The following is a 144,179-nucleotide window of genomic DNA, read 5'->3' as shown; positions in this document are numbered from 1 at the left end:
TTGTGTTTTTTAACAATAAATCCCAAATGGCGATACAGAGGCAAGGAAAAGCTCCCTGAGACAATATAAATCATTACAGGTGTAGAACAGTAAAGACAAACATTATCGAGTGTGTTGAAAGGATGTTCAGTATGAACATATTGTGAATCAGAGATAAGCACAGTGCAGTCTTCGTGATTACATCACCAGGTCTAAGATGGAGCAAGTCTACAACATCTAGTTGTCATCATTCATGACTCTGATTGAATTTGATTCTCAGAATATTTTGAACAAAATGTCAAGGAAGAAAAATTATTGTCACGTCAATGCTGGAATCAGAGTTGCTATCCCGGCCGTGGAACACAGAGCGGCCTACAAGCATGAATCCCGACTACCTAGAAAGCAAAATGTTTCAACAGGTTAGACATTTAAAAGAAAACTGACAGCAAAAACCATAGATTCCAAAGCGAGCAGACTGGAAAGTATCTGTTCACTGAAATCACAAGGGGGTGGAGCCAGTGTGTTTGCTTTGTAACTAATGTGTTTCAGAGATAAAGGATTATAACCTGAGGAGGCGCTTCAAACCAAAGCACCCAAACATTAATAGCAATTATCCAATGGGTTCAAATGTTTACCAGCACAAAATTCTAAGTCTAACAGCGTTCTATATGCATAGCCGGGTCACCTTTACTCGATTTCACTCTAAGAGAACGCAGAGCAGCATGGATCCTTGCTAAAAGATATGGACTGTTAATTAAATTTATAAATGCTTTAGTGGGTTGTATCACGTTTACATACACTTAATGGAAAGAATAATGGCACTTGGAAAATATTTGGCCTCCAATTTTGTATCTGATTGATTTTGATTTAATTACAATCTGTCAACAATTCTGATTTATGCTACGCATGTAGGACCATCCACAGCAGCAGGTGAGTCACAAATTCAGAAAGGTCCAAGAAGGATTATGTTGTGGATGTTGACAATGTCCTAAAATTCAATTTTAATCAAGTCTACTGACTTTTTAAACTGCTTGATTCCTTAGAGGCAAACTTTAGTGAAATTTGGAATGAAGCAGCGTCTCCCTTTGCCAACAGTGGTGGTACAATATAGTCAAGTAGTAATATAACATATTTTTTCTTTCATGCAATGCCAGTACACTCGTATTAAATTGGCAACCCCTGTATATCTGGCCTTGGCTATTCTGGGTAGCCATACTGAGCTGAGTGCTTCTAAGAAAAAGTTCAAGGATGGAAGGATGTTATTTCCTACACAAGCGTACACACATATCCACAAAAACAATGAAACAATGAGATACACAATCTGTTGGTCTTATTTTCTCACACCCACCAAATACCATATGCACCTGCACAGACATAACTAATATTTTTTTATTGATTTCGACAGACAGACAGACAAACAGACAGACAGACAGACAGACACACACACACACACACACACACACACACACACACACACACACACACACATTAGAAAACAACTTTGCGCGCATTGTCTCCACAAGGTCACTGCAAAACAGATACAGGATGCGAGGGGTCTCACAACCTGGCACACACCCAAATGCTGACATGTGCGCGCACACACACACACACACACACACACACACACACATGCTCTTTAGTAGATGTTACTGTGGATAACATTCAATGGTACACAAATTCTGACAACTACAATTAGTAGAAATATTTTTGATAAAAGTTTATTTTAGAAAACTAGTTATGTTTAGGACATATTTAATAAAATATATTGTTCTTACGTGACCTACATTAAGGTCCTCACTTAATAACCTGTACATTCAGGAAGCAAACCATGAAAAAAAGAAAAGCATAACGTAAAGAAGAACAAGAGGCATGAGAAAGAACATTCGAGAGACATTTTCATTGCTCGTGATTTGATAAGATGCTGGCCAAACGTCATGGAAAAAAAACAACAACAATACGAAACATAAATATAGAGAAGAAAAAAGAAACATTAGGTCAATCAATTGTCTCACATTCTATTTGTTATTTCTTGCCTGAAAGAAAGTGGGTGTGTCTTTTTACAGGAAGTGGGAGTAGTCTCAATGAGCAGCTACTCTTCCTCAGCAGTCTGTGTAAACAATGATTACATTTCCAAAAAAAAGGCTTTCTTCAAAAAAAAAGGTGACCTTTAAATGAATTAAAACGAACACATTTACAGCAAAGCACATATAGACATATACGGCTTATCTGCAAACACTATATATATATATATATATATATATATATATATATATATATATATATATATAATTTATTATTTTTTTCTTTTTTCAAGGGAGACATAGACATGGTAAGTAATTTGTATGATAAATATATCAATATGCAAGTGTTTCACATGCTTAACATTGCAGGAAAAACAACTGAATTGTAGGTTTCTGCTAAGGCACAGTGTTCAATTGAATGCTGTATGCTATGTATGTTATACTCAGTGATTATCATTTGAAATCTCGACATACAGTTACAGGCATGTGCATGCAACACTTTAATGTTAAGGAGATTTACTGACTTGAATATATGTACCTGACTAAATCCTATTAAATAAACACTACAGAGAAATCATAATGCCACTGATCAACATAATGTGAGGAGAGCTGTGCTCAAATCAAAAAATTGCTTTGTAGTATGGACTGGAATCCTGTCTAAGCACCAACCTATCATAAGCAGAACCTTGTCTTGGTTAAATTGCTTTTGGCGTAAAAGGATGAATCTGCTATTCCAGGCCGAAAGTTTAAAAAAAATTAAAAATAATTTTTTAAAAAAAGCACAATTACAATTAGAAAAAATACTTTGTGTAGTCATATAGTCATGGGCTTATGGGTGGTTCCTATTAAACAGGTGGAGTACTATAGCGGACCTCTGTGCTAAACTTGTCATCCCTCTTTGGGAACGGTGGCTTCTTCAAAATGTCCCTCTTCAGGATCATCTCTTCATTGGCATATACAGGCGCCTCTGTATCATCTGAGTGGTAGCCAGACTGGTAGCCACTGGTTTGATTGGATGATTCGGAGGCCACAGAGTCCTTACTCTTACATCGTAGCAGGGGGCTGAGAGAAGAATTAAAGTTAGTGCACCTCCATAGCATAACATGTACATTTGAAGGGAAATGGCTGGAATCTCACCTGAATTTGGCCATCCTCTGTGCTTGATGATTTAGCGCTTTCATCTCTTCCTGTGATAATCCCACATCACAGACCATATGGCCATTCTACAGGTTAGGAAGAAATCATTAATGAACCAACATAGCTGTCTTTCAAAAAAAAAAAAAAAAAAAAAAAAAAAAGCTGCCGGAACTGCTTTTCAGTCTTCACTATCCATACACTTTACCATTATGGCACTCTGTTCCAGTGGAATGTCCTCACATTTATGCTGCGCATATCTGAAAGGAAAGACACATTAGCAACACAGGTTCAGATACATGTATATATGCCTTTATGAATGCGAATGCATGTGTGTGTACTAACCCCAATGATGGAGCATTATCATAGATAAGCTGGTTCTCTATGCTTTTTGCCCTTGGTGCATTGTTATATGATGTCACTCTGAGCTGGGGGACTCCTGATCCACCCTCCACATCCCCCATTGTCAGTGGAATATAGTCTTTACCATCCTACATCATGAAAAATATTCACTGAGATCTGTGGCCATACATACCCAAACACTCACACATGCTGTCATTATCACAGAACATCCCTGTTACTAATAAACACATAAAAACCAAACACTGGAAACTGTATGAACCTGTTGAGCGCTGGCCAGTAGCAAGTTGCCCAGATGCTCCACTAGTTCTGTGAAAGTGGGTCGGTCCTTTGGATGATCCATCCAGCAGTCCAACATGGTCTGATAGCTGAAACATGACAGATTCTAATTAAATCAAGATGGGTTTACAACTGTATACAAATTACAGTGCTAATACAATATTATACACTGCATCATAAACAAAACTTTGCATCACAAATACAGTAGTTGTACAAACACATTTTCACTGTGGAACCTTACAAAAGGCTTTACTGAGATTCTTACTGATTTTACTGATACCTTTGCTGGATTTACTATTGAATGCCAATCCTAAGTGGAAGCATTTCTTAGTTGTATATAAAAAGTAATTAAATTTTTCAGTTATATTTATGTTACAGCAGATATGATATGATATGTAACACATATATATATATATATATATATATATATATATATATATATATATATATATATATGATACTTCACAGAGAGCAAATGGCTCAATTAATCCAGGACAGGCATATCTCAACATACTATATATCAACACCTTTATCAGCCACCAGCATCCTTGTAGATAGGATTGTCCTTGATCAGTTGAGTCACATACAGTCATGTGATTTATTAAATAAAATAACACACATTTCAATGGGATTCAATTCTGGGCTTTAACTAGGCTATTCCATAATCCTCCATTTCTTCTTTTTGAGCCATTCCTTGGTGGATTTGCTAGTGTTCTTAGTATCATTATCCTGTTGAAAGATCCACTTTCGGTTCAATTTCAACTTTTGGACAGATGGCCTCACACTATCTTCAAGCACTCCTTGATATGATGCAGAATTCATAGTTGAATCAATGAATATGAGCTGTCCAGTCCCTGAGGCAGCGAAGCAACCTCAAACCATAACATTTCCACCACTGTGCTTCACAGTTGGTATGAGGTGCTTCCCCTGAAAAGCTGTCTTTGGTCTGCGTCAAACATACCTACTGTTACTGTGGCCCAACATTATTCCAAAAGGCCTGGTCTTTGCCTATATGCTCAATGGCAAACTGTAGTCTGTAGTCCCCCCCCCCCCCCCCCGCCCCTTGCTTTAAGAGATGGTTAATTGAGATGCTTTTCATCATGCAAATGGAACAGCTACATGTTAATGAGCTTAAATGACAAAAACAGTTTCAAAACGTGTGGGGACCCTTGTTAAATGCTCTAGAAGAAGCCTAAGCCCCAAATCAATGCCCACTATTGGAGCTGCACATCCCATAAATATGAGACAGCTTATTTTCGCATCCTTTCTTCTTTTCACTCTTCCATTTTGTTGTGTGTGTTAAATCTTTGAAAAATTGAACCAAAAAATATCTACTAGAATCTACTAGGAAAATGCCAGGAAATGCCAAAATACTCAGCCTACAGCAGTTGGAATTCCCTTTTAAGTATACTATATTTATATTTAATGTATACCTAATATATATTTTATTTATATCAACACTATATGCTACTGCAAGGGAAGTATAGTTACATCTCAGGGGTGGCATAGTCAGGTGGTCTCATCCTGGTACCATCTTTTAGCCTCCTGCAGAACGACTCATCAATATTCACTCCCGGATATGGAGATGCACCTGCATTTCACAACAGATACAGTAAAGGATTATTACTCTGTAATATATAGTGTATATAGTTATTGTTATGATGCTTATAATATGCTATAATTATAAAAACTATCGCTTAAAACAACAATCAAATTTATTTTACATCAAAATGTAAAATTTGGATTCATTATTTTGCAGTTTTGCAGGGACAGTGGAGGCATTTTGGCAAATACATTTACCTACGAAAGAGTGACTGTTTAATGAATTATAGCAAGACAGCAAACTCCCTCACCCAAGGAGAAGATCTCCCAGAGTAGTACTCCAAAGGACCACACATCACTCTGTGTTGTATATACACGGTCGAATATTGTTTCTGGGGCCATCCATTTCAGAGGGAGACGTGCCTAAGAGGTAGATTAGGTTTGACATTACTATGAAGTTCTCTTCAATAGATCAACATTACATATACATAATGTGCAGTCAGTGTTCATGAGGAAACATATAAGTGTGCTCACATCTCCTTTGCGGACATAGTCTGGGTCTTTATACACGTCTCTGGCCAGGCCAAAGTCACAGATCTTCACAATGTTGTTCTCAGAAAGAAGAATGTTCCTAGCTGCCAAATCCCGGTGAATGCACTGACAGAGGCACAGAAATGTTGTACGTTTACACACACACACACACACACACACACACACTCATACTGTATACACACACAAATACAATAATGTTTTTGAGATTTACTTTTCGAGAGGAGAGGAACTCCATTCCCTTGGCCACTTGAAAGCTATAACTGATGAGATCTTCCATAGTCAATTGATCCCAGTCTGAACTTTCTGCAGCACAGAGATTCATAACAACATCAACAACTGCATTATAGTCAGGTAGCAAGAAGCAAGAAGAACCATATCACTGACGTATTCCATCATTAAATGAGGACAGTGTAAATGTCAATCATCTCATTTGACTTTTCCTAGAATCTCTATGAAGCTGACAAAGGCAAAAAAAAGTACTGAAGAAACATGTCTTGAATCTTGCTTTGTGCACAGGACCATTGTCATGCTCCTTAGATCCAGTTAAGGGAAATCATAATGATACAGCATAACTGTTTGCCACTACCTTTGTGTTTACCATTTAACAGTTTGGGGAAGGCCCATACAATATATCGAAGTTCGGGTGTCCACATATTTTTGACCATATAGTGTATATCTATCTATGTCATTCGCATGGGCAACAAAAAGCAGAATATCCAGTAATTTATTAGTGTCTACTATAAATTAGTCAGTAGCTACTGTGAAAACACAGGACATATATATAGTTAAAAGAGTATAAGAGAAATGTACTGTAAGTCTGGAAGTCCTGAATTTCGAGTTCATAAATATTCACACTGACATTCATTCTGACAATCCTAGTGTTTATTTAGGAATATAAACTATAGAAATACTAGCTTATTTAAAGGGACATTTGTATAATGCTAAGAGTGACATAAACCACGAAAGGTTTTCAGTCAGATAGATTAATTTGTCTAGTAGTAGCAGGTCATGGCACTGTGGCAGACTGGCAGTACCTTGCTGATCCTGCTGAGGATTGGTGCTCCACTCACTTCTCAGTCCAGAACAGATGGCAGTGCCAGTGCAGATGTCCAATCGAGCAGTAGTGCCCATACCTAGATCCCCTTCTTTCAGGTCCTCCTCAATTTCACCAGCTCTGTCCTGCATCAGCTGAGGCCTATGCTTCTGAAACAACACATGGGAAGTGTGCATGTTTTTATTTTTAAGCTTGTTACTTTGAAGGCCTGCCAAATGACATAAGTAGAATATAGATCAATGAAACCACATTAAAGAAATCTTTCTCCATGTTTTGAAGGGTGAGAGTTCATTTACCTTGAAGGGGCTATATTCTCCACGCTTACTCTTCAGATAACTGGACAGGTTCCCATGCTTACAGTATTCCACTATTACCATCAATGGACCTGAGAGAGAGGGAGAAGATAAAGATAAAGATAAAGAAAAAGAGAATTTAAACTATAACCATGGCTATTTCAAAAAATAAACATACTTTTCATACACAGGGAGATGTGTGCAGTTCATAAGTGTGCCTTTAAACTCTGCTGTTTTGAGTGTTTTTCATTAAGTATATCACGTGTTTAGATGATGATAAAGTGGACTCACCACCTGGTTTGGTGCAGGCGCCTAGCAAATTGACCACATTGAGATGGTGACCAATATGGATAAGGATCTTCAGCTCGGACATCAAGGCACGGTACTCACTGGAGGTAGCACCCTCTGTGGTTGGGGAGATGTTACACGTTACAATCATTTCATAGCTACAGGACAGGCAAGGTAATTGTTTGGGGCCCTGAGTTTTGAGGAGGCTCCCTGAAGGGAGCCTCTAAATCCATGGAAATGTCAAATCTCACAGTGCACAACTCCCTCAAATCCTCTGATACAATGCTTTACCAGGAACAATCCAAAAGGGGGGCCTCATCTCGCCAAGTTTATTTTGAACTGTCATGCTTTTCAAAACAAATAGAACTTACCTGGAAGCCAAAAAAGAAATCAAGCACAAGAAAAAGACAGAAGGAGAGGACTGAGGAAGCAGAACTGTGGTAATTGGTGGAGATTATCTAATGAAATAATTAAGGATGGCAACTACATTCACAGTATCCATCCATCCATCCATCCATCCATTTTCTGTACCGCTTATCCTACACAGGGTTGCGGGAAGCCTGGAGCCTATCCCAGGGAACTCTGGGCACAAGGCGGGGGATACCCTGGATGGGGTGTCAACCAATCGCACGCACGTACACACCCGTTCACACACTAAGGACAACTTAGACATGTCAATCAGCCTACAACGCATGTCTTTGGACTGGGGGAGGAAACCGGAGTAGCAGGAGGAAACCCCCAAAGCGTGGGAAGAACATGCAAACTCCGTGCACACAGGGCAGAGTCAGGAATCAAACCTCCAAGGAACCCCCAATCGAACCAGAGGTACGGGGCAAATGTGTTAACAACTTATTGACTGTGCGCCTATATACATAGTGTCTATGCCACAAATTAATGTATCACTATCCAAACATAACTAGGAGAAGCATGAAATTAGCTAAGAGTCAGTGCTCAAGTCTGGAGCACTTTTAATGTTCATTATTTAGCTAGCTTTCTTGGTAGAATTCATTAGTTTGTTCAAACTGTCTTGATAGTGTGGTCTTTTCAAGTATTTACAGAGTATAAAAGCCAACACTTTACCAAATATGTTCTGTCATAGCCTACATGATGTAGCAATGGTTTATCTAATTGGGAAACCTGATCTAGCACTACAGTACATCTAGCATGCTGTAACAATCTGCTATCTTTAGGGATGGAAATCTTGTTTTGTGTGTATTGTCCCATGTTTCCAGCTTGCCGCCTGCTCTGCTCCCACCTCCCACGATGACATGACTAATAAGCGACCCTATTTAAAAAGGAAGAGAGGAGAGAGGAGGAGGAGGGTGATGATGGTGATGATGATGATGATGATGATGTTGATGTTGGAAGTGGTTACCTGTGATTGTGTGTTAGGAGATTGTGTTTGATTTGTGTTTGCTTGCCCTTGTTACAGTATTCTTTGTTCTGACTGCTGTTCTGGTTCTGACTTTTGCCCATTTCTGACTGTGAGTTTGACTCTCCCTGTACGTGTTTGTGTACATATTCACCACTGTATATATTTTTCACTTGGTTTAATGGCAGTAGGGGTGTGGCTGCCATTTCTTTTATGACTGGGGGTCCTTTTTGTCTCTGTTTTTGGATTAGGGAGTTAGGGAAGTACATTTGAATTTTTGTTGTTTTTTCTTTTAGGTAAAAAAGCTCTAAACCAAGAATTATTTTATTTATTATTTTGTCCTTGGTCCACCCTGAAGATACGTCTGGTGTTGTGTTCTATGTACAGTTGTATGTACACTTGCCTATTTGTACATCTCTTATTAAGAGACCACGAGCTGGTTACTCTGTGCGGCTCAACCTAGACTGGGTCATAACAATGCAGAAAATAATGCTAACACTCCAGTTTACATTCTAAAATGCTTTTTTTTGTGGATTTCTGATTCCTTATAAAGGCATCTGGGTAACATAATGGCAATAAAGAGGGGAAAAATGTCAGGAGGGCTATTTGTATTTTCTTGCTTGGGGATCACCTCTGTAACTATTAGAATGAGTTGAAATACCAAGCATACTCAGTGTATAGATGAATAAATCGTTACTTTGTCTAGTTTGTATGCAGCTGGATAGATCATTTAGATGATTACCTTTAATGCATACCTTACCCAGAAATGCTCATTTTATTATGTTATTATGTACTGAAATCTAGAAGGGCCTAAAAAGGTTGTGAAAATATGATCATGCTAAATGGTAGAACTGGTTACCCTTCATCTGGTAGTGAGAATGTAAAAAGTTCACCTACCCTTTAGCATCTTCACTGCTACTGTAGTGCAGGTGGTGGCCTTTTCAATGCCAAATGCTGCTGCCTCCAGAACCTGACCAAATGCCCCTCGACCCAGCGGTTCCCCTAGAATCACCGATTTCAGTGTTACATTTTAGATTGGTTGATTATATATATATATATATATATATATATATATATATATATATATATATATATATATATATAATATATTTTACAATATGCACATTTTTGAAAGCTTTATTAAACCGGCCTCATTGTTTCATTTAACTTGAATACTCTTATTTCAGTATTGTTTCTTGAGTTGAAACAGATTTCCAGGCATAGCCTGAGTTATGGGTCTGAAGCTCACCTAGTTTGAGACGCTCACGGGGAAACTCCCACTTGCTGGAATCATAGGTGAGTCTCTCACAGTGCTCGTCCATTGGCATGTCTTCTGCATCTAAGATAATTGACAAGTAGCCTGTCTTCATATCTCCATCAGTGGGCTGAAAGTGACAAGGACAGAAGGAAAATGAGAATGAGGAAATTCAAGGACAATATACTTATCCTTGATTCAGTGAGGGGGAGCGATTAAAGACATGACTCCCTGTAGGAGCTTCAGTGAGTGACCCTCATTCCCTTATTAGTTATGAGTTACAATGAGATACCAAGTCCCACCCAGGCTGCCCAACACACATAGCATGCAATCATACTGGGACATGGGGAGGAGCTTCATAACCCAGAATAGGGCGTATAATTGTAGGAACTCACAAAGGAAAAAGGGAGCTATGGCCTAAGCAGTCTTCTCACGTGTGGGCAAAGAGAGTTTGTGTGACTGAAAGGTTGAAAGTGAAATATTACCCGTTTTCTGTTGCGTATGACAAAGACAATGAGAAGCCAGAAGAACATGGCGATAACCACAGCACCAATCGGCACAATCAGCTCCACATTCATCTTCTCCTCTGCGCCTAATATGTATATATATATATATACAAAGAAACCAATTACACACATGAAACAGACTATAATACTCCTAATGGAGTGGTAATTCATACTGTAGGACAATATATCATTTACAGACTAAAACCAATGATAAAATTTAAAAAAGATTTCAGCAAAAAATATACATCAAAAAGAAAAATAAATGTGCTTATAATGAGCCGGTGATTTATTCCATTAAATCCGTTTTTTGGTTGTTATTTTTTTGACAAATACAGGTATGAATATGTGTTGCTGGTGGCAGAAAAGCAAGTTTTGACCCAACATTTTATCTAATCAAAATAAGTTTGAATGAACCTTCTCTGTTTACACCTTGAAGTTTATCATTCCCTTTTATTCTTTTATCCTCTACATTTTCAGCCTCTGGCTAGCTCTCTCATTATTGCTCATATTTTTTCATAAGTTTCTTTCTTAATCAATTAATTACTAACAGACCTCTTCTCCTCCTGTTCCTCTTTATTTAATAAGGGCTAGCTGGTACTCTCTCTCTCTCTCTCTCTCTCTCTCTCTCTCTCTCTCTCTCTTCTCTTCTATGTGAGTTCATTTAAAAATTTGAAACCTTATAAAAACTATTAATTCTCGATGATTTTATTAACATATAGTGCATGCTATTTTGCACACTCTCCCTTCTCCCTCCCTAATCTCTAAAAGTTGAAAAACCTTGTTAATGAGCTAGTTGGAACTGTTATGATGGCGACAAGAAATGTTGTCGAGAGACAAGTCACGTACACTCAGCGTGTCTCTGTTAACTCTACTCAACCTGTTTGTGTGTCTCCTTGTGATCTCTTTTGCTTTTGGGACCCTCTAGATAAGAGGTGGGTACTTCATCTCATGTCTTTCTATTCTGGGACTATATACTGTTTTGTGTGTGTGTGCTTCCAAAAGGATGTGCGTTCCTACAACCCTCTTCCTGGCTGACTAAAAATAGTGCTATTTTTACCTCAAGACTTTAAAACAATTCCCCCATCTCAGACAAGAGCCAGAATCTGAAAGAGATAACCTCACGCCCATGGCCAGTGCTGAGTAGAGTTACTGCAAGTCAGTCAGTCTCAAGTCAGTCACTAGAAGCAAAATACTACTGTTGTTTTTTTTTTGTTTATTTTACGCACTCATAAACAGGACTACCTGTCCATAAGGGTTTCCAGTTTATTTTGCAATGGCATTACTTGCCTTGCCAGGTAATGCTATATATGCAAAAAAATGTTAAAGCAGAAAACACATAGAATGAGTCCTGTATTACAGAGGATGTCCATACTACAGTGCCCCAATAATACAAATGAAAGTATCTACGAATTTTTTCTTTGTTGTTTTGACTGTCATTCTATCAAACAGCGCTATCATCTACCTCTTACTATTACAAGTAAACATTTTACGCTAAACATTTTACGCTAAACATTTTACGCTTTCTTAAAGTGAAGTTAACATCTTCTATTTAAAAAAAAAAAAATCTAATTGCTCATTGATATCCCAGCCATAAATTCCTGGTGGAAGTTTTGTCTGATGCAGCATAACCGCTTTACAGCTCCAGCCTTCCAGGTCCAATCCTGAGCTCAGGTTACTGTCTGTGTGGTTTCTGTGCATGATCTCATGTGGGTTTCCTCCAGGTTCACCTCCCCAACACATGCCAGTAAATGGACCGGTAGCTCTACATTTCCCTTAAGTGTGAATGTGTGTGTGAATGGTGCTTCTGGTATCCTGTTTAGTGTGTATTCCTGCCTCACGCCCAGGATACCATGGTAAAGCACCTACTGAAGATGAATGAATGAATGCGTTTTTCAACATCATATACCAAAACATCGAAATCTCCATAAACAAAAACCAAATGACAGACGCTGAAGCTAAATACTGTAGTTCAGTCACTTCCTGTACATACAATGGGGTCCAAAAGTCTGAAACGACTTCGAAAATCTGGGATTTTTGTTTTTAGTTAAAGCTGGAAATAAACTGAAAGTTTCTAAAACAAAACATCTTGATTATTCAGTAATCACTAGGTCGTGATTGTGACGTGTGATATTGACCATGTTAACTCCTTTGTATATCCATTCATTTTCCGTACCACAGGGTCACGGGGAAGCTTGGAGCCTATCCCAGGGAACTCGGGCATGAGGCGGGCGACTCCCTGGATGGGGTGCCAACCCGCAGGGCACAATCACAAACTATGTGTACTTTGTACTGGAGGAAACTGGAGGAAATGTCAGAAACCCCCGAGGCATGGGGAGGAAATGTAAACTCTGCACACACAGGGTAGAGGTGGGATTTGAACCCCAAATCTGGAGGTACGTGCCAAACATGCTAACCACTAAATCACGTTCCCTCTAATTAGATTTTGCTCATGTCTAATCTCTTCTATAGAAGCATGTGTTCAGATGATTTACATTCATCTACATTCATGGCATTTGGCAGATGCCCTTATACAGAGCGACTTACATTCATCTCATTTATACATTTGAGCAGTTGAGGGTTAAGCGCCTCGCTCAAGGGCCCAACAGTGGCAGCTTTGCAGTGCTGGGATTTGAACTCAAGACCTTCTGGTGAAAAGTCCAACGTCTTAACCACTGAGCTACCACTGCCCCTGATGACACTGGTATTGCATAAACTTATGGAGTCCATGCCAGCCCGAGTGCATACCAAATACTATAACACTCTGAGAATCCATGTAAATATTTCTAAGATTCTACTTTTCACATTATCAGTTATTAATGATTATATCATTTGTTAAAGTTAAAAAGAGCGTCAAACAGAAGCATTTTCACTAGTGTTCTCAGACATTTGGACCCCACTGTATGTGACAATATTAATTAATCTAAATGAATAAATCTCCACTAATTCTGACTGCAATGGAGTCTTAAGTCTAAACCATAATATACAACAAAAAAAAATTACCCTCCACTGTAAGCTGGGCTTGGATGGAATCACAGCCCTGTTTGTTGCAGGCTGTGCATATGTAAAGACCACTGTCCTCTTTCTTTACTCTCTGGATGGTCAGGATGCGATTTGATTGAGCCAGAATAACACCTAAAAATAATTTCACAAACCACAGGCCACCAAACATGATCAGCATGATTAGAACAACTTAGAGGCAGTTGTAATTAATAACAAATAGACCACAAATCCACAAAGTGTTTGTTCATAAACTGCTTTTGATAACAATATTCTTAATCAAAAATGTCTGACCAAAAGCAAACAGTCTCTCACCTGATCCCTTAATGACAGTCTGGTTGTCTTTGGTCCAGGTGATGATGGGGGTCGGTGTGCCCCTTGCCTCACACACTAGCATGGTGGAATCGCTCACGTTCACCCTCTGATCACTCAAGTTGTTCACAATTGAGGGTGCCTCCAGCGCTAAGAGCAAAATTATGAGCAGAAATATTTGAACCACATATAACTACACTCTACGATTTTGAAAAGCTCTTTGAAAATTCTTTACCCCTGAGACGCAGGTTGTGTAGCAGACATGTTCCCTCACTGCTGTCAGTGTTCTCCATGCGGCAGGCATACAAACCTTCATCCTGCCAGCTCACCCTGGGCAAGGACAGGTCCAGTGTGACGTTGGGACCCTGCAGGCCTGCGATAGTGGCATTGGGCTGGGTGAGGGGTGCAAGGCTGAGGCTTGCACAAGACATGGTGGTAGGCAGCTCGGCCGGGTTGGACACATTCAGCACCCGAAACCAGCTCAGGCTAGAGTACAGCATGCGGTCGACTACGCAGCGCAGCAGCACGTCCTCCTCCTCTATGGGGATGCTGGAGGGGAACACGCTCAGGTTGAGGAAACCTGGAGAGGAAGACACAGATTGTGTGAATGTGTGACATATGATTACGTTTACAGAACAGAAGCTCTGTTAAACGTTTAGCATTTAACAAGAAATACTTTGTAATAATCTGTACTTTGCTTGGGTTTTTCTTTCACCTAATACTTTTAACTTTTTCTTCAATTTTAGCATAAAAGTCTTAACATTGTACTCAACACATTTTCAAAAACTACATGACCAGAATTTCACTATAACCCTGTATTTGTCAAGTCATAAGTCAACTCTTTGGCACCAGGATCTGATCTAAATGTGACAGCACCAATGAGATCTAATACCCATCACTGTAATCTACCTGTTAAAGTGCACTTTGTATTTATCAAGAAATGTTGTATTTGTGTGACAGTTATTCAACCAGTTTGTATTGTCAGATTAATTATCATGCAAGCTAACATTTAAGAGATTAGGAATAAATCATTGTTACTTGGAATTAGGTAATCAGTTTACTATCAGTTACAAAATCAGTGTGTGATTTGAGGTAGAAATTATAAACTTCCTTGTATCCTGTATCTTTCTTGTTCTTTAATATTTTGAAGAATTTGAAGCTATTTGTTTAAGTATTTATTTCCATGAGTAATCACGCTTGAGTAAATAATTTGGGTACATTTACCACCTCTGTTAATCACTTACGTGCCACTTGAAATATAATGACTCTGTCCTCCATTCCTACTTTGTTGGAGGCAATGCATCTAAATAGTGCATGGGCCACAGCTTTCTGGATCTTCAGCGTGCTGACAGTCTACAGGAAACCACACACCAGACAAAAAAAAAAAAAACAAGATACATATAAGAACTTATAAAGCAACTGTATCTCCTCCGTCCAATCATAATGAAATTTGGATCACAGCATCGTAAGACCAGCCCAAACAAAACTTGTTTCTCTGATTTGTGATATGTGGGACGTTTCATCCATAACCCGCAAACAAATTTGATGGCTAAGTTGCCAAACAGGAAGTGAGGCCATCTTGTGAGGTATCTTGGGTTGCTGATTGAACCCAAACTTGTTGCATATATTCAGCAACATGACGTAAAGTTAGTAAACAAGATTTGAAGTTGTTTGTGACTTGAGAGGGCTAATCAAAACATGACGTGAGGCAATATCTCAACAACAGCTTGACAATTTGCCAGCAAATTTAGCATATCTTATTGAGAACACGCACTGATGGTCTCAACTGCTTCTGGTCTTCCTCCATGGCTAAAGGGTGGGGACAGAAAGTGCTTGGCCCCCTTAACTGTTGCTTGCAACTACATTCATTATTATTATTATTATTATTATTATTATTATTATTATTATTATAGAAAGCATGTTGAACACTGTTTGTGACCATGTTTAAGTTTTAACCAATGTATAACAGTTTCCATGATGGGGCATTTGTGGTTCAGATTACTGAGAACACTTTGTCTATAGCAACAACCATCACCTCAAACTATCAACATGGGAGACGTGGGATTTTCTTAAATAGTTATAAAGTGGTTACGTTCACTGTGGTTACCTTAAGTGAGCTGTCGATGAAGCTGGTAGGCTGGCCAATGTGGTTTTTCCCTGTGCTGTTAGAAATCTCCCTCCATTTCCCGTCACACTCTGCACTCTGAACTGTCCTGGGCCTTAGACAAGACATACAATAACATGAGTATAACATGAGTCACACACACACACACATACATTCTTACAGTGTGAGACATCTGCATCAGTACCAGAGACTAAAAGCACAAAAACACTGAGTCATAACTCTGTTATCATTTGAAGTGCTCAAAATCTTTATCATTATTTTCTGCAACTGTTTCGGTTCCCATTACACAATATATTTACAAGCAAAGAATATGATAGGAAATGTCAGCGAACAGTCTAATCAAGGTTAACGAGAGGAAAGGAGAGGAAATCAAACAAGAAAAATGAAAGAAACAAAAAGAAAAGAAAAAAGGTTAACAGAGACAGTGTGAAACAATGGAAATTTGTCATTTTTAAAGGCTTGCTTATTGACATCCAGGTCACGCTATATAGTAGACAAATTGTCCCCATTTCAGATACAGTCATTGTGACACTGTTGTTTTTTGATCAAGGATACAAAGATGTTTTACATTTGAAGGAATCTGTTTTTAGAACAACAGGAAGTTGTAATGAGGAGGGAGGAAGCAACCAAAGGTGTAGTCTGAAGATAAGGCTTACGTGATGTCCAAACAAAAATGTTCAGTACGCAATCACGAGAGTGCCGGAGTAGCTGATTTTCAATCATGGCATGTTGTTCAATGTACAGAGCAACTTTAGACTCCCATGGAGCCGCAAATATTAATTGTAGCTATCACATCATTCAAGTTTTCCTAAAAAAATAAAGTTATCCCACTTATAGGATATCTGTTGCGTTAAAACTGGACTCACTAGTCTAGTATAATCTAGAAACTATAAACCTTTAAAAAGACTGTGAATGACAGTGTATGTGAACGCTGTTTTTTAACCACTGCACTGCATTGTGTATGTCTGAGTCACATCCTCTTATCTGCTAGAGGCTGGAGTTCACACCCATTGTCACAAATCTGTTTTTCATCAGCACTCTGTGTACCTCAGCGTAACACTTTAACCCATCACCCAGTGCTTGCTTTCTGTAGGAACAACATCACACACATATGTATGTATAAACATGCATTTCAAAAAAATAAGTGGCACAGCACAACAAAGACAGGGTTTTTTTTTAAAACCCTAGCACAATTCAATCATGTGGCTTTGCTATTATTTTTAGGACTGAATATGGGAACATGCTGGTTCAAATTTGACCTGCTTGTATCCACATAAATAGTTTGCTTAAAAATATCCACTTAACAGTGGAGGTCCTTTTAACCAGGTCAGCAGATTTTCATGTTACAACAATACAGATGAATAATAAATTGAAAAAGAAAATTTATATAATATATCTTAACATACACTCACCATTCACTTTCATAGGAACACCTGTACATCTGCTTATTTATGTAGTTATCTAATCAGCCAATCATGTGGCAGCAGCACAATACGAAAAATCATGCGGATACTGCTCAAGAGCTTCTGTTAATGTTCACATCAAACAACAGAATGAAGAAAAAATTGCAGATCTCCTGGGAATTTCATATATAACAGTCTCTAGAGTTTACACAGAATGGTGCGAAAAACAAAAAAAAAATATCCTGTGAGCACTCTGTAGGATTAGGGGTTAGGGTTAGGGTTAGTATTGAAATACATTGTTGATGAGAGAGATCAGAGGAGAATGTCCAAACTGGTTTGAGCTGACAAGAAGTCCGTTCACAGAGGTGCTTGGAATTTGTGAGGGTTTGTGAACCCTTTAGAATTCTCTGTATTTCTGCATAAATATGACCTAAAACATTAGCAGATTTTTACAAAAGTTCTCAAAGTAGATAAAGAGAACCCAATTAAACAAATGAGACAAAAATATTATACTTGTTCATTTATTTATTGAGGAAAATGATCTAATATTACATATGTGTGAGCGGCAAAAGTATGTGAACCTTTCAGTATCTGGTGTGACTCCCTTGTGCAGCAATAACTGCAACTAAACGTTTCCGGTAACTGTTGATCAGTCCTGCACATCGGGTTGGAGTAATTTTAACCCATTCCTCAGTACAGAACAGCTTCAACTCTGGGATGTTGGTGGGGTTCCTCACATGAACTGCTTGCTTTAGGTTCTTTTACAACATTTCCATTGGATTAAGGTCAGGACTTTGACTTGGCCATTCCAAAACATTAACTTTCTTCTTTAACCGTTCTTTGGTAGAAGGACTTATGTGCTTAGGGTCGTTGTATTGCTGCATGACCCACTTTCTCTTAAGATTCAGTTCATGTACAGATGTCCTGACATTTTCATTTAGATATCGCTGGGATAAATCAGAATGAATTGTTCCATCAATTACGGCAAGTCGTCCTGGACCAGATGCAGCAAAACAGACCCAAACCATAATACTACCACCACCACGTTTCACAGATGGGATAAGGATCTTGTGCTGGAATGCAGTGTTTTCTTTCTCCAAACATAACACTTCTCATTTAAACCAAACAATCTCATCCGTCCACAAAACATTTTTCCAATAGACTTCTGGCTTGTCCATGTGATCTTTAGCAAACTGCAGAGGGGCAGCAATGGTCTTTTTAGAGTGCAATGGCTTTCACTTTGCAACCCTGCCATGCACACCATTGTTGTTCAGTGTTCTCCTGATGGTGGACTCGTGAACATTAACATTAGCCAATGTGAGAGAGGCCTTTAGTTCCTTAGAATTTACACTAGGTTCATTTGTGACCTCATGGACTATTACACGTCTTGCTCTTGGAGTGATCTTTGTTGGTAGATCACTCCTGGGGAGGGTAACAATGGTCTTAAATTACCTCCATTTGTACACAATCTATCGGACTGTGGATTGGTGGAGTCCAAACTCTTTAGAGATGGTTTCCCCAGCCTGATGAGCATCAACAACTCCTTTTCTGAGTTCCTCAGAAATCTCCTTTGTTCATGCCATGATACACTTCCATAAATATATGTGTTGTGAAGATCAGACTTTGATAGATCCCTGTTCTTTAAATAAAACAGGGTGCTCACTCACACCTGATCGTCATCCCATTGATTGAAATCACCTGACTCTAATTGCTAATCCTAGAGGTTCACATACTTTTGCCACATACAGATATGTAAGGTTGAATCATTTTCCTCAATAAATAAATGACCAAGTATAATATGTTTGTCTCATTTGTTTAACTCGGTTCTCTTTGTCTACTTTTAAGACATGTGTGAAAATCTGAGGATGTTTTAGGTCATATTTATGCAGATATATAGAAAATTCTAATGGGCACACACTTTCAGGCACCACTGTGTGAGAGTTCTCTCTCTCTCTCTCTCTCTCTCTCTCTCTCTCTCTCTCTCTCTCTCTCTGTATATACAGAGAGAGCAAATCCCTAGTGTTGAATTAACACCCAGAATATTGATTTAACTCTTTCAAAGTTTATTGGACATATATAAACACTATAAACAGGGATCAGCAATGATCCACTTCAGCAGTGATTGGTTTCTGGTTTGGGAAACTGTATCTTAGAGATTTAGAAAATGGTTTTTTTTAAATGGGAAAATGTTTCAGAAAAATGTTGACCTGAATACAGTGTGGGTCCATGGCATTTACACTTACTGAAATTTAGTTGGACAGTCCTCACTGGGCATCCACTGCCAATGGATAGAGACAGGACTGGAGCCACCAAAAGCAGTGCAGGTGAGAGTGGGGCTGCTGCCAAACATGTGAACATTTCGATCAAAGGGTACCTCCTTCTCAAAGATCTTAGGATGAGCTGTGGGCAAGATATAAAGAATATGAGAAGAGAACAGATGAGAGAAGAGAAGAGAAGAGAAGAGAAGAGAAGAGAAGAGAAGAGAGAATCATAGAAACATTACCATTGACCAATAGCTGAAATGTCCGGCTATGCACTTCTTTTGTGATTTTGTTGGTCATGACCACAGTGTAATTCCCAGCATCTTTTTCTGTGACTTCATATATAGTAAGAGAATCTCTAGATGGCTTTATCCTGTACTCGTCACTGGTGATGGACTGGCCATTCTTTAACCTGTTCAAAGAACAAGACAGAGTGTAATACTGACACTTTTACAAAAAAAAATGAATGCGTGTGGTTTATATTAGTAGAGCATTTTGTAATTATAATCATAGATAATTTATTTTTAAATAGAGTAGGAAAAATAAATAAAGTCAAGCCTGGTCATTTATTGCTTATTAAACATATTAAACTCTATAAGCCATTGTAAAGACAAATACTTTTTTTTTTTTGTTACAGTATGCTGTAAACATCCTGATAAATCTTAAACAGTGCCAATACTGTATGTTCCACCATTGGTTTAGAACATAGCAAAGCATGTTGCAATCATACTATGTAGCTATAAAACTGCAATATGATCAACTCTAATGAAATCAAAAATGACCCTGATGCTCGTACTCAAGTTCCTAGAGTAGCACTGCGTGACTCTATAGTATACATCTGTACATGAGTAATGATTTATAATCGCACTATCCAGTGTCTCCCAGAAGAGGACGCGTTTCCTTTTGAGTTTGGTTCCTCTCAACGTTTCTTCCTCATGTTGTCTCAGGGAGCTTTCCTTGCCACCATCGCCTTTGGCTTGCTCATTAGGGGCGAATTAATATCTAAATCTGGATTTCTGTAAAGTTGCTTTGTGACAATGTCCATTGTTAAAAGTGCTATATAAATCAAATTGAATTGAATTGAATTTGTCCTACGCAGCCCTAACTTCAAATGTTGCTCTTTTTTAGATACAGAAAAACGGTTGCTAAAGTGCAAATGCACACACTGTACAGATACACACACATACACAAATGCACATACTGTACAGATACACACATACACAAATGCACACACTGTACAGATACACACACATACACAAATGCACACACTGTACAGATACACACACATACACAAATGCACACACTGTACAGATACACACACATACACAAATGCACACACTGTACAGATACACACACATACACAAATGCATACAATCTTGTAACTCACCACTTTGCATTAGGTTCTGGATAAGCAAAGTATTTAACAGGGATCTTTGCTTCTCGTTGACCCTTGTTCACATCAACAGTTTGAAACGACTGATTGTGGAGCACTAGGAAAGGCTTCTCTGCAATACCAGAATTATCAAAACGCAATTTAAATCATATGACAAGAAAACAAAACAACAAATAGTCAACTCAACACCTCATTTGTTTAGAAATTAGCTTTGACAAGTCGAACTGTGAAAAAAAATAATAATAAAAATCAGTGGAAGACCAGTGGAAACTACCTTCTCAGGTAGTTCATTTCCTTTTCAAACTGCTTTATATACAGTACTGGGTTGTGTGAATTGTTACGAATTGACAAGTGTGAGGCAAAATTGGCAGGATGTGTACATATGTTTCATGAAAGCCTTCGGAGTAAGGGGAAGGTCTGAAATCTTTTAGACTTTTTTATAGTGTGTTACAGTTTATCTGGTCAACAAGCAACAGCTTCTCAGTCAGCTAGCTGATTAACTCTCTAGCTAGCTTAAAAAAAAAAAAAGAAATATATATATTTTTTTAAAAAAGCCTAACAACATGAGCATAGATATGAAACTGAAACAGCATTCTAGATTGTATGTTGTGGTCATGAGGAGCCTTTTTTCTTAGATGGATTGTTAAAGCATCACATTTCTTTAGAATTAAATTATTGATATACTATTAGGAATCCAAGCAAAAACAGACTAAAGATGATGTTACAACCTATGAGCTAAGCATGCCTGGGTTCACTATTTTTCATAACGAATTAATCCCCTAGCCAAGGCCACAACATATCATCATCTTTCATTTTGTATTATTCACTTATAGCATTGGATTAGCTTGTTATGGATTTAGTAGCTAACCTTGATCTTAACTTGTGGTTGTGGTTTCAGGTTGCAACATTAACGCTTATGATTAACTCACATTTCTTGTTCTTATAATAAATACTATAAATAGCACAAATGTGAGTTTGCAGAAGATATTCTCATCATGTGGCAGTCATTCATCCACACATAGATTATGCATGTACGTATATTCGGTCCCACAGAGAGATGCAGCTGCGACATCTCAATAGATTATGTGGCTAGTTACTTTACACTACATTAGGGTTGTAAACATTATTAGTTTGGCAATAAACACAGTAAGTAAGTATTCCTGCAGTAAATGCTGACGGTTTTGTAAATGCAATATTATGGGTTTTTTTTTCTCATTTGGTGAGCTGCTGTAAATTAGATTAGTCCAGCTTTTTTTTTTAATGAATTTTTTTTCTTTCTTTTTTTATTTATAGCCAAAAATTTTGCGCTCTGATCTTTAATATGTGCCCTAGCTTTTGCATTGGGACACTGTTGTCTTCCTGTATGGTACAAAACAACTAACAGGCATGAAAGGATGCACTCATGTGCCACTGGTTAACATATTCAGTGTCATTAAAAAAAAGTCTTACATTTAAAAAAAAAAAACAAAAAACAAAAAAAAATTTAATATGAAGCTTGGAACAGAACACACGCAGCTTTAACGTCTTTCCAATACCACTAATATATTGTTCATTTTTAAAATCTTGCACAAGGTTTGAGGGAAAAAATGCTTGAAGAGACTTTACTGCTTTGTCCTGTTAAGAGACTTCATGTAATATCGCAAAAGAGGAAGCAGAGAACTCCTTAGTCACTTACCATAAACTATAAGGGATGCACTGCTAGTTTCCACCATCTTACTGCTGGATGCTGTGCACACATATTCCCCTGTGTCATTGATTGTAACATTGTCCAAAATCAGCGTGTTCGACAGTTCCAGAGAGTTCCACAGCTTCTTCTTGTAGGACTTAGTCTCATAATGCCTTCGTGTATAATGGTTGGGATTTCTCTGACAGGACACAAAAGGTTTCATTTAAACAGCTTTGTCTATGATGCTATGCAGGGAGAATAAGTTATCATGACTTCTATTAATGTGCTATTGTGTATTTGAGCAGCTGTATGCACTGTTTGATATACAGTATAGTATACAGTCTTGTATGCGCATTGCTTGATTTGCTTGATGTCCACTAGAAGCAATGCCCACACACTCACCCTGTCCTGAGGAAGGCTCCACTTGAATTCAAGGGCTACATTAAGTTCTGTGAAAGCAGTGCAGTTGAGCACCAACTTCTCCCCGACCGCCCGTTTCTCCTGAACAGGACTCATTCTGAGGTCATAGATTTTATATCCTGCGGAAGAGAAGGGAGGGTGGTATTGTTCTTGTGTGAGCACCAAATAGCTCCCCTCAAACAGCAACTTCTGAATGCTGCAGTATTTCTACACCTACCAATTCCCATACATGTTAGGGATTACAAGCAGGCTTTCTGTTCATAAGTTTTATGCAAAACGAGGTTTTGTTAAATAGTTATAAAATTGCTCAAGTAAGTGATGATGTACCATTTATGAAAAATCTCATAATAACCATACTAAATATTATGTTACAATTGTATACACTATAGAAAGTGTGCTAACATATGGTAGTGTGAATTCTGTAACATTTAGAACAGTTATAGGTAGGATTAGGCATTGCAAACTGCATTGGTGTATTCCAGATCATAGACACATAGTTACATTATTTACAAGCCAGAGAGAGAAAAAAATGTGTGCTTGAGTGGACACACTTTAACTGCTCAAATTTTGGTTGATTTGTCAGATTGTCATTAACACTAGGGGTGTAAGGCCATCTCCAACACAATGTCTTTATCTGTATCTGTTTAGTGCACCAAATATTTGTATCTGTATCTGGAATTGAATCAGAAGGGGGTGTGGCCTAATTTGAGCAGTTAAAAGTAGGTTGTGGTGAAGTGGGACCAGACATGGTAAATTCAGACTGAACAACACCACTGGTAACCAGGAAGGCTTAATTATGGCTGTTAAATTCTGCATTAACAGCTGGAAGATTATTTGGTCCAGTAAAATGCTTGAATTTAATGTTTATTGACATAAACATGTTGGACCTTATTTAAAATATTTGCATAATTGTAGCTCCTGGAAGCTTTTTTGGAAATGTGCTTGAAATTAAATTCTACTGGAAACATGCCTGATCACTATGACTAAACCATAGCTGGATGAACAAAGGGATAACCAACAAACCAAATCTATCAATCATATAAATGTTTTTCCTTTACAAAAATATGTAGTGGTCCATGTCAGTGTACTCCTCCTTACCTACGACAGCTAGAACGTAGGCCAAGGACTGGAAGGTTTCATTCTGGATGCGAGTTTGGCAGTAGACAACACCAGCGTAGCTAATCACATGACTAGGGAGTAAAAAACCTCTTTTGCTGTCCCAGAACACATCTTTTCCATCCGTTACCAGTTCCTTCACTGGATATTTCTGTTAAAGTCAAAAACCATGCGATTTACTTGGTACCTCACTTCCAGGCCGTAGACCCCAAGTCTAGGTTCAGTCTGTGTCCTTTAAACTAGCAATGAAATCATACAAAATGCTATAGCCCATGATAGTCTTTGTACTATGCATGCTCATGGCAGATTGGTTATTATTGATAATGTGGGAAAAAAATGTTTCTGTGTTCACTGCAGTGTATACAGTTTTCATGGCAAATACAATTAAATCAAATAATTGCATTTGATAATTAAAGCAAAATGTGTCCTCACACACAAAACCTAATGACTATTGCCTGGACCAAACACACATCATCATCAAAACTCCCCCACCGTGTACAGAGTGACGTTGAGGTCCTCCAAGGAGCCCAGGCAGGGAATGACCACTTGCTCTCCTTCTCGAATAAATACCACCTCAAAGTCTTGAGATAACCGGAGAAAAGGCATGCGGTAGTCTGGAGACAGGAAAGCATTTTTTTTTTTTGCATTATACCTTTAATCATTTTACTATTATGGTCTGTTGTCAAGTGTCTTGTCGTGTTATTGCAGTAACGTTTTAATGAACTTAGAAAAAAAAGTACTCCTGTAAGTCGCTCTGGATAAGGCCATCTGCCAAATGCTATAAATGTAAATGTCTCATTTCTCTCCTTAAACTGTGTTAAAGGCTAGAGGATGTGGGAGCATGGAATTGTATGACTCTAACAGGAAGTAGAACATAGAGGTAACAGAGGACATGTATGTGCAGAGGTCATACTAGAGGATCAGACAGGAAGTGTGCTAAGGCTTGATACTTCTCTCTCTCTCTCTCTCTCTCTCTCTCTCTCTCTCTTTCTCTCTCGCTTTCCCTCTCTCTCTCAGCTTTATATGTAGCAGTTCTTAAACTTACACCTACAATCAGACCTAGAGTTTAATCATTACTTTGTAAAGAAAGAATTTCAGTCAGCAGAGCTCTAACAGAACACGAAAGAACTGATCACATTGGAATAAAACACATGACACTTGTTAAAAATCTAGTGTGCCAAATATTAGAAATGCTACCTTGTACTGTATATCCACAAAAACAAAAACACCAAGAGGTCCTCACCTTGCACAAACACGTACACTGACATAGAGGTCTTCCCTTCCTCCACAGGCAGGTCTCTGTAGGAACAGCGATACTCTCCAGTATCATTTCCCATTGCCCCAGTGAGTGTGATGGTGCTACAGAACAGTCCACCTCCACTACAGTTTGATGTTACAATCCTGCTTTCAGAGCCGGTCCGGTTGTAAGGAGTGTACCATTCCAAAATTTGACGTCCTCTGTAAGACAGAATTACAAAAACAGTTCCTCACGGGTGCTTCAAAGCTTTTTTTTGTTTAATTAAAGTGTGTTAGCCCCCTTAAAGGGTTTCTAGTTTGGAATATTTGGACACACCCGAAGGATGCTTAAGCATTCCAGATTTAATCTTTTATCTAAGAATGTATATATAAAGTCAATGTACAAATTCATCTCATTCAACTCATATATCAGTACTTATTGTGATTTTTTAATACTTTAGTTTAATTGCACCATTGCGTTATCTACTGACTGCATTTCACAGTACATTCACAGTACCTCCTCGGTTACTGTAGTGCTTTCTTACCTACAGGTAATCTCCAACGTAGCAGATGTGTTGATTTTGTATGTCTTATCTGTGATGTTCAGCATCGGAGGGTCAGGTACAAACCTGTGCTCCCTAGCTGGAAACAGAAGATATTACAAAAGCTTTATCTATTAAATAAACATAATGTAGTCATTAGATTAATGATGGTATTTAAAGCATAGCTATACAATTCATAATTAGGCATCACAGACTCTGGAAATTCTACTGAGCTTCTAATTCTCAGATTTATTGTATATCGAAATAAATCTGATCCCCATGTCATTATCATAGTGTAGTGTCCCTTGATAAGTGACAAAAGCAGTTTCACACTGTACACTCTTAAAAATATAGGTTATTTAATGGTTCTTTACAGCACCATAGGTTCTGCAAAAAATCTTCGTATTGTCAAGAATCACTTTTCGGTTCTTGAGTTGAGCTATATATTTCTTTGGAGATTAAAGAAGTTCTTTATGTTTTAAAGAAGTTTTTATAGGTTCTTCAGAGCAGTGTAATGGTTCTTCAGTGTATCATCTCTTAACAGCTTAAAGTGAAACCTTCAGTATCGGGTTCTTTGTGGGACTAGAAAATGTTCTTCTGGCATCATGCTTAAGAACCTTACTTAAAGCACTAACTAACTTTTTAGAGAACTTATGATAACATGGTTCCTTGTGACACTGCTGTGAAGAACCATTTCTGGGTTCTTTAAGGCACCAGTAAATAGATGGTTCTCTAAAGAACTTGAGAGTAAAAGGTTCTTGGTGCAACTTAAAAGGGTTCTCATATGGCATCAGGATGAAAAACCTTTTTGGTTCTAATTGGAAGCTTTATTTTTAAGTGGATCAGGGATCTTGAAGAAAGAGTGCTGTGATCAGCTCCCTTATCCACCTGTCCATGTACGTTACTCATTAGAAAAAGTAAAAAATTAACTAATTAACTAATTAATACATAAACACAACAACAACAACAACAACAACAGTAATAATAATAATAATAATAATCATAATAATAATAATAATAATAATGGCCCAGTTGATTTGAGATCAGCACACTTTGAGTAAGTCAGGAACATACAGTACAAGTTCTGAGGCTATTTTTCCACTGGAACAGCAACACAGCGGCCTGTGTCAAAACAGGAAGCTCAGGCAGATGGGTCTGAATGGCCCCACACTCCAAGCCCTGAGGTGGGGTTCCTGCTCCAGAGGAACCAGGGCAAGGGACACACATACACACACTAACATAGGCCCAGAGTTATAATGTACACACCCTGTTGAGTCCTGCTAACACAATTTGATTTGAGACATAAAAACATCGGATCTCAAAATAGCCAGGAACTAATATTTTCCATTTAAAACAATAGCGCAACAGGTCTGACCATGCCCAGGCAATACGGGATAAGTCAGATGAAAAAAAGAACAAAATTTAAATTTGAATAATTTACATCAAATTATAAGCACTTGGTAGGTCTAATATATATATATATATATATATATATATATATATATATATATATATATATAAACACAAATCTTTTGATGTCATAACAAGGTAGACCCCAATATACTGTATGATTGATTACTGCTTATTATAAATGACAATTGACAAAAATTGTCTTGCTGAGATATAAAATGTAAATAATAATAATAATAATAATAATAATAATAATAATAATAGCCTAATAATAATAATATCAACAAAACAACAAAACAACAATAATAATAATAATAATAATAATTATTATTATTATTATTATTATTATTATTATTATTATTATGTAAAGTTTGTAACGTCACACCAGGTCATAGTAGGCATAGAAGGCTGACTGTCGCTCTTTTCCTGAGCTGATTGCAAGTTGAATAACAGGAAAGAGAGCAGAACAGATATATTTCGAAGACCAAAAGTCAATTGAAGTAGGTTACAAAACAAAACCTATAACCTAGCAACACATAATTATATAGAACAAATAGTTATTAATAATAATAGGGCGCATAAAGAGGTTCAGTTACTGAGATAATGAAGAAATCAGGGAAAACAAATGATTATTGTTTCAGTTTTTTTTTTCTTCTAAGCTAGGCGTTACACTATATATAAGCCTGTCTAAAATATATATATATATATATATATATATATATATATATATATATATATATATATATATATATATATAAAGAAGTTTACCTGTCACCCAGCTGACTCCAAAAATAATGCCGATGACAGAGAGAACAGAAAACGTCTTCGCCATAACGGTGCACTGTCTCCACATGAACCCACTGGACAAACGCTGCCACGGGACAGTGATACCTCAAATGTGCATCACTGCCTTGTACAGTACCTCAGTGTAATCCACACAACTCCTAAACTCAAAAAGATTCCAAGCAGACCTGAGGGAAACCTGTCTCGCGCAGAATGAAAGCTGCGCAGTGAGCAGGACCAACTGAGGGGCTGAGGAAAGGAGGACAAAATGGGAGGAAGACAAACTGAGAGACAGAGGGAGGAGCACGGAGGAGGCCATGCCACTCATTCAGACCTGAAGACATCGAGGTTTGAGCAAACGTGTGACCCTCGAGCTTTCCTTTGAAAACAAATATTCTCCACGTGTCACAAATACAAAACAAAACAAAACCAAAAAAAATCATAATTTATGTACAGACATCAAAACAGTTCACCTCACTGCTCTCGTGCGAAATATGAATCATGATCCGGATTAACATCATTAAAGTGAGGCAGCAATGCACTGGCTGTCTGAAACATTGCATAAGCAGGGAACAGGTGTTCCTATTAAAGTGACCGGTGAGAGTGTAATGTTTTGAATGAAGTACCATTATGTGCACATACAGTGTTTGCAGTTTTCTTTTAATATTCCAGTACCACTTCTTGGAGTTTGTCTTAGATTTGTACTGTAATGGATCTACAGGTCGAAGGTGTGACACACGTTTCATAAATGCATTTGATTGAAATTAGAAATATAGCCTACTGTACACAGTAATGCATATGTATGACTCTGTTATAACATTATTAAGAGTTCAAATATAAAACATATTGTACTCAAGTATTGAAAAGAAACTGCAAACACTTTATGTGCACATAATGTTTCCTTCAATTTTATGAGAACTTTATGTGCAGTAAACAGTTGATTTTTTTATTTTTTTTTGCCTGCCCCCAAAAAAAAAAAAATCACATAAATATCCATCATTCCATTCATTTTCCATACTTATTCGACACAGGGTCACGGAGAGCCCTGAGATTATCCCAGGGAGCTCGCGGGGCACAAGGTGCGGGGACACCCTGGACCCTTCATAGGGCAAAACCACACACACTTTCACACACTATGGACAATTTGTAAATGCCAGTCAGTCTACAGTGCATGTCTTTGGACTGGGGGAGGAAACCGGAGTATTCAGAGGAAACTCCCGAAGCACTGGGAGAACATATATGCTCAACACACAGAGGACAGAGGCGGATTTGGACCCCAACCCCAGAGGTGCGAGACAAACATGCTAACGTTTATTTATTTATTGATTGATTGATTGATTGAATCATTATAATACCAAGGCTTATGGAATTTTGAATGTAAAAACTTTACACCAAAAGGCTATAACAGAGCCAAATATCTATAAAATGCAAACGTAGTTCTTTTAAATATTCAAACTTCCACATTCATTTACAGACACAGACTCCCATACAGTCGCTTGCAAAAGTATTCAAACCCCCTAGAGTTTATCAGATTTTTCTGAATAACAAATGATAAATACACATATTCTGTCAAACTCATGTTCTCTAACAGTGCATTATAGTGAAGTCGAAATGAATTATTGGTCAGCAAGTATTTCAAAGAAAATCAAAAACTGAAAAATGCTGTTGGCATAAGTATTCAACCCCCAAGGTTCCAGAAGCTCCAGATGAAGGATATTGCCTTGATAACTGACTTAATTTAATTGGCCTTCAACATTACATATTAAAACAGCTCCCATTTTCTGAACAAAAAACACCTCAGATGGACTGCCATTGAAGAGACAGTCTGAGCTATCGTGTTCACACTGCCCCAACAGACACCAACAAACTTTTTTGCATTGTATTTGTGCTTTTGCATTAGTAATGGTGAGCTCTTTAAAAATAGAGCCACTTTAGACATTTTGTGATATTTTGTGAAGAAACAGAGTAGTGAAACATTTTTTTCCAAATAGGATAAATATACAGTAACTCGTTAATTTTCTCATCTTATACTTTCTGATTTTTTTTTTTTACTTGTCCTACATTATGTTTTGAATTTGTTCATATTGTTATCCGTCAAGGACACCAACAGCACACAAACTTGGTGTGCTGATTTAATGTGTCTACTGGCCCTTCTCCTATGTTGGTGGCTGGGTGGGGGAGTACAATTATTCTACCTCCACATGTTTCCTGTCCTGGTCACTTCTACTGGGAGCTGTAGCACCTGCACCTCCTCCCTTACTCACCAGAAGAAAAGGAAAAAAGAGAGCATGCTTCCTATTGCTCGGCTCCAGTCCCTGTGGCGAATATGGAAAAGGTCCCGACAGGAACATTTTTCATTTCAAACTGTTGTTTTCTCCTTTCTTTGTTTATTTTGCACTGTGTGGGCCTCATGGCCTGTACTGAATTCAGACTAAAAACAAAGAGTGATGTTGATTCACTGGCAAGCTGGGAGATCCATTGAAGGATGGGTAATGGGAGAAAGAAGAATCAGGCATAAGATGAGGGTTAAAGCAAGGAAAGAGAAGATATAGAGATAGAATAAAATAAAAAAGGTGGAATATATATGTTTTATATGTTTATTATGAATAAACAGAGGGATATTAGGCACCTCTATGTGAGGAAGGGGAAACAGGATGTTTTTATGTTATAAACTGAAGAACTCTTTCATGGCTTGTGTCTAAAGTCAAATACTTCCAATAGAAAAAGCATATAATTTCTATTTCTAAAGTGCAAATTAGTAAAGCGCTCCAAGATTGTTTACATCATAAGTGTTAGGCTTGAGCTAATATCAGGGACATCATTCCTCGGCACCTTATTGGAAAGCTGAACCTATTGGGCCTGAACACCTCCATCTGCAACTGGATCTTGGACTTCCAGATTGGGACCAGCATCTCCAGCACCACCACAGTGAGCATGTGGGCCCCTCAGGGCTGTGTGCTCAGTCCACTGCTGTTCACTCTGCTGACTCACGACTGTGCAGCAAGGCATGGCTCCAATCACATCATCAAGTTTGCCGATGACACGACCATGGTGGGTCTCATCAGAATGACGAGTCAGCATACAGAGAGGAGGTGCAGTGATTAATCCACTGGTGCAGAACTAACAACCTATCTTTGAATGTGGACAAAACAAAAGAGATGCTTGTTGACTTCAGGAGAGCACGGAAAGACCACTCTCCGCTGAACATCGACGGCTCCTCCGTGGAGATCATCAAGAGCACCAAATTCCTTGGTGATCACCTGGCAGAGAACCTCACCTGGTCTTTCAACACCAGCTCCATAGCCAAGAAAGCTCAGCTATGCCTCTACTTTCTGAGAAGGCTGAAAAAAAGCCCATCTCGCACCCATCATCCTCATCACGTTCTACAGAGGAACTATTGAGAGTATCCTGAGCAGTTGCATCACTGTGTGGTTCGGAAATTGCACTGTGTCGGATCACAAGACCCTGCAGCGGATTATGAGGACAGCTGAGAAGATCATCTGGGTCTCTCTTCCCTCCATCAGAGACATTTACTCAACACGCTGCATCTGCAAAGCCACCAGCATTGTTGACGACCCCACACACCTCTCACACACACTCTTCACCCTCCTGCCGTCTGGAAAAAGGTACCGAAGCATTCAGGCTCTCACGGCTAGACTGTGTAACAGCTTCTTCCCCAAGCCATCAGACTCTTCAATACTCAGAGACTGGACTGACACACACACACACACACACACACACACACACACACACACACACACTGAACTGAACACCATCCCACTCCTACTGCAATATTTGTACATTCCTGCATTGACTGTATTGCATTTTTTTTTTGCTGCTAATGTACTTATAAAATATAGTATTTAATTTCTGGTCACTATTATACACTTTACACTTTACCTGGCCGCTACTGCAACAACTGCTATGTCCATATTTGGTATAAGCTAATCTGTTGAAGACTAAGTCATGGCATGTTATGTTTACATTTATACCATTTTTAAATTATATTGTTACTCTTTGGCACCTATCTTTTGCACTACCTGTATATCAGACACTTCCACACTAGAACTGTGTACTAGTCTGTGCTACACTCTCACTTACTGTGCCTATTGTCCTGTTTTAGTAGTATTGTACTGTCCTGTGTTGTTAGCACACGTTTGAACGTGTAAAAATGGAGAAAAAAAAATGTGTAGATATTATTTAGTTCTGTGTCGTCTCATGTAGTTAGTGTGTTGTTTTATGCAGCACCGTGGTCCTGGGGGAACGTTGTTGTGTTTCACTGTGCACTGTACCAACTCTATATGGTTGAAATGACAATAAAGCCACTTGAACTTGAACTTGGGAGATGTGGTTAGTAGCGCTGGCTGGTATAAATGTGCTCTATCCCTCACTTTTAAGGGAAAAATAATATGAATAAAAGAAGGTTGTTTTATTTGCTGTGAACACATGGTTTGCATTTATTTTCTTTCTACTTTTGTGGCATCAAGAACATAACACCAGCAGTTGTAATGAAAATTACACATATGAAGCACAGGCTGGGGCTGATTTCTTTCTAGCCCAGACTGTAGATTCATGCAACTTATAACTCCCTGTCATGTGAAGTGATTACACATGGTGAGACACCTCTTAGATTTGGTGACCATTCTGGCTAATGTGTTAAAGCACACTTTATTGACACATCCACACATCCATGGAGTTCTTCGACACCAAACTCATCAAACCATGTCTTCATGGACCTTGCCTTGTGCACATGCAGGCATGCTGGAACAGGAAGGGGCCTTCTGCACACTCTTGTCACCAAATTGGAAGCACACAGTTCTCTAAAATGTCTTTGTATGCTGTACCCTGAAGAACAGCCCCAGACCGTTATCGCTCCTTCATCAAACTTTACTGTTGGCACTATGCATTCCAGTAATTACCGTTCTCTTCACATCCGCCAGACCCAGCTTTGTCCATCAGACTGCCAGATAGTGAAGTGTGATTCACCACACCAGAGGACATGTTTCTACTGCACCAGAGTCCACTCCTGCTCCCTCCTAGCATTATACATAGTACTTGTAGTCTTGTGTGCAGTTGTGGAAACCCATTTCATTAAGCAGAAACACCTGAACCCAATAATTAGGAAGGTTGTCCACATACTTTTGGCCATATAATGTAGTAATAACTAGTGACTCACAGACTGATAGGTTTTTAGCCCTCGTATTCAATAACACGATGAGCCATCACAGGTGGTTAGGCAATGATGATGGCAGTGAATCCATATATTTGATGGAAGTGTGCAAGGTGTGTCAGTTCCTGTTCTGTCACCAGAGGAGGGCACTGGAAAAGAAAACAGAATGAATGATGGAAATGTTCATTAGAGCCAGCCAACACACATAGACATAAATTTAAATATGCACATATTCACGTCATTGTGAGAGACATTTTTAAATGTTCCAGTTATGCAGTGGAACACTGTGCCCTGTATAGTAAACTTTATACCACTGCATAATGGACTGTCCAGTTAAACATCTTTGGATCTGTATAGTGTATTTTCATTCATTATTAGCACAATTTAATGTGACAGAGTACTATATGCTTTTACAGTGCCTTGCATAAATATTCACCCCTCCTTGAACTTTTCCAAATTTATGGACTTAATTGTGATTATATGGCACAAATTTACACAAGATAGCTCATAATATTGAGGTAATCAATATAATTTGACAAGCTATTAGATTATTAACTCACAAAATGAAATCCTGTTTGGAGTTTGCCAAATGACTCAACAAACATTCTGTCCTCAGCACAAAGCGTTATGTTTGGTGGAAACACTTGAGAACACCATCTCCACAGTGAAGAATGGTGGTGGTAGCATCATGTTGAGCAGTACCCACGGCCTGTTCTCTTCTCTTTATCCGGTTACTGATTTCTGGTGGACGGCCATCTCTAGGTAGGGTCATATCTTTTCACAATTGAGTTAATGGTTCTCTAATTTTGGAGTTTCTCATTTTTTTAATAACCAAACCTTGACTGATGCTTTTCTAGAACTTTTTCTGGACCGTTTTTGATAGCTCCTTGGTTTTCATGATAAATTCTTTTAGGTAACAAAATACAGGGTGTTCCAGGAACTGATGTATTTATATTGAGATCACATGGCACTTTAATTGGACAATTTAGACTTTTGATGGCAACTCCATTCAGTTCCATTTCAAAATGTGGCAAGGTTAAGAAGGGGGGGGGGGGGGTCGAATATTTGTAAGACACTGTATATGCCAAAGCCCATCACCCAGCTCATATAAACAACACTGTACAGTCTCTAGAACCTTACCATGTTTTAATACCCATGTGTGGTATGCTTTACACAGAGAACATTCCGAAATGCTATTGCTCCATATTCAATTCCATAATACTGCTACTGATACATTAGCAGTGTCCACTCCAATTAACATGAATTCTTACAGGTGTAGCAAAATGTAAACACACATCTGAAAACCAGCTGCTAAAATAAATTATCCTCCCTCAACAAGATATAACTTGTAATTAAATTCCCCAAAGGAGACGGGAAAAGAGCTCAAATCCTGACAGTGAAAACTCATATGCATCCAAGTAGCTGCTTTCATACTGAGTGTGTTGTTATGAGGACTGACAAGGCCCCAGTTATTTTCCTTAAATGTTTATTTTCCTTTCTCATTTGAATTCCTACACTATAAAGATCATACACTGAGTTTGCACATTGCTGTAACTAAAAGATCTAATTGTTGATCAAATTTAAGCCTCTTGTGTCTTTTCTGTTTGATGGACTGCCTTTTGGTTAATAGTAGCACATGCATTGTATTACACAGCTGAAAAAACAGTAGGGTTGCTGAAGGTGGCCAGCATACTTTGATTTAAAAAAACAATTTGACCACTGTTGTTTCTGGAGAGACCGAAAGAGAACACACAAACAGAGAGGAAAAGAGAAGTAATGTTTCACAGTTAGATGCTGACAAGTAACCATTATAACCAAAGAAAACCTAGATGCTACATTAGCAGATGCAGAAATTGCTTGTAAGCCAAATCTATGAAGACATGCAGCACTGACCCAATACAGCTGGCTGTAATTTGCTTTATTTTCAATTGATTTTCACAACATTTTCTTTGTTACAGATGTCCTAAATTAAAACTGGTGATCTAAATGTAAATATACCTGGACCTCCTATAGTTTGAGCATGATGAAAACTTGGGCAAAGTAGTAGGGTGTAGGTTAATACAAATGCACGATGGGTCTTTTACTGCTGTGGATACGTTAAAGTCTACTACACACTAAATAAAAAAAGAACTGTAATATAACCAAATAATAAATCGGTGCCTAGAGATCCCAAGAGTTATAATAAGAGCAATAATAAGAAGAAGTAGATTTCATGAAATCACAAAGAATCTTTAGAATAAACAAAAAGTGGGTCTCTTCATTTAGTCAAAACAGAGGGAATCATGGACAGCTCCAAATACCAATCTACATTGGCACAAAAACTGCAGGCCTCTGATAGACAGCTGAAGATGAAGAAAAATTTCACCTTCCAGCACGATAACAACCCAAAGCACAAATCCAAGTCAACAAAAGGATGAGTGAATAAAATTGGCAAATCAAGATGTGCTGAGTTGGTAGACACTTACCCAAAAAGACTGAGTGCCGTATTACAAACAGATGGTGTTTTAAAAAGTATTATTTAAGGGGTGTGCATACTTATACAAGCTGGTTATTGTCCATTAACAGTGGTATGTAGATTTTTTATAGCCACTGTATGACCAGATGCTCTTAATGCTCTTAACTCACCGAACACTTTAATAGGTGCGAATCTCCTGTTCTACCACATCGCAAATGTGTTCTATTGGATTCAGATCTGGTGCCTAGGAAGGCCACTGAAGAACATTAAACTCGTTGTCATGAAACCAGTTTGAGACGATTTTTGCTTTGTGACCCAGTGCATTATCATGTTGGAAGTAGCTGTTAGAAGATGGTAAATTGTGGCCATGAAGGGATGCACATGGTCAGCAACAATACTCAAATAGTCTGTGGCATTCAAGCGATGATTGATTGGTATTAACGGGCCCAAAGTGTGCCAAGAAAACATTCCTCACCCCATTACACCACCTATGACTGTTTACATAAGGCAGGTTGGGTCTATGGATTCATGCTGTTGGCACCAAATTCTGACCCTACCATATGTGTGTCTCAGCAGAAATCAAGATTCATCTGACCAGGCTACGTTTTTCCAGAGTCTGTGCCTACTGCAGCCTCAGCTTTCTGTTATTGTCTGACAGAATTGAAACCTGATATGGTCTTCTGCTGTTGTAGCCCATCTGCCTCAAGGTTTGACGTGTTGCGCACTCTGAGATGCTTTTCTGCTCACCACAATTATACAGAGTGGTTATCTGAGTTACTGTAGCCTTTCTGTCTCTCATCAACAAGGCGTTTCTGTCCACAAAACTGCCACTCACTGGATGTTTTTTTCTCTTTTTTTTTTCTTGTTTTTTTTATTGCACCATTCTGAGTAAACTAAATAGACTGTTGAGTGAAAAACCCAGGAGATCAGCAGTAATAGAAATACTCAAACCAGCCCATCTGGCACCAACAGTCATGCCACGATCAAAATTGTTGAGATCACATTTTTTCCCCCATTCTGATAGTTGATGTGATTACCTGAAGCTGCTGGGCCATATCTGCATGATTTTGTGCATTGTACCGCTGCCACACGATTGGCTGATTACATAACTGCATGAATGAGTAGATGTACGGGTGTTCCTATAAAATGTTTGGTGAGTGTATATGCTCCATTATTTCCTGATGCAAGGATTAGAGCATGTATTCATTAATAATTTGTTAAGTATTAATATGTTGCTCAGTTGTGGACTTTATGGTTTCACCAGAATATTTGAGCCTGTTAGTATTCCATTGTTGTGCAGAAGGAAGTGTTCATGCCTCACAGCTCCAGGGAATGCAGGGTTTGATCCTTAGCCTTAGTTACTCTCTGTGTAAAGTTTGACTTTCCACTGCTTGTTATATAGGTATTCAGTGTTCAGCAAGTCATTTACATACAGTGTCTATATTTATTTATTTATATTTATTTCTGTTTTTTTTTTTTACAAATGTATTTTAATAAGTAGGTTTTTTCTTAAAACAAGTAGTTTTTTGTTTTTTTTTTACTTTAAATCTAATTGTTTCCATAAACAAGTAGTTTTCATTTAGAACCAAAGAGAAATAGCCAGCAAGGGCTTGGTGATATTTGGGAATTTTAAGAAAAGCCTCCTGGGTTGAAGCTCCCACATGAAACTGTTTAAGAAGATATTAAAGTTGTGCATAGTTTGATCAGGAATAATGAAAAAATAATCTGTCTGACATATTCATAGAGTTTATCTTGGCTTTATTTAGCCACTGCTGTTGCTGTTTCCAGACATGTTGGTCAGCAGCAGGAGTCAAAGGTCAATCACATGTTAAACTGAGCAACCCAGTGCTGCAGATGATTCTGTGACTCTTAGATTATACTCAAAACAGAACGATCATATACCAGTCACAAATACTTAGTTTTAAAAGAAGCTAATGGAAAAATCAGAGCCATTAACTGATATCTCCCAAAGGATAGTAGAAAGAGAGAGGCTGCAATAGTTTTGAAAAGCATATGCCAAAAAAAAAAAAAAACATTTGGGGATGGTAAAATGAAGGAAATTTGGCCATAGGGACAAATAGGATGGTAGAGAGGTGGAATGATGGGTATGTGGCTTGGAGAAGGTCATGAGGGTTCACCATTGAGCTCAAAGAGGAAGTGGTGGAACCGTAGGAAACAGAATACACATCCACAGACAGGAAATCCATCTTCTCTAGCAGGCAACAAACACTTCAGGGGTCTCTACCTATCAAACAAAGACAAACATGCACACACACACACACATACACACACACACACACACACACACACACACACACACACTTGGCCCCTTGCGGATCAGATTGGACACCCCTAGTATAAATGATTGTATATTATGCAGTGTTTCACACATCCACGCCTTAAATATTTGTGAAATATCTGTGATTATTTAAAAAACCTACTTTTGAAAACTAGTCCTACATTTTTCAGTCAGCAGGTACAGTTCTCTGGATTCTACTACAGAGATTCTGTATTCAACTATATTCTGTATTCTGGATTCTACTACTGTAATTTTCTGGACTCCCTATGTCAATAATTATGAAAATCAGTATTGAACTTTAGTGTGTGGATGGCTATGAAAAGGGTCATTTAAAAAATATGGGCATGAAGAATTGTACCCAAAAGCCTATATATATATATATATATATATATATATATCTATATATATATATATATATATATATATATATATCTATATATATATATATATATATATATATATGAACTGGGGCTTTAATCAGAATGGAGGGAGTGATGAATAGCTCCAGATACCAGTCAATTTTGCTGCAAAAACTTAAGGGTTCTACTAAGACACTTGAGATGAAGAGGAATTTCACCTTTCAGCATGACAACAACCCAAAACAAACCTTCAGATCAACAAAGGGATGGCTTCACCAAAACAAGTTTTTGAAAATCAAGGTTTTGAAATGGCCTAGCCAGAGTACAGATCTGAATCCAATCAAAGATCTGTGTGTGGTGACCTGAAGACGGCTGTGCACAGGAGATGCCCAGCTAATCTGTTAGAATGCTTTTGCAAGAAAGAATGGCAAAATATTTAAGTCAAGAAGTGCCAAACTGATCGACTCTTACCCAAAAAGATTGAATGCTATGATAAAATCTACAGGTGTAATATTCTTTGGTGTCTACTAAAGAATGTAGTAAAAATGTTTTCATGCTTAGCACAAAGCGGCTCAACGAGATACTCAATTAACTCGGGATTGGTGTAAGAATGTTTATTTTCCAGCAGATGTCAGTATAGAGCTGCGTGTCGAACGTTTCGATGCTCTAAAAGCACAGGGTCCCAGCCCTGGTCCTGGAGTTACCTCCTGTCCTACATATTTTAGTCTTTTCTATTGAAAAAAAAATAAATAAATAAAAAATAATTAAAAAAAACACATTCAATGTTCATTTCAATTTGAAATCTTTTGATAAAATAATATTTAACAGGGTATATTCTGTGACTAATTGTGAAAGTTACTTCTTTAATTTAGTTAGTAATAAAATATTTGTTACATTGATTCCATATATTCCAATATCTTACAATATATGACAGAAGGGGGAGTAGTATTGCCTCTGCAAATAGATCTAATATGTTTACTATTATGTTTTCTAATATCTACAGCTTCTAAAGGAATAGGAGCTATAAAATGTTTTGTGGATTGGGGCGTCTGAGAAATTTCTAAACAGTGACCCTACTCTTCCAGGGATGGCTCTCATTACTTTTTCAAACTCCTTGTACCTGATGTATTTACCAAAATGGTTCAGAAACTCTGTGTATATAACCCATACTATGTCCTTTTCAAACCAATCTTTTAGGATTTTTTTTATCTCTATTATTCCAAATGGTGTATTTGTAAGTTGAGAAGTTATGTTTGTAGGTTAAGGTCCAAATAAGAAGTGCTTGTCTATGAAAGTTTGACAATTTCATTGGTAGTTTTCCCACATAAGAGTTGCATTTCAGTAAAAATTCTAGTGCACCAACCTTTTAAATTAGGGAAAATATTCCTCAATTAACCTTGTTTTGTTTTGTTTTGGGGGTTGTTTTTTTGTTTGTTTTGTTTTTTTAGATACTTTTGTATCCGTTTTATCTTTTTATTTTTATTTTATTAGATTGTCAGGGAACCAGGGTGATGCTAACTTCTGGGTTGGCCTACAAAAATAAGTCATCCCTGCAGCAGTCTATTGGACCTTTTTACATAGGATTTACCCAGTGAAACATTACTTTGTAAAATTACAGGTGATATTGATTTTAATTGCATTTTTTGTGAATTCTAGTTGCGTTGAAACTGTGGTTCATTTGTTTATGCATTGTTTAAGCATTTATTATGCTTATGATTTTATTACAAAGTATATTGATGGCCAATTTGTGTTGTTATGGAAACATTTATTATTTGGTCTTTTGGAGAACTGTAGAGACAAGTGCAGACAGGTTTATATAATACATTTTATTCTTTTAATGGAAAAAATCCATATTCACAAATGTAAGTTTTCCTGTAAAAAAATAAAAATAAAAAAACAAACAAAACAAAACAAACAAAAAAAAAACAACAACACAAAAAACAAACAAAAGAAACCCATCCTGTTTTATGTCTTTCAAGAAAGAAATGGAACATTATATTGACTCAATGTGATTCTATATGAAGCAAAAAGCAGTTAAAACTTTGAAATTTTGTCAACTTTTCTGTATCTTTATGTAGATCTACATTAAGCCCCCTCTAATGTGCAATTGTTTGTTACATCTACAATTCTGTTAATAATAAATAAATAAATAAATACTATTGGACCTATTATCCACACTTCCTTTTTAGAACCCGGAAGTAAATACAATCATGGCTGCTATAATCTTATTTAAAGTCCGAGATGTTTTAGTGGATTTATTTGTTTGTTTGTTTGTTTGTAATTCCCAAAGCGAATCAGCAAAACATTTTATCTCAAAGCAAAAATAAGGTTAAATTAGGTTTCGAAGCTGTCTCTCTGGGTTTATGGATTTATTTTATTTTTTATATTTGTATTAATGCCAAGGTATCAAAAATACAAATACATAGCAAAATGGGGGGAAAAAAATTACATACAATGAAATGATAATGAAAGCAAAGCATCATTTATACATATATGCATATACATACAAAACAGAAAACTTTACTGAAATAAATTTAAAAGGTGAAACAAGTTTATTGTCTTAAGAGCTTTAAGATTCTTAGATGATGAAATGTTTTGGATGTACTGTTGGACCTCTCTTCTAAAAATTTGGGTTTATGGATTATGTAGTGTTCCTGATTTGCTGAATGCCGCTCCTGTGTCATTATTTATAGGCAGATCTTTTTAGCCAATCACTGAATGGGATTTTCATGACGTGTCCCTAGGACGTGTGGGTCGTCTTCCAAATGGACCAATCAGAGTTAGCGGACAGCTAGCAAGTTTGTTCGAGTGAGGACAGCAGTGTCTTGAACACGAACCGAGCTAGCGAGTTAGCCGGCTAGATTACACACACGTACATATAGTTTACACGATTTTATTCATTTGTTTTCTAGCACAGACTTAGTGTAATATTATTGCTACGATTGTCAATATTTAAAATGCCTCGTCGGGCCGCTTCTCGGCCTGCTGAGGCGAAGTTGTTGTTTGTGTTTTTGGTGTTAAGTGTACTGAGTACTGAAAGAGTCTCAGGCATTCAGGAGGAGAACAAATTACCTGAAGTGCAGCAGCCCGCTGAGGTAACCATATGTATTTAACATTGAATCCACGTCTGTACATTTGTTCCGGTTGGTTTCCTGGCTAGTTCGGTTTTCACTATAGAGTGTAAACTTTGCTGGTAGCTATGAGGCTGAGATGTGTTTCCTGTATGTGAAATAAATTAGCCGGCTAGCTGTCTACCTACATTCACATAGGCCGAGCTGCTCCTTTAACTTCTGTTTCCTTCTCATATTTCATCTTCTTATCCCTTTTCTTTTCTTTTTTTAAGTCAATGTTTATTTTCGGTGTATTTTATTAACATTATCTACCTCTTTGCACATTGTATACAACTAGGCATATTATATTTGTTTATTTATGGGAGCCATTAAAGATTTCTTCTATATCTTAATCCTCCACCTACAGAAACCCCTAAAAACCCTGTGGATTCAAGAGTTTGTGTTAGCAGTACTTCCTTGTTCATATTAAATAGTTCAAAGTTGAAAAGGTTCAAACTTTTCCCTGCATAAATCATTGAGATTTGAATGAAACCCATTTTCAAGTGACCAGCCATAACATTAAAACCACTGACAGGTGAAGTGAATAACATTTTGCACCTGTAAAGGGGTGGGATATATTAGGCAGGAAGTGAACAGTCAGTTCTCGAAGTTGATGTGTTGGAAGCAGGAAAACTGGTCAAGAGTAAGGATCTGAGTGACTTTGACAAGGGTTAAATTGTGATGGCTGGATGACCGGGTTAGAACATCTCCAAAACAGCAGGTCTTGTGGGGTGTTTTCGGTATGCAGTGGTTTGTACCTACCGAAAGTGGTAAAAGGAAGAACAACCGGTGACCAGGTCAGGGGCTCTTAAGGCTCGTTGATGAAGGTGGGGATTGAAGGCTAACCCGTCTGGGCCGATCCCATAGAAGAGCTACTGTAGCACAAATGGAGGGCCATGGAGCAATGGAAGAAGGTGGCCTGGTCTGAAGAATCATGTTTTCTTTTACATCGTGTGGACAGTTGGGTGCAGGTGTGTGAATTACCTGGGGAAGAGATGGCACCAGGATGCACTATGGGAAGACTGCAAGCTGGCAGAGGCAGTGTGATGCTCTGGGTAATGTTCTGCTGGGAAAGCTGGGGTCCTGACATTCATGTGGTTGTTACTTTGACATGTACCACCTACCTAAACATTGTTGCAGACCGAGTACACTCCTTCATGGTAACGGTAGTCTTTAATTACAGTGTCCTCTTTCAGCAGCATAATGCTCCCTACTACACTGCAAAAATTGTTCAGGACCGGTTTGAGGAACATGACACTGAGTTCAAGGTGTTGACTCGGCGTCCAAATTCCCCAGATTTCAATCTGATCGTGCGTCTGTGGGATGTGCTGGACAACCAAGTCCGATCCATGGAGGTCCCAACTCACAACTTACTGGACTTAAAGGATCTGCTGCTAATGTCTTGGTGCCAGATACCACAGCACACATACCACACACACACATACCACACCTTCAAGGTCTTGTGGAGTCCATGCCTCCACAGGTCAGAGCTGTTTTGTGGGCACAAGGGGGACCTACACAATATTGGGCAGGTGGTTTGAATGTTATGGCTGAACGGTGCAGCAAGTTTGCGTGTATGTCTGTAATCTACTCTCTCGTCCCAAAATAAAGGGGTTTGCTAATATTCCTGCAAATATTCCTTACCATTTTGTAATGTGCACTGATTTCTAATGAAATATATTCATAACAACAATTGTCTCTGTACAGAAAGTTCCGACCGGCCAACCTGCAGTTCCAGCCATCAGTCCCAATGAGCCTAGTAAAGGCAACCTGGGATTTATCCATGCGTTTGTGGCAGCGATTTCGGTCATCATCGTCTCCGAGCTGGGAGATAAGACTTTCTTCATTGCAGCCATCATGGCCATGCGCTATAACCGTCTCACTGTCTTAGCAGGGGCCATGCTGGCTCTGGGTCTCATGACCTGCCTGTCAGGTAGCGTAACATCAAGGATTTCTCTGTTCTTATGTGAATTGTGACTTTGAGTTTGAGCAGTAGGCTTGGGTAGTCCACACACTGCAAATTCGTCAGACTCTCTTCTGCAAAATTTGATTGAATCCAACTAAAAATTTAAGTACACGACCTAGATAGAACTCATTGCTACTGTCCTGTAAACATATTCCAGCTATGGCACAAACATTCCTGATTTGTTGGAAATTGGCTGAACTATTACTGACAAAGTGTAAAGTAAATGAAGAAGTTGGACTGGCTTGTGATTACAAAAAGGTAGTGACCTTTTACTTTTTCATGAATTTGATCCATGTCACTCACAAGCACTTGTCAAATGTGGTTTTGTTTGGGTTTTTTATTACTATTATTTAAAAAAAAAAAAATTTTTAGATATAATATCCAAGTACTGCTTTCATCCTAAACTAGATTACGTACACTGCATGGGCATTTTGTTTTTTAGCCTCAGGAAAAAAAAAAACATTTCCTTAAACCATACATTTGCTTACAGTTTAGCTCATAATGTAATAATGGGTGAAATATGAAATGAATAATAACAGCATTGTTTTATTTATTCAGTATCGTTCCCAAGCACATGGTTACTTTACAAATTCAGTCATCAAGATACGCAAATGACGTGCACAGAACACAAGGGTATTAGTGTACCATGACACTCAGTCAAATAATAATCAAATAAGGCTGTATAAGCACTGCAAACCATGGGAATACCAAACCTAATACGCATAACGTAAAAGGAGAGACTATGCTGATGGAATGTGATGAGTAGGCTAGACTGCAGCAGAGAGAGGGTGATATGATGGGGGAGCGGGGGGAGTAGTAGAGGTTTGTTGAATTTACGTGCCATAACGCTGAATGATGTTCCACTCAGGACTTAAAAGTAAGCATGGTTAGAAACTTTGAGAGTATGAAGGATGTATGTGCAAATACAAGTTGTCTGAAAAGTCAGGAACCAATGGGAGTTAAACTACATATAAGTGGTTTTATGTAATGTATGCATTATGTATTTATACTTTAACATTAGATCAAAGGGTCAAGGTTATGGCTGGGTGATATAACGCAAATATCATATCACGACACTCGAGGACATTTCTACGATACACGATGCTTATAATATGTAATTTAGCTAACAAACTGTCCGCAAAACAGTAAAATAACCAAAAAAAAGGTTAAACTGAGATTGACGATACTTTGCTTCAGTGCCTACAAAGAATATTACGTTTCAATAAATTACGTAAAATCAACGGCATCCATTACCATTTAATTTGTAATTATTAAAAACATAAAAAAATACATCATCATACCGACGATATCTCAGAAAATTGTACTGCATAATCATTTATCGTGATATCGATATTATATCGCCCAGAGGTAGTGCTTCTTGGTACTGTCATTGGTTCCTGACTTTTTTGAACACTCTGTAGATTAATTTATTCAGATACTGAAGACAATCCAAACGCTAAAATGAGCTACAGTTTTAAATGAAAGCAGCACCGGATACTTGTTCTCCTGCCTGGTGCAGAATCTCTACAGTGTCAGTCTCGCACAATAATATTCTCCCGCCAGTTTTATTAGATCGTATCGATGTCTGATCCCATTACATTTTCTGACATGAAAATATAAGGCCTTTTTCCAGAGGTGTGCTGAATTATTTTTTTCTTTTATTATTAACTTCTAAAGAGAGAGAAGAAAAGTCAGACTGGTGAGGGAGCGACTGTTCATATCTGCTATAACGTGAGACACCTTTCATTTTTAAAATGGCCGCTGTTAGCTTCACATCAGGCCTCGTCACAACACTCCAACCTAGATTATTTTCCTCTAACAGCACATCATGTCATGCTTTATTCCTTAAACTCTCATTTGTTGCATTACCGGATAAAAAAAACAACAGAAATGACCATTCGATTCAGTTTTATTTGTATAGCGCTTTTAACAATGGACATTGCCACATCACAAAGAAGCTTTACAGAAATATATCAATTCAGTATATAAATGTTAAACTTAAGTTTATCCCTAATGAGCAAGCCAAAGGCGACAATGGTGAGGAAAAGCGCTCTGAGACAATATGAGGAAGAAACCTTGAGAGGAACCAGACTGAAAAGGGAACCCATATTTATCTGGGTAACACCAAATAGTGTGTGTTTATAAATCATTTCTCTTCTATTACTGTGTACTACATGCTCAAAAAGTGCTGACTGCGTAAACAGGAAATTCATTACAGTTGAAGTTATCAGCTGTTCACTGATGGAGACTTGAGTGCAAAACTGTTCATATCAATTGCATTCTTAAGCCATCTTTATGGTTTTTAAATGTTAAGTTTTTAACCATTAGCCCTTAAACTCTCTTGTTATTTTTTTTTTTTTTTGGAGGAAAATGTAATTGTTGCTTATATAATTGCATTTTATTTTCTGTCAAATGATTCATAAATTGATACTTTGTGGCATCAGCAGTCTGTTACATTGGATTCATGGGCACGAGAGTGTACAGTGCGTGTAATTATCTGATCGGGTTCGTACCGTATGTTTGTAGGGGCTGCAGACTGAAATAATACGACAGCGGTGCGTCTAACGTGAATTTTCGATCTGTGTCCTGCCATTAGTCCTCTTTGGTTATGCCACCACTATTATCCCACGGATCTACACCTACTACATCTCCACAGCGCTGTTTGCCATCTTCGGCGTGAGGATGTTGAGAGAGGGGCTGAGGATGAGCGCTGATGAAGGCCAGGAGGAACTTGAAGAGGTTCAGGCTGAGATTAAGAAGAAAGACGAGGAGGTGAGTGAACTGGCTGAACACAGTGACGTTCTAACGTTTGAACTGAAACCGATCATATTGATTTGACCTTCTTGAATGAGAGCGATTGTTTTTAATCATCTTACCTGAGCTTTGTTTGATTGCTTGGCTGGTGTTTACTTCCAGCTTCAGCGTTATAAACTGGCCAACGGGGCTCCTGATGTAGAGGTGGGGACAGCGGGGGCCATGTTGCCTCAGAGGAAGTGGCACAATTGTATCTCGCCCATCTTCATCCAGGCACTCACACTCACTTTCCTTGCTGAGTGGGGTGACCGCTCTCAGCTCGCCACCATCGTTCTGGCTGCACGGGAGGTCAGTGATCATACACACACGCACACACTCCCACTCAGACCTACTGTGTACATAAGGTTTGGAGGCAAAAAATTAAATATATAGAACAGTACATAAGAGACGTGTTGGTTATGTAATTTTTTTCTCAGATAATCATTAGTTCCTTTAGGAATTAAGAAGTCAAATCAAATAAAATTGTGGTGCGGAGGCATTTTCACATTTCAACATTGGAGTACGCTGTTATGAGTTATCACTCAAAATGCAATAAAATTGTCGGATAAGCCAGTTGACTTGTGAATGTGGAATGGTTCCCACTTGTGCAGGTGTTTCGAACTTTTCGGTGTTAACTGATACCCCGGAAGCCCCGCCCCTTCACTCTATCTCACATCATCTCCTCTCATCTCACGCACCACCCTCGCTTTCTGTCGAGCAATCTGAAGAAAGTTTTAAGTTTGTTAATGTAAAATAAAATCTATCCGTGCATGTTTTGAATTAGCTAACATTAGACAAGTTGATTGATTCATCCATTCAGAACAGTTCCAGAGACTTGGAGCTGTTCCTTTAGCTTGTGGTGGTTGATTTATTAAAAAAAAAATTAATAATTTGTGACCCATTTGTAGTTACAGTAAAGTTCAGTGTAGCAACTGCACAGATGTTACTTGTTCCAGCACCGGTATTATACACTACAGTCTAAAAAGAAAATGTTTCCTGCACAGTCATGTGTTTATCTCATCAAATGATCAACTTATGCAAACCATATTCACATAATGCAAGTGTGCTGATCCTGGCTTTCACACATGACCACTAAATATAGAGAAATCAATAAGTAATTCCACATTAGATTCCAGTCTAATAATGGATAATGATCATAAATCAGTCTTGTGGAAACCATTTTCACAATGCAAATGTGCTGATCTGATCATTAGAAGTAAATTAACAGTATTTAACCATTTAAGTCACTTTTCCACTGCACGGTACGACTCGACTCGGCTCGCTTTACTTTTCTGAGCTTGCTTTTCCACTGCAGTTTAGTGCCGCCTCAACGCAGGTGCCATCTTCCACTCACCTTCACACAGGAATAATGTTCTATTATTGAAGCCCTGTACAAATACAGTCAGGCCGTGTTCCAAACGCTTTTCCTGTTCACTGAACATGGACCCTATTAAGGATGTAAAATAACGGCGGTCTAGACCCTATGTAGTACTCGATGTGACCAAGTTAGATTCAGCCGTGACAGGAGTGACTTCAATAAACACCTGTTTGGAGATCGGTAACAAGTGAGATCTCCAAGATGAAAACCTTTGTTGTAATTTTATCTGTAATGAGATAAATACATTCATAATTTTCAATTAATAGAATATTACCGTACGCAAATTATGTATTAAATAACTAATTTATCCAGGCCCAATACAGAACTACTCTTTAAGGAAAATTCTCTACTCCTTCAGTGCGTGGCTCACATTTAGTATCGGCTCAGCTCGCTTGGAACCTCAACCAAGGTGGAACTAAAAAAAGTACCAGATACTATCCACAATGGAAAGCCCCCAAAAAGCGACCCGATTCCAGTCGAGTCATACCATGCAGTGGAAAAGTGGCATTATTGTTAATTTATGACTGAGGGTGTAGGCCTGTTACGATAGCTACTTTTGTTGGACGATGTGTTGTCCCAGAAATAATTGTGATCAATGATTGTCATTTTAAGACAATTTTACACCACTGATATAATAATATAATAGCATAATGCAAGTACACACTTTCAAAGAGCATTGAACTCTTAATTCTTAAGAATATCCAGACGTTGACATTGGAATGTCAAAAAAGTTTTTGTCTTCTGACGAAAATATCCACAATTTTATTGTGACTAAAATGTCGTCGGATGTTAGTCACCAGCATTCTAGTTGAGGAAAGAATGCAAAAATGAAACCAAATCTTCACACATTTTATATATTCACTTAAACGTGTGAAAACCTGATCTCCTGAGATAATATTACAATGAGTTCACTACTGTAATACAGTATAGTGAATTCTTTATGCTTTAGTTCTTCATTGTCTGTTTTTGTGTGTCGTTATGGCAACAGTGTATTCACAGCATGAATTACCGTTCTACCTAGCATCTTAAGTTCAACTTGTGCATTTGTGTCATTTTGTTTGTTGTGTACATGTTTGATTTTATTAGTTCTAAAATGCTAGATGTCAGGATTCCTGTATTGTAGGTTTGGAAGTGTTGCATAGCAGTGAGAACCCTGCATCAAGCACACATTCCTGTAAATACAGGTCTTTATCTCTTGCCTGTAGAAGCAGTGCACATGATATGATTTGGAGCAGTGAAGGGGGGGGGAGTAGACAGAAACAGTGTCTATATCTATCTGGGTGATTTTCTCAATACCAAATTGCTTCAGGATCCATTTGGCGTGGCGGTGGGTGGAACTCTGGGACATTGTCTCTGCACAGGCCTGGCTGTGGTTGGTGGAAGGATGGTGGCTCAGAAAATATCAGTCAGGACTGGTAAGATTTGTCTTACAGAGCAATTTAATCCATGCAGTGTTCATTAACAGTAAAAGACCACTGCAAACATAATGCCTGTTTCTCTCTCTCCACAGTTACAATCATCGGCGGAATCGTGTTTCTCGCTTTTGCTTTCTCTGCCCTCTTCATCAAGCCGGATACTGGATTCTGATAAGAGGACATACTTTCTGGGCTCAATCTGTAAATACCAGCTCCGAAGTGCTGTATTCACAAAGATGGACTATACGTAAAGGCCGCCATTAAAGGGTGGTACGTGTACGTGTGTGTGAAAGCAAAGTGTTACTGTTTAAGACCCTGTCACAGACCATTGGATTTTATTGTGGTTAGGTTTTTCTTCTTCTCTTCTCACTTAATTATGCGATGTGTGTCCTTTTAATAGCGGTTTAATTTCCTTTACTTCTATCCCCTATAAATTCATTGTATCTTCTTTCATACGGTTTTCTCTTCCCATCACGCCCATAAACCTACAGTCAGTGTGCATGAGCTGGTCAGGCTGTTTGAATGTTTGGAATGCAATGTGTGTGCATTCAGTTCACAGCCTTACAATGCAACTCGGTAATAAGCACAAGCAAGGAGCAAGTGCCCAGTTTTAGAGAAGTAATTATGTACATCACTGTGTCCTTTCACTCATGGGATGATGCCTGTTTGTAGTAAAATGCAGTAAGTAGTCTTGCAAGCCCAACTGCTAAGCTCAGGTTAGAGAGCGTGCTACGTTTCGACAATAAACGCAGCCAAGAACCACCTACTTTTGTTGACTAAGTAAAACCATTTAATAAGGTTTAGACTGTATTCCTTTACTCTGTTGGTCTGTTCGAGTTTGTATTCCTACTGGAACAAAAGCAGGGAAGTGTGGAAGTTGGTCAGCATTCATGATCCTGAACGTTGTGGCCTGAGAAGTGTACAAAAGTGTCAGATGCTCTGTATCTCAAGGCTATCCCATACGGACTGGTGCTCCTACTTCAGCGCAAAATCTAAAGAGGCAAAGTGACTCTGTTTAGGGCCAGAAAATGACTTGTTTAATTTATGTCTGAAGAATTTCTTTTAATCAATGTCAATGAGTCCTGTACTTCAGCTGCATCCCCCCTCCCATAGCTAAGCTCTCTTAAGAGACCAGCAGAATTTTTTTTTTTAAATAAATATATATATTTGATCATTTATTCAGTACTCCACTTTAAAGAAAATGAACAGCTGATCTAGGAAAAATTAGTTTTACTCATCTTTAGAGCATTGATTTCTCCCCCCCCCCCCATGTCAAAGTACTGTAGAACTGTCAGGGAAGACATTGCTGGGTTTTGTACGGTTTAAGGTGACATCTTTGTCAATATTTGACTGGATTTATTCATCTGTGAAGGGCAAGTAAATTCACTATTCATTGTGCAGAGGAGTTGACTGTAAAAATTCCTGTAAATAATAAATTAAACTATAAGTATGGCTTTTTATGCCTGTAGCTGTCTTGATACTGGAAGCAATACAAGTGGAAAAATTTGCTGAAGGGCTTTAACTGAAGCAGTGTTTTACAATGATTCATTTTCACTTCATATAGATATGACTCAGGGTGATGACTAACATTATGTGCATACAGTCTTCTTGAATTTAGCGTACAGAACTGAATGTCTGTATATTAATGTGGACAAAAATAAAAGGCTATGGAGGAAAATTTGTTGAACAGATCCCACGCAAAATGAACATTACCACTGCCCTCACCGTTTTAGGATTAGTCACACATCAGATATCAAGTGTTTTATTTACCAAAAATAGCAGAACATTTAGACAACACATGTTGGTGTGAGATTTTATTTATATAATGTTTTTAAAATATGTTTATTTTCAAAATTGAATAAGGAGAGCAAACTGTACCATTTGCTTCAAAAAACCTGTGTTCTGGTTTTGTTAGCATGGCCCATCAAATGAACCCATTACAGCACCTTTTTACAAAGCACAGCCTTCATCCACCCCACTGAGCTCAAGTCATGTTGTGGAATATAATCAACTGAAAAAAAAAAAAAAATTCAAACCTAAAATGCACTGAAAGGATTTAATTAAGCCCGTCCCACCCCTTAAACCATATACTGACCAGGTTGATTTCATGAGCCAACCAGAAGTGTTCTGCAAATTATAAAAAAAAAAATAAAGTCACACAAACAAGAAAACACTGAGGGACATCTAGAACCTTCAGTGAGCATGGTGAAACTACAGAACATTAATTCATTAACCAGCTCTGGTTTCTGTTAGGGTTTCAAGTACTTCAAGGACTAGCAAAACCTTAAAAAAAAAAAAATTAACAGCTCTTTGGATACATACAAAAATGACTTCACACCATCTGACAAATTTGAAATTATACCGAATGCCAGAAAAACATTACAGGACATGTGGTTTTACGTAAAGAACATGTACGGTGGCTGACTCATGAAAGATGCATGGAGATCATGATATTTCAAGTGTTCACTTGTGAGAGAGACAGAGACATTAAGTGATGTGGGCCTGACTGTCCGAAATTAGGTGGAGGCAGCCATGTTTAGTATTCACCTAATACTACAGCCTAAATCACACACGCGCACACACACAGCCTCCTGTTCATACCAGACATTAACTCATCATCGCTGTCCTTGACGACTAGCAATCAGATTCCAAGGAAACCAGTCCTCGCTGTTTTACTCTCCTCCCCCCACATAAATGTCTACAAAAGGAGCGATCGGATGCCAATGTGTGTAATTAGTGTTGCCGGTTAAATAAATAAAGCGAGAGGCAAGCAGCAACTTTCATCCTCCCTGACTGGTGAAGCCTATATTGGAATAAAGAAAGTGATAAACTAGCAGGACTTGGCCAATAGTCCTATGCTTTTGCAGTTAATAGTAATGTGGAATATAGAGACATGTTCTACAGCAAGCGGCACACCAATTCTCCGAGAGGTACCCACAAATGAAGATATGAGACACTGGAGACAGTGCCCGTGAGACGCCTTTTTACCAAGATGCCCTTAGTGTTCACAAATTTCACTTCATGGTCAGTTAGGTGGGTTTTTACTGTTGACTAATTGTTTTTTGTTTGTTTGTTTTTTCTTTGGGGGGGGGGGTGCTTTAAATGTCTGACTACATTATTAACACTAGTGAAATAAAAGTGAGAATCACGATTTAAAAATCAGCCACTATGTTGATATCAAGGCCATACTTAAAAATCTTTAATTCAGCAGTATTTTGAATTCTGTTATATTATGTAGCTCACATCACGCTCATTCACAACAGACTGAGGGAGGAGCAGCTCAGGCCCGAGCCCCACAGCATCATGGAAACAAAACAATTCAATCTGGTTCTCTAGTGTGTCAAAGTTTGTTTAAGTCCTTTGTCAAACATTATCCTATAAACTCAGCAATAATTTACTGTTCCCTTTCTTAACACATGCATACTTACAGAGATTATATCTCTCCTATACTCATTCTCTTCAAACTCTTTCCAGTGGTCTGGCTATATATTTTCATCAGGTTATACGTTGCTCCTAAATTATATTTGTTTATGATAAGCTACAATTAAGCTTATATATGTGGGTTTGAAAAGTAAAAGTGACACGGTCTTACATTCATTCTGTGAAAAGTACTGCCACTCAAGTGTTCCTCAGCCATGAGGTCATCTCTCTGAGAACTGAAAAAAATAAATGGTTTAAAAATAGTACTAAATCCTGAACATGTGCTAAAAACTGGCAACAAGTTCAATATAAACTAGTATACACCAAACATTTACTGTTGATGGTGTATAAGAATTGAATTCACCTTTAAATCAAAAATACATTCTATTCAGCTTATACAATGAAAGCCAGCTTATATTGCGTTATATCCTTTATGTACTGCACCCAGTGAGGTTTTTTTTTTGTATTGTAGCACTAGACAATGATAGAATTTTGTAAAATATAGTCTCAACAGTTGTTGTTGGTGGACTTGGACATTTGGACAAGCTGTCCAATTCATTTGGGTTCACTCGCAGTGACTAACACATTAATAGACGTCCTTGGAGAGACTGTGATATTCAGATGGCGAGCGCTAGAAGAGCTGTGCTACCGGACGGATACTGCAACGTGAACGTGTGATTGGACCAGCACTCTGAACAGCTGGAGGCAGAAAGATCCTGAGAAAGTGGACCATGGGACCAGTTCTGTGCTGCCATGCTGAGGTCTCGTATGAATTCTCTCAACCCGTTTCTACTTGAACTACCCTGAAAAAAATTGTCCTTTTTTATTTTGTAAGATAAAGTCATGCACACCAAAAGGTAAACGTTATCATTTATATAAAACATATGTCACACAGGACATCAGTAAGATCACTTCACTACAAGACAAGACAGAAATTAGTGACTACACTACATGGCAAAAGTTTGTAGACACCTGTCACACCCATCTGTGCTTGTTGAACATCCCATTCCATATTTAGTCCCCCTTTACTGTTATAATAACCTCCACTCTTCTGGGAAGGCTTTCCACTAGATTTTGGGCCGTGGCTGTGGGGATTTGTGATCATTCAACTACAAGAGCATTAGTGAGGACAGGTACTGATGGTGAGGAGGTCTCGGGTGCATTCGGTGTTCCAGTTCGTCCCCAAGATATTCAGTGGTGTTCGGTGGCAGGACACTCGAGTTCTTTCAGTCCAACCTTAACACACCATGTCTTCATGGAGCTCGCTTTGTGCACAAGATCATAGTCATGCTGGAACAGGTTTGGGCCTCTTAGTTCCAGTTAAGACAAATCTTAAATGCTACAGCATATAAAGAAATCCTATACAACTGTGTGCTTCCAACTTTATGGCAACAGTTTGGGGAAGAACCCCATATGGGGTAATGATCAGGTGTCCACACACTTTTGGCCATATAGTGTATCTAAGTGCTATCATTTCTTTAAAGAACTCTAAGGTTGAATAAAATTTAGGGTTCCTGAAATGGTGATTGTCCACATTTTAAATGATACCTAAGCAAGGTCATAACCTTCCTAAAAATTAATGCTAGTTTAACGTACAAGCACGAGAAGAGAAATAATAAAGCCTCCACTCCAGAATCATAATTCATGAAGGACTGGTTTTCCAACACTTCATTCATCCTCAGTAAACACTTTATCCTGGTCTGGCTCACTGTGGATCTGGAGCCTATCACAGGAACACTGGGAATGGGAAGAACACACACACGCGCGCGCACGCGCGCACACACACACACAAAGGGGTAATCAGAGTATGCAGTCCACCTACTAGCGAGTTTTCTGGAGGTGGGAGGAAACTGAAAAACCCAAAGGAAACCCACAGGGAGAACACGCCAACGTCCACACTGACAGTAAACCAAGCTCAGGATCGAACTGGTGACCTAGAGCTGTGAGGTCGCAACCCTAAACACCATGCAACAATTTTACGTTACATAACTTTTTCCTAGTATTTTACAAAACTACAAAATTTACATGAGGTGTCGTATCTTATTAACCAAAGCAAACAATAAGTCCATAACAAACCACAGACTGATTAGTCCAGAGACGTCTTCTATACATTACTGCTACTACTGTAACTGGGAAACACTACTGGAGAAGCAAGTAAAATGTTTTTCCCCCCCGTTCTTCCATTTCATTACAGACACTTCGACTAATTAAGACCTTGCCTAGGTTTAAAGTTCCACAGAGCCCGAAATTTAAAGTGCTATTCAAACATAAGTGCTAATGTTTTCTTTTTTGGGACAATTATGAGTGTACAAGATGGTACCACATACAAGATTATCATCACAGTCATCAACGAGGTCCGAAGATAATACACCATACATTCCTGATTTCTCTACAAGTAGCTGTATCGTGGTAGCGGACTCCGTTTTTGCTTATCGCATGACCGAAATCTAAGAAAATCAAAAAACAACAACAAAAACTATTAAACCTGTGCAAATATAGGATCGTGTGCGAAGATTTACTATCGACAACGAGGTTTGGTTTGGTAAGGCTAAATTTCATGTTGGTTAAAATTACAGTGATATAGTTATTCTATCATAGCTTACATATTACTGTAAAAATGAATATAGCTTAAATCATGGCTTGGCACTGTGTGTGGGGATTTTTATATTTATTTTTTTAAATATAATATACAGTATGTGGCCATGAAACATTAATATATGCTTATGCAACTCACTCATCCTGTATAAACATCTAAACTGACATCTGACACCTGAGTATGTCATGCTCAACTTTCCTGAAAGCTCCTGATTAACGCTGCATTAAAAGCATTAAATACTCCACATTTATCATAATATATTATGTATCTAAATCTCCATCTGAATCCAAAGCCTGCTCTCTCTGATATATACAAATGTAAAAGATCTATACAGTTTAGAGATTAATAAATGCATCTTGGTTACATGTAAAAACAGGAGAAACCCATAAAGATATTGGTAGTAGTATTATGAAAATATCAAGGTGTCATTTTAAACAAACTATGACACACAAAGCAGAACCAGCACTGCCCGCTTTGTAGACACAAACACACACACCCCCACGGCAAAGAATGAATCCGTGAAGGCCTCAGCCATTAAGTGTTTTTTCTTTTTTCCTTTGAATACTAGATAAAAAGTATATTCAAAGCTACAAATAACCAACTACACTCTTTTTTATCGTGTCATGCATCAATATAAAATATTAGTTTCTCTTTGTTTTGTCTGTATATTTACATATTCATTTACAGGTGTACTATACAATAAAAGCTGAATCCACATGATGATCTTAAAAATATTTTCTGACCAATAATTACTTTTTTTTTTTTTTTTTTTTACACAGAAAACACAAAGACGAAAAGAAGGTGTGTGAGAACAGGGAAGGGAGGAGAAGAGAAAAGAGAACAAATGGATGGAGTGCCATTTATTCTATAGGACTTCTCTGAAGTCTTGAATTGTCGTCTCCAGCCCACAATACTGGAGCGTTCTATATAAATTAATATGCGAATGTGTGAATGAAAGACGGCCCACCTCGCGACTCGCCTCACCTCTTATCTTGACACGGGTGCTGAAAAATAAAACCAAGGGTTGGTTCCCTTGCTAGCTTACTAACCACTCAGCAAGTGTGGGCTATACTTCCAGAATTCAGTGCAAGCATCCAGAACTTGGTGAGGGATGACACGTAGGGCGCAGAGACACAACAGCACCTTTTGCTTTGCGCCAAATACCAGGTACAGTTTGAATACTGCTAATACTCCTCTTTAATCGCCCTGCACGGCAGAGGTCAGATTCGGTCCTCGCCACACCATTGGCTGTTGCCGGGTTACTGAGGCGGGGCATTGGAGCGGTCCGACATGCTGTCTTGCCTATGGGAAGTCAGTTGCTGCTGTTGTTGCTGCTGAAGCTGCTGCTGATGTTGCTGCTGGAGTTGTTGCTGATGTTGCTGTTGGAGTTGCTGCTGCTGCACCTGCTGCTGTGTGGTTGTAGTGAAGGCGTTCTGCTGCTGCAGAGGGAACGCTGCCTGGAGGATCAGCTGCGCTGACTGATTCCCATGAAGAAGACGAGGTGCCTAAATGGGACGAGTTTTAGATAGAAAATACCAAGACATTAAACACCATCATCTGGATTTTATTTCAAGTACAGTGCAAACGTTTGCATCGCTCCTGCTGCGTTCGAAGAGAAGTTGCAACTTGTACAGCCTGTAAAAGCCACCGAAAACACCCCCTCAACTTGAAATTTCAACTCGTCAACTTGGGGTAGTTTCCTCAACTACAAGTTCCTACCCTGTTTACGGTGAGTGGTTAGCGTACAGTGTAACGTAGCTCTTTTTTACTATGTAAGGCAGTAGTGGCTTAGCAGCTAAGGCTCTGGGTTACTGATCGGAAGGTCGGGGGTTCAAGCCCCAGCACTGCCAAGCTGCCACTGTTGGGTCCTTGAGCAAGGCCCTTAACCCTCTCTGCTCCAAGTTCGCTGTATCATGGCTGACCCTGCACTCTGACCGCAACTTCCTAACATACTGGGGTATGCAAAGAAAAGAATTTCACTGTGCTGTGACCAATAAAGACTCATCATTGTCATTATAAATTAGTTTATAGCAGTACTGACTTAAGATCACTTCATATACAGACACATTACCATACTAATCACTGTTTTGAGAAGGTAATCATCAACATTAGAGATATCACCATCATTAGCAGGCTAAGTTCTTTCTAACGGCGCACGCTGTTGTCTGCTGTGCCGCAATCTCACTCTAAAATGATGCATGGACATTTAAAGTTCACTATTGTAGAACAGAACCAATAGGCACTCAGACCTAGAACTGTAAAAGTGCAATTAAAGCTTTTTAGGAGCTATATGTGCCAGGACAGGGCAAACTAAAGACGTCCATGGGTTCCGTAAAGATCTAACTGTGTCTCACTGTGTGTATAAACGTAAAGATATTTTTTCCCCATTCTACATCCACTCTGTTTTTTTTTAATACTCACCTGGAGGAACTGAGTCTGGCTAAGTGGAGTCTGGTTTTGGCTCTGTGGTTGCGTGCCAACCTGCGTCTGGCCCTGCTGCTCCTGTAAGGCCGTGGGTGCTTGCTGTCCAATGCTGATGGTCTGATTTTGAGTCTGCTGAGGGGCAAACGGTGTCACCACCTGACCCATGAACATGGTGGTGGGCACCATGACGGCACCACAGGCCATAGGTCCCGTCACCAACTTAGTAAGTAGCTGAGGGGCTGCTGGGAATCTAGAGGGAAGAAAGAGAGAGGGGAGAGAAACTCAGACTGTTGTGTGTACATTTTACACCCGAAATAGTACAGCTGAAACTGACCAAAAGCTGGAAGGAGTCCAAGTTAAATGTGTTTATGGTGAATTCTGTGTTATGCGTTTAGAGATTGTGGTGCTAATTTGTTGGCCAGAGCTGCATTTTCGTTACTTCTGAGCCATGTTGACGTTACAGGGAGACATTGCTAGTGCAGTTACAATGCTGTTTAATAGGAGGGTGGAGGGGGTGGAAATTAAACTCTCAGACCTAAGGGGTAATGATCAGGTTCTGTTAGCAGCTCCTAAAAAGTAAGAGTTTCTTTTCTCATTTGCCATTTTCCAGCGACATTCAAGGTCAGATGAGAAATGAGAATCCAATGATGAGTAATGAGAAATCCAATGTAGAAGTTTGTGGAGAACAATGCAGCAATACAAAACACTTGTGCTGAGGTACAGCAGAGATCGTTAGTGATCTACGAGATAACCAGCACAATCGTTGGTGGTATTAGCATGACAGTTGAAGCTTTGGAACCTGAGCAATGTGTACAGATGATGAGGTGAGAGACCTGGACAGAGTAAAGGATTAAAGCGCTGCTGCATTGCTTTCTTTAGGTAGAGATGACGCGAGAACTGAGTCACACTGGCACTGCTATCGGCATGTAATCGTGGGTAATGTAGGAAACTGTTCGCATAAGTTTGATTAAGAATTGAATCAAAATAAAGCCTGGACACATCTGACCACCACATGTTAATTATAAGGGTTAGTATGCAATTCACTCCTTTAATCGGCCCACACTTAGTCTTCTGGAGTGAAACGCGTAAATTCTTTTATTTCTAATCTGGGGAAACATACTGAACTCATTTCCAACAGCGTCAAGTCTAATCCTTCGTGTTACTTAAACAGTATGCCAGAAATACCCTGTTTGGATCAATTTCCAAATGTAATCAGTTCATCTACCGGTTACGATGATAATTCCATCTAAATCCTACAAACATTCGACCACACGTTCTTCAGATATCGCGCTTACGAGAATCTCAGCCAGACACGCTGGACGATAAAGCACGTCTTATGAGATTACACTTCGCATGTCAACTGGCCTTTTTGGCCAGTATACACAGGATATTTTATTTAAGTACTGTATTCAGAGCAAATTGTGAAGTTCAACCTGTGTGTAAAGTAGTCTGCAGAATAGGGTGGTACCGTATCTGTCGGTCCTGAGAGAACGTGGCGACCGCGGTTCCACTCGGACTGCTCTGGGCTAAACTGGTGGAGATCTGCACCACATTGGCCTGGCCAGGCTGCGAAATCATCATGGTGTTGTAGAGAGACGCAGGCAGGCCTCCCTGAGGAGACTGCAGCGTGTGGGACGACCTCTGGGACTGAAGCAAGGAATCAGAAACAGACTCTTCAGGATACACAAGTACACCGGAGTTTATTTGATCCATAATAATACAGTTAATAAAGTTACCCGTATCAGCTTACACTGGCTCGGTTAATATCGTCTACTTTGTTTTGCCCTTTATAGCCGATACTTCAGTAAATTATACTGAAAAATGATGTATTCAAGTTTAAAAGTAGTTTTTATAGTGGAAAAAAATAATTGAAGTAAAAAGAATCCATAATCCAGAAACCAAACTTTGTATACGAGAATGCTGATGTCAAGGCTTTGGAAATTCTGCTTACAAAACAGCTTTTCAAAGTGCAACCTTGTCTTTTTTTTTTCTCCCCCCCCACCTCCCAAATCTGACATATGAGGGCTGGTGCATACATACACAGAAATAGATTTAAGTGCTTGTGTCTGCTTTTTTTTTTTTTATTACAGAATTCTCAAAATATATACAAACTAGTAGCGTTATCTGAAGCACCGTGACCCTGACCAGACAGTGGATCATTATGTTTCCATATTTAACCGCCGCAAACATCATATAAACACATCCCTTAGTTTGTTTAATCACAATTTTATAGGTGACCGGCTGCTATAGTAAGAAACAAGATTAGCCAATCGGAATCATGCATTTTTGCAGGTTTCTGTCAAAGCTACTAGCCAGCTAATTATACTCTGAGCTCAGGAAACATCGAAATCACGGCCACTGAATTAGAGAAGAAAAGGTACTACAAGATAAAAAAATCTAATTTCTCCAATTATTAGCATCTTATGTCAATCATTTTCAGTGGAACTGTCAAAGATTTGTCATGGCAACATTATTTATATGGCGAGATTGCTTGAGCACATCGAGCTCATCGATATACGTGTGACGTGATGGTTTTATTCAGTATATTTAGTCTCCGCACCAAAATGAACTTCTTGTTATGCCACAGCATAGCGCCACAAGTTTGTGTTAATTAACGTGACCTTTCTTTGTCTAGCGAGCTTCATACGTGACAGCACACTCTGTGAAAACACACCTTCTGCATCTTCCCCAGATTTTCTCCCTAATGTAGCCTTGGTCGATTCCCACCCACTGGTTAGGTCTCCCTTACGCTAAGACTGGGGAGAATGATTCCATCACATGCTGCCTCCGAGACACATGAAGCCAGCCAACTGCATCTTTTTGCTGCGTCACAGATAGGAGGAAAGCGCTATCCATTCCCTTCCACATGCATGAGCTCACAGATACCCATATATGGCCAGTATTGCTGTGATTGGCATGGGAGAGAGAGGCAGACATTGTGCCATCTCTCCCACCCTGAAAGCATGGCTACTTTTGCTCACTTGACTCCCAGTCATGGAGTCAACAATGTGGCGTCTTTGGGATTCAAACTCGCAATCTCCATGGCATAGGGCAAACACTTTTCTGGAGGCCTTGCAAGCTTTCTTGGATTAAATGTATTCGTATTCAGTTACATCAATTCAAATACAGACATGTTTGTGTGTGTATGACCTTAAAAAAAATAAATAAATCGGTACTCATCGTCGAAATCTGATGTTCGTTTAATGTCTTGGAAATGCCATGCTACTAACTTCTATAACTAATTGGAATTTAAATGCCATTGCTTCATGTGTATGGTGTCTCACCTGTGCATGTGTGCCACTTTGCTCTCGGAGAATGCTCTGCTGCTGAGGTTGACCTGGCTGGCTCTGCTGAGTGACAGAGTGCTGTGTGCCCGTATGTGCTGATGCCAGGTTGCCTTGTAAGATTCCTGCAGGCACCACCAGCCCCTGCATGGTCAGAGCCGTGCCTGGCTGCACAGAGGAACCCTGCGCCAACTGCACCGAGCCAAGGTTTAGACTACCGCCACCTTGCTGCAGGAACATCTACACACAAACACACGTGTTAATATCCTCCCATTGACAATTATTAATGGCACTAATTTAATTAGGTTTAACTATACTACACCTAAACCCAAGCATAACCTCAATAACCAAAAGATCTGTTTAGCTCTTCCAAAAAAAAAAAAAAAAAAAAAAAAAGCGCCAGCCAAATGTACCCACATGGTCAAAACTGTCAGATATTCCTTTCCTTTTGGGGATATTTGGTCCCCACCAAGATATAAAAACATGCCCACACCCAACCGCAATACATGTTTAAATGAGTAGCGTGTTAAACTTCTACAACATTTAATCACATCACCCAGAAAAAGGAAAAGATCTATCACTTGTGCACACTTGTGTCCATCAAAGACACAAACACAACCACACACAGAATGACTCCACTACAATGCTGAAAAGACACAAATCAGAAACAGGCTTTATACGTTTCCAACTGCAACGCAGCCTCAGGTAAATTTATTTTCAGCTCCGGGACAAAAAGGAAGAAAACTATTTCCTGAGGATTTGGTTCCTTCAACATTCTTCAGCTATGACTATGGCTTTCATATAATAATGATTTGCAAGACTTCCTGTAAGTAAGCCTACTAAAACTTCCTAGGATGAAATAATAATAAAAATAATAAGTAGTCTTGATTTATAAAGTACTTTTTCCATTTAGAGTATAAAATCTCAAAGTACTTTGCATACAATAGATTAAAAGGTTTAACAAAGTACGTAAGATGATACTCTACATTTAAATACTGACGCAATTATTAACAAATCAACTCTAAAGCTATAAAATAAAGCTATAAAAGATGTAAAGTTTATTTTATGAAGCATTCTACAAAGCATTTTTACATCAGTTCACTTTTACTTGGATGTGTGCACCAGCAGAGGCCCCTCTCACCTGTAAGCCCTGGCCCTGCACCCTTTGCAGCTCATCCTGAATCTGACGCAGCTCCTCCTGCTGCCTCTGGATGTTAGCCTCGATCATACGTGTGCGCTGCTCCAGCTGTTCCTTCAGGTGCTGCATGGCATCCAGCTGTGTGGAGAACTGCAGCAGTGGCTGCAAAAAAAAAGAAAAAAGGGGGGGGAAAAAAAAAAGAAAGAAGAGGGCATCATAGGTCACATTAGACACATCACAGTCTGCTAATGAGGAACCAGGAAGGGAATTATTAAGGAAGTGACTAAGCTGCAGTAGGGCAATGCACACAATATGAATGTGTAATTTGACTATTAGTCATACGGCTGGATAATCTTCAAAAATGATTTGGCTTGACAGTTTATCTACAGAGTATGAGGAAGTGCTCAGGATACACAACATTATGAATTTTCCAGTCAATACAGCCCAATGAGCTAATCCATTAAGGCAAAAAAAAGAAAAGAAAAAAAGAAGATATTTTTATGTTTGAGTAGACTTGATTAAAGGCCTAATTAAGACTCGATAGGCACATCCTGACATGCTCCAACTGCAGGCCTAGAAAGGGACCCACCTCTGAGAACACAGAAACCATTAAATGTGCGATAGTTGATTTAAAAAAAAAAAATCCTTACTTGTACAAGTAACCTGGAAGATATGTGGAACATGATTTTTTTATTTATTTTTTTAAAGCAAACAAACAATGGCTTAAGTTGTGGCCTTTGCAAAGGTGTATTAAATCTCTGATAAAAACCCGTTTGGAGAACTGACTTCCAGTCCAGAATATTTATTTGTGTCTGGACCCACTCTACAGGCCACGTAAGATTCTGAGCTTCGTGAACATGAGCGGGAATCATTCAAACGTCGAACGCACCTACCCGTTAGAGACCTAATCTTTGCGGGGGGGAATGGGGGGATTAACTAATGCACCTTTAAAACAAACTCCTAAATGGATGATGTGAGAGAAAAAACGTCAGTTATTATTCTACAAGTAATTCAAAAAGGATTTTAGCACAATTCACAAAGGATTATTAATGTCATTAATGTTAAAGCACGAACAATCCTAAAATGACTGATGCTGAAAATGCAAAAATACTGAACAACAAGCTTTTGACATGGCATTTTTGACATGCTTGTGTATGTGTGTTGTGTTACCTGTACACTGGGCTGCAGCTGCTGTGGCTGCTGTGGCTGAGACACCAGACTAGCTGCCATGGTCTGGCCCGTGTTCTGAGAGCTCATCGACTGGAGAGACACAGAAATATTTTCAACACAGATAAACAAACACATTCAATACACATTCACAACAAATACATCATGCAAAATGTCTCCGTTCTAAAGGGTTTTCTAAAATTACAATTCCTCCAGTTCTTATGAGATTGATCATTTCTCTTCTTTATGCTCACCTGCATGCATGCTCACACACACCCACAGACACACAAACCTGGCTACTGATGGATGATCGACGCTGAGAAGTCTTCTCAATAGCAGAGGCGGACTGGCGAGGCGGTGTACTGTGCTCTGCCTGTAGCTTTGTCTGGGTAGCTACACACACAAATAAAACTTTCTTTTAGCACAATCTTTACATTACTGCTTTGCAGTCCCAGGCCAGGCTTTTTGTTTTTAGTTCTAATAAACCAGAGTCCTGTGAGCTGGTGTTGGGTCATATTATACTTTTACATGTACTGTACGTGTGCACACAGCTGCTATATGAGCAGCAATGTTCATATACAGTACATGTCTGCCTACATAAGGACCTGTGATCAGCATGTCACCATTTCTACTGGAGAAATATCAGCCAACAATTTTATGCCAACAATTTTCCAAATGTACACTACATTGGCAAAAGTTTGTGGACACCTGACCATCACACACATTTTCTTGTTGAACATCCCATTCCAGATGTATTCCCCCTTTACTGTTATAATAATCTCCACTCCTCTGGGAAGGATTTCCACTAGATTTTGACATACAGGTGTGAAGGTCAGGTGTCCACATACTTTTGGCCATATAGTGTAGTTAACTCATGTTAAAGTAGATTTTATTTCACATTAAATCAACCCAAAATATTCTGCAAGAGCAAGAGATGGAAAGAAGGGAATGCCGGAAGTGTCTTTCCATACGCTAGAGTTCAAAACATGCCAATTCGCTCATCTCTCATTATACTGGGGAGAAACACACTTGTGTTTTGGCGTATTTTTGAGTGATAACACACACAAGTGTACGCCTGTGGTTTTTTTTTGTGGAGCTCCTATGCAAAAGGTGTAATTGTCGGAAGGACTAGGGATATAATATAATCAGCAATAAACGTCAATGGGGAAAAGGATAATAGAATAATATTGGGGACGATGTCATTATACCGCACAGGCCTAACCAGCATATTTTAACACAAATCCAGTTTGGCTCCCCCAGGAGGTTAAATCCAGTGTCCATAGTGAGGGTCATGCAGTGTCAGTTTTGCTATTACGTACAGGTGGGGTCAGATATGGCGGTGTGTGAGGAGGACTTCCGTGAGCTCCGGGAGGAGGCTGAGGGCGTGCGACTTTGATCAAAGCGCTCGAGTGCCTCCTTCAGGCTGGAGGTGTTCAACTGAGACTCCGAGCCCGAGTCCTGCGACTGAGCGACAAATGGAGAGAAAAGTATAAATACACAGATGTGTACGAGAGGAAGAAAAAGAAAAATAATTTTTTAACATTCCATCACACACACACACACACACACACACACACACACACACACCTTGTCTGCAGAGATCTCAGGAGGTGACTCCTCGATGCCCAGCTCTCTGCGCTGCTCAGCCCTAACCTCAGCATAGCTATAGCAAGACCAAACACACACCAGTCACATCCCGACCCGGAACACTGGATATCTGTGTAAGTGTGGAAAAAGCCTCACCTGACCACAGTGTGTGTGCAGACGATGAACTCAGGCCGCGAGTTCCACTGGTGGTATGTGATGTAGTAGTGGGTCTGCAGCCAAATCCACTGTTGGCCTTTGGTCAAGAACCGATAATAGCACGACTTTCCTTTCCCATACTGCATCACTGCACCACACACATCCACATTATCACCCAGGGGAACATTATACTATCCATTAAAGCTGAATAGTAAGGAAAACAAATGATTTAAACTTCTGTATAGTACTACACAACATGATAACACCAAAAAGTGACACTTCCTTTAAAGATGTATTGGTTTAAATACTATAAACCACACGGTTTCGCTCTCTAACGCACTCTCACTCACTCATTCTCTCTCTCACACACACACAAACAGGAGAACAGGTAAGATTGGTCTAACTCACAGTGTTCGTGGCACTTGGCAAGGGTCTCCAAGTCATCTACGTGATAGTAATCATACCCCGACGTGCCCAAAACTTCAAAAGGCAGGTAACCTATGATAGGGGGCGCCCTAAAGATGACAACACAACACATTCATATTTACACACCTTTAAGCAGATAAATAGAAGACAATGTATAAAAAATAAAAAACCTATAAAAAAAAAAAAAAAAAACTTTGGTCATAGTTCTCCAACTTTTAGATCTGCTCCTAGTTCATTTACTTCCTGTGGAGATTACTGGTAAATAATTGGTAAAGACAAAAAGGCTTGGCAAAAAGTTTCATAAATATATTGCACAGAGATTCAATTTTATGTTCAGTGTGACTTTTTTATGGCTTTTTGATGGTGGATCTGTAATGCAGGCTGTTCTTTATGGGAAAACAGATATAAGATTGGAATGGCAAATAACTGATACATTTCAGAGATACAGAGAGACAGACAGAGAGAGATACAGGGAGACAGAGAGAGCGAGAGAGACAGATACAGAGAGTGAGAGACAGATACAGAGAGAGAGAGAGAGACAGATACAGAGAGAGAGACACACACACACAGAGAGGGAGAGAGATACAGAGACTCACACACACAGAGATAGAGAGAGAGAGAGAGACACACACACACACACACACACACACACACACACACACACACAGAGATACAGAGAGACAGAAAGAGAGAGAGAGAGAGATAAAGACAGAGACACAGAGACAGAGAGACAGACACACCTGTGGTCCAGAAAAAGGAATTTCCACTCTAAGCTGTGTCTGGAAGTGAACTCCTCATTGGGCTCCTCCACAGTGCACATTTCCTGGACGGGAAAAGGTTATAAACATATTACTGTATAACAATACTGCATATTTAATGTTGATTACCAAGTGCTACAATATATGTTTAAATTACTAGTTTAAATTACTAGTGTGCAAACGTCTAAAATATCAATCACATCACAAGAAAAAAAAAATCTTTCCTCATGTGCAAACCTGTATCTATACACACACACACACAAACATATATACACACACCATTCTGTATTCTTTAACATTCTTGTCCTAGCATAAATGTAGTAAAAGAGGTGAATGTAAAGTTCAGAGACAAATGAGAAATTTATCAGCCCACCTTGATAAACTGAGGCTTGGCTAACCTCACAGTGGCGATGAAACACACACGGTCTTCAAACGAGGGCCTGAGTGAGCGCTGGATCACACCTTCAAAGCCGTTCCGTGTCGAGTTAGGCACTGCAAGAGGACAAAATAATAAGAAACGGCGAATATATGAAGAATACAAACTGGATATGAAGTCAGGGTGCACTTGTATATACTGAGTCACTAGGTGGCAGCATTAAACAAAAAATGAACTACAGTGACAATGAAATAACAAATAGGAGAAAACCATCAACTGCATTAGTGAACCCATCAGTCAGTATGTTTACATGGACAACAATAATACTATATTAACCCGATTAAGACGATACTCTGATTAAGAAACTGGCATGTAAACAGCGATTATTGATGACCTTAATCCACCTAAAGTCATACTTGAAGTAAACACAAATGGAATTATGACCTGTGGAGTATTCCTGTTTTAGTCACATTATCGAAGTGTATTACAGACATGTACACACCTTAATCACACTATTAACGTCGTGTGGGAGTTTTCACCGCATTTTGCGACAGGACACATACACACACGGCAGTGCTCAACCGTTTGACAACAAACAAGAGAGCACGGCTGTGTCCGAAACTGCTTACTTACCTACTATATAGTAGGCGAAATACATGTATCTTAGCTAATATATAGCAAGTAAGTACGCGTTTTCGGACGCAGCCCACGGCTTCAAGCAGTCATCTATTTGCATGTATAGCATGACAAATAATTAATTGCACTTGAATCTTACGTAAAATTAAAAATGAAACACCTAAAACTGTATACGGTACCATAACGAAGACCAACTGTATGGCAATACGCGAAATCCTGGAGGGAACGTCGGACGGCGTGGCGATGTAATGACGCGTGCCGTTAATCGATCCATGTTCTATAGCATGTAAAACCTGAATATGAAAGGAATACTCTAAAAGCAACTCATGTAAACACCTTAATCACAATATTGTCTTATTCAGAATAAGGTCAATAATTAGATTATTGCTGTCCATGTAAACGTAGTCAATGATGAAAATCTGCTGTACTCGATGCGAAGGCAAGTTTATACCTTGCTACAGCCAATGGTCTGATCAATTATGTGCTGTATTCATATTCACCACTGCAAACTGAGCATGGAATCACATGTGGCTGAGCAGAGCTCTTGATCCTATTTGAAGCAAAGTTTTCACTGCCCTTCGCATGACCAAGCATCCCTGTTGAGCAGTAGGCATAAAAAAGATGCGTGAGAACAATGACTCACACAATACGCAGCTCTCACACTTACCAGTGTTGAGAGACTTGAAGTTGCCGATAAACTTGACATACTCGTAGACGGGAGGCTCTTTGGGGTCAATGGTGCCCCGGAGCATGTGGCAGCAGAACTCTAATTGGTTTTTTGCTATAGAGAAAATGGGGGAGGGACCAAGACAGATTAAAGATTCAAGTTAGTTATCATCATCAACAATTCAGTTGATTCAAATTTTAGATGCATGAGCAAATATACACTGTGCTCCAAGATTATTAGATGCACTGAACTCTTATCTACTCATAACCTACCATAGAGCTGCACCTCTTGCTGTCCTATACCATGTCCATTGAAGACAAACAGTAGAATGGGCCACAGCCAGTAATTACATCATAATAAGGTGCCAAATATGATAAAATGACCAGTGAGTGATCGATGTAGATAATTAATTGCTGAAAAAAGGTATATAATCTGGGAAAATACTTCACATGGTGAAATTTGAAATAGCTATTTGCTACTGTATATACACTGTGGAGATGTCAAAGTATATTATTTACAGACAAGCCAAGACTGTATATACCAAGTAAAAAAAAAAATACAACAACGGTTACTCAAACAAAAATGGTAAAATGGGATAAAACATGAATATACAGTGTCCTCTACTAATATTGGCACCCTTGGTAAATATGAGCAAAGGCGGCTGTGAAAAATAATTCACAAAAATACTCTGCTCTCATGGATATAAAACAATTGCAAACAAAACATGTTTATCAAAAAAAAAGAAAGAAAGAAAAGAAAAAAACAACTTTGTTAAATATAGGTGTGCAACAATTATTGGCACACCCTTTTAGTCAGTACTTTGTGCTACCTCCCTTTGCCAAGATAACCACTATGAGTCTTCAGCACAGTGAAATTCTTTTCTTCGCATACCCCAGCATGTCAGGAAGCTGGGGTCAGAGTGCAGGGTCAGCCATGATACAGCACCCCTGGAGCAGAGAGGGTTAAGGGCCTTGCTCAAGGGCCCAACAGTGGCAGCTTGGCAGTGCTGGGGCTTGAACCCTCCACCTTCCGATCAATAACTCAGAGCCTTAACCGCTAAGCCACCACTGCCCTAGATTGTAGTTTTGGAGACTTTCTGACCCCAAGACACAACTATCTTCTGCAATTCTCCAGCTGGGATCCTTGGAGATTTTTTTGGCCACTCGAATCATCCTCTTTACAGTGCGTTGAGACAATATAGACACGCGTCCAATTCCAGGTTGATTCATAACATTTCCAGTTGACTGGAACTTCTTAATTATTGCCCTGATGGTGGAAATGGGCCTTTTCAATGCTTGTGCTATTTTCTTATAGCCACTTCCCATTTTGTGAAGCTCAATAACCTTTTGCCGCACATCACAGCTATATTCCTTGCTCTTACCCATTGTTATGAATGACTAAGGGAATTTGGCCTATGTGTTACCTCATATTTATACCACTGTGAAACATGAAGTCATGGTTGAACAATTTCCTGTTCCGAATCCTAATCTATTTTCATAGATAAGATGGTGAAGCTGTTGTTTTGATGGATACAGGTTAATCTTTGTCTAATCTGTCCATAAGACTCTTGAAATTGACAGGCTTTTATATACTTTCAACGAACCGCTGTTGCACTCTTTGCCTTTAAGATAGTCTATCTTTCTCTTAATGGTAGTTTTTGAAGCTTCTACTTCCTGTAGAATACCAGATTTTTGTTTTTACTACTGCGTTGTTCAACAACATGTTCTGTTTCATTAGGCATGATTCAGTTCATTGCACATACCTAAACTTTTCCTTCATTCACTGCAATATTTCAGACTGTTTTACAGGAACGGAACTCTTTTTTTCGGAACTCTCTTAGACCTTTTGTGATAGCTTCCAAAGTGTTAATCAAGTAATCAATTTTTCAGCTTTGCTCCCTTTATAAATGAAAGCACTGTGTATAAAGGAGTAGTAACGTTGAGTGCTCAGAGAAAACTGTGTGCGTATACACTCCAGTGTCTTACTCTTTAAGTAGTCTGGTGTGAGGCTCTCTCCTTCGAGGATGTGTGTCGAGAGGGCTTTGTACACTTCAGAGTGTTCGCCCAGTGGAAGAAAATTCAACAGGTTCTGGTCCACCAGGTCAGACTAAAACACACAATCAGATGTTACTTTCTCTCTTTTTCTCTCTCACATAATATCTTGCCTGTCTCACATAACATACAAGCTATTTATATAATTTTTTTTAATCCACGCAACAGTACATGACTCGACTCTGTTTTTTTTTTAAATATATATGCTGTTGCTATTTACGTGAAACATAATCTCTACAGAGATCCTTAAAAATAATACACTTTCTACAGTTTGTGAACACTGTTCTGACTGAGAAGCCTGCAGATTTATTTATTTATTGCTCTTTTAACGCCACGTCAGCATCAACAGCTATTTTCATGGCAAGATCAAGGTAGGCAAAACAGGACATTCCACAAATTCTTACAGTATTACAACAATAAAATCCTTACAACATTTCAACCATGTCAACAGCAGCAGCTATAACGAGGTCCTTCACTTTAATATTCAGTACGAACTGTAGGATTTTTCCTGGCGAGACATTTTGGAAGACTTTGTCGTTGTTTAGTATTGTTAAGAGCCAGACAGTGCATTAATATGTGCTTAACAGTCATTCTCGTTTCAAGCAGCCTGTAGATGAAGTGTAGACCAATATGGGGAAACCCTTTTGACATTTTCTATTATATAGGCCAATAGTTATATAGGCCAACAACTACAGTTCTGTATTATTATTTTTTGTTTCAGAACTGAAATAAATTTCTCTTTTGCCAGAATCTCAACCAGAAGTCTGTATGCAGGAGCGTAAGGGTCATTTTGACAGCCAGTATCTGATTACAAACTGAACTGACTAGGCTTTCACTGTGTGAAATCACACACAGCCAGCAATACTAGCACAGCCAAGCTGCCACTGCTGGGCCCTTGAGCAGGGCCCTTAACCCTCAACTGCTCAAAAATGTATAGGCGAGATGAATGTAAGCCGCTCTGGATAAGAGTGTCTGCCAAATGCTATAAATGTAAATGTAAATTTGAGGCTGGTTCATACTCGACATGACCATACGTGTACAAGCAGCAGCTAAGTGAGCGGCATAGTTCACACACTCGCATGCATATCTTATGTACATCTGGAAGATTAAAAGCAGCATCTATTACACAGCACATCAGGAACAAAGCATCCCTGTCCATCTGGATTCCAAAGATAAACTAATGTTTAGCGATTTCACGCTGAACATTAAACACACTCGCAAGCTCTGTTGCGCTTTAAAACCTTCTGCCGTCGTCGTTATTGTCGTCATGAGCCTCATCTCAAATCAAGAATCCTAACCCTATATTCAGTTTATGTTTGAAGGCTACATAAGAGGTTTTTAAAATGGAAACACGAACTGTGATCAAAAATCCCGGTTAGTGTTAGTACTCAAAAACAGTCTAGAATTGTACAAATGTATGCAATTAAAGACAAGACGCCAGTTTGTTTATTTGGCTGCGGTATCACATGATGCTATACTGACCCCACTATTTACCACATGGACGCGCATGTCAGATAAAATTCTGAAAGACGCTCCAAATGACTGCGGGATACCTGTGGCAGCCATCTTGCGTAGTTAAACATATAATTGAGACTTTATGCAGACCTGACATGATCTTAGCAGGAAGATAGCCTATGCCAAATTATAAGTAAATAAAAACATTTGTGTCATTGTGGTGAAATTTATTTATGGTTTAATTACAGTTGAATGTGTCAAAGTATATTACTGGAAGAAATACAAAAGTTTTTGGCCCTATTTTTTGTTCTTTATCGGCTCTTTGACACAACTCAGCTATAGCGTCTAATGGTTTTTCCCAGAACTGCCACGCAAATCTGCTGTTTGTTCACTGTCTCTGTCGCGTGTCATGTTTTTTAGTACACCGTGCCCAGCTTCAACTGTCCTCGCCTCCATTACTCACTGGCAACGATATATGTTTAGGGGACAGTGCTCTGTTGATGAGCTGTCATGTCCAACATAAATTCTAGGTCACACAGATAATACTTACTGGTAAATGCTCTAGTAAAGAGGTGACACTTTCAGACACATAGATTATGTTGCCGTCTGTCATGATGGCTAGAAAGAAGCCATCTAGGGCCTGAGAAGAAACAGCAAAGTACATAATAATAATGATAATTTATACAGCACATTTCTTACAATAAGAACCTGTTCAGGTAGGCAGGACGATTTGAACCGTGTAAGTGTGTCCTCTCACCTCTAACATCAGCTGTGTAAACTCCTCATTGCTGAGGAATGGGGGCTTCCAGTCCTGACGAATCTCACTGGACTCCGACTGTGCAGCAATTTCTAAACAAGAGAAAGAACTATTGCTTACCTTATAGCATGTATAGACTACCCATTAACACTGTACTACACAGTTATCATTCTCTTAAATAACTCCAACATGGACAAACGCATATGATAAAGGCTGCCGGGAGTGTAGATAGCACCACAGAGGCTCTCATACCTTCAGTCAACAGTGACATTGTTTATTGTATTAAAAAAAAATTTTAAATCCTGTTCCCGTTTATAATTATAGCACAAATCATGAAATCATTATATTTATTCATCGGCACCATTGCATCTTTTTATTCTTGAACTTCATTTATATTTTAATCATACACAAACTGGTTCTGATCTGTAAAATAGAGATTTTAGATATTTTGTTTTATATAAACATCACTTTTCTTTGTTTCATTAAAAAAAACTGCAATTAATTTTACATTTATAAAAAATAAAAAAAAAAGAACCTACTTCCTACATAATGGCATAAACTGCATAATTTTAAACCTATTTAATTAAGGTAGCCAACACTATCCATAACAACTTTATTAAATAGTAAGGGATGGTCATCTTCACAGTCGTCACATCATTAAAAATTTTATAAAAGTTATAAGGATCGGGTCTGGGACCCAGGACCCTACTTTAGAGACAGCTGAATGGCTACTTTACTGACATTGAAATAACACATAAAAGTCTGGCTTGGCTCAAGCACTAAAACATGAGTAATGTGGTAAAGCTAGATGATGATAGGCTACTGTGCATGCATACTAAGCAAGTGGAACTTTTAAAATTGAGTGATTGGGTAACACTGAGTGAAGGAGACCTTTGTGCTTGCGCAGGAAGTCGATGCTTTTCTGCAGAATGGTGGATTTGTCCATCTTGCGGGTGTTGCCTGGCAGCATGGTGCCCAGCTCCTTGATGAGCACATTGAACTGGTCTCGCCTCTTCTTTTCCGACTTGTTCCTGGAAACTCTGTACGAGTGGGCGCATACCAAGCATGCTCATGAAATTGGACTCCACCACATGCACACAATCTGTGATTCGTTGCAGCAACATTGAACTAAAACAAAGCTGGTATTTTACCAGAAAGTTTCTCCCCTCCTTGTCTAAAAGCCATACTAATCATGCTGAAAACAAAACAAAAAAAGCAAGCTTGCAGCTTTAACATCTTCTCAACTCATCCTTGAAAGAATCTGGTCACTGTGATCTTCAACGATCATGCACTTCAAACTCACCGTTTTGCTTTGTCCTTTTCATCTTCCTCCATCAGACCGTCAAAGATACTGCTGTCATCCCTGAAAACAAACAAACAAAAAAAACATTACAAAAATGACATCCTGATGGCATGGCATCTACGATCAGTTAATAATTCTTCTTGCTTGCACATGCATGATGACGTCAGTACTTTTTCCTAATCTTCCATCAAAACGCAATGATTTTTCTCCATTTCGTGATCGATTCTTCAATATCATCCACAATATGTAGAACAAAAAAAGGTTAGTTTTAAATTCAGGTTGTCCTGCTTCCTTTCCACAACACAAACCCACCTAGCCAATAAAAGACCTCCTCAACTTGAAACATGCATTTATTATCGAAACCTTTATTTTAACAATACCTTAGCTTGTGTTAGCTTTGAAAGAGAGCAAAACACACAAGCCTGTTCTAGGCATACTGTAACAGTATCAGTTAAAATAATTTCAGCAGCTATGGTAATGGTTTTAGGTCGGCAGTGGGAGTCGAACACAGAGCAAAACTGCACTTCAAGTCAAGCCACAGAGGAGTGCAGTGAATTTCTGCCTATATTTAGCAGCAGTTGGTATGTTCTCTGACTCAGCTGGTAATAGGGCAGGAAAAAAAACAGAAAAGAAAAAAAAGAGCATCTCTGGCAGTGGTGGCTCGTCCATAGGGGCAGTCCCAACAGATATACCTTTTAAAATTTATTACATTTATTCATAAATTCCTAATTTTGAACTCCACACATTTTAAATTCTGTTGAAATTCTAATGACTTCTTTTCCATCCGTTTGCTTGTTGTGCAATTGTATGGAAGCGTGCATGAGCATCCCATTTATAGCTCCATTGACTTATTTTTGCATCTAGTGGTAAAAGTGGGAACTGCAACAAGAGCTAATAGAGGCCCATTGGGACGAGAAATATGCTGCCCCATGCTTGGGAGAAGAGCAGTGGACAGTACAGACAATGAGGTTGCCAGGTTAGTTTAGTCTAAAAATACTCTATGACCAGCAAGATCTTGTTTTATACCAAATAATGAAATAAAAATCTAATACCCTTCTTCAAACAAAGTGGAACTTCTAAATGTGTCCGTTTTCCACTGGCCAAATTTGTCAGGTTAGTTTCATGTCTTTTCAATGGATTTTGAGATGTAGTTGGGGTAAAACCAGGCAACCCTAGTTAATGGTATTTAATGGCAACAGGAAACACACCTGGCTGAATCGAACACAGTTAAACCGTGGTACATCTAAAATCTTTCAAAACAAGCTGCCTAATCTGTATACTGGATGACCGTATGTTTTCGACTCTCAACTGTCTATTATAGGGTTACTCTAAAAATTCACAAGATAGAAGCTTACAGCTTAAATCAAGTATGTCATTATTAATGTTCTACTGCCCCACCAAGATGGACTCTGGACACACGAGGAAAGTGTAAGCTCAGAGTGCACAAAGATCATCACTCAAAGGTTTGTGACTAGACATTCGTGAAGGATTTTTCTTTTCTGAATATAAAATGTGTGCCACACCTAACACGTGGACATTCTGCAAGATCTTTCTAATGTCAAGGCCGTTGTTTTATCCTAGTGTGACTTCAAAAAACACGAAAACAAGATTTCTTCCAGCAGGACCAATTTCTCTGAACGATACAGGCTAATCTCTGTCCTGCACCATTTTAATCCTGAACAGCTCTGGAAAAGATGAGTAGTAAGCTGAGCATGAGTCAGCGTGTATGTAGATGCAGGCCTCACTGAGCGTACGAGTTCACATGCTGCACTTTTATAGAAACAAGGTAGAGACTGTCCAAGTGTTTTTGCGTCAAAGCATTCACCCCCTCTTAAACGAGTGGGCAGGAAAACGCCAATGTGGATTTGCCATACAGATCTTAATGGAGAAAAGTTCTCAATTACTGACTGATATACCATCAGAGCTTTGGGTCTTAACACACAGTATTTTTTCTCTTACAACCCCTTCAAGTCCCATCTACTTACTCAGTAGTTCACCTTAAAGCGCACCTATTATGGTTTTGAAATGTGCTTAATTTTGTTTTAGAGGTCTCGTAAAATAGATTTACATTCATAAAGGTCAAAAAACACTTTAATGTGCTCATAATTTAAACTGCAGCATTACCTTTTTTGAGCCGTTCAATGATCCATTCTAAAGGATTCGCTCTAAGCTCCTCCTTTCAGACAGAATACTCAGCTCTGATTAGTCAGATGTCCCAGTCTGTTGTGATTGGTCTACCGTTTCAAAAAGGAAACGCTCACTACCATAACTACTTTCAGCTCAGTCGGTCAGCGAGCAGCCAATGAAGACCAGAGGCGGGGCTTTTTGTTACAAACCTACGCAAGTTAATACAGGAAGTAAAGTCTGGAATTACTAACGACTTGTTTCAGCTGTTCAGAATCGCTTCCTTCTTTTAGGAGTCAATAACTCCGTTTGTCCTGCGCTTAGATTTTTTATAACTTTGCAGACGTTTTATATTCACACACAGCTCTATAACACACTACATGAAAGGAAATATTTGAAAAACCATAATTGGTGCACTTAATAGGTGCACTCTAACTACACTGAAACTAAGCCAGAAACATATGCCGTCAGAAAAGTGGGGAGTGTTAATCGGCGACGCATCCAAGGAGACTAGAAACAAAATTTTTGAATGCTGAAGCTGGTTTTCCCCGCAAAATCACACCCTAACCAGAGAGCGAAACGGAAATATGAAATCCGTTTGTGTGAACTGGCATTACTAGTCTTTGTTCATGAAGTTAAACATTCATCAGTCTGAAATGCTAGACGACTTGCAGTATGATCAGCATGAGAAACCGGATAAACGGGGTGGGGGGGGAGGATAAGACCTTACTATATGCAAAAAAAACCCAAAAAACCGCTCAATTAGTGGATGCAAATCATTACTGCACATTAGATGCCATATGCCTGATCTCAAATGTGTCTATAAACGAGTGCCAACATTAGCAGGGTTTACAGCAGATCTCTAATTAGATGGTCGTATTTAGAAGTGTATTGTGTGTGCATTCACAGTAACAAGCTTTACTGACAAGACTTTCCACTGCGTCAACATGATCGACAAAAATTAAACTTCGGTTTAAAGATGTTACTGTTCCAGGAAGTAAATGCGCTCCTATGTTTATGAAGCTGGTTTAAATCCTCACTTAAGTGAAACTTTCATTTACTGTTTCTTTAATTAAAATTTAAAAGGAGTAACTAACCACCCATAAGGGAAGACCTAAAATATGCTCAAACTGAACATTCTTTCAACACTCATTACTGTTTACCTTTATTCTTTTAAACCTGTACACGATTTACGTAATGATTTATAATCCCACTATCTGCCGTCATCCACAAGAGGATGGGTTCCCTCTTGCATCTGATTCCACAGGTCGTCCCAGAGACACTTTCCTCATCACAATCCTATGGCTTGCTCATTAGGGAACTCGACCTACTTCTAACATCTGCATTTCTGTACAGCTGCTTTATGACAATATTGACTGTTAGAAGCACCATACAAATAAAACTGAACCAAGTCTGCATGCCTGTCGTCCAAGCAGCAGAACACTCGAGCTAGAAAAAACAGAAGGCTTTCACCACTAGTGAGGATATTTCAATAGCAGTGCTGAAGTTAACAAATAAATAAATAAAATAAATAAATAAATTGTTGGTTGCATGAATGATGAACGTGGCATGCCATTTTAACCGACTGTGTAAACATTTACAAAAGATCAACCATAAAGTGACTCGAGTCAGCTGGACAAACAATTGACAATCACACCTGCACTGCTTTGCTCGTGTTGCCAATTCACATGATTTGAGCATGGGTTTGTGTTTTTTCATATCCTTTAATTAATGCCAACAATATAAATCCACTGAGCTTGATTAAATATTCTCAATTTTACTCTTAAGCCCTGACCACAGGCAGCATGAACTAGCCCAACTAGCATGAGCATGTGTTTTTGACCGAGGCTCCAAATCTCTTCTATAAGTCACTCCGGATCAGGGCGACTGCTAAACGCCATAAACATAATAAAAATGATCTACTTAAACTTGACTGTATATTCCATATGAAAAAGTACAGTAATCTGTGCAAATTATATATAACTTGAAGTTGATCAAGTCGTGGTTTATGTTAGTCAGTTTTCTTACGTGTAAATGTACAAACACACACACACACAGGAGCACGAAGGGTTTTTTTTTTTTACCAAATTTCTTGTGTAAATGCATTTGCAAATGATTTACAAATAAATTCTTTCATATCCAGCTTGATAAATGAGGCCCATTGTTTCTGTGATCAAATACAAAGTTACACAAACATGCTATTACCTATAAAGTGGCAAGAAATTATATTTCCTTCTTATTTTTTTCTTAATAAGTCTACGTCAGGATCTGGTCACATGTCTGGTTCATGGTTGATCACACTTGAGGCAGTGCGTGTTGTTTACATAACACATTTTACAGTTTCTTATTAGAAGTACTAACTAACTAACTAAACAAACAACTCAACAGGCAGTCGATAATAAATGCATTACAGACTATAGTCATTATTAGCAACTCCTACTACTCACCTCTTCATCCAACGAAGGCTAAGCATGGCTATTCATTAACCCTGATGATGTTTGTATCGATGTGAAAGTGAGTGAGGACTAGAGAGACAATAGCAGCACGCCCTCGACCTCCCGATACGACAGGCTTGCAAAGCATGATAATACAGTGCAACGACTTTGAGGAGTCACGGAGTCTGAGCTACCAACTCTAGCGGGTGGATATGAAATGACCATCAGAACGGACTGTCATGTGATTATATAAGTACCTTGGTTACCAAATACCATTACTGACATCAAGCAGTAACACCACTCAGGGGTAATCATGAAATAACAAATATCATTTGTACTAATGGCCAATTTCTTGCCATTATGATAAGAGCTAACTGGTCATGTTTAAACTTTTTTTAAATAATTTCTACTAGTCAACTAGTAGCTGCTGAAAACAACCTGCATGCATCTTGTGTATCTAGACAGCATATACAGGGATTAATGTTAATGAATGGAATATTTGTTGTTCATACGATTTGCATTTAGGTGCCAAATAGTGTAGCATAACAGTAAAGGTCATAGAGAGGAAACAATAAGATAAATAAGCACTTTCCTGGTCAACTTTACATCTGTCGATAGGTACTTAGCGCTATCAGGAAAGATAAGCAGGAAGAAGAGAGCTTTTTCCTCGCAATGTAGTGCTGCGTCAGAAACCATGGCCTTGCTGTTATACTGAAGATCCGCACGGCTGTAATTCAGCTGTGTGAGTGCAATGTGTTTTATACAACAGTTCTATGCACAAGAAATTAATCTCAGGTAACTGACATTTCAGACACGATATGGCAAAATATTTTGTTTATTTTTTGCTCAGTCGACGAAAACAGTTCCCAAAGAAGCCACAGCTGGATCAAGCGTTGCATGTTGCCATGCCAACGCACAAACTGACTCGACCTCATAATAAATGCAGTTACGATTTCAATGTCACTAATTATTCCTGGAAATATTCCTGGAATTTTATGCAGCGAACACAGACAGGGTACAAACAGTGAAATATCTGCACTCTTGGGACACCCTTCACCCAATCAAATTAGTGGACTGGAACTAACTGTTGATCATAGTGCACTATTTTTAAAGACTGCTTTTTTTGTTGTAGTGGAGAACAACAAGTGATCTCTTAATCCCATAATCCACCCCAACGTGTGACTATTCATCAATAAAAGTTGCCAAGCCCTTTAGCGAACATGTGAGGGTATCTCATGGCCTGGGGCCAGAAAATCTGAGGCTGAGACCACTACCTTCTCCTGCTTTCCCTTTTTATGAGAAAAGTTACGAGAAACCCCTTTTATACAAAAAGGGGGGGGGGGGGGGGTTAGTTCTCTTTTTTTAACCTCACACCCCTTTAAGCTAATGTCTTGTATGTTCTACAATAAAAACCTGCAGAAAAGTGATCAACCCTGGAATTTACACACACACACACACACACACACACACACACACACACACACACACACACACACACACACACACAGCAGGCTTGACCAGGCAGAGAGTCCCTGCCTGCAGAGCCTGCCTACAACAGTTTCCATGGTAACTGAGCGAAAGCCCACATTAAAGAGAAGGACAGCTGTTAGGAGTCACAGACATGAAGGAGGTTACTGTGCCATTTCTGCTCACATGTAAAGTTTTCTGGGAACAAAGTGAGGTTATGCAAGGTGTAGTGAAGAACAATGACCAGAGGACAAGTTCTAATGTGAATGCACTGTTTTTCATAGCCCTCTCTCTTTCGCCGTATGGAAACTGACTGTCGAGAACTGAAGGACTCACCGGTCTATGCTGGAGGTCATTTTGAAATGTGATCAGGGCTGCAGCGGGACACAGAGGAGCTTTAAGCGTGAGGTAGACATTTGTACATGGGCCTGGACAAGAGAAACACACAGAAAAGCCAGAAGTGAAATTGCGTGACAGTTTATCTGATAGCAACGCATGATATAAGGAAAATGACTTTATGGTCCGTTCAGACCTCATATAAACATCTATCTCGGGTGAACTGATAACACAGTGTGTGCAGAGTGCTGGTGTGAAGAATAAGGTCAAATGTGTTTTGGAGACTCTTTGTGGTCCAATCACCTAAACCACTTGAAGAGATCACATTTTGTAATGCGAATGGTAATATACTCACCGAACACTTTATTAGGAACACTTGTACGGTTACTAGTTCATGTAATTTTCTAAATCAGCCAATCGTGTGGCAGCAACGCAACACATAAAACCCTGCAGATACAGGCCAGCAGCTTCGGGTATTGTTCACATCAACCATCAGAATGGGGATAAAATGTGATTTCAGTGAATTTGACCATGGTATGATTGTTGGTGCCAGACGGGCTGGTTTAAGCATTTCTATAAACGGCTGATCTCCTGGGATCATCACACAGTTTACTCAGAATGGTGCAATAAAGAGAAAAACATCCAGCGTGCAGCAGGTCCGCAGAAAGAAATGTCTTGTTGATGAGAGCATTCATTGGAGAATGGCCAGACTGGTTCGAACTGATAGAAAGACTACAGTAATTCAGATAACCCCTCTGTACAATTGTGGCGTGCAGAAAAGCATCTCAGAATGCAGGACACGTTGAGGCAGATGGGCTACAACAGCAGAAGACCACGTCAGGTTTCAGTTCTGTCTGCCAAGAACAGAAAACTGAAGCTGCAGCGGGCAGACACTCACCAAATCTGCACAGTTGAATGCTGGGAAAATGTAGCCTTGTCTGATGAATATCGATTTCTGCTGAGACACACAGATGGTAGGGTCAGAATTTGGCACCAACAGCATGAATCTATGAACTCAACCTGCCTTGAGTCAACAGTCCAGGCTGGTGGAGGTGGTGTGATGGTGTAGGGAATGTTTTCTTGGCACACTTTGGGCCCGTTAATACCAATCATCGCTTGAATGCCGTAGACTATTTGAGTATTGTTGCTGACCATGTGCATCCCTTCATGGCCACAGTTTACCATCTTCTAACGGCTACTTCCAACATGATAATGCACCGTGTCACAAAGCAAAAGTCGTCTCAAACTGGTTTCAACAACATGACAATGAGTTCAGTGTTCTTCAGTGGCCTTCCCAGTCACCGGATCTGAATCCAGTAGACAGCTTTGGGATGTGGAAGAACGGGAGATTCACAGCATGAAAGTGCAGCTGAAAAATCTGCAGGAACTGCGTGAGGTAAACATTTCAACACGACCAGAATCTCTCAGGAATTTTTCCAACATCTTCTGGAATCCATACCATGAAGAACTGAGGCTGTTTTAAGAGCAAAGGGAGGCTCTATTACAGTATTAGTATAGCGTTCCTAATAAAGTGCTTCATGAGTGTATGTCATGGTGCTTTCTAGATTACCCAATTACTAAACAATTACTGATAAATCAATCATCCAATAACAACTTAAGGAAAATATCTAATAAAGAAAATTACACAAACAATACTGCATCTGCTACAAAGAGACATTCAGATATTAATGAGCTTATGTGTGTTTAAGTGACGTTAACAAGTAGAGTTTGTATGAAGCACAAAAGATGAAAAATGTGTCACTGTCTTTAAGCGGGGGGGGGGGGGGGCATAAGAAGATACAGCTGTCATTTTATCTTTAACTTTGTTGTTTGAGATGAATTTTTGTTTATCCACAGTAATCTGCGATCTTCAACCCATCTTCATGCAACAAGTTGGGATAAATCCCATAATGGCTTCGTATATTATATATTTAGGCTCCCTATATACAGTATACACATGCAAGAAACAGTATAGCATAATTGTGTTTTCAAAGTAATACATGTCTCTGCATAAAATAAATAAATAAAAAGTCACAATGTGTGTCCTCTGGACGCATTAATGTAGAAGCACAAATCAGCATTAATACATTTGGGATTTAGCTGCAGAAAAAAAAAGAACGGGGAGCTTAAGCATAAATAAAGACTTTTTAAATAAATAAATAAATAAATAAATAAATAAATAAATAAATAAATGCTTTCAGAAAAAGAGCAAGCCAGAGTACCTTGCTAGTTAGCTAGTATTGGCTAACTACCCAGCCAAGCTTGCTATCTAGATTAGACTTATTATTATTATCATAATCATCATCATTTTATTAGAAATAAAGATTAAATTGATTAGTATAACTCTGAGGATGAGGTTGTTTGCCTCACTGTAACTTCAGATTTCTTCTGGAAAGGTTAATTATTTTTAACTAAGTAATCTACTATGACCAAAAATTAAAAAAACAACATGACGAAAGCAACATAATGTACAAATTTAGTCAGGTAATGAATCTAAAAGTACAAATTGAGAAAACATTGAGAAAAGTACAAAGTGTAAATGCAAATTGTTACTACCCACCTCACCAATGACTGTAAAAGAACCGTCTGGTCAGCTACGTTATTCAAGAAGTACAATCTCAATTGCTCACTGGAGAAGCGTTCGAGGGGCATGAAAATGGGTGTTGAAAATGGCCGTCTCAGCTGTCCACTTGTAATCAGATCACCAGGTCACCTGCGAGAGGTGTTGATACGGGGTCTGAACGTGGCCTCGGTTTCATTCTGAAGCCAAACCAACCTCCAGTCCGGTGTGCAAAGTGAGAATGAGGAGCTTGTCTCAGGATGAAGTCCACCACAATAAACTTGGGCTGTGTGCAAGCGTGGCTTTGAGTCAGTTTTTCACGTGTAGTAAGGGGAGCTTAGAGAAATCCGAGAGAGGCTGTGGTTTCAAATGATCAAAAGTGTGCTGTGGGTCCCTGTGGCATGTGAATGCTTTCCAAGGTGGGTGATCACACATGTACCGCATGTCAGCAGCAAACTCCTCCTAAGAGACAATAAATAACCAACAAGTCACCTTTCTGCTTCAAAAATGTCAAACGTGTGAGGGAGGAGAGTAACAAACACACTTACTTATGTCATGACTTCCTTCAGAAATGATTCCTTTTTGCTTAGGTCCTCAGATTAGTGGTGACACCCTGAAATAAATCATTATATATATTTTTTTTAAAAACATCATTTTAAATAAGAATAGCACAAGAACATTCATGCAGTTATACCATACATGCACTAGTTGTTAGAGAGAACCCTCTTACAAACCGATACACTTCTAGCACTTACTCATTAACCTAGTAACCTTCCTGCAAGATCGCACTCTTCTCACGCCTAATATCCTGATATATAGCCAAATAAAAGTTTAGATAAAATTTTAAAATGTCATAATATAATAAAAAAGGTCTTTTTTTTTTCCCCCAAACTTCTGCTCATGCTAAGCCACAGGGCAAATGAACACCCTCGGAGGAAAGCACTATCTACCCTCTTCAGTCAGTCACCTAATATTTGTGCATTTTGTGGTAATAGCAAAACACAAGTTCAACCACTACCAGCAAAAAGGACATTCTCTCAGAACACAATAATGAACTTAGTGGCATGTTAAAATGACTCAGGCCTGCATGTTACTTAATGGCATGCTAAACAAATTAGTGGGCAAATATCTCCAGTCATCAGTCTACATTTTCTATTTTTTAACACAATGCATTCAATTGTTTTAAAAAAAAACTCATAATAAAATATTTTAATGTCATCACTGATGCTGCCAGGAAGTTTATAGTAATTCATAATTACTCTTTACTGTGGTGAACAGAAAAGCATCTCAGAATGCACAAAACGTTGAGGTGGATGGCTATAATAGCAGAGGACCACATCAGGTTCCACTCCTGTCAGCCAAGAACAAGAATCTGAGGCCATCATAGGCACAGGCTCGCCCAAACTGGAAAAAGAGCAGGTGATTTTTTTTTTTTTTCTTTCTAATCTTCCACTGTCCAGATTGGGAGAGTCTGTGCCTGTTCCTGTTCTCGGCTGACAGGAGTGGAACCTGATGTAGCCCATACATCTTAAGGTTCAATGTTTTGTGCATGCTGAGATGCTTTTCTGTTCATCACGGTTGTAAAGAGTGATAAGAGTTACTATATCCTTCCTGGTAGCTCGAACAAATCACATTTTCCGCTGAACCTCTCTTAACAAGGCGTTTACACCCACAGAACTGTCGCTCAATATGTTTTTTTTTGTTTTTCGCATCATTCTGTGTAAACTCTAGAGACTGTTGTGTGCGAAATTCCCAGGAGATCAGCAGTTTCTGGAATACTCAAACCAGCCCATCTGGCTCAAACATCCACGCCACAGTTAAAGCGAACATTAACTGAAGCTCTTGACCCATATCTGCATGATTGGCTGATTAGATAGCTGTAAGAAGGTGCAGGTGTTCCTAATGAAGTGGACAGTGAGTATTATCATATAAATATGAATTTCTTGTTCCAATTGATATGTGGCAACATTTCCAAAGCACTTTCAGCTTCCTCACAGTACACAGTACCGCTTTCTGCAGCACATTTCAATGACGAGGTCTTCGATTTGATTTTGGAGAATCAAAAAGGCTCATGAAGTCCTTGTCTTGTTATTCAAACACTACCTAGAGGTAACACTCGTTTGCATAAAAAAAAATTTCAGCTTTGCTTTACTGAACCTTTGCCATGGTGCAAAAATTCAGCAAAAACCCTCTTCCAACAAATCATAAACCTAAGATTTATGATGAATAAATTACTCGCCAATAAAGACGTACAGTATACAGATATAGCACAGCAGATACCCAACTGGGATAGGTGTTTAGTTTTTATTCTGTTAATTATGCTATAGTTTAAATCTTCTTAATCTAATCCTAGTCCCTTTGTAATCCCTCAATCAGGCCTGAAAAAACACAAGTCCATCCGTGAAGAAGCCGAAGAAGCGTCATTACGTAGAGATGTGTGGTGCTTAACCATTTAATTAACTTCATAAGGAGGTATTTTTCGCCACGATAATGTTAATTTCTGCTAGGATCATTAATAGATCCGACATTAAAAGCTGTACCCTTCATGAAGCGACACAGAAGAGACAGCTGAACAAGAGAAACTTGTCATTTTTAAAAATAATAATAATAATTAAATAAATAACTCGGGTAAGAAAAAGGGCACTTGGTCTCTTGTCATTCAATGACTGTTCAGAAGCAGCACTTTAAACACTGGCAATTATATTACTCCATTTATAGGAAAGTAAATGCCATTCAAATTGAACCTCTCATGGGTCACACCCAGATAGCGTACTAGTCGAGGTGGGGGTGAAATATTTGCTCACTGAGCCTGGGACAATAGATCTCTGTACAGCAAGAGTGCCCAAGCCCAAGAGGCAGAAATATATCAGTTAACCAAAGTTTCCCTTACTATCGTTAGGCAATTACGAGAAAAGACACACTGGTGTCTCTTAATTTGGGGAGAGGAGGCAATATAAAGCTTTGGGGTGAGAACACACACGTGCATCAGAATGCATAACAGGCATAACTGTGGCTGAAGAGAAAATGACATCACAACCAGGATCATCTACAAGAAGGCAAGCAAACTAAGGGTCAACCGATGTGGGGTTTTTTCTGGGCCAATACATATACTGATTATTAGTAATCGACACCGATGACGATATTCACGTACCATAAATTTGCAGCGTGAAAATTTACAAGAATACATTTCTTACTCACAACGGACATTAAATAAATCTAATGTTTACCGTTAGAACATTAGAAAAAAAAATTAAGTGCTCTTAACAAAAACTGTGTGAAATGTTGATTGAATATTCACAACAGATCATAACAGACCAAAAGTTCACGCACGGGTACTGTGGGGTGAGACCACAGAGGGCTTTACAGGTCAGCAAATAATCTTTTTAATCAATGCAAAGTTTTACTGTGAGCCAACGACTACTGGCCTCTGATCTGCCTGTGTTACCATACCATAGATCACAATATTACCTTGAATATGTTGATGGACTTAAGGGAAAGGCTCTTTCCTGGTTCAGGTCTTATCTGTCTGACTGTTGTCAATGTGTGAAACGTTAATTGTGACAGCTCTATTCGTACAAAAGTAACATTTGGTGTTCCACGAGGCTCCGTTCAAATTATTTCACAAAACATGGAATTATCTTCCGCTGCCTATGCTGATGTTGTGCAGCTGGATGTTTCACCCAAACATACAAAATGACATACACCAACTTAATAAAGCTGAGGAATGGATAAACGACTTTAACCTGTGCTGTTTCAGTATTATGATCTAAAAGGTCTAAATCCAAAGTGAAAGCAAGTCCAATGCAAGCTCTATGAAGTTCACATAGGTCATGGTCAGGTTTGGTACTCGATGGTTTTATAACCACCAAGCTAAAATAATTAGGTACACAGCTAGAAGCTTATTATTGTAACAGGAGGTTTGATTGCCTCTGGTAGTAGTTCCTTAAGAAAATGTGTAGGTGTCAAATCTAGTACACAAGTTTAATTAAGTCTGTTGGTTTGGGGTAAAGGATTCCAATGGTTCCACTAAAATGGTTATATTGGTGTCTTAAATAAATAGTATAAAATTGTTACAAATCACTTTCGAAATTTTCTGTCTAATGTTTTCAAATTTGTCATGAAAATCAAAAATCAGAGCCAGTATACACTCACTATCAGGTATCTATACATCTGTGTCCGTCACTCCTAGTGTGCTACTGGACTCTGAATCGGGAATTATTTTTATGATCTTCCATGAGAGTGGGAGTTTGCAGCGGTTTTTCTATAGTTGATGAGCTTTCCTTCCATGAAATCTGGAGCATTACCAGTTTCATTCGATGCTATTTATGTTCTAAATGAGTGGTTTTAAAATGCAAGCTTGATCATCATACCAAGGTGTGAACTGAAGGCAGGAAGCTGAAGGTTATCTTTCGTTACTGCAGTAACGAGTAGCTGTTTCGATAAAAGTTATCACAAGCCTTGCATTAGAGTAAGGACAGCTTTTCAGATAGCGCAAAGCAGCAATTACTGTTTAACTCCAACAACACAGCAGGCTAGTCTGGATAAACCTAAATCAACGCACAACATGAATTCCAGTAAAACCTAGACGTCATCCCCATAAACTTACAGTCAACAAAAAGCACTAATCACAGGCGACAAGAGTAGGAAGCAAATGTTAATCTTATGTTCAGCATCAGACATCATCATAGAGTAGAAATCCCATTCATCCATTACAGAGGCTTCTAGAATATTACTCGCACTGAAAAGAAATAAAAAACCAAAAACACACACCATCTGTCTTGAAGCTCATTAAGAATGATAGCAGACCCATACACAAACACATTCCTAAATACGCCCACATAAACCTGTCTTTAGAGTGATGATCCATCTATGTGACGTTATCCAGGGCAGTGTTTTACATAAAGACAAACCAGATTGTCATAACTGCTGCAACAAATATTTGAATAGATATCGAACCTGAGAAACAACTTGACATCTTGTTACTCTACTGACTTTCCCGTCTTATGCTCTCGTATTTTCAATTGGTCACGTTTTTAATGGGTCATAAATTCTTCATAAAATTCAAACAAACTTTACAGGAACATTTTAATCTGGCTGCCTGAAAACCTGAAAACAGTTTTGCACACAGTGCTACGTGGTGTAAAATTATCAGCGCTGCCACTGACTGCAACAGCTCCATTATGGTATTATATTCGACCTATTTAATTCTTTATTTAATTCTTTATTTAATGATCAATGCACCGAATATAAAAATATATAAATCAATAATTTTTTTTAACTAAACACTGCAACAAAAATAAAGCACAAAAGTCTTTCTGAGCAGAAAAGCACTTAATTTAATGCTACTTAAATTATATGTTGATATTAGATTATAAATGGAGAAACTATCCAGTCTATCCAGAAACTATCCATGATGCATTAGGACATTTATTGCTTGTAATCAGGGCACTTCACTGTTCCTGACTCAAGCAGATTTCAGACAGTTCATGCTATAGCACTGCTTAGTGCCCTTCTCCAAATGGGGGAGATTACTAAACTGACATGCACATATACACTTATGCTGACAGAACAGTTTGCATTTTGAATCTATTTTGTGAATACCAGCATGAATAGTCATCCACGAGACCCACACAAGCCAAAGTCTCAAAAGTGAGGAAAGCGGTCATGAAGCACTTATGGTAGACAACGACCTCCACGAGAAAGCAAAACTATTGATAAAAGCTAGAAAATAGGAGAAAAAACATGTAAGAAGCAGCCAGCGACAGAGAAGGTGAGAGAGAGAAAGGGGCCATGAGGCAGTGGTTGCTGCAGTGTGAGCACGCTGTGGTTTTGTAACCGTGATGTCACCGAATGCTTCACTGACCCGCTGACCCAATGACCTACTTTCCTTCCTCTGCCGCTCGCACGCTCTGAGATCTAATCTCTACTCAACAGTGAGACAGCCTGAGCCACTTCTGTCTCTAAGGCAGTGACATTCCTTCCTGAGGCACACCTAATGTTTCTCCAAACCTATTACACACTGTTCCTTTACTGAAAGGATGGTGTGAGGGAGTGAAGATTCAGGGAGCTGTCACTGAAACAAAGCTGTCGATTAAAACCGTAAAGCAATGCTGTCTTCAACAGCAACAACACACATTCATCTATATGTCCAAGTGAACTAGGCAAATGTGTTGGGGGGGTTTCCCGGTTTACACCAGGTCACCTCCTCATGACCACATGAAACAAATTCCTCTGCGGCCACATTTACATACAATCCTCCCTCCCTTATCTCACACATACACACATGCTGCTCTTTCATATATCCCTACAAACTTCTACAGATGTACAATATCAACAGATATTAAATGAAAACCTGACTGCCTCTGCCAGAAAGTTTAAAATGGGCCGTGGTTTGATCTTCCAGCAGGACAATGATCCAAAACATACATCAAAAACAACACAAACATGGTTTACTGACCACAAAATCAAGGTCCTGCCATGGCCATCCCAGTCTCCTGACTTAAACCCATAGAAAACCTGTGGAGTGAACTGAAGAGGAGAGTCCACCAGCATGGACCTTGAAATTTGAAGGATCTGGAGAGATTCTGTATGGAGGAATGATCTCAGATCCCTTGCAATGTATCCTCCAACCTCATCAGGCATTACAGGAGAAGACAGAGCTGTTATCTTGGCAAAGGGAGGTACAGTAGCACAAAGTATTGACTAAAAGGGTGATGATAATCGTTGCACACCTATATTTAACAAAGTATCTTTTTTTATAAACCCGTTTTCTTTACAATTCTTTGATATCCATGAGAGCAGAGTATTTGGGGGAATTTTTTTAACAAAAGATCAAAAGATTAAACAATAAAGACAAGTTTTCACAGCCTTTTTTTGCTCATATTTACCAAGGGTGCCAATACTAGTGGAGAACACTGTATGAATCTTCCCCCGCACATAAATACGTTAAGGTTAAACGTAAGGTTAAAGTCTAATACCAAATAGTGTACTCACTATTCAGGTAGGCAGCACACATTTGTCTAAGGCCTGGCAATCCATCCATCCATCCATCCGCACACAATGACTCAAACACTGCAGTAACAATTTAAATCACCACATATCTGCTTGCTTCCACCTCACTCTCATTCAGCTTAAATACTACACAACTTTCTGTTTGCATGCCAAGAGCCCACACACCCTGGGCATTTTCATCACTCAGACTCTGCAAGTCTCTGCAAGCTCTTTGGGTGTATGCGTGTGTGTGTGTGTATGTGTGTGTGTTTTCTCTCAAATGTAGGTCAGTGAAGCTTTGAGTCACTCCAACACGGATCCTCACTGCCGCTCGGTATGCACGGTGCCATGACAACGGCGCCTGTCAGCAATGCCATAGCAACCGCTCACACCAGCAGGGGTAAAAATAGACACTGAATTCCTCCACAGAAGAAATTCCCTCCTTTCCCCATCTCTCTCTCTCTCATTCCCAAGCATTCAGGTATACAGACCGTCTCCCACGTCAACAGAACCGGAGTTCCCTCTAACGCACTTTTATTACAAATCCAAAATCAGGGTCAAGGTGGTGGGATGGTGATGATATTCCCTACACAACATTGGTGTTAAAAACCTTTGCACTTGCTTTATATGAATCAGCAAAATCTCCTACTGAAAAAAATGGGAGGGGGTGGGGGAAGAGAACTTTCCAGTTTTCCCAAACTTTCCAGTCTGCATACCATCAGTTCCTCTTAATAGTACAAATTTGGGGTGCAGATGTAGGCTTTTCCACCATGGTGTTTTTCTACCCAAAGTAACAGCCTGCAAAGATTGGGTATCGACTGCACTACAGTGGATTCTATAAATATTTACCCCCTTGAATGATTTACCACCTGAAAATTAATTGGACTTGATTTGGATTATGGCATGAATCTACACAAAAAATAATAATAATAATAATAATAATAATAATAATAATAATAATTTAAATAATTATACATTATACTGAAGTCAGTAGAAATAAGCATGAAACCCAGACATTAGTTCTGAGGCAACCATCAGCCATCAGAAATCACATAATTAGTCAAATCTGTGTGCAATTAAAGCATCGCGTGATCTCAATACACCTATTCCTGGAAGGGGCCCAGAGTTTGTTACAGAACATACCTAAACAAACCACATCATTAGGACCAAAGAGCTCTCAAACAAGTCCAAGACAAAAGTTCTGGAAAAGTATCAATCGTGCTTTTGTTATTTGGTTATAAAAAATAAATATCCCAACCCACAGAGAACCATTAAATCCATGATTATAAATTGGAAGAACATGGAATAAACAACTACGACTCAGCTTAACGTAGGCTGTCCACCCAAATTCAACACCCGGGTAAAGAGAGGATTAGTCAGAGAAGCAATTCAAATCAGCACAATATGCCTCCCTAGGCAACGTAATGACAAATTTGTGGGATAACAAATAATGTCAGGTGGTAAACATCATTCGCTGATAATGAGTTCAAACTCTTCTGTTTACTTCACACACACACACACACACACACACACACACACACGAAATCATTAAACCTGTGTGTACAATTGAAAGAAATTTGTCCAAATTGTATAAAATCGCAGTAATTAATCACCAGTTAAACGTTCTGAAGCCAACCAAATCAAAAGTTCTCATTAGTGAGTTTCCTTACATATCAATTACACAAACTCAGGATCTCTCACAGGATACAACCATTTCTAACTGACGAACTGGATTTTAATGAATACCACATTGTGTAAAAGCTCCTACAGACGATTTACGGATAAACCCATTTGTATCCAGGTTGATACAATCAGTACATTTACATGGACAACAATAATCTGATATTAACCCATTTAAGACGATACTCAGATTAAGAAACTAGCATGTAAACAGCGATTATTGATGACCTTAATCCGACTAAAGTCATACTCTGAGTAAACACAAATGGAATTAAGACATGTGGAGTATTCCTGGTTTAGTCACATTATGGATGTGCATTACCGACATGTACACACCTTAATCACACTATTAAAGTCGTGTGGGAGTTTTCACCGCATTTTGCGACAGGACACATACACACACGGCAGTGCTCAACCGTTTGACGGCAAACAAGAAAGCACGGCTGTGTCCCAAACCACATACTTACCTGCTACAATATAAAGTAGGAGAAATACATGCATCTTAGCTGCTATATAGTAGGCAAGTATGTGGTTTCGGACGCAGCCCACAACTTCAAGCAATCGTCTATTTGCACGTACAGCATGACAAATAATTAACTGCACTTGAAACACCCAAAACTGTATACGGTACCATAACAAAGACCAATTGTATCTCGATACGTGACATTGTGGAGGGAACGTCGGACGGCGTGGCGTGGGGACATAATGACGTGTGCCGTTAATCGATCTATGTTCTAGAACATGTAAAACGGGAACATGAAAGGAATATTCTAAAAGCAACTCATGTAAAAACCTTATTCACAATATTGTCTTATTCAGAACAAGATTAATAATTAGATTATTGCTGTCCATGTAAACGTAGTCAATGACACATCGTGAGAGGACATACACACAAAACCCTCTCTCTCTCATCATGTGAAGCCAAAGCGCACGTTAATTACATGCAACATATGCAAATAAATTACAGATGGAGGAAGACATGAGGTCTGTTTTAAGAGTTCCATCACCATTTAAACAGCACAGTTACACGGTTACAAATGACTGGAACAACGCTATTCTGTAATTTTCTATCACTGAAACTTACGCTCCGAGTGGGCACGACGAACATTTCTCAAATACACCATGTGTACATCCAGAGACACTTCTTGTCGACAACACCTCAGAATCTGCATCCCACTGTGGTTGAGCTGTGAGCCACAAGACCCATGCCTGGAGCTCACAAAAGCTTCCTTTGTCTGACGAAGGCTTCCAGAGGCCAGTGATTCGGAAAACATCTGAAAACCTCTGCTTTCCACTGGTGCTGGGCCTCACCGCACAGCTGGCAGCAGGCCTCACACTGGAGCTACTGCAGCCTTGGAGCCAAACGCTGGCACCCCTCTCTGCCAAGTGGGTCAGCCAAGATCTGCTATAAAGGGGCAGCGAGCAGGAAGAGAGAGAATTTCACAGAACTAATTGTTCATTCTTTCACCTGACCTCTACATTTGCTTATCTATATCCCTTTTTTCAAAAACAGCACCTAATAAACAAACACTAGAGTGCCGCCAGGTAAAGATCATCAGTGCTAAACCACAACATTAGACTGGAGAACCAAAAGCTTTTAAAGCATTCAGTACAGATTAATCAAAAAAGGGAAAAGGTTTCAACAGAAATGAGACACCTAGGGAAAAAAAAAAATCTGTCAGTAGAAAGATGCAAAAAATGTTAGCTGTTGCAATGTTGTGTCTACAGAACAAAATATGCACGCGTAATCATGTGGGATGGGACCAGCTAGAAGTAACGTGAGATTCTTTGCCAAAAAACTACAGGCTAGTCAATGTCTTGGTGAATGTTTCTTTTTTTCCTTTTTAGAAAGGAAACAAAAAGTTCTGCCACCAAAAATTCAGTCAATAAGAGAAGAAACAAAACAGAAGAAAAAGGAAAAGTTCCTCCAAGCACAGTTTTTGAAAAGACACAAAGAATAACTAAAAGACTTAATAGAATCCATTACGCATGGACTGATGGTCAACCTCTCTCGGTTGTCTCTGTGGGGAATTTTGTAGGCTAATGAAGCATATTGGCCGTTACATGGCATTTTTTCCCAGATACAGGTCTACCAGAAATGTATGTACATCATTACAGCTCACATTCAAAATAAATAATAGTACTTCCTGAATTTCAGGTTTCCGTTTCAGCTAGGAATTTCCATTTCGGTGAATCAGTAGTACTTACTACTGTCAGCTAACTGAGGTACTAACATTTTCAAATGATGCTATAAATCCAAAAAAAAATTTAAAAATTTTAAAAAAGAGCAGCATCCTGAAAGTGATATTAAATGAAATAATTTCCAAATGGCATTATCACAATCAGCATTTTATTTATCACTGTATCTGAATCTCAAGTCAAGTGACTTTGTCGTCATTTCAAATCATAAATAGCTGGTACAGTGCACAGTGAACTGAAACAACATTCCTCCAGGACCTCGGTGGTACATAAAACACACTAACTACATGAGACGACACAGAACTAAATATGTACATACTTCTACATAAAGTGCACATACAAACGTGTGTTAACAATACAGGACAGTACAATACTACTAAAACAGGACAATAGGCGCAGTAAGTGACAGTGTAGCACAGACTAGTACACAGTTCTAGTGTGGAAGTGTCTGATATACAGGTAGTGCAGAAGATAGGTGCCAAAGAGTAGCAATATAATATAAAAATGGTATAAATGTAAACATAACATGCTATGACTTAGTATTCAGCAGATTAGCTTATACCAAATATGGACATAGTAGTTATTGCAGTAGCAGCCAGGTAAAGTGTATAATCGTGACAAGAAATTAAATACCATATTTTTATAATACAGTAGCAGCAAAAATGCAACAGAGTCAATGCAGGAATGTGCAAATATTGCAATGGGAGTGGGACGGTGTTTAGTTCGGAGTGTGTGTGCATGTGAGTGAGTGTGTGTCAGTCCAGTCTCTTGAGTATTGAAGAGTCTGATGGCTTGGGGGAAGAAGCTGTTACACAGTCTGGTCGTGAGACACTGAATGCTTTTTTAGCCTTCTCAGAAAGTAGAGATGCTGCTGGGTTTTCTTAGTTATGGAGCTGGTGGAGTGGTCGCTGTGTGGTCTCCTGAAGTCAACAACCATCTCTTTTGTTTTGTCCACGTTCAGAGACAGATTGTTGGCTCTGCACCAGTCCATTAGCTGCTGCACCTCCTCTGTGTATGCTGACTCATCATTCTTCCTAATGAGACCCACCACAGTGGATTTGAGCTGTGCATTGCTGCACAGTCGTGAGTGAGCAGAGTGAACAGCAGTGGACTGAGCACACAGCCCTGAGGGGCCCCCATGCTCACTGTGGTGGTGCTGGAGATGCCATTCCTGATCCGGACCAACTCCAGTCTCCCAGTCAGGAAGTCCAGGATCCAGTTGCAGAGGGAGGTGTTCAATTCCAGTAGGTTCAGCTTTCCATTCAGGTGCTGAAGAATAATTGTTTGAATGCTGAAGTGAAGTCTATGAACAGTATTCGAATGTAGGTGTCCTTCTTGACCAGGTGGGTGAGGGCCAGATGTAGGGTGGTGGCAATGAAATCATCTGTTGAGCGGTTGGGACGATAGGAGAACTGCAGCAGGTCCAGTGAGGGGGGCAGTAGGGTCTTGATGGGCCTCATGATGAGTCTCTCGAAGCACTTCATGATTATGGATGTGAGTGCAAAGGCACGGTAGTCATTGAGGCAAGACTTATTCGGCATGAGGACAATGGTGGTATCCCTGAAGCACGTTGGAATGATGGCGCTGCTCAACGAGATGTCGAGGTCAGTGAGAACATCCACCAGCTGGTCTGCACATCCTCTGAGCACTCTGCCAGGAATGTTGTCTGGTCCAGCAGCTTTCCATGGGTTGACTCTGCGTTGTTTTCCTCACATCAGCCGAGGTTAGACACAGCCCCTGGTTGTTGGGAGGAGGGGTGTTCTTCCTGGCCATCACATCATTCTATGCTCAGATTGAGGCACAGAAGTTGTTCAGCGCATCTGGAAGGGAGACATCACTGTCAAAGGGGGGTGATGTTGTCCTGTAGTTGATGATGGCCTGAATGCTCTGCCACATCCCCCGCGTGTCGTGCTATCCTTGAAGTGGCTGTGGATTTTCTAGGCGTGTACGCACTTTGCCTCTCTGATGGTCTGGGACAGTTTGGCCCTCGCTGTTCTTAGGGCCGCCTTGTCACCTGCCCTGAAGGCAGAGTCTCGGGTCCTCAACAGCGCACACACCTACATGGTTATCAACGTGTAGTGAGGGTCTTGGAGATGGTCACGTCATCAATGCACTTACTGATGTAGCTGGTCACAGATGTGGTGTATTCCTCCAAGCTGGTGGTGTTGCTGTCGGTTGCAGCCTCCCTGAACATGTGCCAGTCAGTGTGCTCAAAACAATCCTGAAGAGCAGAGATGGATCCTGCTGGCCAGGTTTTCACCTGCTTCAAGACCAGTTTGGAGCGTCCCACTAGCGGTCTGTACGCTGGGATGAGCACAACAGAGATGTGGTGTGCGTGGCCGAGGGATGATCCTGTGTGTTCACCCCTCTCGTTGCAAAGTCCACATATTGATGGAATTTAGGGAGCACCGTTTCGAGATTCGCATGGTTGAAATCTCCGGCGATGATCAACAGTCCATCAGGGTGTGTGTTCTGCAGTTAGCTAATAACCCCATACAGTTCACAGAGCGCCTCCTTAACATTAGCGCTGGGGGGAATGTACACTCCAGTTATCAGAACAGTGCTAGATGCAGACCATTTTATTTACCGCGGAAATTCACCAGTCACAAACTCCACCAGCGATGAGCAGTAACTAGGAACTAGCAGAGTTGTTTCACATTTCAGTGTTACTGTAAATACACAATCCACCACAGCGAGCCTGTCCGCACAGAGCTGCATTTTCAAATGCATTCGAACACATGCAAATACAAAACATTTTTTGAAAAGTGGAATGATGACGTTTAAATAAAGACATCTTTCATATTCAGAAATGTTCAGTTTTAAGAAGGACAAAAGAAAACCAGTTCGTGCGTCACCGATATTGCTAACGCAAGCTTTAGTGACACAGGAGGTGATGGAATGCCTACTTGGTGGAAATGTGCTTTTGTTCTAGCTTTTTCTACATACTGAATTTTACACCTTTCTTTTCAGTATTTAGAAATGTCATTTTTACTTCGCAGACCAAAGTGTCAGCAAAAACAACACAGCAGTAATGTATTCTACGTTTTCTCTGTTAAAGTAGTTTATAAAATGTAATATGTCTACTCAAGTAGAAATCAGTAACTCTACTTTAGCACAGTGAGGAAAAGATCTCCGCGGCAGACCAGAAAACTCTGTGTTTAATAGAAAACCTGTATTTAGAGCTTAACTCTGGAAAATGTTCTTCAAATAAAACACAAGCACTGCAATCTTACAATTTCAAATATTAATTTCCATGAATAAGCAGAGCAAACAGAAAGAGGTTTGAAGAGCGCACCGTGTCTATAGATATTTAACACATTGCCATTGAAATGCAGGCAGGATTGTAAGGACTACGCATTATGGAAACAAACACAATACCTCTTTCGTATAGTAATAGAACAGGCCATGCCGTTACAGGGAAATAATCCCGTACAAAATGAAAGCTCCGTTATTTATCCTTCACTACAGCGAAAACAATTTTTCACTAAGGATACGCCACACGTTTAAACAGTTTATCGTTACATTTAATGCTACCTGAAAGCACTGACACTGAGAATCCTTCAACAAATATAACATCTAAAAGAAAACTTCACCATATCAATGATTATATGGTGTTTGTGATTGTTGAATAACACGTTTTTAGTTATATTAATTTATTATTAGTCTTAGATTATGTGATGCCTCTGCCATACTAGTCCCTGTTACTATAGAAACAGTAACATATACCAAGCACGTTAATACAAACCTATTATTCATGTTACTGCCAGAACTACAGTCAAAAGCCATTCATCCACACCTTCTGGTTCGAGAATTTAACAGCAATGTGGTATAAAAGGAAGTAAAGCCAGTTATTAATCAATCAATAATTCATCACTAGATACTATACAAAAACACAACATATTATTGAACAGCAATGCCAACATGTGCTGAACATAAACAGGCATCAATTCAATCATCGTAGAAGAAGTGATTTGTCAGTAACCAAGTAATCTTTCCAAAACGTAAACTCACTGAAAACAAGCGCCTCAATTTCACTAATCCACATTCCTTCAAGCCACGACTCAACCCTCCATCACTCAAGACACAAGGAAGGTGTGCAGCAAGACGTCCCTGTACTGGCACCAAGCTGGTGGAGTAAATGACCCCTGGCCAGAGTGCCCTCACTGACCCGCCTCTTCACCAAACACTTAATCAACACATTAAACAAAACACCCTCCTCTCTCGGTTTCTCGATGCAGACTACAAAGTCACTCTGCACAAAGGGCGTCTATTAAATGCTTTAAATGTACATTTGACTTAGCAGGTTGGATTACAAAATGCTGAGTTTGTGTTATAAGTATAAGCAAATAAGTAAGCAGGTCTTTCATTCCTTGCAAGGTACACATTTTTGCTTTTCCAATGTGGGCTATCGCCTGTGAGCTCAAGCATGCAAAAAGGGACAGATAGCACTTTTGTCTGTGCGTTCCGCTGCCCCATGATGCAGAATGAGCAGGAGTTCATGCAATTGGCTGGCTTCAAATGTCTCAGAGGAATGATGGGGAAACTGGTGGGGAGGGAATTTCTCTCTAAATGAGAGAGAAAATCAGGAACATGTCAGGTGAGGAGGCCTGGGGTGTAGTTCTTGTTCATCCCAAAGGTGTTCAGTGGGGTTGAGGTCAGGGCTCTGTGCAGGACACTCAAGTTCTTCCAGTCCAACCTTAACACACCTTGTCTTCATGGAGCTCACTCTGTGCACAGGTGCATTGTCCTGCTGGAACAGGTTTGGGCCTCTTAGTTCCAGTGAAGGGAAATTGTAACACTACAGCATTCGAAGACATTCTATACAGTCATGTGCCTCCAACTTTGTGGCAACAGTTGTTTCGGACACATCTATTGAGCATATTCAATCTCTACACAGACTAAACCCTGTTGCCATGGTGATGGGCTCTGGGTCTCACTGCATGACCTTCCACATGATGCTTTTATTCTCACCAAGTTCAATAACATTTGTCTCTCATTTCTGGATCTTGGTTGGGTAAGGAAAAAGGAAAAAAAAAGAAAGAAAGAAAAAAAAACACCATTCCAAAATCTAATTCTCACTCAATATTACAGGACAGAAACATACAGACACAACTTAGCATCTCATAGCTTCATTCATTTCAAATAAAAACCAGTTACAATTTGTTTTAGACAAGGGACACAGGACAAACCTCCATTTCATTCAGTCTCAGTGATTCATATCTACAGTCTGAGGAACTGTAAAATAATCGCTGCAAAGGAATTAAATAACTAGCATTGTGGTCCATGTTGCTGCAGTTAAAGCTCTCCAAAACTGTAAAAACTTTGTCATCTCCATAACAAACCTTTGTGCTGCAACTTCCACTCTGAGACAGCTTGCATATCAAAGGAGACCCAAATGAATACAAGATGAAGAATGAGAGTTCGAAAGTAATTAAGCAGCCGCACTCAAAAAGATGGCATCTTTTTCGATGTTTAATTCAAAACGCAGGACTTTCTGGTTTATAGCCAAATGAGATGCTATTTCTAGCTTTTGACAAAAGTCATTAAGAGATTGTGCTGTTAGCAGTCAGTAGATTTTCATAATGCTGGAACACCTTTTGTAGCTGCACGGCAGAATGACACGGATAAGTCCATCAACAAAGCTGCCCATCTTTGAGAGGGGGAGACGTATTTTACAGCGGCATATCAGTGAAAAGGCAACACAGTTTTAAAAAAGTTTTAAAGGAAAAAGAAAAAAAAACAGTTTCTGCACAGTCATTCTGACTCTGCTGTTCCTTCCACTAGCAGGTCATCTCCCCTATTTGTCCCACTGAAGGGCAGAGTGGACTCTGTGCACGTGTGAATTCTAGACAGGAAATTGAGGAAGGAGAGAGGAGTGTGTGTGTGTGTGTGTGTGTGTGTGTGTATGTACTCTCCAGAGAAGACCGCACTGCAGTCTCCAATTAAATCTGCATCCTTCAGCCACATACACTTCATTTTACATGCAAATTTTGAATGCAGAAAGAGAGAAGACACAGAATAGCACTCAGTAAGGACATATCAGAAATCAGTACATTTGGGGATAAAGGAAAGGAAATGCACTGGGACCAAAGAGCAGAGGACAAGGGACAGCTGTTTAAATTTAGACTATGCGATGACACAGTGCATGTATTCTTCCCAGCAATGGTAATCCCACGACTGTTCACATTGAACAAGATGAGAGAACTGTTCCTCTGACCTCAATTTTAGGCAAATAGCTTCAAGAGACTCAGTCAGTCTGCACAAGATTTCACAAAGTTTCGTTTGTGACTGTTGGGAGGGTGAGTGATGCAAAATTTGTGATGCAACTCGCAGAGTATTTTTTGTTTGTTGGTAAATGAGAGCTTTTAGCTTTACTCACGTTCGACGAATGCGAGTCAAAGAGAGCTTTGGCTGAACGCACGTTGTGATATCACAGGATGCATTTTGGCCCAAATCTGTGGAAAATCTGTGGTAATTTCGAAAAATTGCAAGCCTCTTCGAATATTGTGGAGTTTGCTTGATTTTGCGTCCCTTCCTGCGATCACAAAATCGCAAACTCCTGGAGGGACAGATTAGTGTCATATAATGAAATAAATGCTATACAGTAGAATGTAACAAAATTAAACATGGCTGATTAAACATTAGCTCGCTGACCAAGCCTTCACTGATGTCAGCTAGTCATACTGTCAAAGTCATATTGTTCTCTGTAGGGTCTCATATCTGCAGCTTTAAACATCCCAATCACTGTAGTGATTTCTTTAGCCAGATTTAATTAGTTGGCTAAGGCTGCCCGAACACATAAGGGAGGGTTTACATGCGTGTTACTTTGTGTTTTTTGTCTAGTTTTAGAGACCAGCACAGAAGGGTGATGTTGGACATGTTTATGGTATTAGTGTCTGTGTATTCTACTCATAATGGGCAAATTACACAGTCTGTGCATCATTTCTGTCCACCACTTACTGGTTGTCAGCATCGCAACTTACTGGTTGCTGCAACCACTGCTGTTTTCACTAGCTAATGCTCGAACACATGAGCTGTTTGCCTAACAATGGTTCTTATGAGAAGTGTGTTTTATTTTCCTAACCCCGTTTCTCCCCAATTTGGTCAATTCCCACCCACCAGTCATCATATGACAGCTACTAACCAGGGAGAACACACACAGAATAAAGAACTATCTGCACTCTTCCGAATAAATGAGCCAACAGGCAGGTATGATTGGTTATGTCACGGTGATTGACAGGGGAGAGAGTACGTCCCTCACACCCAGAGAGCACGGCTAATTTTGCTCCTTTAGCTCTCGGATATGGATGGCTGTGGCATCTTCGGGATTCAAACTCGCGATCTCCAGAGTGTGGGCTTGATTGCGTTTAGATGTTTATTATAACTAATATAACAATAATAATAATAATAATAATAATAATAATAATAGCTGATAATTTGTTGATGATTGGACAAAATTTGTAGGAGGAGTAGCGAAAAAAATCCAAGATGGCAGAAAATCTAATTAGGCAGAAATTGATGTCATAGGGTGTGTTGAACTCATCTGGACCCAGGGAATCCAGGGATACATTGCTTTTGAATTTCAAAAGTTACGACCATAAATGTACTTTCAAATTAGGCCCAAATTTGACCCAATGGTGGTGCTAGAGCGTTGGTAGCACATGGCCCAAATTTGGTCAGAAAGTTTCTTAGATGCTCCCCAATCAATGTGCCAAATTTCACAACTTTTGACTAGACGGTTCAATTGCCTGCCATAGACACCCTAGCCAGAAGAAGAAGAAAAGGTAGAATAACAATAGGGTGTCTATGCACCTTCGGTGCTTGGGCCCCTAATAATAATAATAATAATAATAATAATAATAATAATAATAATAATAATAATTTTTCTGCATTCTTATATTTTAGACAAATAGCCTACAATATTATGAAGTCAGTTGAATATGTATCGTTCAATCTGCAGACGTATTGAATCAAGTGTCTTGCTCTGAATAAGATAAACAGATTGAACTATAGCTTTCTGATTCTCAAATACAAATACAGAGCTGCACAAAACACTGAAAAGTGTGACAGGAGATGATTCATGTAGTGACAAAACATTGACTAAATAGCTGTTAAATTTGCAGCGAGTTTAATTCTATTTTATTTATATAGTGCTTTCGATAAGGCTTTTTCACAAAGCATCTTTACAGAAATCCGGATGTAGATTTAGATCCCTGATGTGTAAGCCAGAGGCAACAGCAGCGTGGAAAAGAAATTCCCTGAGACGACATGAAGAAACCTTTAGAGGAACCAGGATGAAACGGGAACCCATCCTCTTCTAGCTGACAGCGGATAGTGTAATTATAAATTACAGTGCGGAAAGGAAAGTGTCTTGAAAGGATGTTCAACATGAGCATACTGTGAATAAGAGTCCTGGGAAGATATACAGTCCCCTCAGAAACTATTGGAACAGCAAGGCCAATTAATTTGTTTTTGCTGTAGACTGAAGACACTTGGGTTTGAGATCAAAAGATGGACACGAGACAAGCGTTTATAATTTCAGCTTTTATTTCCTGGTATTTATATGTAGATGTGTTAAACGACATAAAACATCGCACATTTTGTATCAGACCACCCGATTTGTAGGTGGGGAAAAATATTCGAACATGTGAATGACAGGTGTCTCTTGTTACTCAGGTGTGTCCTGTGAGATTGAGTATTTAAACAATAAATAGCTCTGAACATCTACTCTTGGTTTTAAACTTCAGTTTCACCTGTGAAGGCTGCATTTGTTGTTAAAAAAGGATAAACCAACATGAAGACCAGAGAGCTGTCTATAGGAAAAATGCAAGCCATTTTGAAGCTGGGGGAAAAAAAGGAAAATCAAATCGGAGCCATTGCACAAATAAATTCTAAACTTTCTTCTCATTCATCTTTTGATCTCAAACCCCATTGTTATCAGTCTATAGCAAAAACTAATGAATTGGCCTTACCATTCCAATAGTTTCAGAGGGGACTGTATATCTTTCATTATAACAGACTATTTAAATACTCTCCACTGTGTTTAGATGCTATGATATGGGCCACAATAACAAGTGTCTTTTAAAGACGCTTGCGATTTAAGAACTGTTTAAAAATAGCAAGAGGCAACATGTTGTAAAACCATCAGACGTCCATCTGGATGGGAACTAATATGAGGAGATTAGCCTCAAGTTTGTCAAAACAGTAGACTACTTATTCTTGGGCTGGAATTTTCTCAGAGGTTGAGAGAGAAAAACACTGCTGTTGCTGATCTGGACAGAAATAAAAACACCAAGCAGCAATGGATGACAAAAACTAATGATGTCCAAACACGACGAAGACCTCACAACAACAGACATTTTAAAACATTCAGTGTATTTTAAATAAACAGGGAATACCACATGACAAAATTACACTGCAGCTCTGAACGCAGGTAACACAGAGAATGATATATGCAGTGTGTTTGTGGCAGTGTGGGCAGACTCCAGTTGTTTAAAATGTTATCTTGCGCTAATGTGCACTGTTAAGGAAGACCTATTATGCCCCTTTTTACTAGAAATAATGGAAGTCTCAGGTGTCCCCAGAATGTGTGAAGTTTCAGCTCGAAATAACCCACAGATCATTTATTATACCAAGCTGAAAATGCTCCTTTTTAGGCGGAAGCGAAAACACACTGTTTGTGTCTGCCTCTTTAAATGCAAATGAGCTGCTGCTCTCCGCCCCTTTCCAGAAGAGGGTTATGCCTTTACAGCTTGTGCTTTAATACTATGGCAACAACAAAGGCGTGTCAAAGAGCACATTGTTCGCAAGCAGCTGATGAAGGTTTGTTACAAACCTACATAGGTTAGTACAGCAAGCAAGTCTGGAATTATTGACGACTCATTTCAGCTGTTCAAAATCGCTTCCTTCTTTTGGGAGTCAATAACTCCGTTTGTCGAGCGCTTTGATTTTTGAAACTTTGCAGATGTTTTACATTCACAAACAGCTCTATAACAGACTACATGTAAAGGTAATATACTTTTGATAAGCACTTTTGTAGTTGGCACATTGAGCATTCAGGAAAGACACAATAGACAAAATCAGCTTCATGTCACAGCGACAAACAACTTACTTTTGCGTGGGTTTGTCATACATTGCTATGATGGTACTATCCAGGATATTTATCCAAGGCATTGGAAAAATAATGATTTCAGTGAACTTATGATTAATTAGGGGCCAAACCCCAAAGCGGGTGCAGCCCCTATTGTATCGGTTAGTTTTATTATTATTATTCCCCAAAGGGAGACTATGGCAGCCCTATGAACTGTAAGTAGGAAAATTCTTAAATTTGGTACACTCATAGATATAACCATGAATAGTATCTGAACCAATTATGGGGTCTCTAGGACAAACTCTATAGCACCACAAACTAGTTAGAAAGTTCACTTTTCAAATGGCTATAATTGTTGAACACTTTGTCCTAGAGAAAATTCATCAGATTACTCTCCTCATGGTATCTTACATTAAGACTCCACCCATTACAGTAGTCACCATTTTGCAATGTACAGTATTCAAGCTTCAGTTCTAAAGATACTGTGTTCAATGCCCATCTGGTGTCAGATCTTTTTATAAAAAAAAAAAAAAATAATAATAATAATAATAATAATAATAATAATAATAATGAAAAAGTGTCTAATCTTGTGTCAGTCGGTTCCTTTCTTTTGTGGCTTAGCATTGCAATAACCTTTCAACCTCTTGGCATGCAAATAAATGCCTCTGTTCTGTTCATATCTTGTTCAATCTTATTCTCAGCTGTGCTTCTCAACCTCTCGTTATTCATTCATGTACATTCTATTTCTTCTCTTCGTGTTCTTCAGGCTCCACGTTACGCTTGCTGCGCCTTTGGGGCTTGGCCCCGTTAATCGCTGCTTGCAGCTATATTTATCATCATTATTATTATTATTATTATTATTACACACCATTATTATTGCGTACCTCTAAATATTCAGTTTGATAAATCATACTTTCCTAATTGTTGTTGATGTTAACAAACGCATCTTAAAACAAGTGTCTGTCACAGAGCAAATGCAAGTCATCCACCTGAAATACCACTAAACTGTATGTGTACAACCCTCCTGACTTGGTCTATACAAGTTAAATAACTTGTGAGAGCACATCGTGCAAGTTAAATATGTAACAGCATAATGACAGGACTGGCTACTTTAAAAATCATCAGTGGAACCATACAAGTTCATCATTCCTGATGGAGACAGAGTGACTTATACAATAATATTGATCTGAGCAGTAATGTATTCTGTTTAATGGTGCTTCCTTGTGTGAAATTGAGATGTCTGAATCAGCAAGATAATATTCAGACCTTAGGGGTGTAACGATACGGCCTTCTGACATGTAGCCTCCACCTACGGCCTTCGAATTGTTCGATAGAATGTTCTCAATTCTATACATGATACACGCAAGGTGGAATAAACATTTAAACCTATTAATCAAGGCTACTGTCTTCTCTGAAAAAGTAACATCTTCTATCTCAAATCAGAATAACCTACCGACTAATAATAATAACTAATCGACTAATTGTTTTTAAAATTTATACTCAATGAAAACATAACACTCAAAGTAAAATATTGCTGAACTTTATAAAAAAAACACAGTACTGACTGCACCCTGTACTATAATGTTTTAATTTATATATTAATAACTTATTATTATTATTAATAATAATACTTAATATTAATAATAAATAAATATTGATGTAAATAAAAGATATCCATCCAAAATGAACCAAAAATGTAACACTCCTAATAACTCCTTCTTGTTGTCGATGTTTTAAATCCGCATCTGAAGTATCCCGCTCTGTGCAGAGTGCAGTCTTACGTGTCAAAAACAAATACCACAAGGCATCAGTGCTATTATTTATTTGGTGATAGAGGCTGCTCTTGTACTGTATAAGGAACCTTCTCAGCCGCGCCGCAACCGGGAAAAACTATCGGTGTGGATCTTTGCCGATAACCGATAGTTCAAGCAAACGGTTATAAGTGCCGATTAACCGGAAAAACCGATCAATTGGTCGACCTCTACTTTTAACGACCTGGAAAGAAAGAAAAAAAAGTGTTCCTGCAATCGCGAATTCGATTCCCGACAAAGCCACATCTATTCAGGGCTGGAAGCCAAGGGAGCAAACTTGGCCTTGCTCTCTGGGTGGAAAGGATGGCATACACTCTCTCTCTCTCCTCTGTCAATCAGAGTGACATTAGCCAATCTAGCCAATATGCAGAAGAGGGCAGATAGCACTTTCCTCAGTGTGTTATGCTGCCCTGTGAAGCAGCATAAGAAACAGCTGAAGATGATGCAGCTACCTGGCAGCTTCATTTGTCTTACAGAAAGCATGTATTAGCCTTCAACCTCCTCAGTTGATATCGGTCATAACAGAGTGGAGAGCTGGCTGGTGGGTGGGAATTGACCAAATTGGAGGGAATTGTAGAAAAAAAATGTATTATATGTAAGTCATCCAAAATGGAAAACTAAGGCACATATACAGGCAAAGCTAATTGGCGCTGTATCAAAAAGCATATTGAGATTCCACTGTATCGTATTAAATTAGAATCTGTATGTTGTTACACACCTATTCGACCTATATATTACTAAAGCAACATTCTTACATTGAGAAAATCAATTATTGTGGTTAAAATTACAATAAAAGAGTTTTAAAAATAAAACAAAATAAAATAAAGCATTGAGTTGTAAAATGTGCCTCTGTTGTTTCATGGTAGAGCTGAGTCAGGTGCCTGAGAGCATGCAGTACACAGATGGAGTTCAGCCACTTTGGTGGAGTGGGTGTATGCTGAAATCTGCAGAAGGCCTCGTCATACAAAACACCCACAGAGACCTCCCGAGTCCCTGTGAGGCCGAAGTCCTGGGCCAGACGCCAGCTTGGCCATGCTGTTGCTTTGCCAGTACAGAAGAGAGCTGTTACTAACTACACTCACTGAGACGGAAAGTATGAAATAATTACAGAACTAAATTAAAAATAGCCTCATTGCCAAAGGAGCTCTGGGGAGATGAGTTTTGATCGCAAACTGTGCTTTTGGAAAGGATATAGTTTAATGTCAGAAACCCTGCATTACTACCTGAAGAGAAATGAAAATGCACATGTATACAGTCAGGGAAAAAGAAAGAACAGTGTCCTTCAATACTATGTTTTTATTTATCAGAGCCTAAATAACAATTGTGTGGTTCTCTCACCAACTTCTACAAACAAACACAATAACCTCAGATTTCAATATGTACCAAGATTATTTAGAAACCAGGTAGGGGGATTAAGTACACCCTTCCTACTTCCACAATCATTAAGAGCGTAGTTAGCAGATGTTGAAATGAAATGCCCAAGATTAGTTAATCATCAAGAAGTTTGACTACCTCTATAAAAGCAGCACTTTTGGCAGTTTGATGTTCTGGAGCACTCAAGTGTGACTCTACATCATGCCAAGAAGAAAGGACATCTGCGATGACATCAGAGAAGCAATTATTGCTGCTCATCAATCTGGGAAGGGTTATAAGGACATCTCCAAACAATTTGAAATTCAGCATTCTATAGTGAGAAGAATTGTTGAAATGGAGAGCAATTAAGATAGCTGCCAATCTTCCCAGGAGTGGGCGTCCCAGAAAATTCAGCCGAAGGTCAGACCGTTAATAGCCAGAGATATAAAGAAAAACCCACATCATAAGACCTACAGGCTTCTGTAAGCACACTAAATGTAATGTTCATGACAGAACAATCAGAAAAAGACCGAACAAGTATGGCTTTCATGGAAGGGTGGCTAGGAAAAAGCCTCTTCTGTCCAAAAGGAATATGGCAGCATGACTTAGGTTTGCACAACTGCATCTGAGCAAACCACAAACGTTCTGGAACAATATCATTTGGACTGATGAGGGCTAGGTGGAGATGTTGGGTCATCATGCACAGTGCCATGTTTGGCAAAAACCAATCAGAGTACTACTAATTTATGGTTTCTGGGATGATGCTTCTTATCTGGTTATGTCTAAAATGAACGAACATTCGTTCATTCACTTATTCATAAAAGAAACAACTTTAAACCATTATATTTTGGTTCTGACTACAATTGAAATGTTATATTTTGGTATAAGTTGCTGGAGTAAATCTTTTAGAAATGGAAACTTCCGTTACAAATATTGTACTCCGTCAGCCTTAAACTCATGTCAAACTCGCATCCAAATTCATCCAAAACAAAAATGTGGTGAGTGAAATTTCCTTGCAATGGTTTACAAAATGGCTTAAAAGTCTTGAGAGTTTTCCACTTTGCCTTGAAGCTTCATAGTCCACCTCACTACAGCATGGTATCGTTGAACTGATTAACCACCATACACTTCCCAGAAGCTTAGTACTCATTCGCGGAATCTAACACACAATAGCCTGCATGTTCTTGTTGGAGTCACACATGACAGACAGATTAAACAAGAGGCAGAGTCCATATAGGCCGTATTTCTAGGTATTTTTACGCAGGTAAACAGTAAGTGGTGTCATTGTGCACGTGGACGAAGAAGCTGAACAACCGTCCCATTCATTTTTCGAAACAAGTTCTGGATTAACTCAACTGTACAAGAGAGAGCGAGAAAGCAACAGGTGTCTTTCACTTAAAGCAACAATACTCAATTATGCATGAAAAAATGTTTTAAGAATTATTGATTAATTACACAGTCAGCTACTCAACTCATTTTCATCTTATAATAATTATTTTATCAGGTGGCTTTTCTCAAATCAATATTAGAACAATTTGAACAGTACATGCCTCTCCCTCGACACAGTTTAATAATAAAATGCAATGACTTTTGTTGATTTTAACTGATTTCAAGTCAAAGCAAACTTCAGGAAGACACTAAATGAAGTTTATTCGTGGTTAGAGGGTTTTATGGGCAAAAGAATCATTTTAATACAATTTACATATATTTCTCGGCCAGCAGGATGGGGGGAGGGGGGTAGTTGGGGGTTTATCAAGATTCTTGAATGCATTTCTACGATACACAGCTTTGCAAACAAACGTCCAGCAATAGAGTAAATGATGTTATAAAAAAAGTAACTTTTTTTTATTATTTCTGCTCATTTTAATACATTTACAATAAATTGGTTTTTATATGTGTTTTTTGCATATATTTTAATATACTTAAATATTTGATTGTTTTTTTTTTAATTACTTGTATAAAAGTATATAACGGACAGGTATTGAACATGAATGATCAAAAATAGTTCTGAACACTATAACTACTTTGAACAAGAGAACTAGGCTGCGATAATGCGGACTATTTTACATGTAAACTGTTGCATTCCATTCGTTTTTTGCGTTCGAAAAACATTTGCATACGAATTATGTAAATTGGTACGAATGGTGCATCATAAAAGTTATTTTAAAAAATCATAAAAGTTATGAAAAGTAATTAAAAAGTACAAAAACAAAAGCGAAAAAATCTATCTATCTATTAAAAACAGATTATAAATTAAGTTATATATAGATAGATTTTATATAGAATAGATAATCATTAATACCTGGTCTCCTCCAATATGGTGGGGTGGGGAGGTGTTGTGTTGCATGCCACATGATGGCGGGGGCGGGGGGTGCTTTAGTTACAAAAGGTTGAGAACCTCTGTTTTAGGTGAACACTTGGAAGCTGTAGTGTAACACACAGCAATTTATTTTGCTCCTGAAACATGAACAGGGCTGGAGCCTGTGTTGGCTTAGCTAACTGGCATCTGCAAATCATAATATCAATTAACTAGGGAATGTTTGGTTTAGTGAATCCAGCTTCTAAGAAAACCTCACTATGTTGCGCTCACTTCATGGTATAGCTCTATTCTCTGAAGCAGAAGTAGCGTAGAACATATTGGACTGTATTGGACTTACCTCAGATGTAAAGTAAATCAGAACGCCATTTTCCACCTCCTTGCATTTGAGCTACATAGTTTGTTTGGAGGGGGGGTAGGGACATGGACACCTCCACATTCTTCCTTTGTTAGCAATATGTCAGCGAATATGTCTGTATGTTGACTGATCAAAAGTAAATACTTGTATATACAGTAACTCATTAAAAGGTAAGAAGGGCTACTTAGTTTAATGCTGATGCTATGAGCAGCCGTGTTGATCTGATGTCACTCACTGAATTCAGTGGAACTCTGAATTTTTATTTTTAGGGGTCAGGAATTAGGAGTTACATATAAAGCAGATTGATTTAAGAGTCTGATTTGGCCTGAGTGTTTGCTGGTGAGGGATAACTCAAATATTCTACCTTCTCAGGTTTTTTTTTTTTTTTTTTTGGCTAAATAAACTAACAACAATTTGAATGTCTACTGTCACATTTGTGCCTCTTTTACAACGTTGAAAAGCTGCCCAAAACAAACTATTCACCATACAATCCTATATAACTTTTTACAGTCGAACATGACTACTATTGCAAAATTCATTCATGTATTCAATTATTTCCAGTACCCACTTTGTTCTGGTCAGGACTGCTCTGGATCCGGGGCCTATTCCGAGAACACTGGAAGCGAGGCAGGAATAAACCCTGGATAGGATGCCGGTTCATTGCAGGGCACCACACATTTACACCCAGGGGCAAGTTAGAGAGTCACTGCCATGTTTTATGAGAGGTGGGAGGGAAAAGGGTGAATCTGGACACAGGGAGAACTCCACACAGACTGTAAGACCAATTTTAACACCATTATATGACAGTCAGTTTCAAAATCATATGAAAGAGACTGAGCAGTTATCACAATGGTTCATCGACATTTGTCTTGTTGTAAATCATCATTTATGAAAATACTGTGGGAGATGTTACAACCAGATACACATCCCCTGCCTAATTTTCAGGCCGCCTAAAAAAAATAAATAAATAAAAAAAATTCACCTGCATGGCCTGCGGAAGAAAAACAACCCTGAATGAGAATCGGTAAGACGTGTCCATTAAAGAACATCCTGCCAGATTCCCGACCAACCAACACTCGTGCATGCAAATAATTTGGTGCGCTTGAAAATCACAGCAAGGGGAAACAACCTCAACCAAATGAAAAAGATTCAATGTCACCCAAAAAAAAATAAATAAATAAATAAATAACACCACACCACACTCCAGTGCAGACTTTAGCAAATTAACTAGATGTGAAAACAGCCTTGAACCTCAAAAATGAAATATTAAGACTGATATTCAGTGGGTATATTCAGTGATATTTGCGGACAAAACAAATCTGATAAATTCAACCCGATCCTGAAACAAATGGAAAACATTGGAATTGAAAAAGATTTATATTTTTGGATGCATGTTTGTTTTTTTGTGTTTCAGTACAAAAACATTTTCAGTTTATTAGTTTTAAAGAAAAATTTTTTTGGATGATGATGATCAATACTGAAGGTTTCCGTTTCAGAAAAAAAGAAAGAAAGTACATCAAGCCACCTTTATTAAAATGCTGAACAGCGACCAAGCAACACCAAATCTCCCATACACTTAACATCTTGCCATAAATACTACCTACTGCCACTTTATAGGCAATAATTACAGTCTATTTTTTTATCATCCCATAACTAAATATTAAACACAGAGCATCACATTAACCATACAAAGACTCATTATTATAAACAATTTAACATTGTGCAGGGTGTTAAAACAGTGAATTTTTTTCTGACACTTGATTGATTACAGTACTGTCTACTAAAACAAATTATGCAATAAACTAAACATAAACCTTACCACTATATAATATTAAAAACTTAAGGAAACAGGAAAATATTCTAATTATTGTGCTGTTTTTGCATCGCATTAGTAATATCTGCAGTAAATAGTGTGGGACAAGGTAAGTGTTGTGTTCTTCTGTTACTTGTTTTTTTGCTTTATTTCCTCAACATTAAGTCTTGTAATAAATAAGCTTAATAAAGTGTCCTTTGACTTAAAGAAAGAAACAAACCATCTCATTTACATATCTGACCTCAGGAACGTAGTTTCCTCGCGTTGTACTAAAGCTTGCCAACAAGTAAGAGAAGCTTCTAGTTACTTAGCATTTTGTCTTCAAACTTTGGGCCACGCCTTCTGAGCAGGTAAAGCGCGGCTCTTTTGCGCATGCGTCGAGCTCTTAATTACTTTATAAAGAAGTCAGTCGCATGTTAGAGATAGATATAGATATATATATATATATTTATATATATATATAAATATATGCTACTGAATGCATTAGGCAACCCAAAGATGCCTTGGTGTTTACATATGCTTCAATTAATGCTTTCAGATCACATTGTTGGTCTAAATGTTATGCTGAAATGCCTTATTCTAATGAATGAACACGGATATAGATGCTACTCGGAATGGTAACCGAATCTCCAACAAAATCTGCAACAGATGCATCCCCCTTTGGACTAACTGTACCTTGTATCTCTCTGATGGGGAAAATATATCTCGTGTACACCGAAATATTTTTCCTACTAGCCCTCTACAGGTTGCACTAACAGAAGAGAAAACACAATACACTGGCCAGGTTGAACTGGATCAGCTGAAATGCCTCCTGTTGATAAACAGTGCACTATGATATCAATCCGCACAATATCATGTTTAATAAGTGACCTAGATACATGCGCGAGACGAATTGCGGTGTTCCCGAAACCTAACGCGCGCGCCTTTCGCTCTCGGAACTAAATATAGCAAAGTTGAAAATACGGACCCAATAATTTTGTATTTTTTTGAAGACACCACCGCCATCAAAATGAACCGTCTGGACAAGTCACAAGTGCGTGTGTTTTTAAAAATCGGTTAGCTAGCTAGCCGCAAACGTTTGGCGGCGCACCTCTCGCGCACCTCTCTCTCACTCACTCACTCACTATCTCTCTCTCTCCGGTCGCACTAAGCGCGAGCGAAATGTGGGTCACCAGGCCTCCGGACTCTTCACAAGCAAGCTTCAGGGACAAAAAAAAATAATAAGAGCGCTGTGCTGTATTTTCATGATATATATTTTAAAATCAGCGTTAAAACAAATGCTGCACTAGACTTGTACCCGGTGTCTTATTATTTTGTAAATCGTATCATGCAGAAAGCTGTCCTTACCCAGTTTATTCGCCGTCATGAGGGGATCTCGCGCTCCTTGTTTTGGTTTAGACGCCTGCGTTGGATTGACTGGAGTTACAAAAACAGCAGGGCCTACCCTGGGCTTCCCAAACGCATGCGCAGTGGGCACTAAGCGGCAGTAGCAGCAGCCTACACAATCTGGCAACACACACACACATACATATATATATATATATATATATATATACACACACACGCGCGCGCGCGCCATTGTAGCGCGAGGAAGATATTTTAACCTCGTGCCAGAAACGACATACTAGCTTTAATTTAGACAATACGTAAAAAACAAAAATGGGTTTTTTTTAGGCGCAAACAGATTTCTGTTTTAACTTAGAGTATATGTTCGGTAACATTATGTAATATGCAAGTTTACGATTTTTTATTTAATTATTTATTTTATTGTTGTTTTTTTAACACCAAATGCGATTTGTGTTATTTTGTGCGAGTTATACAAGCGCCCCCAATCTAGTGTGTGTTTCATTCTTTTGGCGGAAGGCCAATTAGGTCAAACTCACCACACAACCAACCTTGACTGGTAGCGCTGAAAGTTGTGGCCGGAGTTTGAATGACATCTGACTTGTCCAGTCAGCGCGTCGTGCGTGTGTGGGCGTCACCACAGGCGGAAGTGTGTGCTGATATAGTCAGAAGAATTTGCCTAAACTGTGCTTCTGGGATTATTACTCTTACGAAGGCACAGTGTAATCGGTTCTCGGTCTTGCTGTTTCTGAAACATTTGTTTGTAAATTATCCCTTACTTTACTTTAACGTCAAATGACAGGAGTGTCCATGTTGTCTCTTGTCCTAATACCATTTTTTATTGGAGCAGATGTGTAGACCAGTGGTCCTCAAACTGGGGGCCGTCAGGGGGGGCGTTTAGAAATTCTAGAACATTGTATTTTTAAGAAATATATTTAATTTTACCTGTATGTAAGTCAGGATTGTGAACCTTTACACTATGATGTAGATAAAAATGAGAAATAGTAATAAATTAAATCAGTTATACTCCGCACACTAAGACACAAACTAAACAGTGTACAGAACTGTTAGCCACACGCTGATAAAACCTAAGACTATTTAAAATGGATATGTTTTTAGATAGAGGACTTGGTCTCTTATTACACTGAAAAAGTTTGAGAACCACTGATGTAGACATCAACTGAGCTAGAGTGTGGGATTTGATGCTCTACCGCAAATATTTTTTTATTTATAGTAAAATTAAAGTGTCTTATAAAATGATACATCTGAGCTACCTTAAAAAAATTTTTTTACAGAGATTTATTTCTGATGATTTTGATGTAAATTGATCCTTCTGTGATCTCCAAACTGAGGATTTGTTTCAGTTGCTTTGGTATTGTGAGTATACTAAAAAAAAATCTCTGGAGCAACATTTTGGACATTTTTTTGAGGTATGATTCATGATATCCCTTTGGAATATCTTTTTTTTTCCACACACATTATAACAATGATGAGTCGGATGGGGGGTTTTTTTGTTTGTTTTTTTTTACTTTTAATCAATCTGATTTTGGTTTTGGCTAAATATTTTATACACAAGTGTAAATTCTGTAAGAGTAAGCCTCTGTTTAACCTTTTTCTTGTAGACCTAAACAATATGAAATTTTTATGGTATTAAATGGTAGGGTTTTTATTTTTTAAAATAACACGCATATGTACAACCCCAATTTCAAAAAAGTTGGGACTCTGTGTGAAATGTAAAAAAAAAAAACAGAATGCAATGATTTGCTAATCTCTTCAACCCATATGTTATTCCCAATAAAGTTACTAAAAAGAAACAGTTAGTAAAAAGAAACAGCTGGAGGTTAATTGGCAACAGGTCAGTAACATGATTGGGTATAAAAAGAGTATCGTAGAGAGGCAGAGTTAGTTAATTAGTTGCAAAATGCTCCTCCAGCTATTTCTTTTTAGTAACACTTACTTTTCCAGCCTTTTTTTGCCCCGTCCCAACTTTTTTGATGTATTGCGGCTATCAAATTCAAAACTAACTTATTTTTTCCTTAAAAGGGTACATTTCCTCAGTTTAAACATTTGATATGTTTTTCATGTTCTATTGTGAAGAACATACAGGTTTATGAGATTTGCAAATCATTGCATTCTGTTTTTATTTACATTTTACACAGTGTCCCAACTTTTTTGGAATTGGGGTTATACTACTTTAGAAGATGTATGAATATACCTAACTGTCTAGTGTGTTCATTCAAACAAATAAATGCAGGTTTTTTTTTATGTAAAAAAACGTGAAATCAAGATAAGTTATATCAGATCTTTTTTCCGCCTTTAACGTGATAGGGCAACCAGTATAATTCAACTGAAAACCAAATAGAAATGTTTAAAAGGGAAACAAAAGAAAAGAAAAAACACTTGCAATAACCTGGTTGCATAAGTGTGCACACGCTTTAGTAATGGGGTGTGTGACTGTGCTCAGAATTAACCCATCACATTCAAACTCATGTTCAGTAGTAATTATCATACATCTGTCATCACTGAAGGGATTCTGAATAACCACAAAGAAAGATCAGCTGTTTCTATAGGATTTTCTTGACATCTTATTGGTTTCATCAAACTGTTGAAGCCAAAGAGCTTATAAAGCATGTACGGTATCTCACTGTGGAAAGGTATCGATCAGGAGAGTGGTACAAAAGAATTTCCAAAACATTAGGTGTACCATGGGACACCATGAAGGTCGTCATCAACAATTGGAGAAAATCAGGCACCACAGTGACTTTAGTGAGAACAGGATGTCCCTTCAAAATTGGCAAAAGGACAAGAAGGAAACTTATTGAGGAGGCTGCCAAGAGAGCTACGGCAACACTAAAGAAGCTGCAGGAATCTCAGGCAAGTGCTGCTCACTCTTTGCATGTGACAGCAATCTCTCATGTTCTTCACAAATCTGGACTATGGGGTGGGGTAGCAGGACAGAAGCCCTTTGTCATGAGAAAACAAAAACCATCCAAGCCCTCCTAAATAACTCCAGGCCATGTGTCAGAATGTGTTATGATCTGATGACACCAAAGTAGAACTTTTTGGGCATAATTCTAAAAGATACAACTGGCTCAAAAACAAGATGGCTTATCACCCAAAGAACACCATGCCTATGGTGAAGCATGGTGGTGGCAGCATCGTGCTATGGGGCTGCTTCACTTCAGCATGGGACTTGGGGCTCTAGTGAAGATAAAGGGTTTATATTTTGCAGTATATTAGTACATAATATGATGCAATAGGGTTTTTGTTTTTGTCTTCAAAGTGATTGTTTCTTCTAAAAGCTCTTTAGTTATTTACTGGTGAATTACTAGATACAAAAGAAAACCTTAGCTAGTCATGCTAGCAAGTTCCCCTTACAGAAAAAATAAATAACATACATTTCACATGATGATACATTTTTCATGTGTCTTTGTGAATGCTATGTGATCACATGAAGTTCATTTCTCCATGCCTTGAACTCAGTAAAACACGTGACATCATGTGAAAAATATGTGAGAATTCATGTGAGAAAATCTGAAAAATGATTCTTGCATCATATGTCCCCAGAGTCTTGCTACATATTTTGGCTTTAACTTTAACTCACATGTCGAATCACATGAAGTAAACGTACTCACAACTGAGGAGAAATCCGATAGTCACCTAACTGTCTTCAAATGATAATTATTGCATAGTACTACAAGGAAAAATAAATAGTAGATAGTAAACAGCACTATGCTTACTGGCGTAATATGCATATTTGAACACAGCCATAATTTCGAATTATGGCTTGTCATGATTATGACAGTGGATACTATTTCTTTAAACAGCCAGACACACAATCATACAAATGTGTTGGTCTAAAAACATCTCATGGTTTGTAGTGTGTGTATTGTTTTTAAATATATATATATATATATATATATATATATATATATATATATATATATATATATATATATATAAAATATACTGTGTATATTTATTTAATACATATATTTACATGTAAAAGAAATGAGATGTGAATCAGTTGATTATAGACCAATAGAGACATCTAGTGGCCACAGTGTAGAACTTTTGGTTTTGTGTTCCAGTCTTGTTTTAAACGTGAACATAGAGTAAATATAATACTTAAGGTACTTACAAACTTATATCCCATAACCAGTGTTTATTGAAGTAATGTCGGAGGAACAGAATTTCAACACCCTATTTGCTGTGGACAGTGACGGTGTCCTGCCCTAGTATTAATAATATCCACAAGATGGCACTGGACATACAATGTTCATCTTGTTCACACTGCAAACAAGCAGCAATCGTCATGAATTTCACTTTTAATAAAACTCTTCACACATCATCCATCTGCACAACACATACGATCAGCTTGCCACAATACACCCATACGGGGTTCTTCCCCAAACTGGTGCCACAATGTTGGAAGCACACAGCTGTTGGAAGCACACAAAAGCTGTACAATCAAGCATTAAAATTTCCCTTCACTGGAACTAAGAGGCCCAAACCGGTTTCAGCATGACGATACCCCTTTGCACAAAGCAAGCTCCATGAAGACCTTGTGTGTTAAGATTGGAGTGGAAGAACTTGAGTGTCCTGAACAGAGCCCTGACCTCAATCCCACACCTTTGGTATGAACTGGAACACAGACTGACCAGGTCTTCTCATCCAACATTAGTGTCTGACCTCACTAATGCTCTTCTGGTTGAATGATCACAAATCCCCACAGCCACACTCCATAATCTAGTGGAAAGCCTGACTGATTGGTTGATTTTCCTTCTTTTCCCAGCAGCAAAATGGCTTGCTTTTCTCCCATAGATAGCTCCCTGATCTTCATGTTGGTTTATCCTTTTTAATAACAAATGTAGTCTTCACAGGCAAAATCCAGAGCTCAAACCAAAAGCAGACATTCAGAGCTATTAATTGTTTAAAGAATCAATTTTTTCCCAATATTTTTGTTCACTTGAAAAATGGGTGGGTTCAAACAAAAGGTGCCATATTCTAAGGTGTTTAACACACCTAGATGTAAATATCAGGAAGTAAAAGCTGAAATTCTGATCTATATTCATCTTTTGATCTCAAACACAAATGTCTTCAGTATGAAGCAAAAAAATTAAATTGACTTTTTTTGTTCCAATACTTTACTAATACGCTCCAATATATAACTACATTTTTTTTTAATATTATAAAATGTGTATGTGCATTGTGTTTTGTCATTCTTAAACGATTGTTTCTTTGCCAAAATGAAAAGAAAATCTCTGAAAAGCATACGGTCATTATAATGAAATGTTGTTTAAAGGATCCCATGTTGACTGGAAGCAGCACTTTGTGAGTGCGTCCTTGCTTCATAGTTACAGTTAGATTGCTTACTCAGTCACATTAGACAGAAGATAGAAAGCTTTCCAGAAATTGCCACAGAGCGTTTGGTTGAGGAGTTGAATAAAGTTATGTTCTGCAAATTGCTTTATCATTTTTCCAGCAGTCCTGTTTTTTCAGTATTTTCCAGAGTTTCTAAGGCAGACTGTTAGGGTTAACCTAAAAAAGGGGGGGGGGATTATAGGGGGAAAAATCTTCAGGTATAGACCACACGTCTGGTTTAAAGCCAAATACAATAACAGATACTGATATATTGTGCAATAAAGTGCTTGCTAAATGTACTTTAAAGTACTCTATGTATTAAGGTGCTAAATGGTTGTGTGGATCACAAATCTCGCTGTTGGTGCCAGAGCACAATTTAGACTCATGGCAGTCAGTACAGTGGCATCTTTCTACACCATCCAAGGTCTGTATATACATTGCCGACCTAAACATGAATAAAAGCAAGACATAGATTTCATTGGAATTTGAAAGGTATTGTTTCAGATTGTTTTGGTTGAGAGATAGAGAGATTCAGCAAAAGCTCAAAATCACATTTTGCAGAATGACTTTATTTTACAAGACACAACATGGTTACACAATTAGGACCTGTGGACCAAAAGCAAAAAGCTTTTCTATGTACATTTAATATCACTATACACTATAGAAGGATGATAAGTGGATACATCCAAGGATAGGTGCCTCAGGTTTTCTGGTTCTCCATCGAGGCTAATCAGCTGCTCCACAGGAAAAGCACCATGTTGTGATACAAAGACAAAATGGCTAAGCTCAGTGAGAGTTTTAGACCAGAACATACAGGTTAAGAGAAGGTGTTCAGGAGGCCACTGTTAGATTTGTTTATGAGGGTGTAAGTGGCATTTGGTACCTTTTCTTTTTTTATTCTGTTTTTTGTTTTTTTTTTTTGCTTGCATTTTTTTTTTTAATTCTTTACACGTATTCTGTTGATCGTCTTCCATTTCGCGGCTGCAAAGTGAGGAAAAAAAAGAGACCCGTAAATAACTCCACGTCAACTATGTACTCCTGAGCACATAAACCAATTGCTGTAAAACAACTAAAAGTTAAGTTTGCATCATTTGGTGGACTTACAGGAGTTTCCAGAAAAAAAATGTTTGTCTTGGGGTTTTTTTTTGGTATTACTTAATGGTAATACATGAAGAACAAGTGTGGTATCAGTGATACCTACCCGATATGAGAAGTATCCTCTGCTATGGATCATGCGTGGGGTCTCCTGTACAAATAGAGCACTGTGTTAGATTTACCACAATAAGGACAAGATATACAGTCAGGTCCATAAGTATTAGGACAGTGACACAATTTTCGTAATTATGCCTCTGTACACCACGACAATGGATTTGAAATGAAACAATCAAGATGCTATTGAAGTGCAGACTTTCAGCTTTAATTCAAGGGGTTTAACAAAAATATTGCATTAACTGTTTAGGAATTACAGCTATTTTTTCTTTGTCAAAGTCTACAATCAAGAGACACCTTCAGGAATGTAAATACAGACGGTTTACCTCAAGAGGCAAACCACTAGTAACACTCAAAAACAGAAAGGTCAAATTAGACTTTGGTAGAAAATCCTCTTTAAAAAAAAAAAACCTGAGCTGTTCTGATGGAAGATGAACTTGTAGCAGAATGATGGGAAGAGAAGAGTATGGAGAAGGAAAGGAAGGACTCATGATCTAAAGCATACCACATCATCTGTCAAGCAAGGTGGAGGAAGTGTTATGGCATGGGCATGTACGGCTGGGTCACTGGTGTTTATTGATGATGTGATTGCTGATAAGAAGTAGTAGGATGAATTGTGAAGTGTACAGAACTATACTTTATGCTCAAATGCTGCAAAGCTGATAGGACGGAGCTTCACAATACAGATGGATAACTCAAAACGTACCACGAAAGCAACCCAAGAGCTTCTTAAGGCGAAGAAATCAAATGCTCTTAAATGTCCGATGACCTCAACCCAATTGAGCACGCTTTTCACTTAGTGAAGACAAAACTGAAGGCAGAAACACTCGCAAACAAGCAGCAACTGAAGGCGGCTGCAGTAAAGGCCTGGCAAAGCATTTCAAGTGAGGAAACTCAGCATTCGGTAATGTCCATGGGTTCCCGATTTCAGGCAGTCACTGACTGCGAAGGATTTGCATCCAAGTATTAGAAATAATCCTAATATTTATGATTGTTAGTTTGTCCAATTACTTTTGAGCCTGTGAAAATGGAGGGACTCTGTAAAAAAAAAAAAAGGCTGTATATCCTAAACAGTTAATGCAATATTTTTATTTAAAGCTGAACGTTGCTTCATCTTGATTGTTTCATTTAAAAATCTGTTTTGGTGGTGTAAGAGGCAAAAATAAGAAAACTGCGTCACTGTCCATATACTTCTGGACCTGACCGTACGTAACCTGAAACATGGCCAGTTTTCAATCAAATATATTATATTATTACTAATCATCCATCCAAACTCCTGCTGGAAGATCTCAGGGTTTTCCATTGCAGCAGTTTAAGCTTCTAGTGCAGTGTTAGAGCTGTAAAAGAAAATGAACTAAATGACTCAAATGAATCAAGAACATCAACATCAGCTCCACACTGGTTTCAGATGATCCAGTGATGCCTTCAAACAAAAGTCCATGATTCTAGCTCTTTTGGCTGAACTGTGTGAGACATCCAACATTCCCCATGATTGATCTCTTTCAGCATCACCAAATCTGTTTCAGCTGATAAACTGATGCCTTTCCAGGAAGGTCTTTTTTTTTTTTTTTTTTTTTTTTTTTTTCAACTAAACTGAACCATAAAGACAGCTTAACATTTTTCACTGAATGTTACAACGTACAGTACAGTAAAAAAAAAACAGTAAAAAAGATCTAGTATAAACTCTATAAATCTGCTAAAGTGAAGCAGGCTCTTTACAACATAGACATTTTTTTTTTAATCTCAAGAATTTTGCCCAAACGCCATTTATAACCACAGTGTTTATTGTGGAAGCTATTACATGAGACCACAGGTCAACATCCTTCAAAATGTTTTAAGAGTATAAGCTGCTTTACATGCTTGATGCTGCGTTAGTATCTCTGCTGGTCAGTGCAGATAATTTTAGTCGATAATAACCAGGCGAATGGAAAAGAACATCTAATGCCGCTAATTTTGAGGCACACTGCAACATTTGTCCTTCAGAAGGGATGCGCATAAGCAGAAACAAACGCGAGTGCACCCCACCGCACACTCGTACTCACACTCACACACACTCAATCTTTTATCCGTGTAAACAGAAATCATTTGCCGTGATTTAAACAGTAAAGTATGCAAAGGACTTAAGATATAATATTTCATTTGAGAACAAAATGCACACACTAGCGTGCATCATCCGATCAGACTGGATCCCAACAGATTCTATGGCAATCATACAAAAGTCATAAGTACACAGCATTAATGTAACAACTAATGAGCAGGAGAAATGCCTCAGAGCTGCGACCTAATTAAATGAATCATTATGGCAAAGGTGAATCATAACGTATTAAACGAGGATGCAATTTCCTTTTTAATTGTTTACAATGATGTCACCTGCAGCTCGTAATGGGGGGGGGGGGGGGGACAAAAAACAAAAACAAGCAAACCATTACATGATATGACATGCAAAGTTACAGTAATCCATAATGGATGTTACAGCATTGATGAATTAGAGTCGTAGCGTGTAACTCTGTCATTACTCTTGCGAGATAAGATGTAATGATGAAGTGTTCATTACGACAATGCAATTACATCTATCTAAGAGATCATGAAGGCTCAACACAGAGGAAGTGGAGAACAGAGAGAGAGAGAGAGAGAGAAATCTTTAAGAGGATGAGATCATTCCCCTGTCCATTAGTGTAGTCATAGTATCAGTACACGTTGTATGAGGAGGAAGCATGCAGAGGATACATACATGTGATGCTACTCTTCTACCGCTTCTGCTATGGAGCTGCGGTATGAGCTGCAGGAGAGGGTGGAACACAGTCGACTGACATACACACACACACACACACACACACACACAGGGACACAAAGAGAGATGACAACCATGAACAACTGCCAGAAGAATTAGGGTGTGGATTGCAAAGAGGACAGAGCGCACACGCACACACACACACACACACGCACACACACACACGCACATGCATCAGCACTTCTCCTGATCCAATACTCAAAAGAAGTGATTTACTGAGAAAATTCAAAGCTGGCCTTGAAGCAACATGAACATCGTAGCAAAGGGGTTTGTGTGTTTTGGTGAGAGGGTAGTTATTCGAAGACTTAAAAAAAATATATATAACGCTTTACTTTCAAACATTTAAGTCTTTTTTTTTAACTCCATGAATTCAGACTCTATATATTTCTAAATTTAAATTTAGCTCCACTAAATCATAATTATACTGTACATTGTGATATTCCATACATACAGCTCACCATATAATGTATCAGTGCAGAATTCTTACACCCCTACATAACATACACAAAAACGTCCTTAATCTTATACACACAGTGCGTTAATGTCGGGCAAAAACACATACTCAGAAATGCCATGCAAAAGCAGGTTCTCTGTGCCAACACCCCACACACACACACACACACAACCACACACAATCACACACACATTGTACACCAAAAGACAGTCAATGCAGTCCAAATGACACAAAGCCTTCGCCGGGGAAAAGCCTCTGCTATAGAATTCAATCATTTCATTAACGTGATCTCCAAACAAATCAGGACCAACTGATGAATGCTATGCTGTCCAGAACCGTTGCAATATTCTAACTTTTTTATGAAAATGACAGCACAGTCTGGCAGCACATTTTGGCTTATCCATGAATGTAGGTCAAGTATAAATTTTTATTACATTTTTATTTACTCATTTAATATTACCTAGCAACTCTATTTAGTAGCTATGGGGATATCAGCTAGTCCTTTAAAAAAAATAATTTCTGCAGTGATTTATGTTAGATAATGTTAGATAGCTGATCATGTCATGTTGGGAATACAGTGATTGTGCGATTGGGGATTCTACTCAGTCCTGTTCACCTCTTCAGAATCAGAAATGTATTAGATTTATTTGTATAAGGGTCATTTTACCAAATTGGTGTCCCTGCAGCAAACTTTGGGGGAAAACCTGTACATATAAAATTTCTACGTCTAAAATAAATCTCTTCGAAATTATAGTGCATTTCCTATTTAAAAGAGAAATACAGTTTCTATTCGCTGAGTGATTTTCCAGTAGATGTTATTCAAGCAAATTTTCAACATCTCCATGGATATTAATTCAAACTGTAATAGAAATAAAAGTAATTCCAAAATTAAAAGTAATTCCAACTATAGAAAAGTTTAATATTTCTTGTATTTGTTATCATTAGAAATAGGTACGTCCCTGCACTGATTAAAAAATAATAATAATCTCCTGTTCAAGTAATATATTCTTTTATTAAGCCTTGGGATTTATTTATTTATTTGTTGTTGTTTTTTGAGGAAGCGGAAAGTGCTATCATTTTCTTCAAGCAAGTAAGTGCTCCAGTTTTATTTGTCTTAGTTCTTCTTCTTTTTTTTTAAATGATGTGTACCGACTGGTAACGATCATACAACATCAATTTAGAAATATTTCATACATGTTGCCGTTTTAATTAAAGGCCGCATGTAAAATTGTACGACACTGATACCATGTGCCACGTGACACGTTATGGCAGATATAGGCCAGAAATGTCAACTCTAACAACTATGAAAAGGCATTTTTGAATTAATGTGTTGTAAATGTTATAGATGTAATTAAGAATAATCAAACACTAATAAAGGTAAAAGAAAATTCGAATTGAAATTGGAGATCCCTAATCTGTAAGGGTATGGTCGTCGCAGTATATATTCTTATTCATTATTCACGGCCACACTTACAGTATACATGTTGTATAGAGTTCAATCTTGACATTATAACTCTAATTACTTTTAATGCATCGGAGATGAGATGTATAATGAATTCCAACATGTCTTGGATACTTGATACAGCTAGCTAGACTCCAAATGACTTAGTAACAAACTGTACTTCTTTATGAAACTTGTTTTTGTTTATAAGAATGTGAATGAATCTGCACGATGTTTAAGTGCATTTTGGATTTGGGGAAAATGTTACTTTTTCCCCTTCAGAGAGGAACCGTTTGGAGTCCAATGTGAAAGGTATGGATGTTGCAAGACATAGAGACTGGTTCAGGTGTTCCATTCATCACCTTAGAATGAAAGAAAACGTGTCTATAGAGTGTGTGTGTACGACATAAATGGATTTACGTGCCATATATAAAACTTGTGCCAGTTGTATCACATTACCATTATGAAATTTCTAGGGTTTATACTTTATACTTGTGCTGTTCTGTTCTGTGGATGCCTGCATGCAAGTAATATGCAGTATACTGTACAATTTTAACCATTTAAATTTTTAAAAATAATTTCACACATAATTTAAAAACTGTCACAAGAGAACTGTCCATTTGTGTCACGTCTTGGCAGAGCAGGTATCTCACATACTCCATGCAAGACAGCCACACAAAGTGAGTGTCAGATTTACAGAGGGGAAGTCATGCTTATTGTTCTTTATCCCTGAACATGTGTATACTGTACGTGTATACCATCGTCTTATTGCAGCTTACGGGTATTAATTTGCAGCTGGACGTGTAAACAAACACTGTGCAACTTTGCAGTATAGTGACAAGTAAGCAGAGAGTAAAGGAGAGGGAAAAAAAGAGCTGTTAAAAATAACGTACCGTCCCATCAGGCACTCCAGTATTCGTCTTAGTGTAATGAAATAAAAACTACGCAAGTGCACATTAAAACAAACACGTTCATGTCAAGACAAGTTCAAAGACACACCAAAGGATGTATAAGTACAAAAAGAAAAAAAAATACGCAAACGTACATAAAAATACAAGAATGCAAGTGTGAAAGGACATAGAACAGGTATAGGTACACATACACATGTTTACAGGACCACATAGAAATAGAAAAAAAGGTGGACGTTATGATGCTGTTAGTCTGTAATTTGAGAAATCAGTGAATGTGTGTTTGTGTGTGTGTGTGTATATATATAGTATCTTACCCTTTTTGTTGTTTCTCGAGCTGCCAGTTCCTGTATATATACAAATACAGACAAACTTCCCCTCAACTACGTCGTTCACAGATCTGTTTTCTTAACGCATTACTTTCAGACTAGCTGTGTACTGCTGGCTACAGTATGTGGATTAATATATAAAATATTTTAACATAAGCCAAGCTCTTAATGATGTCATTTAAACATGAAAGATTTTACCTCAGATTTCTGCAACACACCCTGCATCAAGTCACACAGATCCCACAATGTGTCCAATGTCTGAAGGAGAAGTTACAGGGTTACAGACAGTTTAATCGCACGGTTTTCATGCAAATGGATCATTTCAGGCTAACAGAGATGTTTTCAAAGGACTCCGAAGCTTTAATCCGGAGCCGACTCATCCTGAGTAAAATGTTTACTTGCGACATTAAGGCCCACAGCCTTAATAGTAGAAAGAGAGCCTTACTCACCCTGAGGGGTCGTTCTTCAGGAAGGAGGGATGAGCATACGTTATCTATCTGTGTGACAGGATGCAGGAAGTAAATGGCACTTTTCGGTCAATCCCACTTAAATGTTTAGTATATTCAAAATTCTAAATGCTGGCTTTGATATAGAAATGAACCAACTATTTTTGAAAGGCATCAACTAACAACCCCAACATTTTATAAATACCCCATGAGTCGTAAGTTTTAAACTAAGCACTGAACAGTGTTTCCACATTATGAGGTGAGATAAGAATGTTTTGACCACCAGCTCTCTCTCTCTCTCTCTCTCTCTCTCTCTCTCTCTCTCTCTCTGTTCCATATAAAACGTTTCAGCAATTCTGTAGTCACTCATTTCCCCCGATCTCACATGAACGTAGTAAGCAGAGATTAGTCACTATACCCTATGGATCGGATATGTGGATTTGAGCAACAGAATATTTTATAATATCTTTAAAACAAGACCAAGATCAAAATGTTCTGTTATAAAGAAGATGAATTCAGAAAGATATTAAATGATATATGAGTGAATGGATGGTTCCTACCTGGTTTAGCAGCTTGTCATTTTCTGTAGTGGATATATCTAGGAACACTGGAGCACCTTATAAACACACACACACACACACATTTTTATTACTATTCTTGTGAGGACCTAAATCAACCCCTAACCGTAACACCAAGAACCAAAAGGAAACCATTTGACTCTTTTAAAAGCTGCAGTTCTTTATTGTTGTTGTTACTAAAAAAAAGTAGATTTACACATGAGGACCAGACAAATGTCCCCATAAGGTCAAAACCTACATGTTTTTATTGCATGTTGTATATATATTTATATATACAGTACTGTGCGAACGTCTTAAGCACCCAATTTGTTTTTTTTAGTACAAACTTTGTTATAGATTTTTATTTTAGGATTTCTACATTATCGAGTCAGTACTAAAACATTTTAGATTCCCAAACATTAGCTTTCCAGCACATAATTAAATGTTACAGAAAATTGTTTGCATGTCAGTAAAGAAATCGTAATAGAGATCACTTTTCAGACAAAAGAACCCCACAATGCAATGAAGGCTACTGGATTTGGCTGGAAAAATAAGAAGCGAGTGCGACAGTCGAAGTCTCCAGAAGAACCATGTCTGGTTCTGCAAGCTGCGCAATAAAACTTACAGCTCATTTCCTAATAAAACTGCACACATTCTACCTGAGACTATTGTTTTTTTAAAGCAAAGGGTTGTCACACCAAATACTGCCTTTGTTTCATTTATTAATGTTTACTCCTTTTAATAGTATATTTTTTTAATGTAGAAACATTTAATTTTGTTATTTTTTTGAAGGCATATTTGCTTCTTTGACTTTGACTTTTGCACAATACTGAATATATATGTATGTGTATATATATATATATATATATATATATATATATATATATATATATACATATATATATATATATATATATATATATATATATATATATACAAGGATATCTGGCAGTTTTGGACTTGTGGGGACATTTGGTCCTTACCAAGATATAAAAACATTCAATGCAAAATATGCAATTAACAAAAACTGGTCATAAGTTTTTCTTTTCTTAATCATTAAAAAAAAAAAATTCATTTAAAAAGTTTGTCTTTGGGTAGTGGGTTGGTTCTTTAAGTAATAGGAAAAAGTCAACTGGTATTGTTTTCACTCCTGTATGGCTATAGTCTACGCATAGTTTTATGTAAAGTTGAGGGGAAATCCTCGCTACAGCAAAGAGCAAGAGTTTTGCAAATGCTTTTATGACCATTGTTGCGTTCTACACGGTGACTACAAGACCATGCAAAACTCACCACTACAAACTGAAGTGTTTACTTCAACCCAGGAAAGCTTAAGCAAATAATGCAATAGTCCTAATTTAGTGCTATATGTGTTCATTCAGCATTACCATTCAACTAATTAAAGTAGACTGCGCAAACAGTTTAACTGGGAAATAAATTGAGTTTACAGCCTATGTCTGAATTCCGAGACAGAATTTTACACACTTACAGTAAATACTTCCAATGGAGAAAATCAACCCTAACCCCAAGTGATTCTCAGTGTGTAAAAACCAGCAGTGTTTTATTATTGCTCTGCGCCGAAAAAAAAATTGTGTTTTATAATGCTCACATTCTGTCCGTCGTGACTGGTAGTCTGTTGGTTTATATGATAATACAAACATTTCTTTATTTTGAATGCATACCTATGTATTTTAAAGATCTCAAATGTGCCGCGCAATAGCGCAATAACGGGAATGACTATGGAGTAACGAGAACAAATGACTCCGTTTTCGTAGGCTAACACTTGTTGCGTGCACTTCAGTCAATCTGCTGTAAATCTGCGTTATTACTTTACTTTAAAGTGTTGTTTTAAAGCCAGGATTAACCCGCTTTTCACTACAGAAGTCTAGTCACTCCAATTACGCACGGGCTCTCCATAACGCGCGCGCGCGCTCCTATCCATAAAGAAAGCGTATCAATGACTATGAGAAGCGTGCTGTGTGGAATGAAGAGTATATACAGTTTAGATATATATATATACATACCTGTGCAGGGCGGTATGGCTGAGATGAGCAGAAGGGCGAATGCGAGGATTGTGCTGTGTGAAGGACTCATGCTGCTGCTTGCGCTTTCCCAGGCTCCTTTGCGCCACTGGTTCGTCTTCATAGTTCGTCCCGCACTGATTTCGCACACAGCAGGTGCTCGTCCTTCGGGCACGTTTTCTTTCTGCCCTTCTCTCGCTTGTCTGTCAGATTTGAAGGCTTTCAGGTCACACCCTTTACCGCAGACTACATCAAGAGATCTGCGTCACGGCTCCACGCACACTTGCAATTATGTCTTTACGTGAGGTGGAGTAGTGATGTCTCTGTCATGGTTTTTTTTTTTTAATGGTTAATTCGCTTGTTTTAGTTTTACGACGTTAATCACAGGGAAGTGTTTTTTTGTTGTTGTTGTTGTTTTTGGGTTTTTTTTTTCAACTAACCCAAATGCGCAGTGAGTGCACTTTTATGATTCAAAAGTAGCAACATGACATTAAATGCCACTTTGAGTATTGTAAACATTAAAAACAAACAAAAACAAATATGCCTAGAATATATCCACTGGATTTGCCATCTGACATTTTAACATATGACACAAAAGTGTGGAATGGTGTAAAGGATAAAGTAGTGTGCCTGGCCTGTGAAATATTCTAAGATATTAAATATATGATTATGTATGTAGCCTAATATGAATACTTAAGAATCTAGTAGGCCTTTATACACTGTTACATTTCAGACTATATATATATATATATATATATATATATATATATATATATATATATATATATATATATATATATAATACATCTGTTGTTATATAAATCTGCTTCCATGCACCAGTAAATAAAAGTGAACTGTTTCCGATACAGAGCTGATGTACAGCACCACATTCTTACATACAGTGACTTGAGCATTTTTTTTTTCTTGGATCTTTGTTTTTAATAGCTCAGATTTATTAGCCCTTGCTATGAAAGAGTTTAGGGATAATAAAGTTGTTCTGTTAATTATACTAGGGGTTTTCTGCAATGTAGTCATTAGGACTTTGACACACATCTTTATAAACCATCTATCTTGAGCCAGTTGGCTGTGGTAATCAGTGTAGTGCTTCATGAGGCATGAGAATTAAGAGATAAAGGAAACGAACAAGAGATGTGATGGACACAAAGAGGGTCCACGCTTGCAGAGATAGGTTACTGTATGTATATAATATACTAGACAGGCAGAGCGATAGCTGTACAGATATTAAAACATTTATAATGGAAATATATACTTTGCCATACAAATATATGACAAACCAGTCCTCCGGATTGGAGATATATTTACTGTATCTTTTGATCAAACAAAAACTATTTCAGGAATATTCCTTTATACATTGCATGCTGCAATAATATGGATTGTGTGTAATGCACAAGAGCTTGATTTAACAGTCACACAGACGCAGTCAAGCTTTAATCAATAAATAAGACCTTATTTTCTCAAGACTGCACTACATACAACAGTTAGCTGGGTCAGGTGATGTCTTCAATGCATTGCAATGACCCATGCTTTCTGATGTATGCACACACATTTCTGCAAGCTTTTTTTCCTCCCAACTTTTAAAAGCTTACTAGGTATGTGGCATCACTAGGTGGGGGGCAGGGGGGGCAGTAGTGGCTTGGCAGTTAAGGCTCTGGGTTACTGATCGGAAGGTTGGGGGTTCAAGCCCCAGTGCTGTCAAGCTGCCACTGTTGGGCCCTTTACCCTCTCTGCTCCAGGGGTGCCGTATCATGACTGACCCTGCGCTCTGACCCCAACTTCCTGGCATGCTGGGGGTATGCAAAGAAAAAAATTTCAATGTGACCAATAAAGACTCATTATCAGCAGTGTGATTGTTGTCTACAAATGGTCTTCACAGGCGCAAATATGTTGGGGATTGAGGTACAAATTGAATTCATCAGACTCCCAGCTGATTCACTTATTGGTCTTAAAGCATATTATTCAATGCCTATAGAGAATCTTATAGGAAAAGTTGTAGCTATGAGAGTGAGAAATATCTGGACCTGGGAGATTAAGGGGTTAGTTTACATATATTAAAGCATTTGTCAAGAGATCGCAAGTTCGCAAGTTCAAATCGTGACAATGTAACAGCCATCCATAGCAAAATTGGCTGGATGACAGGGATGGCATACTCTTTCTCCCCTCTCAATCACAGTGATACTAACCAATCATGGGCATCTGTGAGCTCATGCACAGCATGTGGAAGAAGGCAGATAGCACAGTGCATTATGCTGCCCTGACCAGCAGGTGGAAAAGATGCAGTTGGTTGGCTTCATGAATCTCAGAGGAAGCACATGTTAGGGCTGAACCCTCCCTAGTGGGTAGCTGTCGTATTATAGGGGAGAGCTGGCTGATGGGTGGGAATTGGCAGGTGACCAAACTTGTAAGAAAAATATATTTCCAAAATATTTGTCTTTGCAAACTGTACATACAATAGCTACAGTATTTACTATATATGAAGCTCAGCCAAGGAGGTAAGTCACAGTATGTTTATCTAAATGAACCTCTTGCTGCATGGTGTTGGCCATTTTTACATGGTAATATTTTACTATATGATACTTTCCACCATTACACATTGTTGCCAATCGGAAACAATGTACCAACATTTGCTTCACCGGCAACAATGTAGGTATAGCCATTTGTAATAAATTTAAAACATTGCACTTAATAAATACACATAATACAGGTGCGGTGGTATAAATACAATAACGTCTCATTAAGAAAATGTCATGTGTTTTGGCCCTCATGGGCTCATAAGAATGGAAAATCATACAGTAACGTATGGAATGAAATATACATAATGTATAATAATATATAACACATAAAATAAACATAATGGATCATTATGATATGAAGACGGGATGATATTATTTACTATCTGTGTCCACACAAGTTAACATATCTGTGAATGTACAGCTAGAATCTAAACTGGGATTCTGAAAATATGTCTAAGGCTGATCCTTAATATCAGGAGTGACAATCACATGTTGCACAGCACGTGTAAATATCATTTGTGTGTGTGTGTGTGTGTGAGAGAGAGAGAGAGAGAGAGAGAGAGAGAGTGTTTGTGTGTGTTTTGCATTGCACTCGCTCCTAATAACGCACTGGAGGAATAAGATACGAGGCACAAAAAGGCAGCACGCCACTGGGAAATATCCTCGAAATGTATAAATGAATAAATAATCAAAAAGTATTCCTTGTAAGAAGGTTATTATCAGATCATATGGGAGTTTTGGGTTTTATGTGCTTCACTCTGAAGATGTCTTTTCTCCACAACAAATAAATACATAATTGTGAAGGTGGGCACATGTTACAGAAATTGAACACGTAAATCGTGAGCGCGAGTTGATGATGGATGTTGGATCAGTTGCAAGGCTGAAACCTTGAGTCTAAATAAAAGGGTGAATAAAAGAAGGGTCATTAAGGCAACATAAGAGAGGAAATCTATTCAGCTACATTAATGTATAGGAAGAAGGAAATGGTGAGTATGGCCCTTCAGACCGTTCTAATAAAAAACTAAAGGCACTTCCAATGAACAATGGCAATTTCCTTGGATTTTACGAAGTTGTGATCATGTGATCTGGTTGAGTTTGTGAGGATCATTTACCGGCAACTCCTCTGATTGGAACCTTTCACAACTATAATTCTCACCAATCGAATTATACTCACGGTTGCAAATAAATAAATGGAAGCTCCTGCCATATTTCAACTTAAAAGCTCTATTTGGAGTGGCAGATGCCCCCACAAACAACGACCTCTGACTGAACTTTGATTGACAGTCAAGAGGTGTGGGAGTGACTTGAGTGAGTGTTGCTGACTGTTACTAATTGATTTACACCCTTTCCTCTTCCTCCACTCATCCATCTCCCTATCTCTTGCCACATGAAGACATTTGACCAGTCCTTGAAATCACTTCCTGATAACATAAGACAGAAAGTGCGTCTATGTAAACTATGTAAATTCCAAATTAAATCGAGCCCTTGCTCCATTCTTTTTCTCTATGTAAAACTATGTAAAAACTGTTGATCTTCAAAGCAACAACACTTAAAGCTGAAAACTGAACTTTTTTTGTTTGCTTGTTTGTTGTTGTTTTGTTTTTTTTAACCAAGACAACATTCACCATGCCTCTGACCATTATGGCTCTCCACACTTTGTACATTTTGTTTTTCATATTCGTTGTCCGGATGTAGTTTCCTGTTCGTCCTTGTTTTCCCACCTGTCTGATTCGTTCTGTCTGTACCTGCTTCATTATTTAACATCTTTGTCTTTCTTATGTCTTGTGTTCTTTCCTTGTCTCACACCTTGTTAGTTTTTGTCTCATTATTTCTTCCACTTTCTTGGTCTCTTATATTTTCTTGTTTCTAAGGCAACCCTGCTGTCTAACATTTAGTGTCCTGCAATGTTGGGTTACTGCAATCGTCCAGTTGCCCCCAAAGTGCGTACTTTGTTTTTTTTGCACTTTACTCCTGCAACAGCTTTTGTGCTTTTGCAGCCACTATTGAAAGGTAAACACATATTTCTCAAAGTTATATACTTTAAATATGACAAGTATGTTCTATAGCAGAACTGTACAAACTAATCCAGTGTAAGGGTGGGGATGATTTAGTTAATTAGAACTGTAATTATGGGTGGGGAACAAGTATTGATTGACTCCTGTGGCCTCTGACCTAATTGCCCTATTGGAAAAAGGATGAAAAGATCTGGATCACCCTGACGCCACATGGGAAAAAGAATGACTCAGTAATGAGTCAAGCAGGTGATTACAAAGAAGCTGACTCATAAAAAGTTTATACCAGCTCATACCACCCTTCCATCCTCTCTTAATCATTCCTCCATCCCATCCATTGCATTCATGCCCACTCACGCCACTGATCCATCCCTGTGTAACTGCAGGGTAATTGTTATGTTTTCGAGTGAGACTCAATACTATTTGTGTTGAATTTGGATCTCTGCTTCATCTCTGCTTCAGTTTTACATTCTTTGTGTGTCTTTATGGATATGAACCACCCATAAATGTGTGGTTCATATCTGCTGATTCATTCCTTTTATTTGTTGTTCTTTTTCTTTATTTGTCACAAACAGACATCACTAAAATGCAGCTTTCTTCTTGATAAATCAAACGCTAGATATTTGAACAGCAATATCGTTCAGTTATTTAACAAAAAACAAAAACAGACTGACGCTGGGGATGTGCTGCAATTTACGAGGAAATAACGCTAGTAATTGATTATAATTGACTGCAGAGCAAAGCAAACTTCTTTCCAGCTTCAACTGCACAAAGGATCGAGCAGTGCTGTTAGCTGGACTAAGTATTTCCACCACAACACAAAAGCAACCTTTAGCAGTGGTAGAGATCACATCATCTTCATCTTAACAACTGTTAAAGATGGAAAGGGGAAGAAAGTTGTCTCTGACATCTCCCTCCCTATAAGGCCCACTGACAGGACGTAATTAACCTTATCAATATGGCAAGCAACTGACATTATTTCATTTCTGAATCACACCACGCTTGAAAAGATTAATGAGCGTAAAATATGCCAGAGCTGTTTTAACCAGAGAGGTTGAAGTTGGCTTTCGCAATTAATGCTGTGCTTCTGTATGGCTGTGGGCTTTCAAAAACCGGCTGCTCACTGAAAGGGTGAATGATGGTATTTCGCAGCAATGTTGCTGTCTTTTTGAGGTAAGAAGGGTAGCAGGAATTATGGCCCATTGAGTATGTCAGCGGCAGCACATCCATGGTGCAGGTGGTGCAGAGCCCCTTCATGTCTATAACTCATTCACCAAACGTAACTCTTCGGATAGTCCTCATTCACAATTCCGTACATTTTAAATTCTGTTTACCTTTTTTGAGTGACCAATAATCTTTAAAAAGTTGTTGTTTGACATAATCTAATATGCCACTGATTTGGTTGTTTTTCTACATAGTTTGACAACCATAGTGCAGCATATACCGGTGCCCCAATTTAGGTTGGTAAATTTAGGTTTTGCACCTAGTGGACAAAAATGGGAACTGCAACAAGTGCTAATAGAAGCCCATTGGGACAGGATTCACATTGCCCCATGCTTGCGCTATGAACATTTTCAGTAGAGGAGGAGCAGCAGACTGGAACGGTAATGACAGGGTTGCCATTGTTGTGGTTTTTACACCAAATTTAGGCTAGTTTAAAAATACTTCACTGTGTCCACCAAGATCTTGCTTTATAGTGAAAAATTTGAATTAACCATATCAAGCTGCAGCTTTTGACTGGTTTCCCACTGAAACTAAGCAGGGTTGAGCCTGACCAGTACCTGGATGGGAGACCTCCTGGTGAAAACTAAGGTTGCTGCTGGAAGGGGTATTAGTGAGGCCAGTAGGGCAGTGGTTTTCAAAGTGGGGGCCACCAGTGGGTACCCGGGGGGCCTCAACAATTTGGTGTGAAAAATAAATTCTCACTCTCAGACAACCACACACAATCAATTCCTAATGTAATGTAATGTAAAGAGGTAAGATGTAATTATTAATAAAAAAAAAAGGGAGATATATTCAGACGTTTGTATTTTTAATGTGTTTTAAAGACATCCTGCAAAAGGGGGGCCTCGGTCAAATGTTAATGCCATTTGGGGGGCCTTGCCCTGGAAAAGTTTGGGAACCCCTGCAGTAGGGGGTGCTCACCCTGTGGTCTGTGTGGGTCCTAATTACCCCAGTAGCGCTATTGGGACACTGTAATTTAAAAACAGCACAGTCTTTCCAATGAGACGTCAAACCGAGGTCCTGACTCTCTGTGGTCATTAAAAATCCCAGGACACTTCTCGTAAATAGTAGGGGTATAACCAGGGTGTCCTGGCGAAATTCCGCCATTGGCCCTTCTCTATCATGACCCCCTAATAATCTCCATCCCTGAAATGGCTACATCACTCTCTCCTCTCCACTAATAGCTGGTGTGTGGTGGGTGTTCTGGTACACTTTGGCTGCCATTGCATCATCAGGGTGGATGCTACACACTAGTGGTGGTTGAGAAGATTTCCCCAATACAATTTAAAGCACTTTGAGTGTCTAGGATAGCACTATATAAATCTAAGGAATTATTATTATTATTATTATTATTATTAGAAAATGTACACAGGCAAAGATAAAGTGTACACTGATCAGCTATATCATTAAAACCACTGATAGGTGAAGTGATTAATATTGAATATCTTATTACAATGGCACCTGTAAAGGGGTGGGATATATTAGGCAGGAAGTGAACAGTCAGTTCTCGAAGTTGATGTGTTGGAAGCAGGAAAAATGGGCAAGCGTAAGGATCTGAGTTACTTTGACAAGGGTTAAATTGTGATGGCTAGACGACTGGGTCAGAGCGTCTTCAAAACAGCAGGTCTTGTGGGGTGTTCGCAGTATGCAGTGGTTAGAACTTACCAAAAGTGGTTAAAGGAAGGACAACCAGTGAAAGATGTAAGATATATTACAAAGATTGGAAGAAATAGAGGGGGATGGATAATGGAGTGTATATGGAGTGGATAATGTCCATACATCAGAAATGCGTGTGCACCACAGTGACATTGTTTCCCACACAACGGCTGAAAAAAAGAAAAACGATTGTCTCTCTTTTCCAATCCCCAGATGTATCAGGATAGTTTCAGGTCTTATGTGTGGTGTTTGAGACACCTGCTGGATACAACAAAGTTGAAAAATGGTATGTATAAAACCAGTCAAACGAACTGCTTGACTGTACGCTGGATATAAGTTGTTGACTTTCAATGGTCTATTACAAAGTTACTCTAAAAATTCAGATATAGAAAGTAGCTTATAGCACACTTTAAGTGGAATTCATTTTGTTTGACGGTGTCATTAATAATGCCATCCTGCCCTACCAACATCTAAAATTACAAGCTAGTGTTGGTTGATAGAAAATGCTCTTGCTTATTCTTACTTAATTATTCCTTTTTGCTGTCTTTGGATCAATTGCAGTATTTGTATAGGTAGCTTTATTTTTTACCATTGTATTTACATTGTGGTATTATCTGTACTGTTATATTGTTTGTGTCTGCATTTGTTAATATTTGTATATTTTGTCAATTTTTGCTATAACTCTGCAATGACAAATTTGTGCGTAAATGCAACCTAGCCAAGCCAGTAACCTGATCCTGAATCTGGATAATTTCTTCTTTTCTTGGGCTACAACTTGGGTGTCTTCTTTTGTTAACTGGTTTTAAATATAATAATCAGATGTCTCTCTAATTGTCAACAATGGCTGCAAGTGCACACACACACACACACACACACACACACACACACACACAAATTATGCAGTGTTCATATTAAACTGCATAATTTTGCTCTCAGATTTAATTTTATTCCACAGTAATTGCTTATCATCTTGCATTCCCTCTCGTAATGCTAAAATGACGGTTTCATCCATTTTTTTTTCAGTAATAAAGACATAAATCTGTACATCCTCCCTGGTCTGTGTCTACAAAAATATTATAAAGAAATTTCCTTGTGCTTCAATATCAAGAGAACATCAAGTCACTCTCTCAACAGTACAATACAATAAATTGAAAAATATCAACTGGTATTAATTCCGCACATTTCAGGGAACCATGTACCAACTGGAGGCTCAAAAAAGGCTTTAGCAGCAAATCGTTAACATCAGAAGATTTCTGACCTCATTCAGTGTGAATCTTAGGTCCAAGGTCCTGAGCTCGATTCACTGTCGGTGTGGATTTTCACATGTTCTCCCCATGGCCACTTGGGTTTCCTTTGGCTTCCTACAAAAATGTAATTTGACACAATATGAACACAATAAAAAATGCGAAATTTAAGAAGGTTGTAGAATTCTAGAAGACCCTAATAATTTGAATATTTCTATTACAAGCCATGAAGATCCAAGAATAATTATTGGCACATTATAATACACAGCCTACAACAGTACTCTCATGCAATCAAACGATACGTTGCTGTGGAAACAGCACTCAGAGTGGCACCATCACAGACAGCAGTTGTAGAGTGGATGAAACACAAAAGTTGGTCAGGGCAAAAGGATAACATCTGTTTGAGAAATAAAAAAGTCACAATTATTGAATATGTACAATGTAAAAAGTTTCTACAAGCTACTGTACAGTGCCCTTCACTAATAATGGCACTCTTGGTAAATATGAGCAAAGAAGGCTGTGAAAATTTGTCTTTATTGTATAATCTTTTGATCATTTGTTAAAAAAAATCACAAAAATACTCTGCCCTCATGGATATCAAACAATTACAAACAAAACAAAGGTTTATCAAAAAAAAAATCTTTGTTAAATATAGGTGTGCAAAAATTATTCCCAATGATATTTTATATTTGTTTTAGTACACCTGGGTCACTAGGAACAGGAAATTGTCCAACCATGGCTTCCTGTTTCACAGGGGTATGAGGCAACACATTCCAAATTCCCAAATTCGCTTAGTCATTCATAACAACGGGTAAGACCAAGGAATATAGCTGTGATGTGCGGTAAAAGGTTGTTGAGCTTCACAAAATGGGAAGTGGCTATAAGAAAATAGCACAAGCATTGAAAATGCCCATTTCCACCATCAGGGCAATAATTAAGAAGTTCCAGTCAACTGGAAATGTTATGAATCAACTTGGAATTGGACGCGTGTCTATATTGTCCCAACGCACTGTAAAGAGGATGGTTCGAGTGGCCAAAAAAGCTCCAAGGATCACAGCTTGGGGTCTTGGGGTCAGAAAGTCTCCAAAACTAGAATCTGAAGTCACCTACATCACCACAAGTTGTTTGGAAGGGTTTCAAGAAAAAAGCCTCTACTCTCATCCAAAAACAAACTCGAACGTGTTCAATTTGCCAGACACTACTGGAACTTCAAATGGGATCGGGTTCTATGGTCAGATGAAACCAAAATAGAACGTTGTAGCAATAAACACAGAGAGGTAGCCATATGGAAAAGTACCTCATGGCCACAGTTAAATATGGTGGTGGCCCTTTAATGTTTTGGGGCTGTTTTTCTGCCAGAGGACCTTTACATTTTGTTAGGATACATGGCATCATGGACTCTTTGGACACCTATGGGGTGAACTGAAGAGAGAGTCCACCAGCATGGACCTTGAAATGTGAAAGATCTGGAGAGATTCTGTATGGAGGAATGATCTCAGATCCCTTGCCATGTGTTCTCCAACCTCATCAGGCATTATAGGAGAAGACTCAGAGCTGTTATCTTGGCAAAGGTAGGTAGGTAGGTATTGACTAAAACAGTGCCAATAATAGTTGCACACCTATATTTAACAAATATATATATTTTTTATATAAACCTGTGTTTTGTTTGCAATTGTTTGATATCCATGAGAGCAGAGTATTTTTGTGTTGTTTTTTTTTTGTTTGTTTTTTTACAAAAGAGCAAAAGGTTAATCAATAAAGACAATTTTTCACAGCCTTCTTTGCTTCTTTCATATTTACCAAAGGTGCTAATATGTATGTCCACTGGCAGCTGGTATAAATAGGCTAGCAGGGTTAAGCTACAGCTACATTATTTGCTGTTATCGAATGTTTTTAATGTGGATTATTTTGTATTTTTGTGGAGCCAAGTGCAACAGCATCAGCAATGGTTCTAAGAAAACATACTCATCTCCATGCCTACACCCTACGTATATCAGAACTCTTTGGGAACAGTCAGACGAAACAAAAAGAGAACTCTTTGGCAATAATTCATCTCATCGTGTTTGGAGAGAGAAATGTACAAATGATCCGAAAGAACACCATTACCCACAGTGACGCACGCTGGTGGGAGCATCACGTTATAGTCCTGCTTCTCTATAAACAATACTGATGCATTACACATAATCAAAGGAAACATGAATAGAGTGATATACCAGGACATATTAGAGGAGAGTTTAGTTTAGTCTCATTGTCGAAACTGAATCTGTGGAGAAGATGGGTGTTTCAACAAGACAACATCCACTAACATGCATGTCCTAGACAATCTTCTGACTTGAATCCCACTGAAAAGCTGAAGATCACCTACAGTATATGTTTATAAGTCAGCTATACTCATCATGCAAATTGACATTTGGTTTATTTAATGACTGATGACACGTACATTTCTACATTCTGCATTCAACATTAAAATTAATCATAACTGAGTCATTGATATAGGAGACAACTAAACTGTAGTAATGCCGTTAGCAGCGGGGCACACGTTTTGTGATTTGTAAGTTTGTAAGTTTGAGTGTTTTCCCAGACTCCAGCTTTACAAACTTTTTAAAACGATGTGGACACGGTCCCCTAACTAACATCAGCCCTTGTGCACTTTTAAAGTGGCAGTTCATTTGCACAAGCTGGAACTGGCAAGCTTTTCCCATCAGACTTTTACCCTTTTGCTGTTGAATGTGAATTGTGAAAAAACTTTTTTGATGATGAACCACTGAGTGGGTATCACCTTCGATGAAGCAGCCAGAGCATAATGTTCATACTAATGTGTGTTAATGGCAGTAATTGATGATCTCTGTCACTAAGGGCTTGTTGGAGTGTCAGCTTTAAAATTGAAATAACACAGTTGTAAAGAAATTGGGACTATGCTTAAACATGACACATGAAAGGAGTTATTACCCCTATAGTGTATGATTCAGACCCAATTTCATAGAAACAGCTAATAACAACAAATCACCAAATTGGCTTCTGAATACATTTTAGCACAGAGTATTCTCAATACATCTGGACAGTTAAATTATTCATCCTTTAAGCAAGTTAATGAATTATGGTAGACAGCATTCTAAAGTGAAGTATAATGATGATTTTGTAATCCTAAAAAAAAAAGGTAATGACAAAATAATAGACCTTTTTTGGACCTAATTATAAAAGTGTTATAACCTAACCCTAACCCTAACCCTAAGTGTATTATACATAATAAAAGCAAACTATTGTGACTATATGAATAGTCTGCTTACAAAACACAGATTATACCATTTTCATGACATGAGATTGAAATAGGCCAGCTTACCTAAACCCAGTGGCGAAAGAATACTGATGATTTCTACCTCAATGTAAGTGTAACTGCTACTGTAGTGCAAATTTACCTGAGAAAACATATAGCAAATGAAACTTACTCGAGGAAGACTGCATACGTATGTTGTTTGCTGAAAAACTTGACTAGTTACTTTACAAATTACTTTTTGGTCAAGCAGCACATCTCCAACATGTGCTGCTTAAGCAGCACATCTCCAACAACTTTCAAGCAGCACATCTCCAACAACTCCAAGTTGGAAAATATTCTTGAATTGATGTTTTCAGACAAAGACAGTCGTAAACATTAATCTTTCAGAGATCATAGCAGCGCAAACAAACAAAAATACTCTTTTTTCTTTTTTTCATTTCCAGATCATATGGGGTTCCAATTTTACACAGGTGTTTGGTCGCCATGTTGTTTTTCAACTTTTTTTTGTTTTTCACTTGGCATACTGTGGCTCTATATTTAAAAAAAATGCAATAATGGCTTTTTTTCTAGAACGTATTTTGCTGATAAATTAATGCAGTACCAAGTATATAGCGCAGTAAGGATATGCTGTTTCGCACTCCTACGTTCAGATTCAGCCATCTATTTAGCATGCTGTTTTTATTTTATTTTATTTAGCAAGAGCCTTTTGCAACCTGTGAGGGAAGTGAATTGCAATGACAAGACGTACACTTCCCCCAAACAAATCTCTCCATTCTCCCACTGAAACCCCACAGGTTCTGCCTCCAGTCGATGCAGGGCTTTATTTTGTCCAGAAAACTGGAAATACAATGGATATAAAGAGTCTTCACACCCCTGTTAAAAAAATAATAATAATAAACCAAGATAAATCACGTCAGAACTTTTTCCACCATTAATATGAAATTACAATGTATAAAGTGAAAAACAATCAGAAACATTTTAGGGGAAAATAGGAAAAAAATGTTACAACAACCTTGTTGAATAAGTGTGCACACCCTTTCATAATTCATCTCATGGTCAAAGGTTATTATCATACAGCTGTCATCAATGAAATTATTCTGATTAAACCCAAATAAAGATCAGCTGTCTTCTTTGTTTCATCCGACTGATGAAGGCATGGTCTGCAAAGAGCTCACAAAGCATACATGGTATCTCACTTGTTGAAAGATATCGATTGGCAGAGCGGTACAAAACATTAGCTGTGCCATGAAACACCTTAAAGGACATCATCAACAAATAGAGAAAATGGAGCACCACAGTGACATCACCAAGAACAGGATGTCCCTCCAAAATGTATAAAAGGACAAGACAAAAACTTACCAGGGAGGCTGCCAAGAAGCCTTTTCTCACTAAAAAAACATCCAAGCCAGACTAAATCACTCCAAACTATGTGGCAAAATGTGTTATGGTCTGATGAGACCAGTTCCAAAAGGTATAATAATTCCATAATTACAACAGGTATGTTTGGTGCAAAAAAAGTGCATCACCAAAAGAACACCATACCTATGGTGAAGCATGGTGGTGGCAGCATCATGCTTTAGGGCTTTTATCAAAGTGGAGGGACTACAAAAGCTACAAATACCAGTCGATTTTAGTGCAAAACCTTCAGGAGTTTGCTAGCAAACTGAAGATGAAAAGGAATTTCACCTTTCAGCACAACAATGACCCAATAGATCCAAATCAACAACCAAAAGAAGACCAATGATTTTCAATGACCTAGCCAGAGCCCAGACCTGAATCAAAATAAAAATCTGTGGGGTGACCTGAAGCGGGATGTACACAGGAGGTGCCCTTACAATTTGATGGATCTAAAATATTTTTGCAAGAAAGAGTGAGAAAATATTGCCAAGTCAAGTACCACGCTGATAGACTCTTACCCAAAAAGACTGATGGATGGATGGATGGATGGATGGATGGATCATCCGTGCTAGGTCCAATTTCACCGCATGTTCATTTTATAATGTAAATGCACAATGGTGCCTCTTAGTGGCTAAGGAAGATTAGTGTAGATATAGATTCAAGTTTCAGGTTTTCTTGTCAGGTGCATAAATACAGCGTATAACACGCACTGAAATTCTTACTTGCATGTTCTCCAAGGTTATTTTTAGGTGAAAGATAGAAGGCGTTTTATTTGTGCCATACACCTTACAGTATACTGTATACTGTATACACCTTACAGTACACTCTATAGAGTGAAGTTCTTGTCTTCACATATCCCAGCTTCTTACTCAAGGGCCCTACAGTGGCAGCGTGGAAGTGTTGCGGTTTGAACCCCCAGCCTTCTGATCAGTAACCCAGAGCCATTCTGGAAACAAAATATAAATCTCTAAGCTACAATCAGTTAACAGCTCATCAGATTTCTTTTCATTTCAAGAGAAGTTTCAACCCTAGAAAACACCAGAAAATTTTGAAAGAAACTATCACAAGAATTTTAATTAAAACACTGTATAAAGCACTCAGTTTTCCTACAGACAACTTCACTGTTGTGCTGTATGCTGTATAAAACATTACTTTGTGCATGTGGTGTTGGATTCAAGGAATTTGATGGTACTAAATTCTTTACGTAAAAAATAAAACACGGCAGGGCATACTGAGAATAATCAACGATGGGGTGGTGTGATGTGAACCGACGCGAAGAAGAGAGCTGTTACATCACTATATTTTCCTATAACAGTACATCCTGACAGGTTTTATTTCTCTTATACCACAGCGATTTGACAATGATCACTCATTTGTAATTATTCATACTGTTGTTTTTAACAGTTTATAGTTAGGTTTACTGTTGTGGAAAGTCCACAAAACAATTTGTGGTCCCGTCTGAAAGTATTGGAACAGCAAGGCCAATTCTTTTGTTTTTTGCTATACGTTGAAGACATTCGAGTTTGAGATCAGCAGATGAATATGAGACGATAGATCAGAATTTCAGCTTTCATTTCCTCATAATTACATCTAGATGTATTAAACAACTTAGAACATGGCAGCTTTTGTTTTAAACCCACCCATTTTTACAAGTGATCAAAAAATATTGGAACAAGTGACTGACAGGTGTTTCTTGCTGCCCAGGTGTGCCCTGTTAAATTGATTGTTTAAAGAATGAATAGCTCTGGATGCCTGCTCTTGGTTTGAGCCCTAGATTTCACATGTTTTGCCTGCTTTAAACCAACATGAAGTCCAGAGAGCTGTCTATGGGAGAAAAGCAAGCCATTCTCAAGTGGACAAAAGAGGGAAAATCTATCAATAAAATCTATTGCACAAGCACTGGGCTTTATTTAAAGGGGTTTGTATAGCAGACACTCCATATAATCTAAGCCTAATAATAAATAAAAATAATAATTGTGTTGTTTTTTAACAAAGAAAATGATATGGTGAAACCTAAGAAGTTTGTTTAACATTTACAAATGGAGCCTAAAGTGTCATCACTTTTCCATCACGGGAAAGTGCTTTCTGACATAACATGTTGCAGGTTTTTTTTTTGTTTTTGGTCTTATTAAATGGTAAATGAGCTGCACTTGTATAGCACTTATATCCAAAGTGCTTTACACCGTGTCTCATTCACACACCAATGGTAGCAGAGCTGCCATGAAAGGTGCTAACTTGCCATCGGGAGCAACTTGGGGTTCAGTGTCTTGCCCAAGGACACTCCAGAATGTGGAGTCATGCGGGCCGGGAATCAAACCTCCAACCCTACGATTAATGGACAACCCGCTCTATCACCTGAGCCACAGCTGCCCACTTATTATTAACTTCAAGGGAGAGAAAAAAAAGAAAGACTGGTGAAGGAGAGACTGTTCACAGCTGTTGTAACATAAGTGATAACAAGAATTAAATTGTTTTGCAGTCGTCCCATAATATTAAATGTTAAGTGTAATATTTAAGTGTCCTTTATTGCTTTCTGAGAGTTGCCACACTAAATTTCGTTGTACTGTATACAATGGCAATAAAGTATCTTACTCTTAACATTAAATGTAACTATAAATAGTTAAAAAGCAAAAATCCATGAATAAATAAAACATCGTAATTGTTGGCAAGGTTGTACAGAGTGGTTATTTACATTACCGTAGCCTTCCTGTCAGCTCGAACCAGTCAGGCCGTTCTCCTCTGACCTCTCTCTCATCATCACCATCAACCAGCTCTATTCTGGATGTTTTTTGTGTTTCGCACCATAATGTGTAAACGCTATAGACTGTTGTGTGTTTAAAAAAAAATCCCAGGAGATTTCTAAATCACTCAAACCAGATCATATGTCTCCAACAACCGTGCAACGATCATAGTCCCTGTGTCCTCATTCTGATGTTGGAGGTGAAAGTAGCATGCTGGGCGGCTGTGGCTCAGGGTTATATTTTAGAGCAGGTTGCCCACT

At 38.6% G+C, this 144,179-nt stretch overlaps 4 protein-coding genes across 7 annotated transcripts; 1 reads left to right on the top strand and 3 right to left on the bottom strand.

The window, feature by feature from the left end:
* Nucleotides 1–2,280: 2,280 nt before the first annotated feature.
* On the bottom strand, nucleotides 2,281–28,969 carry kdr (kinase insert domain receptor (a type III receptor tyrosine kinase)). 2 transcript variants are annotated; one of them, XM_053614089.1, is made up of 30 exons: nucleotides 28,285–28,969; nucleotides 26,110–26,206; nucleotides 25,572–25,786; nucleotides 24,821–24,942; nucleotides 24,311–24,479; nucleotides 23,195–23,331; nucleotides 22,802–22,991; nucleotides 21,121–21,238; nucleotides 19,976–20,145; nucleotides 19,716–19,872; nucleotides 16,052–16,163; nucleotides 15,189–15,297; nucleotides 14,180–14,524; nucleotides 13,948–14,094; nucleotides 13,636–13,767; nucleotides 10,615–10,721; nucleotides 10,124–10,259; nucleotides 9,772–9,876; nucleotides 7,506–7,619; nucleotides 7,218–7,306; nucleotides 6,902–7,070; nucleotides 6,079–6,170; nucleotides 5,850–5,972; nucleotides 5,627–5,738; nucleotides 5,265–5,364; nucleotides 3,757–3,862; nucleotides 3,480–3,625; nucleotides 3,343–3,394; nucleotides 3,138–3,223; nucleotides 2,281–3,062 (listed from the first exon to the last, which is right to left on the bottom strand). In XM_053614089.1, the coding sequence occupies exons 1-30, from the start codon at nucleotides 28,367–28,369 to the stop codon at nucleotides 2,846–2,848; spliced, it is 4,059 nt and encodes a 1,352-aa protein (XP_053470064.1). In that variant the 5' UTR covers nucleotides 28,370–28,969; the 3' UTR covers nucleotides 2,281–2,845. The 2 variants fall into 2 exon arrangements, with proteins under 2 accessions (XP_053470064.1, XP_053470065.1); XM_053614090.1 differs by having other exon boundaries at nucleotides 6,938–7,070.
* Nucleotides 28,970–41,254: 12,285 nt separating this feature from the next.
* Nucleotides 41,255–50,771, top strand: tmem165 (transmembrane protein 165). The gene is made up of 6 exons (XM_053613571.1): nucleotides 41,255–41,677; nucleotides 43,400–43,625; nucleotides 46,255–46,430; nucleotides 46,575–46,760; nucleotides 49,139–49,244; nucleotides 49,340–50,771. Exons 1-6 carry the CDS (start codon nucleotides 41,540–41,542, stop codon nucleotides 49,414–49,416), a joined length of 909 nt encoding a protein of 302 aa, XP_053469546.1. The 5' UTR covers nucleotides 41,255–41,539; the 3' UTR covers nucleotides 49,417–50,771.
* Nucleotides 50,772–50,990: 219 nt separating this feature from the next.
* clocka (clock circadian regulator a) lies at nucleotides 50,991–112,422 on the bottom strand. The gene is made up of 23 exons (XM_053613569.1): nucleotides 112,326–112,422; nucleotides 82,916–82,980; nucleotides 82,368–82,829; nucleotides 79,808–79,899; nucleotides 73,446–73,505; nucleotides 73,034–73,182; nucleotides 72,143–72,234; nucleotides 71,936–72,025; nucleotides 69,865–69,985; nucleotides 67,880–67,993; nucleotides 66,574–66,692; nucleotides 66,183–66,265; nucleotides 65,425–65,531; nucleotides 65,017–65,164; nucleotides 64,861–64,936; nucleotides 64,593–64,737; nucleotides 63,566–63,666; nucleotides 63,277–63,366; nucleotides 62,110–62,268; nucleotides 60,969–61,208; nucleotides 59,153–59,331; nucleotides 57,682–57,934; nucleotides 50,991–56,765 (listed from the first exon to the last, which is right to left on the bottom strand). The coding sequence occupies exons 4-23, from the start codon at nucleotides 79,825–79,827 to the stop codon at nucleotides 56,520–56,522; spliced, it is 2,592 nt and encodes an 863-aa protein (XP_053469544.1). The 5' UTR covers nucleotides 79,828–79,899; nucleotides 82,368–82,829; nucleotides 82,916–82,980; nucleotides 112,326–112,422; the 3' UTR covers nucleotides 50,991–56,519.
* A 5,985-nt stretch (nucleotides 112,423–118,407) lies between these two features.
* On the bottom strand, nucleotides 118,408–128,513 carry nmu (neuromedin U). Of its 3 annotated transcripts, XM_053614815.1 has the most exons (9): nucleotides 127,843–128,513; nucleotides 125,825–125,880; nucleotides 125,268–125,315; nucleotides 125,017–125,076; nucleotides 124,807–124,836; nucleotides 124,475–124,522; nucleotides 121,627–121,701; nucleotides 118,888–118,932; nucleotides 118,408–118,667 (listed from the first exon to the last, which is right to left on the bottom strand). In XM_053614815.1, the coding sequence occupies exons 1-9, from the start codon at nucleotides 127,961–127,963 to the stop codon at nucleotides 118,632–118,634; spliced, it is 519 nt and encodes a 172-aa protein (XP_053470790.1). In that variant the 5' UTR covers nucleotides 127,964–128,513; the 3' UTR covers nucleotides 118,408–118,631. The 3 variants fall into 3 exon arrangements, with proteins under 3 accessions (XP_053470790.1, XP_053470788.1, XP_053470789.1); XM_053614813.1 differs by having other exon boundaries at nucleotides 118,408–118,932; XM_053614814.1 differs by lacking the exon at nucleotides 124,475–124,522 and having other exon boundaries at nucleotides 118,408–118,932.
* Between the last annotated feature and the right edge of the window lie 15,666 nt (nucleotides 128,514–144,179).

The sequence above is a fragment of the Ictalurus furcatus genome, chromosome 25 (assembly GCF_023375685.1).
Source record: "Ictalurus furcatus strain D&B chromosome 25, Billie_1.0, whole genome shotgun sequence".
NCBI lineage: Eukaryota > Metazoa > Chordata > Actinopteri > Siluriformes > Ictaluridae > Ictalurus > Ictalurus furcatus.
Note: the sequence above shows the minus strand (reverse complement) of the source record. Positions and strands in the feature narration are given on the sequence as shown.

Excerpts from the sequence above, each read along its gene's own strand:
- kdr (XM_053614089.1), bottom strand. The coding sequence starts at position 28,369 with ATGTGGAGACAGTGCACCGTTATGGCGAAGACGTTTTCTGTTCTCTCT. Across the intron at positions 24,480-24,820 it reads TCAACGTCACTCTGTACACG|AAATATCCAGTGAAGGAACT; the intron begins GTGGGGGAGTTT and ends TGACTTTAACAG. Across the intron at positions 10,260-10,614 it reads TCATACGCAACAGAAAACGG|CCCACTGATGGAGATATGAA; the intron begins GTAATATTTCAC and ends TGTCACTTTCAG.
- tmem165 (XM_053613571.1), top strand. The coding sequence starts at position 41,540 with ATGCCTCGTCGGGCCGCTTCTCGGCCTGCTGAGGCGAAGTTGTTGTTT. Across the intron at positions 41,678-43,399 it reads AAGTGCAGCAGCCCGCTGAG|AAAGTTCCGACCGGCCAACC; the intron begins GTAACCATATGT and ends GTCTCTGTACAG. Across the intron at positions 49,245-49,339 it reads GAAAATATCAGTCAGGACTG|TTACAATCATCGGCGGAATC; the intron begins GTAAGATTTGTC and ends CTCTCTCCACAG.
- clocka (XM_053613569.1), bottom strand. The coding sequence starts at position 79,827 with ATGACCTCCAGCATAGACCG. Across the intron at positions 64,738-64,860 it reads CTGAGATCTCTGCAGACAAG|TCGCAGGACTCGGGCTCGGA; the intron begins GTGTGTGTGTGT and ends TTTGTCGCTCAG. Across the intron at positions 57,935-59,152 it reads TCTCAGGACCGACAGATACG|ATTCCCAGCAGCCCCTCAGC; the intron begins GTACCACCCTAT and ends TCTTCCCTCTAG.
- nmu (XM_053614813.1), bottom strand. The coding sequence starts at position 127,963 with ATGAAGACGAACCAGTGGCGCAAAGGAGCCTGGGAAAGCGCAAGCAGC. Across the intron at positions 124,837-125,016 it reads GTGTGTTGCAGAAATCTGAG|GAACTGGCAGCTCGAGAAAC; the intron begins GTAAAATCTTTC and ends GTATATATACAG. Across the intron at positions 124,523-124,806 it reads CTCGAGAAACAACAAAAAGG|TTTTTATTTCATTACACTAA; the intron begins GTAAGATACTAT and ends GCACTTGCGTAG.